The sequence below is a fragment of the Cygnus olor genome, chromosome 8 (assembly GCF_009769625.2).
Source record: "Cygnus olor isolate bCygOlo1 chromosome 8, bCygOlo1.pri.v2, whole genome shotgun sequence".
NCBI classification, from domain to species: domain Eukaryota; kingdom Metazoa; phylum Chordata; class Aves; order Anseriformes; family Anatidae; genus Cygnus; species Cygnus olor.
The window spans coordinates 21,182,656-21,312,652 of NC_049176.1; the positions used below are offsets into that span (position 1 = coordinate 21,182,656).

Here is a 129,997-nt window from a genome sequence, read left to right on the forward strand (position 1 = left end):
GCGTGCCCAGTTTCTTTCTAGCTGGGTTTCAGAAGGTGGCTATCATTTGCATTGCTTGAAGCTTTTCTTGCACACAGTCAAAAGAAACACTGTTACACAAAGTTCACTTGAGGGGCACGAGAATTCAGCTTTGAATGCATTTCAGGTGTTCTCCCTCCTTTGCTTTGAACAAAGCCTTTAGAATTGCATCATGCTATTTTGTGTCTCATTGAGAACAGCTGCAGAGACACAGAGATGCAGGACCCCTCCTGCCTCTTCTGCTCTCCTTCCCCCATGGTTTTCTCCCCAAACCAGCAGCGAGGATAACTGACCTCAGGCAAGCTAGAATAGCATGGGAGATTGCCCAGGTAGCATTCCACTAACATAGTCAAGTGAGTAAGTGATGAAATAGTAATTTTGTTAAAGCAAGGGGAGATGGAGCCTCAAAAGGAATTACTTCAGCTGGAAAGCAAGTAATAATCTACAAAACAATATTTCTGCTTCACTGTCTGCATGCTAAAGTTCACCAAAAAAGTGAAGCAACTTTCAAGAGGCAAAACAAAACTAGCTCAGGACCTTGCAAGCCTGAGAGAAAGAACCTGAGAGAGAGCAGAATGAAAGGGAAGGTTGTTAACACCCAGATCTCATCACAACACAGATGGAGATTTAAAGCTTTAAATCTTTCCTGCATTCATTATTTTCATTTTCCAGGAGGTATTTGCTCAACTGTTTAGCACATATTTGCAGTTTGCTTCTAAAATCATGCAAGAATTTTCAATAATGTGTGAGAATCTCTGGAAAATATTCTCAAACAAAACATAAAGCTGTTTACAGGAAGGAGTGTAAATTCATCCATTTCAGGATTAGTCAGAAAGCTTCCTATCTGAGGCTGAAATGCAAGTAAACGCTATCTGATACACCAACAGAGCAAACACCAAGTACGGCTCAGGAGAACAAGCTGCTAAGCACACCCTGTAAAGCAAAGCGACTTCTCACAGAAGTCAGGATTTGTTCACAAAGCATTTAGGAACAGAGGACATTATAATTAGTAGCCAATTATGATTTCATCACATCCAGTACACAAGACCTACTGGAGCTCAGGTTCATATCGGCTCTTTCAGCTCTTGTTTAAGGCTACTGTGGTTGTACTGGAACATTAGAGTCCAAAAGCACAGACAAGTTTCAGATCTACAAATTGCAAGAAAAAATAAACTGCATCAGGTGGCCATCCATTTCACAACAAGTGCATGCATTTGTAGTGAGGTAAGTGACATAGGAATAATGAATTTTTTTTGTTAGTATTGCTAGAACATAATTCTGTCATAATAAGAAGTTATTTAACCCTCTTCTATCCCAAACAGATTATTCAAGGCATGGCTGAAAAGCAGTCTGCTTAGGGTGCAAACCTGCACAGCACCTGAAGCAATTCAAGCAAAGGTGACAAGTACTTTCACAGTCCTTCAATATGCTTTGTATAAGGACCAGTTCTTCTACCAAGTCTAAAGTTGACAGTATTGGTTACTACAAAAACCTCTTAGTTAGATTATCTCCAGGAGAGCCACTTTCCTTCCACAGCAAATACCCTTGTTAAGAGATTATTCTGCTTTAGCCTCAGACACTCCATTCCATGCAATGTTCTTCTTTGGGATTATCCTTCATACCCAGGCATAACAGGATCCTTCTTTCCTGTTTCTTGCGCATACTGCTACCAACAATTAGTTACAAACCAAACCATTTACTTTAAAAAAACACAAAGGAAATTTTTAAAAAGTAAAAAGCACCAGGGAAAGCCTCCTATTGATCCAAGTCATCCCTACTTGTCATTACACCAAGAACTGCAAAGACAAATGGTGAAAGAGAAACACCACGCTGCTCATCCTTTTCATCTGCAACATCATTAAACTAGTCGTGGCCTGCTCTGGGGTCTAAGCACACCCTGGGATGAGATGACCCCTGAGGAGCTGCCACTTCACACAGAGAGCAGTAGGTATCGATTAGAGTTCTGATCCAGGCCTGGGAACACCAAAGAGATGCTAGAAAGCCCTTAGAGGTCCATGTAAAGGGCACAGAACTACAGACAGAGAAGATGCAAGAAAGAGCAGTTGCACCACATTTCATGTTCAGCACACTTGAACTGGACAGCAGAACAATCCATCTTAGGGCAAAAAAATTTGCTTTCAATCCAAAATTGTATTTACAGGAAATAGCTCTCTCCATTCACAGAGACAGTACAGTGGCAAACTGCACAGAACTGCCTACCCATGCATACAAGATGAACCAACTTCATTACCTCTTCATATAGGGACAGTCAAACTGCAACTCTGCTACAGCTTGAGCTAATCTCAAATACTTTGTTCTGCTGGATTAAATTTCCACTAAATCAACCCCAGGAGCTTGCACCTAGTTGCATGAACAATATGCCTAGTGAGGGAAAAAGTGCACGTGTGCATGTGTAAGGGGAAGGTAGAACACAGAGTAAAGGCTGTGAGGACAGGGCAGTGACTGTCTAGGTTTGCTTAAGATGTCATGAATCCTTAGAGTGACCACAAAAGTTTAATCAAGAAATATGCAAAGCTTAAAGCTCACATTCCAAATAAATAGCATAAATAGAGCAGATATTTAACTCACCAAATATGACAAACTGTAAAAAAAAATGAAGACAAAAATACAGCAGAGCAAAATGCAATGAAGAAGAGCAAATACAAAGTGGAGGAGGTAAACCTACATGCAAAGTAGTACTCATGGGAGTTGTGGAGAGAACCACAATAATGGAAAATGTCCTGAGTACAGGGACATCTGAGTGACAGATAGGAAGGATGTATAAAGGAGTTTCACAATAATTCAATAGGCGGCATTCTGTATGTAAGAGAAATGCACAGTGCAAGCCAGCAAAATATATTTAATGCACAGATAAGGGCCAAGATATGACCTTCGTAGACAGATAGAAAATTGGATGTAAAATAGGCATGAAGATGTCAGGGAATATGATATAATAACTACAAAGACTATCAGCATTATGCAAGAGAAGGAAGCAGTCACCCATCCGAGATAAATGCTAGCATGATAGTTAAACCACAGGAACAATGCAAATTACAAAGAAAAATTATGCTGGCCTAAATTTCACTTAAATCTACTAGAACTGAGAATATCAGCCAACGCTGTCAGATAATATTGGTATCTCCGTGTTTGCTTTTGAAAATAAGCAGAGCACATTTTACTATTAAGCTAACAGTAGGATCACAGCAATACAACCAAGATGTTCATCTGCAAAGACTCAACATCACACAGAAGAAAGTTCTGGTGTATAAATTTCAAGAAAACGAGAAACAAGCCATAATGCTCACAGTTAAAATACTATCTGTCAGCTGAAAAGGACCAGAAAAATAACTGGAAAACAAAAAATGGCACTGTAATAGGTTTTTGCACTACTTGGAGGCACAGTGTAGAGACTCCTGACCATAGACTGAACAGGTTCCTATGGCTACGTGGTGCAACACAGTACGTGGCAGATACATTAAACATTGCTCTGTAAGCCCAACACCTGCGTTTACACAACACCATGACCAGTGTTGTTCTGCAGACAATAAGAGAACTAAGGGGAAAAAAGATATTATAAGCCTTCTGTTCCCTTTTCTTAATGAGAAAGGTCTTGAAATTTGCCATTTATGATTGTGTAATTCTAAATATGCATGTATTGACAAGCTGGAAGGGTTCATTTCTCCACCATGAATTGGCAAATTTCACATCAGATATTGCTATACGGACAGTGAAATCGAGAACTGGAGCACGTTCCAAAAGAGTTTACTTATAAGCTTACTTATAAATGACTTACAACAGTTAACCACCAGTGTGGGTACATGTGTGCATGCATTCATGTGCATCGGTATGTTTAAAAACACTTAGTACATTATTAGCTTATTTTCTGACATGTCTTTTTCATCACATTGGCTTTCAAAATCATTTTACAGTATATCTGACAGACTTTCATGGCTTAGGTAGCTGATTAAGTAAAATACTAAACAGATTTTGCATTGGAAAGCATGAGAGAAGAGACCTCACTAAAAGTATCACAGAATGTGTAGTCAGCTAGCACTCTACCAATAGCAGAGCATGAAAACAATACTTACAATTAAACAATTAATGAAACAAATTAATGATTTCCAAGGAAGACTGTGACTTGGTTGTGCTGTGCTTTTAGACAGAGTCCTCTAACCCAAATTCATGTAGCCAGTAACTACAGAAATTCCTCCTTTGGACTCAAAGGCAAACCACTGCCATGGAAAAAGTAGTACATTTTGTCAAAAATTCAGCAAAGTGCAATGAAACATAAAATAACATTAGAGAATAAGCTTGTTAGCATCGTACCCTCCAATCCCCACTAAAGACTTTTTCTTAGGAGCATGCATGTGGCAGTATTTGGAGAAACTACAGTTCTAAAGCGAACAAATTTAAGAGGCACCCATGCAAATACACTGACCTCTCTTCTCCTTCATGGTATTTGGTTGGGTATAACAGCTCACTGCAAATTTAAATACCGTTCAGAATGACAACAGTGCAATTCATAGCTGGTACTTAACCGAGGCTCCCCAGGTGAGAAGATTGAATTACTTTTCTGAGTCAGAGCTTTCTAACTTGCCCTTCGTAAACTTGCTGCTCTCCTTTCCAACCTAGTCTCAAATGCAGCATTCCAAACACACAGATGAGAACTCAGCCTGATTTATCCAAACGTTATATATAACATATTTAGAAACCATTACACAAAACTAGAGAATGACGATAATTAAATCGGACATTGCATGTGCATTCCTACATTACCTGTGGCCCAACCCATTTAAAAAGAATTACAAAGAGTTTAACAGTACAGACCGGGTTATGGTATATAGCTAGGTTTATATATAACTATATAGCACCCAGGTTTGTCTTGTCTTACTTAGAAATCAGTCTCAAGAGGAGATAAAATACAGCACAGACAGCTACCAGATGTCACAGAGCAAGTATCAGTAACACATCAAACATGGACCCAGAGCCCTGTCCCCACTATCACCCTCATTCATGGCATGACAGCAGGTCATAATGTACGCATAGATAACCCCTTGGAAAACAGTTCATTACTTCCCTGGAATTGTTGTTCTTAGAAATTACCTTTTTGTCATCTTCCCCAGAAAGCTTTGAGAGGAATTCTGTGTCTGTTTCCCCTGCTGACTTCCTTCACACACTCTGCTAAGGGAAACTTGAAATTAGTAGATGATTCCTGCCCTTTCAAGGAACAGATCGGAAACAGACTTTGATGAGTGTTTTTAGATTTGTGAGCTGTGTCTTATCATCACTTGCCAAAGACAACCTCCAGGCAATTGCTCTGAAACTCTCAGTTCCCATCCAGCACAAGTGACCCTTGCAATCCAGGGAGGAAGAAGTAGAGAGCCAACAAGAAAAAAGAAAAACACACCTTTGTGAGCCATGCTGGATAACTGTTTACAGCATACTCCCTACAGGAAAAGAATAAATAGTAACATATGCTTATATATCTAATTATTGAATTACTTCCAGAATTCTTTCTCCCCTCAATTTACCACTCAAATTCTATCACACCCTTCCCTAAGAGGTTTTTTCTTTGGAAGGATGTCTGCCTCCACCTTTATAGAACTTATATTCCTCTAATCAAGTGATGGGGACTCCACCACTGACCTGGGCAGCCTGTTCCAATGCTAGTCTATACAAGATATTGCCAGCTTAATTTGACATTTACCTTCATACTTTCTTTTTTGACTTAAGGCCATTCATCGCTAAAGCAATTTATAGAGTACTTCATATCCAGGATTACAAACAGCTGCATTGTATTCCACATGGGTGTACACCCATAGCTTAGCAGCGTTCTCTTTAGTATTAAAGTCTCTCAGTTTCAAACCAAAGCAATGCTGGCTCCTAGGTGTCACTATTTATCAGTTTCCTTTTCCCCAGGCAGCTTAGGATTTCACAATAAATCATCCTAACTACTTTCTCAGTCTTGCCATTAAACAACATCTCTTCTGTAACATATTTACCTTCCAAGGATCTTCACTATACAAACCTTAACACATTATTTGTTTGACATGTACCAGGGCATAAATATTTGCATAAGTGAGTCTACAAACTCATATGGCTAAATACTGGGATAACTAGTTCAACATCACCTAAACGTTAACAGGAGTACAGATAGATAAAGCTCATGCAGCAATTTAGTGGCAGTGATGTTCACTGATCATCATGCAAAACACTGCTGGAAAGTAAAGAGAAATGAATTGCATTGGAATAAGCAAATGAACAGAAGAAATCAAAATTCAGTCCCTCTTCAAATCTATTATGCTGCTTTGTGCAATATTAAGGTGGTTACATATTTCTACAAACTTTAAAGATAACGTGCTTTACACGGAAAAGCTAAGATAAAACAGAATCATGTACTATCCTGAGTTGGAAGGGATCCACAAGGATGAAGTCCAACTCCTGGCTCTGCACAGGACCACCCAAAAACCAGACCATATGTCTGAGAGTGCTGATCAAACACTTCTTGAACTGTGGCAGGCTCGATGCCATGACCACTTCCCCAGGGAGCCTGTTCCAGTGCCCGACCACCCTTCCGTGGAAGAGCCTTTTCCTAACACCTAGCCTGACAGTCGCCTGGCAAAGCTTTATGCCATTTCCTCGAGTCCTATCACTGGTCAGCAGAAACAAGAGATCAGTGCCTCCCACTCTGCTCCCCTTCACATTTCACATGCGCGTAAAGCTCACCCACGTGCATCAGGAAAGCCTGGACAGCGCTCTTCTCCTCCAAGCGTTTCCAGTAGAAGCTTTTATTGTTGGCTCCAGCTGGCAAAGCAATGTGTGCTGCATACAAGTCACTTAATGTTTTGGAAACACTCAAATACTAAGGCTATCAACGCAGGCAAGACCCTGGAAAAACAAATAATTGCACTGTTCCCCCACAACAGTGCTCTCCTGTCATTGCTTCAGGCCATGGAGCAGCCTGTTTCAATCAGTTCCTGAATGAGCTGCTTGGCAGTATACAAAATGGACTTCTAACACTGACCACCTTTTGCAGATGCCCCTCGCCAAAGCCTCATAAAGGGTACACCTCCCTGCCAGATGCAGAGCACAGCACGCTAGATCATTTGTTTCTACTGGCAACTTCAAACCGGAACCTTACAGCAAAACTAAGGGGGAGTCCAAGCCCCTGATCTCTACAGATCCAAAAATATCCATCATATCATAAAAATCAGAGATTAGCCTACAAATACATACATGCTATATGTAGTTCTTATTTTGATACCTGGCTTTGTTGGCAAATATAATGCTTTCTGCACAGCGTTGGCCATCTCTAGATGTTTTCATGCAGCAATATTCTTTTCTCAGTTACAAGTTCCCTGCATCCAGCATGCTCTCACGTGATACATCTGTTTCCCTGGCTAATCAGCCAAATTAGTGTTTAAATCATGCCTAGGCCTGCATTGAATCAAAAATTTAAGTTTTCACTCCATTTCATGATTTAAGAAGTCTTGCAAAATGGAAACTATGCCTTGTTATTGACAACTTTTGCACTACACCACCACATTTTTAACAAGCTACGGGTATTCTGTGTTTCGCAGTGCTGATAACTATATTCTAACAAAATGAGTTTGTAAAATCTCTCAGGAAAGGTAGACCAAAAAGGAGGCAGAAATCCTAACCAACTATTCATTGGCCTTTCATTCTCTTCAGAAGTGCCAGTCCCTTTGAGGACATATTTTTCCTTTCTTTTAAAAAATCTTTACAGCAGCCTCCTCAGAACGTGTTACAAGGATTATCCTATGTCAGATGAAGGGTAGTAAAATACAGCTATGTGAAGCAAAGCTTTTTGCTGAAACAGATAAAAAAAATAGATTTGCTTCTGTTTTTATGCTGAAATAGTAAATCACAGAAACAAATTGATATAAGCTGTCACTTTAGCTATTTGAAAGAGTGCTGGCACCTCAGAGAAGGAGTACTGTCTTCCTGAGAATACAAGAGCAGATGATACACATTAACACCAGAGCCACACAAATAATTGATTTTGCAGTTTGCTTGGTGAACACAAATAACCTCATTTCAGTTTAACCTGAAGTATTCTTAGTACTTGGGGATAAAAAAAAAGCCTTCAATCTAGAAGACAGAATTTCACACAAAGTTTCTAAGCTTCTGAAATGCATCTCTGTACAAAGCAAATGGAAGAAAAAAGTTTTAAATGTTTATTGCCCCTTTTCCGAAAGAGTAATTAATACTGCTCTCCAGGCAGGCTTGCAAACAGTCATTGTTTAAAGAGAAAAACTAGAAACACGTCAAGCCTTATGCACCTATACTAAGTTTCTATTAGAATTATTTATTAGTGAAGGGAAATTTGCAGCATAGCTTTTATATCTGCTGCATAGAACCCAACACCAGAATCTACATACATGCATTCCTTTCCGAAGAATACTTGAATTAAACTGTGATGTTTTTCTGGATCCTTGGCAATGTGTTTAGCAGAACACCTTAACCCATTCATAACTGGGCAATAGAGTTCTACAGAACAGTATTTATTTAAAGGAAAAAAAATATAACGTTCCATTTAAGGCCTAACCATCTCTATTTGCTTGTCTTTTGTGTTGCAACGCACATAAAGGTTTTGTTTGTTTCTTCTATTGTTTTGCACACATTGTTCAAAATTAAAAGCAATAATAAAGATTAAATGTGAATTATTCCTGGTATCAACAGTAATACAAGAAACAGTCCCAGGCTAAATGATGTGCTTCAAATGCTGTTTCCATCACATCACAAAACCTTAAGTATTCTCAAAGTTTACTAGTCTATATCAACCCCTAAGTGTTTTTGAGTATTTATAAACCAAAGGCATATTATTTTCTGCAAAGTCATTCACAAGTTTTCTCAATCGTTCATGCTTTGGGAAAGTTTTCCATGGCCTTCATTTTACCTTTACATAACAGACTCAGTGTTATCTAACATATTGCCTCTGAAAATTCAGTCAGCAGCACTTTCTGCCCAGCCCATGTTTGAATCTTAACACTTATACAGCACCTTATATTCATCTTTAAAGCATGCGCTACACAAACGTTTAAACTAATCCTCGTAACACTTCAAAGTCCACATTAGTTGACTAATTTAAAATGAATAAATGATTTATACCTGGAACGAAGAACAAAGTAGTTCCGAAAAAAGAAGTAAACACAGCATGCATTCACTATCCTGAAGTGAGGTATCATAAAGAGTTACGCCTGCTTTATAGAGAGCAAAGTTCATTCAAGCAAGGACACTCTGAAATGTGGCAGCATTAAAAAGTCAGCACTACACACACTGTTTTCAGAACAGAACCACTACTAATAACAGCCCATCCATACAGCTCCATTTATCGACTAACCTTGATAAGCACATAGTACATCATCCACACTTCCCCCTGATTTACAAGCTCTCAACTCTCTTCTTAATGCAAGCCCTGAATGAAAAGCTATTCCATTTAAAAAGCAGTTCTCTCACCTGGGCTAAAGCAACATTGGCCATGGTAGTCAACGAGCTCATCAAGCAGTAAAGAAACCCTACCCATCTTTGATAGATACTCAGAAGGCAGCTGTGACTGGCTTGGCCAGAGCTTCTGTTCTGCAGCTGTCTTGCCAAAGCCAATGTTTGGCACCTTCTACCCATTTACTTCTTTAGTAACTATGGAAGGTTTACAATTCTACAACACCTGTACACATTTAAGCTTCTCAAGGAACAGGTTTTCAAAGGTATTTAGGCATATAACTCAGTTACTACAACCAGATTCAGACACCTAACTATCTTTATGGCACTGTGTCTTAATTCTGTGTAAGCTATCATCTTCCCAGTTCTGCTTAGAGTTAATCTGAGAATTGGGGCACAAAGGGCTCACTTGTGTCACTTCCGCAAATGAAGGACCTCTTCCTTCCCTGGCTCTTGCTCTAGGTACTTGGTTTCTTCTTTCCATCATGTTAGACTTGCATAAAAAAGATCCATCCCCATTTACTGCAGTGACTGCTGGGGCTCTACTCAGTATCTCATTTCACCTTAAATTTAATTTTAAAGTAGATGCTAGAAAACCAAGATGGACAACTGGAATCTAATCTAGGTAACCAAACTTTATTGACAATGCCACTAGCTTACCACTTTCCTACAGATACTGTGAGGAACTCCAAATTCAAATTCAAGCCCAGAAATTGCCCCAGTTTAACAAAGAAAACTTTGTTGTACATAGCAAGGCCAACTCACTCCCTTACATGCCACTCTAGAAAGATAACAGGATTTCTGAGGGACTTCAGCCACAAAGGAAGAAATGTCCCTAATAAATGAGACAGTGAGGACAGATAAAACAACCCTAAGCAGTTCCTGCCACAGGCAGGAAGGGACAGGTACTGGTCAGAGCTGGCACAACTGGGTCTGTATTTGTAGTCCTGAATACTGCTCTTAATCACAAAGCCACCCAGAGGAAAATGCTGTGGAGTGAGCCATACACCAAACTAACCCCCACCTTAGCTTATTTTGGTCCATTAGATAGTGAAAATATGAGTGGGAAATTACTGAAGAATTTTTTCGCCCTTCCTACCTGTTGTACCTTTCACATAAGAGAATTTCTCACATCTTTCATGCAAACTGTTTCCCAGGTCTGCAGGGCTGAATACTTTGATTGCAAAAGGGAAAGATGTAGGAGGCAAAAGACACAGATGTGTTTTTTCTGGGGAAGCTTAATTAATTGTTTTTATAGCACAATGATGACATTAATTGGTTTGGAAAAGCCAAATTTTTATTATCATTGCCAGCACAAACCATCATGGAGGACAAGAAATAGTCAGAGCAATACACTTGATGCATTGATTTTAGATTCCAACTTTAGTGTTCTGTAGATTTTTCTTTCAATAGATAATCACAGTCCACACAATACTACAACAGAAAGCTCTTCTGATACAGATAAAGGATGTTTGGGGAGATTAACAGAGGGCAGAAACAGAGCATTTTTTTTCCAATATGTTTCTATGGTGTAGGAACCCCAACCCACCTTTTATGTATTCACTTGAGTCCGCACTGGTTTCATTTCATTCTGAAATTATCTTGGTTCAGTTAGAAGGCACTGCTCTCAGCTGAAATAGATAAACACAAAGGATAAGATTGTAATTAAAGGTTGTTTTTTCCCCCCATCTTCAACACACACAGTTGGTCCTTACGGGCACTACTCACAGCTAGAAGACTACAGTGCCATCTCTCTTTCTCAGCAGTGTTTGCAACATCATTTAACCTGCCTTCATCACAGGGCAAAGTTGTAAGAATTAATTATATTTATGTATACTAAGGAGGCAACCATTACAGCTACGGTGCTGTAATCCTGACCTCTCGTTTATATAGCTACCAACAGTTGCCCACTGCCATTTTGCTGTACTCTCCCAGTTTCAGCAACACCTTACTGAAAGAATATCAAATCCCATTAGTTTATGTCCTCTCTGCTACGTGATTGAAATACTGCAGTTATACAGCACAGTAAAACAACTCCTGCAGAACAGTAGAGCTGGATTACAAGGGAATATAGATGAGACAGGCAGATAAACACGCGAGCAGGAATACTTCACGGGCAGCCTTTGCTGACAAGAACCTAGGAAGGCTAATAATGCGCTGCTATGTTCTTGTCATTTGTGCTCTTAAATGTCAACTTAATGATTATCTAAAAGCACAGATGAGGGACAATTTTTACCATGCCAATTCTGTGACTGGGTGTACTGGTTGTTCTGAAGGAAACAATCTGCTGGACAACAGATTTGGTATTGTATTAAAAAGGTCTGTTCAGAGACCAGAAAATTCATCTGTCCTGGGTCAATTTCAGGACTTCAGTGACATCTCCTGTGTGTCACAGAAGGCTGCTGTGGTAAGCTATATGGATTAAAACTGCTCCTTGTGCTGAATTCAGTGTTCCAAATAGCCTCGTAAAATGGTAATACCTGAGTGCTCTTCTGCTCTCATCAGCATTATCTCTGGGCGTTCAGTAGGATCTCTTTTTATCCCTCAGCAGTTGTCACTGCATCAAATTTCCAACTTTTTGAGGTAATCTGGCCTCCATGAACAAGCGCAGATAGCTGCAGCCAGCACCGCTGGCTACCTCTGGTTACCAGTATGATTTGAGGCAGACGTTCAGTGTCCTAACTGGTCAAGAAGAGATTTCTCAAATCAAGCTGGTAGCTTTCCTTAGAATCTTCCATACCTGGCTCAGGCAGCTTAGACCTAGAGACAGTTCTCAGCTTATTTAACTCTACTGTGTGACCAGAGAACTGCAGAGATGGTCTTGATACACGAGGCCTCTCCACTGTAGAATGGCATTGATAATGCCACACAAGCAGTTACGCAGCTGAGCCAATATGATTCAGAAAGTGTCCTGGTCAGCCTTAGATTACAGGTCATACACGGTGGTGATGTGGCTGACTGGACACATGTTAAGACAATTATGTCAGGGGAAACACAGGATGAAAATTTCAACCCCCAATTAGTACTCCGAATTCAAATGTAACAAACCTGTACAAATCCTAGTGATCAGCTCACCACACTGTGGAAATGGAGTTTAAAGCAAAATACTTTTCTTCTGATGTATAGTAGTTTACCTTTTTCTTTCAGATCACTTAGAGAGTGATGGGAAGGAAAGGGTAAATCAAATAGGAACTCAGAACCAATATAACCTTTCCCTTTGTCTCCCACCAGACATAGCTTTTCCCATACAATCACAAACTCCAATAGAAAATGAATTGTGACTCAGTGACCTAAGAAAGTTCAAAGCTATTAAAACAGCAAATCAGCACAAGTGGGTCGGAGCCAGTGCTAACAAAGAACACATGCTACCAGCTATATACATTTGGACGCTAATTTTCAGTAGTGCTGAGCACTCACAATGCCAGCTGAAGCCAGGTGGAATGGCAGGAGATCAGCACATCAGAAGATCAGGCTCGTTGGTTTAAAGACTATCCTGAGGCGCAGAAAGCCTACTAGTGGGATGAAAGAATGGAAGACAATGACTGTCAGTAAGAGTCAAGCATTCTGGCAAAACAAGTGGAAGCCAGCAAAAATAACCTCCTCTATGCCAGACTCCTCAGAAAGGTATAAAACTGAGTACTTTAAGAATCCAGGGGTGAGATGTCTGTGGAGAGGAAAAAAGTGATAAAAGTGGTGCAGTACTGTTTCAGAGCTGTTTTTAGGGTGACTGCTGAACAGATATTTGATGGGAGTACCTAAGGGAAGACTATTATGTTCTCCAACTGATGAAACCCATCTCTGCAAATGGATGGTTAGAAATCTTTCTACTAATGCAGAAGATAAAACACAAGCAGGTACCCACACAAACAACCCTGTAGCTTGCATGCCCAGCTGTTCAGCATTTTTCCAAATCTGCATAAATATCATGAATTACATTTTACTATGAAACATATTCTCTCTAGTACCTATAAATATGTCATCTTATTGCAGAGCCTTGATTCAAGTGGACTTCTATGCTCTCACTTTGTAATTGCCTCTTCCGCTGACAGCTACATGAAGAGGATCCCAGTGATATACATTATGCAACATATACAGTATTAAAATACTAAACACCTACTAAATACTAAAAACATGTCACACACATACTTCTTCTCTTACAAGCCAAGAGGGAAATGTGAATAAAGTTTGGTATTTTTGGTAATCAAGAAAAAGGAATTGAAGACATGTATATTAAACACGAGCAAAAAATTACAACACAAGTGCTTGCAGTTTGTAAATCAGCACATTCCCAGCTGTGTGAAACTGCAGGCTCAGGACTGGATCAACAATCTCCGCAAACATGGAAGTGAAGCACTGTATTTCAGACTACGTTGTCAGACAGGAGACATTCAATGCTTAGCCTCTTTTTTAACCTTTCCTTTACCCTTCCTCATCCTCAAGTCCATATAACAGCAAGCATTCCTCTCAGCTGTATCCTGCTGTTGTTTCTCTGTTGTGATCCTTTTTTTACCAGCTCTGCAAATGCAGACCTTGTCTCAGTGAGCTGGACTGTAACCAGCACGCAGCAGTAATGAAGTGCCCCGTTCTACTGGATGCAGAACGTAAGTAAACCTGGGAGAGAGAACCAGTTGGCACCTCTTTAGATTTTTTTCATTTAAGATAAGAGTCTCTGCCTCAATAAGAAAGATAATAACTCTTATCACTTAATAGGAAAAGTTGGAAAATAGACATCTGGAAAGTGGGATGCTCCCAGAGCCTGTAAAAATCACTAGACATCCACATAAAACTTTCCTTTAGCAGCATGACCCACACTGTAGACCCTTCAAGCAATAAACTCCCCAGACTTCCCTGATGGTAGACGCCTTCTGAATGCAGTTAGTGTACTGCAGAGGGAGAAAAAGCACAAGTTAATGCAGCCTCAGACCCCTTTAGATAAGTAGAGGCTTTCATCTGGCTAGAGAGATAGATGAAGGCAATGTATTTAACATATTAACAACGGGAGAAGATAAGCTTCCCCTTGGAGACTGGACTCAGAGAAGAACAAGGAGTTTCCAAAAGGTAAATAGGATATTCAGAAGAGGCGGCTTAGAGGAAAACAGGTGGAAAGGACATGTCATTTTCAAGGAGTTCTTCAGAAAAGATAATCTATAATGGTTCCCTGATCACTGAATCCCTGGTACTAGTTTGTTAGTTTACTAAATCCTCAATTAGTTTTTCTCATCACTCTAATGTCTAGTTAAGTCTCATATACTGCAGTAGAACATTTTGAAAGAACAATATTTTTGGTTCCTTATGGAGAAGGGATGGATATAAATGTATATAATTGTTTTGCCATGTTGTGCATTTGTGCTGTTATCAGTTGTTAACAGAACTCAATAGTTTTTGAATGTGTTATTTTAAGCTACCCTGCTGTCAGTATATAGATGCCTTGAGTTCTGCCTATATTTATGTAATTAAACTGCATTTAAGTTTCCTCTGCCAGGGGTGATTTCTGTGGTAACATGGTGTGAGCTTCTCTCCAGGACAGGCTTTCAGTAATACAGATTTCAATAAAACTTCAGTATAAACACACTGCTGAACCTTGACGGCTAAATGCACAAGACTTGAGTGCTGAAAATAAATACAGGGTGGATATTTATGTCTCTTCCTCTTTTCTGTGACTGGCTGAGCAACCTCGCCTGAATACGAAGTAATCTAGTTATGAATTTAATCAACATTGTTAGTGGGCCCCAGGTTGCACATGACTGCATATTTTCACTAGCTGCTCCTGTTTTCAAACAGCTCTTAATGACAATTCCAAGTTCAAACCATATTTTGATAGTCTAACTCATACATATAGCTCCTCATATGCTTTGACATAAATCAGGATGAAATGGAATATAGGTCCTATGTGTCCTGAATATTCCTTGTAAGAAATTGAAGGAAAATGAATACTTAGAAAACAAACATAAGTAAAGGCATTTAGAATGTACAGCTTTCTACAATAAAAGTGAACTTGATATTGGTGCCACTACACTTTGCATGTGATTAATGTTCATGGTGGATCATAAAACTGCATGCAAACATTTCTGCAAGACTCCATTGACACCTACAGGGAATGATCACGTGTCATTTAGCCAGAACATTCACAGAGGAACTAATCAGTCAATTGGTACTACACTGAGACTATACTTGGTTAGTTCAAAATGAAACAGGTAAATATGCCTAACACTGGTTACGTCTCACCAGACTGAAGACAGAGGAGCTTACTCTGTGCATACAGGCTCCCAGCTTGAGTCTGTACAAGTCTGATCCACCTTGCCAAGCAGCCAGGGCCCCAGCTGAAACTCAAGAGAAGGCCAGCCAAACTCAGGAGAACGCATATGTCTTTCTAGACAGTAGTCAAATCTAACAACTTCAATAAGAGGTTTTAACCGATGCATTTGAAAATGAAATGTGATAAGGAAATTATGTTCTTCCTCAGCTGGTGTATTGAATGTACAGAGAAAATATCTGACAAATTGAAGATGATGGCATTTAAGATGGATCAGGTAAAAGCTCTTCCAACTGTAGCTAAAAAACTGCGCACACACACACACACACACACAAATATTTGCACAGCTGCCTTTTTTTATTTTTTTTTAGGCAATAAGTTATACCAGCTAGCAACTCTGTTGATGTGTATGTTTCAAGGATAACAATCTCATCTTTCAGGGAAGGAGGTTACAGCTTTTGCAAAAATCAACAAGGAATCTACCCCCCCCTCCCTAAATAAGTCTCTCTCCTCTGAGTGCCTTAGATGGGCACATTCATAGAAGGCAGTCCCTCATTCTCTGAATAACTAGATTATAAAACTATAGGCATTACCAAGGGCAAAAAATCAAGCTTAATGGCCCGATGCAATGTGGCAATTCCTACATCATCACTCCTAGTAGTTCATTTCCGTACAAAATCCTTCAAATAGCTAGACAAGAATTCCACTCTCCCTCAGATATCTCTGTCAAAAGAATTTGCATCACATACAACATTTATTACATCCTTCAGGCATTTCACATTACTTGTCTCACGCTGGCATCTGTACAGGCCCAGGTGCATATGCTATTCTGAGCAGCTATGAAGGAATCCCTTGACAAAGGGGCTTTAAGATGTGGTCAAAGGCCTCAACATGGTTAGCTGGGACTGTATAGAAGCCATAAGATGTTATGACTTAGTTCCTTAATTTTCAGGGCAAAAATTAAGACAGAGCAGACATACTGTATTAAGGAACAGTCTGGCACACCGGTAGGTAATTGATTGTTAACGTTTAGTATATTTGTAAAATGGAGCATAAGGAAACGATTAAGCCTCCATACTGCTTATAAGCTGTAGAACTGATCCTTGAAAATCTGCCATATCTTATTTGACAGAAAATAACAGGCACTTCCAGCCTGCCATCAAAGTTTATACAGCTAAATAAAGTAGGCAGTGTGGTTTTCTTCTGACAGTTTTTGTCACTTACGTAGCATTTAAAATCAAAATGTGCACTCTCCGCATGTTTTCATCATCAATTATCTTCTCTTCAATGAAACTGCAAGTTATAGACAGAAAACAATCTTATGCTTTTTACAAAAAAATGAGCAGAACAGCTGTTTACTTTGGAGAGTTCAATAACATCCAATCAACTTCTGTCCCTCTCCAAAAGAAAAGCTGGGTTTTAAAGAGCACCCTGAGCAGCATTTCTACCAAAATACTTGTTGTTAGTTAGCATTTTTTCCTCAGTTGTTGGAAAATGTGCAAAACAAATATTGGAAAAAAATGTAGCTTTCTTTTAACTCTAGAAAGTATTTTTTTGGTTGTTCATTTTGGTTTTAAGCACAACTCTTTGAAATATTGAGATGTCTCTGATTAGAATTCTGAAATGACACAAGCAAACCCCAGTCAAACTGTAAAGAAATGAAGAAAAGCAGAAATGAAGCAGTTCTCTTTCCTGTCAGCATGCTGAGCAAAGGATTCACCCTTGTTTTCCAGAAAATATTTCAGTGAAAGCAAGATGAGGTCTTTATGAACTGAGAAGTAAAGAAGAAACATGCTCCACCCACCAAGCTCTGAAAATAAAATGAAAGGGCTTCATACAGCAGCAGTACAGAATCTAATCTCATTTTCTTTGTGGTATTGTTTCTATTTAGGCTCCATATTGGCTGTTACTTCCTTTTCAGTAAGTTTCATCAGGTCTTTTTCTACTTGTTGGGGCTGAAATCTATTAACACACGACCACCTTGGGGACATTTCATCATCATAGCATGTATTTTATATGCATACATATAACATCTATCTTATGTCACCTCTTAAATGTCCTGGAATTATTATTTTTCCCCTTCAAACATTCCATCATAGCACACCATAACTCTAGTTCATGAATGACAAAAAAGATATATTCGTAGCGCGTTGGTAAGTTTTCTTCTGTTCCAAAAAGTCATCTACACTGTAGCCTGGCCAGTGTGCCTTGCATGATCTATCTGCCACTAGCCGTTACTTCCCTGGGGGGTACCCTATCATCACTTCATTGGACTGGTATGTGTCTAACATGGGTTATAGTCATCTGGCTGCATTCAGCACTAGCTTCATCATAATGCTTCCTGATGGCTTCTGAACAGTCTGCAAGTACATCTGGTGCCCCAAGATGAACTGACAAACTCATTCTACAGCAGAGAACAGACAGCAGCTCCTTTTTAACTCGAGCTTATCTCCCTTCTCTGCCCATCAATGCACTGCAAGCTCTACTGAGCCGGCTTTGCCTCAGCACATCCTCACTAGGCATCATTACCTCTGTTATCATACTTTCACCATTCCACAACAAGACTAAAGGTGCTAGGATGGTACTGGTCTTGCAACTTTCCCTGATCTTTCAGATAGCTTTTTGACCACGCTAAATCTCTTAACGTTCACAATAGCCTGTAAGTGCATCATATATGGATATATGGAAACATGCTCAGTAACTGTTCTAAATCAAGATATTGCCTCTATATGTCCTCGAGCTGTCTGCATTCCTCAGGATTCAGTTTCTCCAATTCTAGATTCCTTCAGATGCCACATTCTCCACACCTTCAGTTTTTCTCAGCTTAGCTTGATATTCTGTTCCGTACTTGGAGTTGTTACAACCTGGCAACACATTGAATTCTCCGTTCTTTCAGATCTCATGCTGCTGTTTGTTTTTTTTTTGTTGGTTTGTTTTAAGAATGCTTCCCAAAACCCATAGCAAAGGATGTCAGGGGGTTGATGCTTCTTTTCTGCATTATTTCTTGATCCCCAAACTTACCACCATAAGTATGATCTGTGCCTTACAGAAATATTGAATAAGTATTACTTTTATGACTTTTTGCCTGATGTTTTTGATGTGTTATATTTTTTGAGGCCCTTGAAGACATTCCTAGGACAAATGTCAAAATATGATTATCATTTATTTTGACAATATTTTTATTAAAATAGATGATAGGTCAGAGACAATATTTTTGACCTTGCACTTTTTTGAGATCTGAGAGTGCACAATACTACACAGCAATCTGTCAAAATAATATTCGACCTATAACATGAAATCGAAATTGTTTGTACACTGAGTAATTTTTATCCTTTGTTTTAAAAACAAAGGCCGTGCATAATATTTGTCCAAAAGTTTAGCTGACAATGATAGCTATGGCTAATGAAGACAGCAAAGAGACACTATTTTGTGGAACTTTGTCATTTTGATCTGACTGGATCACACGTTTTGTTTTCAGTGTGAACTTCATGCTAAAAAACTTTTTACTGCCCCAAGTAAAATGGTTTAGATTATTTTAAGATCTCTTTCATCTGGAGAGAAGATGCATAAAAAACGAACTGTTTCATCCCTTTGCCTAATGCAGAATACATTGAATTTCTGGCAATTAGATATTAACTCATTGCTAGATTTATTTTTTTTTTAATTTATCTTGTATTGCAAAATGTCAGTTGAAAGTATCTGGTATAATTATAATCAAATATTTGTTTTCAGGGTGCCCCAATAATCCAGCGCAAACATGAAGGGAACTTACCTAGAATGTTTTTACAGAACAAGTTAAGGACCAAGATGATCACTACACATGACTTCCAAGATGTATTTTAAAATTTAAAAGCTATTTTTTAAACCGAGTTATTCTCGTATTAATCCACATAAATGATTTTCATTTAATATAAACCCATCCAGTCTTCACCTGGAGATATTAAAAGATGTGTGTTGCCTCTCCTTTGTGAAAAATTAGCTGTTACAATGTTAACGAGTTTTACCTACACTGAGTGTCTAGCTTCATCTGCAAAATACATTAAATCCTCTCTGAGCTGATATTTGCTAGTATGGAATCACAGAACTTTCCATAAGCAAAGCAGGATCCAGAATCACTGAAGACCTAGACTAGCTTCTAGCCCCCAGCTGAAAGGCTGGGCAAATGACCCTATAAATCTCAGGGTGTTAATAATATTATGAAAAAAAAAAAAAAAAAAGAAATACTGTATATCTACAGAAAATTGATATAGTTCAGTGGCTTAGGAAAAGTATATGGAAGATGTGATTCATGCGCATATCAACCTGGGTGCCTATTTATTTATTGTAAATAATAAGAGGAAAACCCCCTAAAGTGCCAGACTTCATATGGTTAGGAAAAAATAAAACAACACACACACAAAAAAAAAACACTCAAATTTCTATCGGAGGCATTTATTATCATAGTTCTATATTCTTGCAAAAAGATTACAGCAAACAATTTAGTAAAAACACACATTCAGGTTACATTTGGAATATTTTGAGTTTAACTCAGTTGCCAATAGGTTGTTGGTACTATTTAAGATGTTCTAGGTGCCTACTTGGCCTTCAGCTGCCATTCCAAAGGCCTCTCATAGGTTCTTTGTCACATCTGATAGCCACCTGCATTGACACCATATTTTTTTTTAATTTAGGTAGCAGAATATTCAATAATTATAAGTGAAGTTTACTATGGGACTTGTTATCAACTTATTTTGCTCATATAACCAGATTTCATAAGTTAGTAGCTTAACTAAAAATTCTTTTCAGAATCCTTATAATTTGTAAGAGAAACAAGCATAAAATAATCACACAGGAAATAGTGAGAGATTTTACACATCTAAATGCAATCTCTAGTAATTCAGGTCTTTTCTCATGCTAATAATTCAATTGCTGAGATTTAGCAGCAGAAGACAGTTGCATGTCACCAAGTAGAATAATACAAAATGAGAGACTTTTAATATCTGTGAGAAAAAATAATGTTATTAGCATTCATAGCAGAGCCTTTAATGTACTGTATTTCCATTACTTAAGAGTAGCATTTGTTTGATCTATTCAGAGCAATTCTGGATAGGGGAATCTAATTCATGGACTCAATAACGTTATAGCATCTGAGACCAAGAGGAATATTGCTCCCTTTGCTGCTCACCACAGAATTTCTGGGTACAGACTGCAAGGACATACTCATGTTTAATTATTATGAAAATGTCACATAAAAATGAGAAGGGAGTTAAATCACTGTACAAAGATTTAAACTGGAGGCCGATCGGGTTTTAATAACACTCTGCATGTGAATTATGTTTCCAATAACACATAAATGTATTATGAAACTTCAGGCAACATAAAGCAGTTTCCTATGGCTTAATGTATTTGAAAAGAGAATGGCTGTACTTGTGGTAACAGAAATACCAATTATGAATCAAACATGTAGTTTAATTCACTTTATTATAGCTGTGGTTGTTAAGGCAAAAGCTGTGTTTAAATACTTTCTCCACAGTTTGTGAAAGTGGAGACACAATGTTCATTCCCTCATATTTATGGGACTATAATAAACCCCAGCTATTCACCATAGTGCCACACAGCCTCTCAGCTTGTCTCCTGTTTTGACGGTGCTCCAGAAGCCTTCCACCTCTCCCCTGCCACCCACCACACAGAGATTTCCATCCCCTCCATCTTAGGCCCTTTCCCCTTTGGCACACCACCGCACCTCCAGACTTACCCAGTGTATTCAAGGGTGCAGATGGTACAAGCAGCTACAGGAGAGGGTAGAGATGCAATTTCAAAGGAAACCAACACACTTGGTGCTTGGTGTGTGGGGTCTCTGACGGGTGGCCGGGACTGCCCAGGGCCTGACAGGACAGGACTGGGTCGAGCCAATTCCACAGTAGGCCCACGACAGCCCAGTCCCAACAGTGGTGGTGCCCCTGTGATAATTTGTTGAAGAAAGGGAAAAACATCTCATGGCAGTAAGATGTGAGGGGAAAAAAAGTGTGAGAAACAGCCCTGCGGACAGCAAGGACAGAGGAGGAATGGGAAGAGGTGCTCCCGCGCTGCAGCTGGGGCTCCCTCGAGGCCTGTGAGGGGATCACACCCAAGCGGATTTTCCTGAGGGAGAGCAGCCTGTAGGGACAGTCCTGCTGGAGCAGGGGGAAGGAGTATGGAGCAGCTGAGAGGATCTGTTGTGGACCGACCCCGGCTCCTGTTCTTCCTCTTCCTGTACCACAGGGGGCAGTAGTGTAGAGGAGGTGGTAGCAAAGTAATAAAGTTGAGTCTGTAAATAAAGTAGGGGTGGTGGCAAAGTGTTTTTCTGTTTATTTTTTTGCCTCTTTCTCACTATCCAAATATTTTTTAACTGGTAACAAATCACATTTATTTTCCTCAAGTTGAGTCTGTTTTGCCTGTGAAGGTACTTGGCAAACAATTTAATTGTAAGAAGATTTTTACTTCATAGAGATCGCTGTTTTATTCTATTAAAAAAGCAGCATCATAATCCTGACTGCAGTGGAGCCATGACAAAGGCTGACAGCTCGTATTTGTCCTAACTGCCCCTTTTAGGATTTAAATAGCAGTCTTCAACTGCAGCCTACATCTGCTTTAGCTGGAAGTGAGTGAGAACATCCAAAATTTACAGAGACAAACCCCTTTCAGCCTCTGGACAACTGCCAAGCCATCATAAGCCACTGCTATTCTGTTTCCACTGTTTCACCTCTGAAAGGGCAACCCTACTATTTCACATATATTTAATATTAACATGAAAGTTATTACCCCTTCCAGGTTTAAGGTCTGGTTTTTAGCTCTAATCAGCAAAAAAAAAAAAAAAAAACCACCCACACTCACAACTGGTGATGTCAGTCCTTAACCCATGAAAGCTGCGGTTAAGGCAGCTGCTTCAAGAAGATCACAATAGCTTATTTGCGTTGTGCATAATCACCCTTCTTAAACGCTAAGTTATCTTGTTATTACAGAACTTTAATGCAGGTTAAAATCCTTTAAAATCTCTTATCTCATTACTCTTCTCATCTGTCAATAAATCACTGTATTGTGTATGACAAGAAATAGCTGGCTGCTGTATCCTTTGTAACAGTCTAACCCAAGAGTAAACATCATTTTAACAGACATTACTATTTCACATTATTTCTGCATATTAAACATTTAAAAATATACAAGTTACTTAAGCTTAAGCAATATGCTGAAATACAAAGGGTAAATCTTCTCCTTTATTAAGGCTTTAAAAAGACAGTACATTAGTTCTGTTCAGCCCTCCTTTTGCTGAAAAAAGTGGTTACGGTTCACTTCCCATGTCCTTGGCCATTTCCCTATTACACACTCAACTTCCACCTCACTAGCTGTGTGTTAGTTCTAACAAACCCCCTCCCCTTTGAAAGAACCTCACGTGCTTAAACAAAAGGGGGGCCCATCAGCACCTCTCTCTGCTCACTCCCTTCTTGCTCCGGGGTAATGGATCTTCCCAATTCTTGTGGTTCCATGATTATGGGTAGAAAATGTAGGACTTGTTCCTAACTTTAACAGCGCCAGCTCATCTTGGAAGGATTAAAAAAATAAAATCATGTGTTACCATACGCAACAGGCTAACACAATGAATGTGCATCAGCATAATAGATTACACAACTTTTTACAGTTTTGTTTGTGGATGAAGTTGTGCAAAGCCTACTGGTGTTAAACATTTGAAATGCAAAAACATCCCAACACGCAATTTGAAGCAGTAGCCTAGCTCCTGGCAGCTCCACACTTCCAGGAGAATCACATGTACTCCAGATACTTCGCATTGCTTTCCCCTCACGTCAGCAGCTCTAGTGAACAGGTCCAGATCATTCAGGCAAAGGGGACACAGACTTCCCATCTCCCAGCTGTGGTATACTTGAAGAAAAAAAAATACAAGTTTCGCAGTCCACATATGTGCAGGATAAAAATGCAGCCAGGATAGAACCATAGGAAGGTCCCTCAGCAACATCCTTGTTCAGTCATTTTTTTTGGTAAAGTCACACTGGAGACACACAAGTGCTTGGGACTGTGGACCCAGAAAGGGGCTACAGAAGACTTCTAGATTTCAGAGGCACAAGACAGGGACACTTCTATACATCCAGAGTCAGCTGAATGAAACAAACATTAAAAAAAAAATCTTTTGAATTCATCTACATTATCAAATATACTCAACAGCAAGATCGCTGCAACTCAACCATATGTGTTGATGCCTCATAGAGGCCAGAAGACCATTCTCAGCTGCTTTTCCAGTTCTCTTTTTCATCAGCATCTGAATGGGTATGTAGTGAATCCTGAGGAGGAGGAAAAAATATTAGAGATTTCTTGTTTGCCACTTCCTCTTGTTCCCCTTTACTCCTTACTCCAGCAGGAAGATCAAAGAATCCCACCCACCCCCCTTTTCCACCCATGTGGCCAGGAAGCATTATATAACCCCAACACTGCAGGAGATTTTGCTGCTAAGAGCTGCCCTGCTACATTCCCCCTCCCTGTGGTTTCATTTCTCCTGCCATTACAAGTTTTAGTTTGAATGATCTTGCTTAAGAAATAAAATAAAGCATCTCAGCCCAGACACCTGTCATCCTGGTTGCACAAGGCACTCTTTGCTGGCACAGGATTTTTCTTTACCTGGGTTAGAAGTTGATGACGTCTCAGTTGTCTATAAAACTGCAACACAGAAGGATCAGCTCTCACTACTTTTGGGTCAAAATCCAGAACACGGAGACCTGCAAGGCTACGGGCTCGAGAAAGGGCTACATAAGCCTGCCCACTTTCAAAGACACGAGACAGGGAGATTTCCACACAATCTAGAGACATGCCCTACCAAAGAGAGAGAAATCTGTTATACAGCACACACAAAGAACACCACATCGCATCAATACTAACCTATCCTGTGAGTTTGTCAAAGGCTGTACCATCCTCAATGTACAAGCCTGATGAGAAAGGAGGTCCCTTGTTTGACTATATATTTAACTGATTAAAGGATGGGAAACAGTAGAAAGAAAAGTCAGTGAATTGCTATCAGACAGTAGGATCCACTAACTCTTACAAGCCTGTTATTGTGTGAAATTCTACAAATCCCATGAACCCAACACAGCAGGGAAAGAAGTCCCACTGTCTCCACTCCTAGTAATTAACTGGAGGAGCCATCATTCTCAAGCAGTCCATCTGAGAGAGGGTTTGGGTTAGTCCTGGCACGCCTTGCCTGCATCAAAAGAAATTCCAGGAGGCAGCAAAATTTACAACGGCTTGGGAACAAGCTCATAGATCTCTTATATTGAGAGGAGTTTATCAGACTGTATGAAGTATTCCAGGGAGGTAGGAACTGTGAGAGTTACATTAAAAAAAATGCATCAAAAGGACAGTTTAGCCCAAATAGCACAGCTGTGACTACTGCAGCTTCCTCGGGTACACAAAGCAAACCTCAGGGTCATGAATGCTGATAACTAACAAGGAAACACAATCCTGACCAGTCCACACCAGTTAAGCACTGCTGATTTACAGTCCAACACCAAGTATGTAGACAGCAGCACCATTATGGAAACTCCAGGATCAAAGACAGGCTAGCAGTACTACTGCCTACCAAACTAAGCTTACAGACAAGCATCATGAACAGAAGAGATGCTGCCTTCCCTGCAACTAGAGACATACATACCCCAGAGCTTCCCCACAAGGACCTTTCATTTTTCCTTCCCATTTTACCAGCAATGCAAGCTCACCCAGGAGAGAAGGCTTACGGCAGTATACGAGCCTATAGATAGTTGTATAAGAACACCCACCTGACTCTTGTGAATGGAAATGGCCCATGCCAGTTTTAGGGGCAACTGTTGGCGACTCAGATGTACTCCAGGTGGCCCTTTGAAGACCCACCTCTCCATTTTGATGATTTGTGTGACCCCGCAGAGAAACCTCACCTTGGGCAGCCCTGTAGGAATAGAAAGGAAAGGGAATAGGAGAAAAACAAGGGTGTATTCCTGACACTCAACAGCAGGAAGCCAGCAGCCTTAAGAGCTGTTTTTTTCTTCTATCCCATACCAGTCTTTCATGAGTTTTAGGGCTACATTAGAAAATGTCCTCAAAAAAAAAAAAAAAAAAAGAGAGCCCACACATTAAGTAGGATGTCCTGAAATTAAATTTGGGACTTACTTAAGCAGATGAATTAAAGTCAGATAATTTATCAGTTGACATGCAGAGAAATACATGTTGCAGGTAACAGAACATTATTCTGAGGAAAATGAAAACAAACAAGACTTGTTTCAACAGCACAGAAAGAAATGCAAAATGAGCAAACGTATCCAGAGAATAAAGAGAAGCAAACATGGGAGGCCTTATAGATTAGGCTGCAGCTGATGCAGCAGATGACATGACAGCCTATGAGAACCACAAACCTCTTACTGCAGAGATCTCTTCCCTGCTTTCCCTCAGATTATTCTTAAACAATAAAGAAAATTAACAAGTCATTGTAGTCCATTACTTTATTTTTTTTAAGAAAACAGAGTTTACTTTACCCTTCTGATCACTTTCAAATCCCACAACAACTCCTCGTGCTCCATTCACCAGCCCTTGCGACACGTCCAGATTCTTAGCTAGCATCACCTACAGGGGAAAAAAAAAAAAAAATCCCTTTCTAGCCTGTTTAGCCACCTCCAGCTAAGCTTCTAGCCAGAAAGCGTAAGCATGGCCATGTTATCCTGTTGCAGGATAGAGCATAATCTCTGATTAAACTGAATTTATTGCACAGCCTTCCCTTCCTAGGATTCCCAGCTACATCATTCTGCAGCACTGAACGCTTCTCCCTTGAGCTGCTTCTGTCCACAGCTGCAATGTCAGATTCAGGGAACAGGTTTCCTCCTCCCAAATGACAACAAGCTTAGACATGTATAGTTTCTGGGAACAGCTGAGGAACACTTTCCAAAGGCACCCAGTGGTGCTGCTTTAACGCAACCCATTCTGCTTTGACAGCCCCAGCACACAGCAAAGAGCCCAGTACTTCACATTTGGCAATCTGTGTCTTGCTCTTACAGGTCAGGAAGGCTGCTATACCTGAAGCTGAGACTGCAGGCAAGGACTGCCTATACCCTCTGCTTCCTGGAAGCTTCTGTGCATGATGGGAAATGTGTGTCAAAGTCCTAGAGCTCACCACTGTCCATGGGACAGGGACCTGAGCTCAAATCAAGTCAACTTCTGTTTGGATTTGAAGCAGAAAGGACACAAAGGTTGGGCTAGTCTTCTGTTGGTATGGTTTTTCCATACATAATCTGCATTCTATACATTAATCTACTGTATATATTTATCTGCTGTTTATTTTTCTTACACCACTGGATCTGCTGGACTTTCTCAAACAAGCATACGTACACACACTCACCTGAGCTCCAACCTTTAACACAACTTTACCACCCACAGGACACTGAGCATCAATTAACTTCACGAGCATTGGGTCACTGTCCAAAGCCTCAAAAGTGTGCACTTCTCCTGTTAAGGAAAGAAAGGAGTCACAAATTACAGCCATTGGACATAAGCTATGCGGTGTTTGCAGGAGGCTCAGCTTTTATTTCTTACAGCAATTCCTCTTTCAATATCCATTCTCCTCTGCTGGTATGACACTTTCACACAAGCCCTGTTACATCCGACAGTGAAAAGCTCATTGGTACCTCTCCTCCCAGCACACCTCCCAGAGCACGAGAAGGCTCGGGAATTAAAGACCACCAATTAAACAGGAATTGATCAGTTGCCACTTTGAGCATAGAACCAGTTCCACTCACTGCCAACACCAGATCTCCAAAGACGACTAAGGAGGAATCCTTGGTCCTGACAAGGAGGCAAAAATGAAACAGCCTGATAACTCAAGCAGCATCGGTTAGACCATGGCCTGAAATGCTACAGAAGGAAGAAGCAGGGGTGTGGAGGCACTAGTGACCCACCCTATCCCATTGCAAGCAATAAGTTCACTGTCTACTGCACACTAAGAAGTAACAAAGCGGATTTAAAAGAAATTTGTGAAATTTCTCTCCAGGCAGCTCAACTCCTACACGCACAGCTCAGACTAGCACTGCTGTGCATGACAGAACACCGATTCCTCCTGTCACCGCAATATCCCCATTGCATCCTCTTAGAGCTCAGCCCTGAAGCCAGCAGCTTCCTGCACAAAGGTCACCTGATAGCTGTTGCAAGCGTTTCTCATTAGTTAGTTCTACGTCATCTTTGTGAGTGCAGAGCCGCGTAGCCAGGATCCCATCACGCTCAGACCTGTTAGTAGCTGTCTGCATCAGCAGACTGGTAACCTCCTCTGTGCACCTGGGGATCCAAAAAAGGGGATTATTATTGAAAGTGATCAGGAATGTGTCTTGAGCAGCAGCAACTCCCACATAGCTACATCAGGCTTTGCAAGCCCAAGCCTCTAGCAAGAAGGGTGGAGAGAGGTAACTACACAAAGTTGGAGAGCCACACAAGTGTGTGCCCCAGTCCGTGCCCAGCCATTGCCAGTTTGACATCCATTGCATTCCCTAGCAGAAGTTGCAAATAGGGACCCTAGAAAGGGTCCTTCCTTACCATAGCAGCATACAGTAAACCACCTTACCTTGACTAATGCGTTCATAGCTATTGCCCCCAGCCCCAAATCCCTCATAGAGAACACGAGGAAGAGGTGACAAATGGCTCTTGCCTCTGCTCCATCAGCAGGCAACAGAAAGAGAGCTGAGTTTCTCCTCACCTGCCTAAACGGACTGCACTCAGGAGCGAGATAAACGTCTTATCGGTCTGTCTCCGCACTTCAGTGAGCTCCATGTTTATGTGGATGCATTTCCTCCAGCTTTTTGCCTGGCAAGTCATTTTCTTGTTAAGAAAGGACTGACAAAGTATGAGGGCAAGCTTAGGGACAGCTTTCTACCTGGAAGCAGAACTTGATTTCTTCATTAGCCTTGCACACTGGGGGTAGCTGCAAGAAGTCCCCACAGATGATTAGCTGAATTCCTCCAAAAGGCTCATCCCGTTTCCTTACTGCTCTGAAAAGGAAGGAAGAGAAATTCCGAATGCCCTCCAAGACTTGACCATAGTCAAGTCTCAGAAGTTACTTCTCTGAAGTTACTTCTCTGTCAGTATGTTTAAACACTTGCGTTAAAAGATGGCTATCCTCAGCCGTATGAGAACAGTTTAAATAATTAAGCAGTACATTCATTTTTCTCTGTGTATCCACCCAAAATGTCATTGTCAGTCTTCGTTCTTCAGTAGCTGTTACAGCTACTTCCTGCTCCTCAACGTTCAGCATCAAGACAAGTTTATTGGTTCACAGTGCAAGCTCCGGTACTGTGACATGGAGTCAGAAAGTGCTGGAAGCCTGAGCTGAAATCTAGCTTTGACCTGGGATAAACACAGCAAGCTTGGTCCAGGAAACAAGAAATAAATGCTAGGAACAGAATAGACAACTGTGTTCTAGACTCAGCTCTCTATAGACAGCATATCGCTCTGGAGATGGAAACTGCAACCAGAACAGCCAGAGCTGGGAAGATGTGGACACAATCAAAACTTATCTCAAGCTAAAGGTCTGTCCTAATGCTGGCTATGATATCAGGCTTTCCTTTCAGAAAAGAAGCAACCTGAAAGTATAGGAAAACTCACTTTTTTTTAGTTGTTTGACCTGACACTCACTCACCTCGCCACTGCCTCTAGCTTGTCAAAGAACTTGCCATCCACCATTGAGATCTCATCGATAATTAAGTGCTGGCAGGCCAGCCAGTGCTGGCGCACTCCAGGTCTCTCTGCCAGCTGGATACACTGCTCTAGCGGCGCCTTCCCAGAGCCAATCCCTAGCAGGGGAGAAGAAAGCAAGCTTTGGGAAGCTCCTAACCTCTTGGGTAGGGAGCAGGAGCCCTCAGCTCCTTGATGCTTGGCCGACCATTACCTGCAAAGGCATGGAGAGTCGTGCCACCGATGTGGCAAGCTGCCACCCCGGTGCTGGCTGTGGCATAGGTGCTGTTTGGAGGGAGGGAGCCCACGACCTTCTTCAGCAGGAATGACTTCCCGGTCCCTAGGGGGAGGCAGAGGAAACCTCTTTCACCCCCGGCTCCCCTCCCGGGGCTGCGCTCACTCCCGGAGGGGAGTCAGAACCGCAGGGGCGCGGGAAGCGGCAGCTGGGGGCCGAGTGTTTCCCCCGGTGACGGCCTCCCCCGGCCCTCACCCGCGCAGCCGGTGAAGAAGACGCCCTTCCCGCTGCGCACCGCGCCCAGCACCGCCTCCTGCTCCGCCGAGAGCCTCGCCGGGGGCCGCCGCTCCGCACGAGGCACCTGCGGGACGGGAGCACCGTGAGGGCGGCGGCGGCTCACCGGGGCCGCCCCACCCCGCCCCGTCCCATCCCGGGGCCTCACCTCCGCCGGGCGCTGCCCCGGCTCCTCACCGCCACCCTCCTCCCGGGGGCGGCCGGGGCGGCGCAGCACGTCCCGCTCCCGCAGCGGGCTGATGATGGCGAAGGCGGGCGGCGGCCGGGCCAGCAGGCGGGGGCAGCGCGGGGCGCCCCGCGGCCCGGCGGCCAGCTTGTGCCGCAGCAGGCGGAGGAAGCGGCGGAGGGCGTCGGGCGGGCAGTCGGACAGCAGCAGCTGGGCGCCGCCCGGGGCCAGCCGCACCGCCGCCCGCCCCTCGCCGGCGAACCGGGCGAAGAGCCGCACGGCGTCGCCGCTCAGCGGGAAGCTCAGCGCCGTGCCGGTGCCGGTACCGCCGAGCACCCGCAGCACCGGCTGCCGCAGCTCGTTGCGGCCCAGCAGCACCAGCGCGCCCCGCACCACGCGGCGCCGCGGGGCCGCCCCGCCCGGCAGCGGCTCCTCCACGGCCACGGTGCAGCGCAGCTCCGCCGCCGCCATCTTAGGGCCGCCGCCCGTTCAAACCGGCCGCGTGCCGCCGCCGCCAATCAGCGCCGGGGGCTTTAACTCGGCGGCCAGTAGGAGGCGGGCGGGCGGCCGAGCCGGGCGTTGCGTCACGCGTTGCTAGGCGGCGGGACGCCGCGCGCAGCCATGGCGGCCCGCGGCGGGGAGCGGGAGCAGCCGGACCCGGTGCAGCTGGACCGGCTGCTGGGCGAGCGCGTGCGGAAGGAGCTGCGGTGCCTCAGGCTGCGCACCGAGCGCGGCCTGAACCCGCTCAGACGCGGTGAGGCGGCCGGGCCGGGGCCCCCGGGGCTCAGCGGGCCGCGAGGCACCCCCGGGCAGCTCGCCCTCAGCACCCACAGCCATGGCACCCAGGGCATGCTTTCCACTTTCCAACTGGGAACTCTCCTTTCCTTCTCAAAAGCCGCTTTTCCTTTACAGCTTCAGAGAAATAGTTGGGCTCAGACTGGGGAAATAACCACAAACAACATTTGCAGTGATAGATAACCTATACCTGGTTGTGATGCTAAGCGTGCATTAAGGCAATTCACTTAATTCCTTTTTCAGTTCACACGGTCACCAAGAAGCCTATGTCTTGGCACGACAATATAGAAGAGCCTGCAGATGGTAAGAAATCTCTGAACCACTTGTGATAGCTATGAGAAAACAACCAACTGCTTCCCACCTTGGCTGTCTTGCTATTGTTTGGATGGGGTTGAGACATCCCACTCTGGCATACATCTACACCATTGATTTGTATTTTGTTAGGTTTTAAACATACCACCTACCTTTCATGTGTATTTATGTCTCTTAAACCAACAGAAAAGTTTCTGAATGTTATTCATCATGCTGCACTGGAGCCAACAAAGAAATATTCAGAGCCACAAACTGAAAGCCAGGAAATAGGCTGGAACACAACACCTTTGGTGAGTAGAGGGCTTAAGGATTCAGCTCTTTGCATGAGTGTGGGGAAGTGAGTTTATATAGCCAGGATTCCTAATACTGTTTCAAAAATGAAATTCTCCCTTTTCACAAGGTTCTACTGTACTGAAACAGTGAACATTATATACTAAGTGGCTACTACTCGTTCTAGAAAAGCACATGACTCTTCAGCCTATAATTGTTTTCCAGATCGATGTAGACCGCACTGATCGCAGACTCTACTTCCCACGCCGGAAAACGGAGATCACTAAACTAGGTAGCTGCCGTGTAGCATCTTGAAGGAGCAGTATGAGAAGCTGCAGTAGGAGAATGGCAAAGCCACACAACATAGACTGAGGCAGTTAGTGACATATAATGCATTAGACCCTGTTCGTTAGTAGGTGAATGTGGTAGATTTCTGGCACCAGAAGATTGCAAGAAAAGGGAGGAGAGAACCCATCTGTCTAGATTTGCAGCCTGACAATAGTTACAGAAATAAACCTATTAATAAGACCTTTACATTTGTCTTACTCCTGTTTCCAAAACCATCTACACGAGTAGTCTAAGAAAACCCTTCAGCTTTTTGACAGGCTTCAGACTTCTCATTTTGACATGAGCAACATGACCCAGAATTCAAGTTCACAAAGTACATATCAACAGCAGCTGTGGAAAAAGCTGTCAGAATGAAGGGAACACAGCAGATTTCAGCCACCGTTCATAACACAACTAAATATGAATTAGACATAGGAGTTGAGTTCTGTGTAAACTATTTAATACGTTCACACACCAAAGGTTTAAATAGCAAGCAATCATTCAGCAGAACAGACAGTAAGAAATTAGTGATAAGGCACTAATTTCCACTGACTTTTTTCTTGCTATTTGGAAGCATCCTGCTTGCTCTACAGTTAGCTGCCTGGAGACAGCAGAAACACCTTCCAACACACAGAGACAAAAGAGCCCCGCTGGGGAGCACAATCCTCTTAGTGTGCTCGGCTCTTCATTTTCTGCCGTGTTCTCTTGCCAGGTCTCTTCTGCAAAAAGAGGATGAATTCAGATTTTTATTTTTGATGTCCTAACTTCATTCTAGCTCTATAACATGGGGAAGATACTAAAGAGAGATTATGTGGTAGTACCTCTGGAGAAGAAGGTTTGGGGACAGAGGTAGCAACAAACAATACATGCTAATTCCCCCACTTATTTCCCTGCTCAGACACCAAACCACCACCCTCAGCCCCCTGTCTGCAATTGAATTGTTACTTCCAGATGCTGGAGGTGCTGATCATCTACTCAGGTCTTCCTCCGAGGCAAGGGCTGGCTTCCTAACAAAAAAGGATCACTTGCACACAACATTGTACTTACATTGAGGGCTTTTTTTCCTCCTTTTCCTGGGCCTTTATTGTGAGCGACTTTTGACTTGAAGCCAGACACATCGTTAAAGCTGTCCTTTGTGTTCCACTTTGAGCCTTTTTTCTTCCCACCAAAACCAAACTTCTGATTTTTGTATCGTCTTTTGGCATTTGGTCTGAAAAACAACCCAGCACCACCACTGCTTAGAAACCTTGCCTTAGGAAGTTCCTAAGAAGGAAGTACACGTATCTGCTGATGGACTCCCATCAGCCATTGTAAACCTTTCCTCTCTTATTGAAGAGGCAGAAATTAGCACCTTCCAGCCTCTGCTCTATTGGGCCACAGTTATCTCTAAGGACAGAAAAACACTTGGGACTTATTTTTCACCAATATTAATTCAAACATCTTTCTTGTTTTACAAAACTGGAAAAAAAACAGAGACTCTGCCTTTAAATATCTTTCTTTCTTAATCTCACCCTTTCTTCATCCGTTGATTAGCACTGCCTTTTTTTTTTCCCTGAGACGAAGTCTGCTCTTCATCTAGAAAATCCAGCTTGTCAGAGAGACCTGCAAGAGCAAAGGCAAATGCTCAGCTACCACCACGGAAGATGAGAGTTTTCAGTCTAAGCAATATTGACGAGTCACGCTCACTGAAGACCAGCTACTTGGAAGGATTTTCACTGCCACATGCATATGATTCCGTACAGCAGCAGCAGCCTTTCAAGCTAACTGCCCAGCAGTACAGACTGACACCACACATCACAGTACCGTACATTCTTCACGCATTTACACTATTTCCATTACACATTTACTCCCTTAGACAAGTTAGCTGTACCTTTCTGGTATTTCTTGACTGCATTCAACATATTTTTCTTCTCCTTTTGCCTCCTCTGGAGAATTTCTATTTGTACCTGAGAATGTTAGAAGGCAGAACGTTAGTATTGTTTCTTCTAGTGCCCCACACTTTTTTTTTTTTTTAAAGGTATCCCATGTTTTGCTTTGTCTCCTGTCAAAGTATCTATACAAAAGACTAGACAGATTCCATATATTTTAGCCTGCCTCCTGGGATCTCACTTCCTAAGCTCCTCACTCAGGCTCCACATTCTTGTCATAGATATGTCTCTTTTGTAGCTCCTCCTCACCTTCTTTCCATATTTTCTCATTGCACGGAGCTGTTTTGCTTTTTCAGACTTCTCCATCGCTTCCTGTTTACTCTTAAGCTTCTGACGAATCTGGGGGAAAATAAACAAACAATCAAAATTGATCAGTAATGCAAAAGTAATGCTGTGCAGTCCTGTAATCAATAATCATGTGAACAACAGCAGTGAATGCCAAAAGAAAATACCTCTCAATCAGATAATATGTAATTTATCTCCAAAATTACTCGCTGGCTACCTCTTTGATACAATATTATTTTCTCTGGTATATGCGCTGATTATAAGGCATAATTTACTTTCAGTTCAAGGCTGGGAGTTACTACAAAAAATCCTGAACTAATCTGTAGCCAAAATCTTATTCAAAAGACAAAATTCACACAGACAAAACAAAGCCTTATACAAATGGGCTCTACTGGAACTGCTAAACAAGAGTATCTTGTCACATACTGTCAATATACTCGGGTACACGTAGAAGACTTGATAGTTTCTTTCTTGCCATTATTAAAAAAAAAATAAAGCTCTTCTATAGAGTCAAAAATCCTTTCATGCGATAGAAAACTGATTTTCTATTCATTCCTGGTGCACAAACATTTCTGTAAGGAATTTCTGTTACAAGGGATTACAAAGATTCCAACGCAGATCTTCTGAGGCTGTGACTGCAGTAGGAGATAAAAGCCTCTGTTCTTCAAGCAGAAGCCAGCAAAAGAAAGGAACCGTAATGTGTAGAGTTGAGTTAAACCTCAGCACAAACTATTAATGATTATCTTCTCTAAGAAGATCCTATCAGCATCAGAACAATGACCAAAACACACATGAACTCCAGCTCATGTCTCACTTATACGATGTAGATTCTTCCAAGAATTACAGCTCCATTTGGAACAAAGACCACAATCGAGAAGCAACTTTGTGAAACTCTTACCTCCCACACAAATCTGACTTACTATCCATGATAGTTTAATTCAATACCACACAGTTTAAAATCAGAGAGACCAAATATGCTGAGTATAAACAAAGGGTGATACTTAAATGGGGAAAAAGGATCACGTTAATGCCCCTGTTCACTGCGAGTTTTAGGACAGAGAGCATAAACACAGCCAACTTTACGACTGCTGTTACATATATGGAGAAGAAATCTCCATTTTTAATACTAATTACATTCAGGACAGAATATAAATCACACTCTTCTACTCTACATTCCAGCCTGTTATGGAAACCCCTACATTGCACAGAAACATCTGTGCAGGAAGACATTTCCTACCATAAAAAAAAAATATCAGACTTGAACATTGTCACTGATCTTTGTCAAAGAGGTAAAGGTAACTATTGCCAAACCACACAGTTAGTACATAAAATAGGCTAAAACCAACACACAGCACAGGAAAGAAAGCTATTTTTCACTGCACATACCTTCTGCATCTGTTGGTCTGATTTGGCCATCTCTGCAAAGTAATCATCTGGCCTTCTAGTAGGAACTTTGAGCTTCCGCAACCTAGGGAGGGCTTCCAGGACCGCTGCCTGAGCCTGGCGGTAGCTAGGGAGACAGCACAACAGCAGCTCTGTCAGAGGGTACCAAGCATCGCGCAGCGCTGATCTAAGCTCTCATTGCATAAGATAGCTGATACTGGGATCTAACAAAAATTAATCTAGAATTATATCAACATTCATACCCTACAGCATTCAGTGCTACTAAAAGCGATTTAGGTTTTGGTACAATATTAATGCTGACATCTTCCGCACAGACATTGATCTAGTTTCCAGCTACGGTTTTATACGCTGTATAAAGTGTATATCACGTATAAGCATGCTGACCCTACAAGAAATCTCTCTTTTTTATACTTACAAGCTCATCTCTCTCTGGAAATCATTCTCAGGGTCCACAGCATCTTTGTCAGTAGTATTCTGTGAGACAGATTCCACAACGTTTGTAACCGGACCCAAAGTCACATCCAGCCTTTCCACCCAAGCTAGCTGCTGTCTGAATTCAGCCAGGCACTGCTTCAAACCTTCCTGTGAAAAGGAAGCACAGCTCTGAGCAACAAGACACAAAAACTACTATTCAAGCTCACCACAAATGAATATCCAGGTCACAAAATGGACTGCTCCTCAGCAGCAGTTTGATTATTCCCAAAAGTACCAGAGCAATGCAAGCTGGAAGGGAACTCTGGAAAGCATTCATCTCCCCGCTGGAGCAGGACCAAACACAGCGGATCAGCTCAACCTCAGCTTTGCCAAGTATCGAAGCACCTAGGAATGGAAACTCTGGTGCCTGAGTGGTTCTCTGAAACACTCTGCGCCACCTCCAGGCACTGGAGTTCTTCCTGAGCCCAAGTTGACCTCCCCATGCCACCCCACGCCTCCTTCCCCTGCTCCCACCCCACCCCAGAAGGCTCTGGCTCCAGCATGACCCCAGCCCCACTGGGAGCTGCCCACCCTGCACCCCACTTGATACCAAGTCAGAAGGATGTATGGGTCTCTCCCTCTTAGAATTACAGGGCCAAATCTGAAATGAATATCTTAAAATTTGTCCAAATCTGAAATGAATGTCTTATGAACAGATAAGCCAAACCTTTACTATACTTAGTTAGATAGAAGTTTAGAAATTTTTTAAGCGTAAAGGAGGACGTGTCTGAGAAGATGAGGAGAGGAACTCATGGCATGGACGCGTGCTTGGACATGTAAGTGACTTAGCTCAGCATGCGTGCCTGAGTTAACTACCAACAAACATCAGAAGATCCCCAAAGACCACCACCAGAAGAAACAAATGATCATGCATCAGGGATATTTAGACACTTTAACGAGTTCCGGGAAATAGCGTGGATATGTTAGTTATCTTTCTTTTTTAAATCGATTTTGATTGTAAATAACCCCCATAACCTGGGCAATTCGGCACTCACACATGGGTGAGCGATCCCCTGGGTGTCTGGCCCCATAATTAAAGAACGCCAGCTTTCTAAAACCCCAAATCGAGCCTGAGAGAGTTTCTTTGACCGACTTTTCGGCTAACACGCTCACCACATCGTTGGGCTGCTTCGGCCGCCCCTCCAGCACCACGTTGAGCCCCGGCTTCAGCGCGCCCTTGGCGAAGGCCTCCTGGAGCTGCGGAGAGAACAGGAGCAGGGTCAGGAGCAGGGCCGGGGCCAGGCCGCCCCGCGGGGCCGGCACCGGGCTCACCTCCGAGTCCGAGAGGGAGGAATCCTCCGAGCCGGAGTCCGCGGAGTCCTCAGACAGTCCCCCGAGCGGCGCCATCTTCTCGCCGCCGCCTGCGGGCACGCGCTCGCCACCTCCCCTTCCGCCGGGGCCGCGGTTGCCGGGACGACGGCGCCATGGCGGCCGCGGTGGCGGAGCCCGCCGCCGTCTTCGGCTGCCGGCCGCGGGTCGGCGGCGGCGTCTGCTTCGTGGGGGAGCGGGAGGTGCTGCACGCCGCCGGGGCGGGCTGCGCCCGGCTGCACACCGAGCACAGGCGGCAGGCCTTCCTCCCAGGTGGCCCCGTCCCCGGTCCCCGTCCCCGCTCCCGGTCCCGGTGCGCTCCCCCGCCGCGCTGACCGCTCTCCTCCCCGCAGGCCGCGAGAAGAGCCGGGGCGTGCAGGCGCTGGCCGTCAGCCCCGACCGGCGGTTCCTGGCCGTCTCCGAGACGGCGGCGGAGGAGCCGGCGCTGACGGTGTACGAGCTGGCGGCGGGGCAGCCGCCGCGGAGGAGGAGGGCGCTGGCGGCCGCCGAGCTCCCGGCGCGGGAGGCGGCCGTGTCCCTCGCCTTCTCCCCCGACTGCCGGCACCTGGCGGCCGCCACCGGCCCCCCCGAGGTGGTGCTGGCATACTGGCTGTGGGACAAGCGGCGGCTGGTGGCGGCGGCACGCCTCCAGGCCCCGGGCGGCGGCTGCCAGGTAACGGCACCGCGCTTGGGCCGGATCGCCACCCGGAATTACGCCGTGGTTGTGTGATTCGTGAGTGCGTTAGCGCTGTGAAAGCGAGGTGCCGAGGGAGTTATTTTACAGGCGACAAGTCAGCTGAGAGAATGTGGCCCTTAAACATTGCACCGTGATGCTTGGGAATGACGGTGCCCGGAAAGATCCCAGCCCAAAGGACGTGTGGAGGGGATGTCTTCCTGTGGCCGTGTGGCATCTGGTCAGGGCAAGAGAGAGAGGGGAGGGCTCTGCAAACTACACACAATTTCTGTAACCTTTCTTGGTATCTTATATTGGCCCCTCTCAGCAACAGGACAGAGCTAAATGAGATTTTGCTTTGATTTCTTACGGACGTTCTCATGTCCTTATATCACAGGAGACCTACGGTGTGTGGCCAGCACAGTTGGCCAATGCACATGCAACGTGTCCATTGTGTCCCCGCAGAAACACTCATGAAATATACTGGCTGCGCTAAGTAGGCTTAACACACATCTTGGAAGCTCTCGGTGTGGTTGGGCACCTTTTTCTTCCTGCAGTCTATTCTATGTCCAGATCAGAGGAGTATCTCAGAAAGAGTGGCTGGGAGCAGGATGATGCCACTCAAACAGTTCTTGCATCCTGCTTAGGTTGACCTATTTCAGTATCTTTCTTGCAGGAAGGTAAGAGGCTTTCATTTTGTGGGTTGATGGGACCCTAGCTGCCATTTTTTTCTGGGGTACAGCTGCAAGCAGACGTGGGGTGACTGGCTTCAGCTCCTGAAGAGAGGACTGTGAAGATAACTGCTGTCTAAGGTCCCATTAAGCATGAAAAACAGGTCTAACTACCCCTGCTGTCCTTCTTGGGTAATGAGGTGGTTACTCCACTGTTTTCATCCATACATACCTAATTCTACAAATTAAAATGCATGAGTAAGGTTTGCTTCTCCTGAAATGCAGAAGTTCTTCCTCACCTTTAAGAATGGATGGTCTCACTTTTCAGGTAGCTGGCTATCTGAAAAACTTGCTAATCTATAGTAAAGATGTATTTTTGCCTTTGTTGTGTGATTCTGAAGGGAAGAGACAACTTCCATATTACATTGTGATTCAGATGGCTTCTTAGCTTAATAGAATCATAGAATCCGTAACATGGTGTAAAATTGATATACACAGTTCTGAAAGGGGGAAAACTGCAATATACAGTTATGATTATTTTACTCTCTTCTGTATTCCTATATGTTTCTGTAAACCTTTTCCCCTCATTTTATCTCCTGTATCTAGAACCTTTCTAGAACTTGCTTCTTTTTTTTTTCCTAAGTTCTGAAAGTCAACATAGTTATGTGAAATAACTTCTCTCTCCTTTGTTCCATAGGTGAGCTTTAGTCCTCAAGACAATGCACGTATTTGTATCACTGGAAATGGCTATTTTAAACTTTTTAAATACAGTGAGGGAACTTTGAAGCAGACGAATTTACAAAAGGGAAAGCCACAAAACTACTTGTGCCATGCCTGGCTATCTGAGGAAGAAGTTATATGTGGCACTGACACAGGCAAACTTATGTTGTTTGACAATGGAGAGCTGTGCTGGCAGACAAGTGTAGAGTACAGAAAACCACCCAAAAAAGAAGGTGGCACAACAACAAGAGAATATGAGAGGTAAATCTTTGCAAAATTATTGGCTGGTTCAAAATCTTTGCAAAATTACTGGTAGGTTCATACTTGTGCATGAAGACTAGTTGCAGGCCATTCACTTCCTTCTTGTCCTGTTTATGAATGTGTTATATTTTTGTTGCTGATGATAAACATTCTTGTTTTGTCCTTTCTATACTTAAATCTTTATGCATTTACTGCTTGCAGATATTCTGAAGTCTCTTGTGAACTGGCTTCTGAAGATAATGGTTCACAACAGGATTTTGTGCCTCAAATATCTGCAGTTGCAGCCTATTCTAAAGGCTTTGCATGTTCATGTAGCCCAGGAGTTGTTCTTCTGTTTGAGAAAACTGAGGAAAAGGAAGTCTACAAGGAGAGTCAAGAAATCTGGGTAGGGAGATAAAAGCTTTTCTAAGCAATTATGCAGCAGAGACCTGCTTTGGCAGGTGGGAGGGTTTTTTCTGAGTCAGTTATTAATAATTTTAAATGCATCTTTAAAACACATTATAAGCATTGGCTAAGTGTCCTGGTGATGTAGAAAGGCAGGGATTTACCAGAGGTCATGCTGAAGGTCAGTGACAGCCTTTTGCAAGGCAGCTCCGCATGTTCTACATGTTAAGTATGCTTTGAGGTTGCTAAACTTCGGGAAACCTTTAAGAAACTTGTATTTATGGAGACTTGGGAGCTAAGAAATAGTCTACATCAGTTCTGAAAAATTAGGCTGCTTTTTTCCCCAAGGCAAAGCTTTTTTCCCTTCAGATATTCAGTATAGATTTAATGAGACAATGCACTTTAAGTAATCTAGTAAGATTTCTAACTGGTCTATAAGCAGCAGTGTTCACTGACTTCCTGTGGTCCCAGGATAAGAACATTTAACTCTGGTGATCTGGTCAAGCCTCTAAGATTCCTGCTGAAATGTCCTCTGATGCTTTTTTCAGCTTCATTGTTGTAGGTACGGTTATGTTATCTTGAACGCTGTTCCCTGCCTGGCAGAACTTGTATTCTATTTTCTATCCAAGTTCTCTTACTGAGAAAACTCTTACTCTTACATTGTATATAAGTATGTATGTACTTATTAGGGTAGCATTACAGCAAAAGCGTGTGTGTATGTGTGCACATATGCCTACTAATGGAATGTGGAGGCCTGGAATATCCCATGGGATACTTTTCTTGTGCAGCTTCCTCAGGACCTGTTCACCACTGAGCCAAAGCAGTCACGCAGCCAGGATATTACATGTATATGCTTCAGCCCCTCTGAGGAAACAATGGTTGTTAATACAAATAAAAATCAGCTTTACATGTTTACTATGCCCTCCACAGATCTTCTGAAGGTGAGTGCAACCTTTGCACATTCCACAACCAGCATGCCCAGTAAGGCGTGTATTGTAATGGCACAAGCTATTCAGTGTCACTTTCCGTGATGTGTTCTCATGAAGTCTGTTAGCTAGAGTCTGAACCCTTAAACCTCATGATACGAAGTGCTCTGCACGCTTCTCTAAGGGCTGTATTTCAGCAGCATTTCAACTTGTATGGTGTTAAATACCTAACCTGTGTACAGTAATACAAAAAAATATTTACACGAAAGAGTTTTGTAGTTATGGGACCTTTTTCTACATGTAGCCTAAAATGTTATTGGTGCTTCATTTCCAGCATGTAATAGCTAACATCCTGGTTAATTTGCTTATCATTCAGCACTTGAATACTTCTAAATATCTGTCTGACCATAACGTCTTAACTGAGTTCTTGGAGGTCCAGTTCTATTTATTTATCTAACTTGTATTTCTCTCGGTACCTACAGTTATGTTGTGCTCTCTATAGTGTATGAGGACTGTGATGCCTGCATCTTCCCTGCATCACTTCTCTTGATTATTAATTATAAAGTTGAAACTGATCCTAACACTTCTGTGTTTCTAGGGCTATGTTCAGACTAGTGCAGTGACAGGGTTAAGTGGCTTCCTCAAATCTGCCGTACACAAAGAGCTATGATAGATTTCTTACCTGACTTACTGCCTGCAGTGAAATACTTGATATTTTGTTGAATGTTCTCATTTGTTCTCAGGAGAAATCAAGTCATTTTGCATATCTGCATTTCCCATTACATTCTGCTTCGATCACGGGTCTGGACATCTGTATTCGGAGACCCATTGTTGCTACTTGTTCCTTGGACAGATCTGTTCGCATCTGGAATTACAAGACAAAGTAAAGAGTTGCTTTTGGTTGTTACTATCTCCTGCTTTTTTGTATATTGTACTGAGCGGGCGACAGCACAATCTCATATGAATGACAGTGTTCCACTAAAATTCTTGTGTGGTGTGGGATACAAATGGTCTTACTGACATGATTTGGTCAGTATATATCTGCAGTGCCTATAAAAACAGTGTCGATAGAATCCATAGCCTTTTCTATTAAGCCAAATTTGTGTTTAACTTCTCATGTGTTTTGGAAAAAGAATCTTGAGGAACGTTTCATTCAGCTTCAGATCAGTTGTCCTTAAGACTACAGACAATAACCTTAAGATATTGTTGTCCCATCTCCTGCTTCATGGCTGTAGTTCTGAAGCAAAATGAGTCCAACTTTTAAGGTTCAATGGGGGCGAGGGGAAGGAAAACAAATCTTAGAGGACACATTTGTGTAGGTTTTCAAACAGAGCTTCACCTACCTTCTTTGTTGTATTACAGTAAGAAAGGATTTGCTCCTGCACTTTCCCCACCTTTTCTGTGAACCAGAAAGTTCACATTTGCCCTTGTTCCTGTAATATCTGTGTGATCATCACTTAACCAAATACTTACAGATTTCCTCAAGGATAAGGCAAAGTCAGGTTGTACCTGCAGTTGCGTCTGCTGGGCCAGATGTTATCTTGTCAGGTGTGCATAGGGAGTTTGTACTGTTCCATACTGCACAGCAGTTTTGTCTTTCAGCACTTTGGAGCTGTATAAGGAATTTCGGGAGGAGGCACACACAGTATCACTTCACCCCACTGGCCTTTTCTGTTTGGTTGGGTTTTCTGACAAACTACGATTTCTAAGTCTACTATATGAGGACATGCATGTTTTCAAGGAGTTTGCTGTGAGAAAGTGTGAAGAGGTAAGGAGTGATGCAAGAATGAAACTGGGGAGTTACAGGGAGCAGAGGGGTGAAAAAAATGACGGAAGACAGCATCCTGCCTGTTAGATCCTTGTAGGAGTTAGGATATCAAAGCAGAGAGAAAAGGTTTCTGACTGCTGGAAAAGGAGCCCGGAGACCCGTGCGTAACTGTGGGCCTGGGAGCCATTGAAGGGGTCTCTTGTTCAGAAATGTTAGAGGATTGGATTTTACAGGGGAAAGCACCAACTAAGAAAGTGGTAAGAGGCTGATTATGCTCCTTACGTAGCGTTCAGATGTTACATGATGTCATTGGAATTCAATGCATGAATTTTCATATCCACTGCATCTACAGTAACGGTTGGCTATATTCTTTTTGTAGTGCTCATTCAGTAATGGAGGCCATCTTTTTGCTGCAGTTAATGGAAATGTGATTCAAATTTATTCCAGCACCACCTTTGAGAATACTAATAATCTAAAAGGACACAGTGGGAAGGTTAGTAAACAAATCCTGAACAGTACAACTCATTAAAGCATGGACTAGTTCATAAGATGCATTTTGAAAAGGTGAAGTACAACCTTTGACACAAAAATTAGAACAAGGAATACAAAAGTCAATTTCGCTACTTAGTGTATGTGTTCACTACATACATCTGGAGAGTCAGTCCTTAAGTTAAATGAGAATGATTTGCAGATAGCTGAACTAGGGGAAATATCCCAACAGTAAATTATAAAAATGAAATATACTGCTTGTTACTGAAATGAGCTTTTTCTGTCAGTGTGGCCATGAAGTAATTTGCATTGATTATTCTTGAATGCTGAAATGGAATTATCTGAAATATACCTAAGCTACTTAAATAAAATTTAGAAATATGGTTCCAAAGTTGTCATGGTTTTACCAGGAAAACGATTCTCTACTGTATAATTTGCACATTGGGGTCCTTGGTGTGTTTTGCTTTTGCCAGATACGTGCAGTAAAATGGAGTGCAGATGATGCAAAATTTGTCTCCTGTGACACACACGGTGCTGTGTATGAGTGGAATTTATTGACAGGTAAAAGGGAGACGGAGTGTGTGCTGAAGTCCTGCATCTACAGCAGCATTGCTCTGTCTTCTGACGCCAAAATCATCTTTGCTGTTGGATCAGACCAAACTCTCAAAGAAATTTCAGAGTCTTCGGTGAGCTAACAAGTGCTCTGGATGTTAGATAAGTTCTCTGGGGAGGGTGTTAGTGCTTAGGTTTTCTTATCTGTTTGGTAAGTAGAAATTAGTGATTTTTTGATAGCTGCAGTATTTATTGACACTTCTCTTGTGTTCTTATGTCCTTTACCATGAAACTTGAGATTCTGTTGTAGTTTTATATCTTTATAACTGTACTTGGATTTACCTAGAAATCTTCTAATCCCACTAACATACTAACTTTGCAATATGGTATCGACTGTTTTGCTGAAATATCAGGGTATTGGATCTACCTCTGTAGACTACATATATATATATTTTTTTAATCCAGAACAATATTAAATTGTACACGGTAAGCATTACATTTTTCAGAAGAGATTGATTTATGGAACTTGGCTTAAAATTTTAAGAGTGCACATGTGCATAAAGGTTAATACTAATTACTGTTAATGGTTTTTTGTTTTTTTTTTTTTTCTATAGGCATGTAGATTCTTTAAACTGCTTTATTTGCTGCAGGCAGTGATATGACAATTGCTCATGTAATAAGTAATTAAATAATTTGGGGGAACTTAATGTAATGTGGTGTTTTTCTGTGTGTTTTGTTTTGGTTTTGTTTGTTTGGGGTTTTGTTTTTCTTTTTCAGATCCAGCATGAAGTGCCTGCTTTTGATGTTGACTATACTGCGGTAGCTGTTTCCCATTCTGGGAACATGGTATTTGTTGGTACATCTCTGGGGACAATTCGAGCTATGAAGTACCCCTTGCCTTTGCGCAGGGATTTCAATGAGTATCAAGCCCATGCAGGTGCTGTTACAAAGGTAACATGGAATACGTTCTTTTCCCTGCTGTGCCAGTTGCACGTCTCATTTAGCATTGATTCTCCTTCCTATTTCATAGCATAATACATTAAAACTAAGTCTGAGCCTGCATGTAGAGAATGGAGATTAGAGCATTCACAGAAGTCCTGTCTTTAGAAATAAAAGTCTCGACTATTTTACTTTCTCTTTCTTCTAAGATGTCTGTAACAAACGATGACCAATTTCTGCTGACTGCCTCAGAGGATGGCTCCATATTGATCTGGAAGGTGTATGACAAGGAAGGTGGGATACTGAAACGGGAAAAGGAAGTTGAATATGCTGAGGAAGTGCTGATCATGAGATCAGATATAGAAGAGAAGGTAGGAGGAGCAACCTGTGTATATGAACCGTAGGATTCCTGGTCTACAGCGTATGAATTACATTTTCAAGATGTTTCTTACTAGCTGTGCCTATTTGTCTAAGGGGGTTTTCATGACTTTCTTCATAAGAAGAGGCTACAGCAAGTAGCTGCAGCTGCTTGTTAATATGCAAACAGCGTTGTATTTGCAGCAAATGTGGATAAAAGCTTAGGCTTTTCTGTAATACTTCCCCCAATCACTTGTGAGTAGTTTTAATGTGGTGAAAAAGTCAGGAACTGCATTTTATAAACCATCTTGTAAAATAAGAAAGGAATTTTACTTCTGGAACTTCTTGGTCTGTCTTGCTAAAAATTCTCTGCAAAGGCTGTCTTTTTCATAAATATGTGAATATAGATAAAACATCCTTAATAAGTTGTTGCTAGTGGCAAATAATCTATTAAAATAAATATTTTCTCATCCATGTCCTAATAGAGTCAAGCAATGCTAGACCTGCAGATTCGTGTGAAAGAACTACAGACAGAAAATGATTACCAGTTACATCTCAAGGACATGAACTATAATGAAAAAATAAAGGAATTAAAAGACATTTTCACTCAGGAAATAGGCTCCCTTAAAACCAAACACCAGGTAGGATTTATACTTCAGTGCCAAATACCAAGAAATCTTTCCCTTTCCCTTTTTGAGTTAAATTCAAACTTGCATTAAATATGTATGAATGCCATAAGGCATCTGAAAAGTGAAATATTCCTGTCCAATAAAGATGTTCTTGATATTTGTAAAGCATGAACGTATCTCATAGGTACTGAGTGGAAGCAAGAGATCTCCCAGGTAGCCTGGGAGAAAACAGTTTCAGCGGTTTCTGCAGTAAGTGCTGCCTAAGACCAGGGATCAGTAAGCTATATCACTCTTGAGTAGAAATGAGACCGTGCTTTAAAACCTCCATCAAGTGCAAGTTGCACCTGCTGCGGGATCCAACAATTGTTCTTCTTAATGCCTTCTTCTTTACTCCTTGGCTGCTTAGCATTTTTAAAAATACTCAGTGATGTGTCCTGTATGCTTTTTGAAAACAGGAGTAAAATATATTCCCTGGATTTCTCCTGTTCATGTACTTACTGATTTCTCTGTGGTCATGAAGGAGGAATTTCCTGAAAGGCAAAAGCCGTAATAATTATTCCCAGTGTCTTATTTATCTGCGTCCACCAATTCTATTCCGTCCATCTGTCTGGTGCACACACCAGCTTTATGATTTATTGCATTTGTATTATTTTGCTATATTTCTGGACCCTTTCTAAAGTTAGAATGCAAGTGATGCAATAGCAATTTCACTGTCAGTCATATGGCTTGAAGTGAGAGATTGTCCACCATATACCACATGATTCGATTCTGTCATCCTTATGTTCTTTTCAATATTTTCAGTGAATAATATCCTGTCCTGGTGATTTGTCAGCACTCATGTTGAGTTTTACATAGCCATTTCAAACAGTATTTTGACTCCACATAAAAAAAAAAGGATTCCAGAGTGAAAGCTTGCTAAGTTACTAATTAGTTCTATTATTTTATGGTCTTTTCATTTTCAAGTGCTCCTTTTATATCTTTCTTGTCTTTTGGTTGTGCAAATAGTCTGACAGGTTTCTACTTCTGATTTTTTTTGAGAAATTTAATTACTCATTTTAATGTTTTCAGGTTGATACTTAGGCTCTTTGGTGTTTCTGGTGGGTTTTGGTGGTTTTCACGTGGGGTTTTTATTAATTTACTTATTTTATTTAAGTAACCAGAGTTTTAACCTTTCTGTTTTTTCTCATTTTTGTACAGCTTGACCTTTCAGAAAACCTTTTAACTTCTTATAGATTCCTCTACCTGTGTTTTACCTGTGCCAGTTTTATTCTGCTGTTCTTCAGGTCTTTTCGTAGGTAGTGCTTGGCTATACAGTTTTATTAATCTCAGCTACACTGAAACTTCTTAAGGCTTGGTGATTATAAGCTTGCAAGCAAATGCCTTTGAAAGTGAATAAAAGTTCTAGGCAGGGAAGTTGTACTTGCTGTATGAGTATCAGTATGTGTTAAGATTAAACGGAATGACAGATTTAGGCAGGTTTGGGGCTAGCCTTTCTAGTTCTTGTGGCCAGTAGGCAAAGAGAGTATTTCTGTTTACGCAAGACCCTTACAGTAGTTATGAGAAGAAGGTCAAAAAGTTGTACCCATGGCAGTTCTCTCCAAATTTTCTGGGAAATTTCTCACCCATCTTCTTTTTCCAATTCTTAGTGCTTTTTAGATTAAATCGTTTGTAGTGGTAGTAGAACATTCCAAGAAAATGGTGTTCAAGCCTCAGTTTGAATGTCAGTGTTTTAGGATCTCAAAGTTGCACCAAGTGAGAAAGGAAGCAGCTTGAATTTTGTTATCTTGACAGCAATTTGCAGAACTGCAAATTCTCCTCAAACAGGCACGCACAAAAGAAGTGGAGGTTTTTGTGGCTTACAAACTTTTCTTGTTAAATTAGGGTTATACAATGCCTTGTATTATATGAAGTCCATTTGCTACTTTCCTTTAGCTTCCTTAGTTTTGTAATTTGTTGTAGTGAATTAATCTCTGGGAAATCTTGTTTTTGTAATGCATGGTATCTGCTTTTTTGATGAGAGATTTCAAACATAAATCTGTTGTGTATGTGTTCCCCATCATGGGCAAGAACTCAAAGAATTAGGACTCTGCTTTGCCTATTTTTTAATTAAAATTTATTTTTCTTATTCTTTACCAGATTTTGCAGGCAGAAAAAGAAAAACAGGAGCTGCAACACCAGTCTCAACTGTCTGAGCTGATGAATAAACAGGCCAAGGAGATGCAAGACCTAGGTTAGACTGCAACAAATGTTTATAACTAGAATGTGAAGGAATTGCATTAGATTCCTAGCAAGTAATGTGATGGGAAGAGATTACTAGAGTGCAAAGCACGAGGAAAAAATGCACGTGTGTCATACAGTTATCGCAAACCAAAAGTTTGTCTTAACAGCATGCACAAGCAAGAGAATGTGCATGTGGGCACTGTATCTTTTATGTTCTGTTCCTGAGATTAATAATTTCCTTATTTATACTATAGCTCACTGTACAATAATAGTGATATTGTACAGTTCAGCAAGCAAGCTAATTAATGTACAAGGTGCACAACATGGAAATACCTGAACCCCAGATTCTTAATCAAGATAAAGCAGAAATACTGCAAATTAGTACCAAAAATCAAGTCCACCCGTAAGACTCATCCTCTGTAGCAGTTGTACTTTTACAGTTCTGTCATTGTTGACATTCTCAAGAGAATGCTTAGAGTGGCTATTATTCATTTATTGTTATGGCAAACTAGGAGATTTTGGTGCAGGTTTTGGACTTGTTCAAGCTGGAACAGAACTTTTTTTCTGTTGCAGTGAGCAGGGATACAATGGAATATTCAGAAACAAAACTGAGAAGGGTGAATGACAGCTTTGGAACGGGCATTATTACTGAAGTGATAAGTAAAAGGAAGAGCAGGAAACCCAAGAGATGGTTTTCTGATGTAGAATTTTGTATGGCCGCAGAGCCTAAAACCTCTGTATATCTGATGAAGAAAGTGATGAGGTGCTTCTAGTATAACTTATTGCAACCAGCTGCCAAAAAGACAGTAGAAAATAAGACATTGATAACTGCAAAAGGATAGGATACACCTCTCTTTTCTATTAGTTTTATCAGTTCCATATGTTTCCTGTTACTAGAATCTGACAGTAATCAGAAACTCTTAATGGAAAATGAGAAATACCAGGAGCTGCAAGTGAAATCCCAGAGGATGCAGGAGGAATATGAGAAACAACTGCACAATTTGGAGGAAAGCAAAAGCAGGACTGTGGAGGAGCTAACAGTATATTATGAGGAAAAACTTAATGAGAAATCTGTTCTGTTGGAAGAGGTAGGAAACTTGATTGACAGTTTGAATTATTGACTATGTTTATTTCCAACTGTGATGAAATGTTCCCTAGAGGAGGGAAAGTTGGCTCCCTTCATGCAAATCCTAATCTGCCTGTAACCTTGGGGAAATATGTCGGCAGGTAGAATAGTAATGAGGAAAACCCCAGCTGAGTTACCAGCTTTTCTGGGCTTCATACATTCAGCAAGTAACCTGCTAAGGAGAATATCCTTGGGCATTCTATTTGCCTCTCTTTCTCCTATACCTAAGAATTCCTGTTTATTAGTGTGTGTTAGATGATACACTTAACTGCAGTTGGAGAAAGATTCAATCACTTTGTTCTAATGAAGAGATAGCATATCTAAAATGGTGAATTCTGTGACAGATCAACTCCCATTTGTTGAAATCACCACTGACACTAAGTCCCTGGGGTTCCTGTCTGCATAATTTGGGGAATACCCTGAGTACTTAAAAAATTCCTGCACATTGAGGTCAAAGACTTGGCCAGATAGGGTAGCCAGATAACCAATGCTGATACATCTAATGCCAATAAATTCCATCAACATCACTGATTGCAGCCCTATGTTGCAACACCAATAGGGAAAGAATGAGAGGAAAGAACATGAGAAGAGAGTGATACAGAGACCGATGGAAAACTGAGTGTTTATTGGTTGTTAATGTTATTAATGTTTGTTGGTTATTAATGCATCAGAAACAGCAACTTAAAAAGATTTTCTGAAGTGTTTCTCATGTTTGCATTTGCTTCTGCCTGGACAATTTCGCTGATTTGAGCTAGATTTTCAGATTTATTTTTTTTTTTAATATTGTAGTCTTCTTAAGACCTGGATGCTTTAAGTTAAGAATTTTTTGTATCTAAGTTTTTTAAGTGACTTTAATCCCTTAAGAACTTTTTAGCTTAAACGATATTGTTGTTGAAGAGTCCACTACTAGGGTGGGCCCTCCCAGGAGAAAGACAGTTGCAGATAAAGAATTATCCTCTTTATTGATCTCTTACTTTTGTGTTCTCTAATATTTACTTCTCCTAACTGCAGGCAGAGGAGGATATAAGGCAGCAGCTTCAAGCACATGAAGAAATTAGGAAACAGATTGAAGAAGATGAAGACCAAGAAATTCTAGATATCAAAATCAAGTATGAGAGGCGACTTGTAGAAGAAAAAGAATCAAATCTGCAACTGAAGGGAGAAATAGGAGTCATGAATAAAAGGGTATCTCTTATCCTGTGATAGGATCACACCTGTAACATGGGGACCTATAGCCAAGAATTGAATATGATTTATGACATGTTAAGGCCTAATAATATTTAGTCTGTAAATATTTGGCATTTCATATGAGAATAGTCGTCCCTTTTTATATCAGTTTGAATATTTCAGGATATTTGTGCAGAAGAAGATGTGTGCTGATTGTATTGTTGATATGGTTATAGACATGATAGAGCAGTGTGTGTGTTATTTTTAGTACACTTTTTGTATCTTATGTAGTTTGAAATCATAAATAATAATATTGTTCCTCCTATAATGGGAAAGAAATGAACCTTTTCATTTTTCCAAGATCCAATGTGCTACTATGTTAGAAAAATACTTCTACTGCTTCATTTAATGCAATACACTTTGTGTTTTGTACACATCATCATTTTTTATTGTTCTTACTCCTTGAGTTTTTAAGGAGGCATAAAGCCTTTTAGTTCTGTTACTAGCTGGGCATTACATTTGCCTGAGGATGTTGGATGGACATTTTTTCTTTCAAGTTTCTTCAGTATCTATTTTGGAGACATAGAGGTTCTCTACCTTCCCGCAGTCTTTTATCATGGTATTGCCTTCAGTTCTGATGTCTTTTAGACACCAGGACATTAAATGCCCTTCCTGAAGTGATATCTAAATCCTGTAATGTCTTAATTTGATAATCTTTATCCTACACTGTCTTCAAAGTAACTTAGAAAGTATGGTAGTTAAGTGGTGCACGGCTTCTGGAGACTGTTAAGCTCTTACCTGTTTGCCTCTCCAGTTGAGCAGCCTACAGAAAGAGCTCAAGGAACGAAACAGTGACATTGAGGAAATGAAACTGGAACAGCAGAAGCTGCAAGATGTAATTAAGTCACTGGAAAAGGACATTGTGGCGCTGAAGACAGAAATTGAAGAGAGAGCTAACACTATCCAGGACAAGGTAAGAAGGTGGACGATTGGCTGATATCAGTCACCCTCCCTTAATTTAATACAAGTATTTATTTTGACAGTATTGTATTGTGTTAATATCACGTGACTGGAAGCTCAACTTTAATTTGAAGAATTTGCAGTCTTTAGTTTGGGACCTCAGTGTTTTACTGACATTCTGAGCTTTTGGGAGCTCAAGTGTTGAGTTTCTCATTCCCCATTCTGGGATTTTTAGGATTATACATTATCTCTGCATTATTTGCCCCCTTCCTACCCACCCAATCTGTGTGAGGTGTATGAAGCCTAGTTTTCCATTAGATCTATGACTGCTGTTTTGGCCTCTGCCATGTTTGTATATCGTTCTAGGGATCTGTTTGAGAGTGCTGTGGCTGATTCATAACTCTGTACATATTTCTCCCAGGAGAAGCATATATATGATCTGAAAAAGAAAAATCAGGAACTAGAAAAGTTCAAGTTTGTACTGGACCACAGAATAGAGCAGTTTAAGAAGAAAATAGGATCATGTGAAAATGATACCAAAACGATGAATGAGCAGATCCATGAGGTGAGTAACGCTGTCATTTGGCTCTGCTCCTAAACCCTTTGGCTGAATACAGAGATGACCAGGCAAGTCCCATGGAGGTTCACCTGTTTATTCCTTAACTTCTTTCAAGGATACACAGCATTGATTCAGTATCTTTACAGCTAATAAAAATATTTACACACAATACCTGCTATTTATTTTTTGTGTCACATGGTACCAATGATCAATACAGCTATTTAAGCTCCTCTTTCAGTATTTTTTTCTAGACTCTGAGTAATATACTTTTTGCTTAAAAATAGATCTCATCCTTATGTAGTTGTCCTGCATGCACCCTGTAGAGTTTGCAAGACGCTGCCTTTACTGATCTGGAGGAAGAGAGAGTGAACTTCTCTTACAAAGTTACAGATTTGTGCAAACATAACCCAATTTAGGAATTAGGTTCATCAGCTAATCCATGGAAACTTTCCATGTGTTCATAATTAGCTTGCAGAAAATTTTTTGAGGCAACTTACTCATGATAGGATCTTACTGTGATCTCTCAATAGCTAATTAGTGACCTGTTAGTTTTCATAAGTCTGTTTATTCAGAATGAAAGCCTTTTAAATAACTAGTGAACATTTTATATGCATGTCAGACTATCATGATGAAAGCCCTAGCCTCTTCTCTGGTCACCATCTCATGTCAGTAAATGCTGAAGCATTAGTGCTTTTTTCCCCCGTATTCTACATATGTTATCACAGCTTTTCATGGATTTGTTTCTTTTCAGTATCAGTTGGTTCTTATCGTTGCACTTGCTTTTTCCAGTATTGACTATTAATTTATACCTCACCCATTTTTATTCAGGTGGAACAGTACAGCTCCAGTCCAGGTCAAGGAAATGAAGAGGCATCACATCACTTAAATACCTATAACTCAAAATGGGATTGAATAGGCATTTTTTGTGTGTTTTCTCTGTACTCTGGCAGAGGGCAGTGTTGTTCCAAAATTGTCTTGGTTCATGTTGTATGTAATTCAACCTGAAGGGGGATCTACTCCCTCAAGTCTGTGTTTCTCGTCTCTGGTTCTCCTGTTACGTGTTATTTTTTTTATAATGTCTTCTCTTAATCTTGATTACCCCCACGCTTCCTTTCAGATGGAGGGGGAACTGGAACGATTCCAGAAGGAGAGCACACATTTGAAACTGAACATCACACAACTGCAGCAGAAACTAAAGGCAGCTGATCACAACATGCACAAAGAGAGGCAGAAGGTATGAGGTAGCAGTCCACAGGTCCTGCATAACGAAACAGGGGGGATGAAACACTGCAGAAGCATTAATCTGAGCAAAGAGGTCCTTCAGGGATACTGTGTACAAGGACCAGGGAACAGGAGATTCTCTGGTTAAGTGGGAACAATGACAGAAAACTTCCAAATCTGAAACCAGGTTAGCTATTTGATATTAAAAAAATCCAGTTTCTTGTATGTAATTTCAACCAACACATTCTCACAGGTTTAACAGAGCAGTGAGGCAGAAGCCTAACTGAGTCAGTGCCCTATCAATTTTTGTTTGTTTTTGTTTTGTTTTTAATGAAGTATTTTAAAACAATAAAGGGAAGTAAAAGTATGAGAGCTTTTACCTGTTTTGCTAGACTTTCTAGGAAGATTGCATGTGACAGAGTGCTCTGATGAGCTAAATAAGAATGTATCTACATTAAACACTAACTACATTATTCTTGCAGAAACAAAATATGGAAGCTTTGATCAAACGATTTAAAATGGATCTTCATAATTGTGTGGGCTTCATTCAGGATTACAAAAAACTGAAGTATGGGATCCGTGAGCTCTACACCAAGTATGTGCAGCAATTGGACATGGTGAGTTGCCTTCTTACATGGTGAGTTGCCTTTGCCTATTCCTTGCAGGTGAATTTATGTGGTAGTGTATTGAGGCAAAATTATGTGGTAGTGTATTGAGGCAAAACTTTGTGCCCTCTCAGGTGGAGACTGAAGAGGTAGATGTAGATTTGCAGAAGGAGTACACGAGACAGCGAGAGTATCTTGAGAGGAATTTGGCAGCTTTAAAAAAGAAGGTGGTGAAGGATCAGGAAGTCCATCAAGCTGCTTACATGCGCATCATGCAGGTAACAAGCTTTTTCCTTATGTTAAGGGAGGTAAGAATGAAGCAGTTGCACAGAAGAGACTTCAGTCACCATAGTGCTATAATTTGTTAGGACTTTGAAACAGTTTTGGTTTGTTTCCTTGCCAGAAATGCCTAGGGCTTTCAAGAGTTTCTATTCAAGGATAATATTCATTGAGCTCTAGTGCTCAACAGTTTTCTGGACAGAAAGAGCAAGATCTCTGAAGCCAGAAAATGATGCTGTTTGTGGATGCTTTCCTTTGTCTGCCACTTCCCAGTGTTAAAGGAGATAGGGATCTCTGCTGCCCGGATTTTTTTTTAAGCCATTGATGGACTTACTTTATTTTGAACAGTATTTAGAATTGCCATCATAGTCAATTTGCACCTGAGTACTGAGCTGCACTTGCTGTGTGGTGGTGTTTAGGAAGTAATTTTGGAGGAAGAAAAAAGATTGGCTTTCTTTGGCCACATAGTCCAATGCCTACTGGTCTGAATTCAGAAGAACTTTCTGCTGCTCACATCCATGTTTTCCAAGGAAGTTCAGAATCAAATGATAAATAAGCCTATTCGTACTGAGACCTATCAGAATCTTTGTTCTTTACAAGGCAGGATAAACTTGTGACTGCTGGGGCCAAAGACCTAATTTGTTTTCATCTGGAATGAGAGGATCTAAAGGCCCACATCCAACATCCTGGGAGGACAGCACTTGTACAGTCTCTTCTTACCCTGGTCTCCCTTTGCTCAGTCAGCATTTCCTTTTCCCCTCACTAGCTCTTTCTTCATTGTTAGCTTATTATGCTTCCTCAGGATCTCTAGACCTCAGTCCTCTCCTAAATCATCTGTCCTTTGTTATGTATTCATAGTGCTCCTTCAGGCCCAGACAGCAGTGATCTTCTTCTTTGGCCTTGATTTAATTTTTTTTATTCCTTCTGTGAATTAGATGCTTCCTTTTCATACAAAATGAGATGGCTTCAGAAGAGAAACTGAAGAATTTCCTTTCTGGAATAGGGTGACAGATGGTGCTCATAATGATAATACTTGATGTCTTGGACCGGTAAGCCTAACGTGAAATGATGGTTAAAAATGAATTAATAAAACATCTGGAAGATGAAGATATCAAAGGTTCTAACCAGCCTAGTTTCTTCAAAGAAAAAGCAGTTCTCTGAAGTCTAGTAGATTAATGAGACTTTACAGCCAGGACGAATTATCATGGTCTTCCAGTCCTTCACAGGAGGCTTTTAAGACTAGTTTAGACAAACTTCTGTCAGGGCTTGCTTTGAACAAGTAAATGACATTTTGATGGCCTTCTAGCTCTGTATTTCTGTAATTCCTCAGTTGTGCTTACATTTTCAGAGCTGTGCATTCCTCTTTGAGTGACTGTTCATAGGTACATTCCATTAGTGACTGCTGCAACAGATGATTAGAAATGTCAAGATAATTTTAATTATTCTTACCAATTGACAAGTTGCTTGTTGTTGGACTGTTAGTTTTCCCTCCAGCCTTCTGTATTTGTAATGGCATCTTTGGTCACGTGGATACGTAAGAACAGACATACTGAACAATCTCCAAGTGAGACTGCTTGAACTGAAGCATGTGTAGGATGATCTTTTCTATGATGTGTCATACTGTTCTCTGACAGTCAGCACTGTAGGGACTTAGGAGATTGTAGATTGCATCCAGACATCATCTGCAGTTGTTCCTAGTGTCCTCATCCTCTATGCATTAGATCGATCTCTTTTCTGAAATATTTTTCACATTTCCACAGCATCTTATGGCAATGAGTTTTGCAGTGAACATTTATTTTAATCCGTTGCATGATCACTTCATTGCAGTGCAAGCTTACTGTCAGAATGCAAAGATTAAATTAAAGGCTAATCTCTCTGTACGGCATGCCACTTCAGAAGAATATTATCAGCATCAGCCAGCAGCCTTTTTAGCACCCAGCAAGCCAAACAGCATTTCTACATAGCCCAGATTACCTCATACAGGATACTATGTATTATGCTAATAGGCCAAAAGTAAGATCTTCAACAGGTAACAGCATTCAGCCACTTGGAGTGAATTTATGAATGTATTCATGCCAAAGTGCACCTTAACAGAAATAGCATGACGTAACCCTGAAAGCTGTTTACCAGAAAATTTCTGTGGTTGATTCTCTGAAGTTATCCTATTCAGGATCAAGCTCTGGCATAAACATATAGCAGCTAAATTTTGTCTGTGTTTAAAGAATAGAATTAAACAAGTCAGAGTCTACAAAATACTATATTTTCAGAGCAGGCTGTATTGGGTCACCACCTCATGCTGCATTTAGAGTCCAACACAACCAGTGCAAGACCAACTGTTCCTGCCCGACAACTTCAAACCTTAACACGTTCCACAATCTGCCTCTGTGTCACTGACATTCAGCTGAAGGGAAACTATAGCATAGTTGGTATACTTGTCTTAGTTTGAGTTATTAAAAATCTTGCCAGATACGTGCACCTTGAGTTATTGCTGCCAACTCGAATTCCTTGAATGCATCTGTATACAGAAAATTGCTGTAAGCGTGGTACTTTGTTACTAACCAGTTCTGAGTTGTCTGTTTCTACTGCACTGACTCTTGTGTGTTGCTAATATGTCTAATACATCATAAGGAACCAAATCACATGCTTTCCATATATCTCTCATGGCAACACAGTTTTCTTTATCAACCAAAATTATCATCTAATCAAAAAGAATCAAGACTTGAAAATATCTTTTCAATATTGAAATGTCAGTAATCCTTGTTCGTATCACCTGCTGTTTAACTGTTTCCTGTTGCATGAGACTGCTGTTAAAAGTGTACCTTTTGGCCATCTGTCTTTCACAAATATTGCTGTTTATGGTGAAGTTCCGGGAGCTGAAATGGTGCTGTTTTCCAAAACTTCTGAAAAACCGTTACAGATAACTGAAATCATTGATGATCTTCATACTAGCTGTTGATGTGATTTCACTGTCAAATGAACAGAGGCGAATGTACAATTCCACTCCTCTTGAATTAGAAAAGAAATATTTAGCTAGTGATTCTCCTGTTTATGAGTCATGAGCAACAATTTTATCATCCTTCACTAGTATTAGCCCATATTGTTTATGCTGAGGTCTTGAACCTGTCAATACAGTGAGTAAAGGAGAACCATATTGTATTCATTTGTACTTTCACAACACCTTCGGCAAGATTCTTTGTGGTATGCTGTTAAAAAATTAGAGCTGAACTTTCACAGGTTGAAAACTGATCAACAAAAGAACAAAAGTTGAATACATGGCCAACTTTTCCTCATAACAAAATGTTAACAGTAGGTGTCTCAAGTCCCCATCCGCTTTATATATTTCTTAATAATGTGGAAGGGGTGTTGGAAAGTGATGTCAGTCATAACTAATGAAAAAGTCTTTGAAGAACTGCAAGGAGATAGAGATCATTTAAGTGAACAGACACATGGTGGCAAGTGAAAAGCAAAATAACGCACCCTGGGCGGAGGAATGGGATTTCTTCACATTAATTCTGAATTAATTGGATCAATCCCAGAACAGGACCTGAGCTTCCCTGTTGAATTGTCAGAGAAGATGATGTCTTAGAGTGAAGCTGCAGTCAGGAAAGCAAAACAGATATTAGCTTCTTGAGCTAATGTGATTAGAATACTGTCACATTTTATATCAGATGTACTGTAGCTTTTATCTGAAATGCATAAAGTACTGACTGCTCTAGCTCCACAAGCATGTAGTATGCTCTGCTTCTTATTCTGATTCTATGCTGTCCAGTGTCCTTCCAAAGGAGATAAGGATACATATTGCTGAGTTATTGAGATAGTCCTGTACTTTTCCTCATAAAGCACATTGTTTTTGCAGGAAAATGTAAGTCTGATTAAGGAAATTAATGACTTGCGGCAAGAACTGAAGGTGGCCTATACCCAGGTACATGACCTCCAGTCAACACTAAGGTTAACCAAGAAGAAGCAAGCAATTCAAGACCCAGGTGAACAGTGCTTCTTGTGTGTTTCCATATTGTCAGGGCTCATTCCAGAAGCCATCTTTGTCCTTAGTGAACAATTCTGTTACTGTCCCTGTATTGTACCAGCTTGTCTTGCCTGATGGCACCTGTTATATTGCAACATTCTGGTGAATACTGCAAAATCTTACTATTTAGCTTTACTCCTTCAGTTCTGAAAGATGCTTATTCCTTTCCTTGCTTATTCCAAAGAACTGTGAGCTAGACCTTTGTTTCTCTGCTCTTTGTTCTCTGTTTTTATCTTCTAGCTCCCTCCAGTGAACTGCTGTCCAGCCCAGCTGTGCTGAGGTTGAATGCACAGAAGGAAAATGAGAAAATCATAGAAATGCAGCAGCTGGAAATTCAATACCTACGAGACCAAATCAGGGAGAAGGGGCAAAGCCTTGCAGTTCAGCCTCTGTTAGATGGAATGCTTCCTAAGCTGAATCTGGAAAGAAGCCACAAGACACAGCAACAGTGACCTGGCTCAAGGACACCTTATGTTATTATATTCTCCTGGCAACATAAGAAATACAACAGCATAGATTAGACTTCCGTGATCGTATACTCTTCCATAGAAGCATTTGTGCAGCACTCATTGCTGAGGACACAAGGCATCAGCCTTCCTTCCCTCCTCCTTTCCTGTAATCTGTCCTTTCCTCTCGTTTAAGCACGCGTGTTCTGAAGTCTTTCTGCCAAGGAGTCAAGATAAAAAATAAATATATTTGTGTTAATGCAAAATTGATCTTTGTGCCTTCATAATTGGGCAGGTATACACTTGAAAGATAATGTGTCCTCATGTGTATTGAAAGATGTGTCCTATTTCAGAACTGCTGGTAACTCTGTAAACATTTCTACTAGAATTCTAATTGTATTGTGCTGCAAAAATCACCATCAACCTTCTCTTTTCCAGTATTTCATATATCCATACAAAGGGCTGCCTGTACTTAAGATGGGAATAATGTCCCTTATTCCAAGGAAGTGTCCAGTCCCTGACTAAAAATCAGTTACCCTGTGAAGGCAACCTTTGCCTAGTGGTCAAGCACACCTGAAGTGGAGCCCTTGCTCTAGCCACTGCCTCATGTCTCTGGATGTGTTGTCTCATCTGTTACAATCATTTCAGCAGGACAAAAAGATTGCCCAGTTTCAGACTCCAAAATCTTCAATAAAGTCCAAATCTTATGTCATACCTCACCTATAACTTAGATAATTTCACCTTTGCTTTGTCTATTTTCCAACATCTGTAACTCCTTTAGTTCTTTTTTTTTTCATTAAAATCTTCTTAATAAATCACTTTTGAAAATACTGATGTATAGAAAATAAAGAAGGAGTCCTTTCTCTAATCATTAGGGAAAAAAGTAAATTTTTCATCCTTTGTTGTTAGCACATGGATATATGCCTGCCTCACTGAAGAATTCTGTGCATGCTTCAGAAGTTTTTAGCTACTGATTGAGCATGGGAACTATATAGTGTTATAACAGCCACTACATTATTGTTTCTGTTTTCTATCCTGAAGTGTAGAGAAGTGACAAGTGCTTTCTAAATGCTGCTAATATTATTACACTGAAGATCAAGGCGCCAAGGCTGGATAACATGTAATCTGTGTTAATATTTGGGATGCTAGACTCTTCCAAGCTAACTCCATGGTAAAACAGATGGTTCCATGAGCGCCTATGACCTAGGAGACTTCAGCTGAGTGCCTTGTCCTTGAATGCGGAATAAAGCTTCCTTAGTCTTACTTCTTTCATTTTGCAGCTCTAACCTGTGTGAAGTGTAAGTTTTGCAGGAACAAAAGGAAGAAGTTATGATGGAATTGGTCTTTTAACGTGCTAGCTTAACACCCTTTCTTCCTCCCTCCCCCCAATATAATCATCTTGATACTTCCTGTACAGAAAGAGGATGTAATTAATGTAATTAGCAAATATTTTAGAAACTAGTTCCCTCTTAAATTTTCAGAACACACCCATATAATTTGCTAGACTCCCATGTGGTATAATTTTCACCTCACTTTGCAGAATAAATTGAGTGGTAGCAGCCACTACTTTAATAGATGTGGTTTAGAGAAATTGAATCAATCTTTCTGAAGAAAAAGAACCTTGTCCTAATAAGAGGAAGAAGCATATGCAGGTGAAGAATGATTTCTAAGTGGTGATTAATATGCTTAAAAGTATGCCCATGTGTCACCCTCATTAAAAAGATGTCATTTTAAAGATGATACAAAGCCTGATGGATGAAGCCTACATAGACAGCTGGCAAACTAGGTTCAAGAGGATTTTGAACTTGATCATGGTGGGTAGGAGGTGACTAAAATATTGTTCGCAAAGGAGAACATTAAAAGTCAGGCACAGCAAAATGGTACAGCTAGGGTTTATCAGAGACTCACTGGGAAAAAAAATATTTTCCTTCTGTACTGGGAAAACAAGGCCAGGATCAATCTCCTACACATGTTGTAGAAATGCTTTCAGAATTAAGTTTTAACTCAATTATGGTTTTGTATTCTGATGGTCTTCTGAATTTCTCAGGGTGCAAAGGTGCTTTCTGCTTTCGTCCTCTCTTGGTCTGTGTTGTCTGATGAGCATCTCATGCTTTTATAAAGTTACAGGCCACTTTTTAAAGTGAGTAGATGGCCATCTTTAGAGCTGAACAAGGCTTCCTCTTGGATGATGTGTTTGTTAACTGGCCCACAAATAGGACAATTTTTTCTGGGTAGGTAAGCTTGTTATTCAAGAGCATTTCTATAGGGATGTCCACCACATCCCATTGGTTGTTTTAAGTTTTCACCAACCACTGGAGAAATTATATTTCACAAGGTTCAAAAGATCCTGTCACAGCTGTCGTACTAATTGGTGTCTATGTATTAGCATGTCCTAAGCTTCTCATCTTATAGCCTGCTAAAAATCCTAACATGTATCTTAATAACTGAGTCTCTTTCCATTGTTCAGCTAAGAGCTGTTGTTCAGCCCTCCTTGCTTCTTTCTGCATCTCACAGGAAATTTTCTGGCCGCTCAGACCCATGTCAGTGATCCCTCTATAGCCTTCTGTTATTGTTAAGCCCAGCCACAAGGGAGGGGGCATGTGCTCCATCCAGGAGCCTGATTCCCCTGCTGGCTCCGAGACTCCTGCTACTCCCTTTTCCCCCCTTCCTTTCTCAAGTGAGTCCTTTTCTGCTTCCCTGATCCCTCTCAAATTCCTTGCCCTTTTCTTCCCCCTGGATTGCTTGGAAGTCAGATCTGCAGCGTGGCGGGCTCTGGTGCTGCTGTCTCCCAGGGAGGGTGTTCTATGGCTGCCTGGTGACAGGAGGTGGCACGGCATTCTGGAAAAGCACTGTGACATCTTGCCTGGTTCAACCACCAGCCTCGACTAACGCTGTACAAATATCCGTTCCCAACGCGATCAGACAGCCTTAGCCTATACACGACGGCAGGAGCTACTTTATTTAACACCACGCAACAGCAAATACTCGCTTAATAAATCTTCCCTGGCGCTGCCAACTTGGCTGCAGACTTCCCTCACCTGCAGCCTCTCCCTAGCCCTGGTCCCCCTTTGCTCGCAGCAGCCGGGAGGAAATGAGCTGCCCGCCGGGATCGGGGCGGGAGGGAGGGCGAGGTAGTGCCTGCGTGACTCTGGAGCCTGGCCAAGGCCAGCAGCAGGTTTGCTCAGCCGCCACCCTGCTGGGGAATGCACCTGCCCCGCGAGGGCTCGCAGCCTGTCGCTGGTGCTGCCCGCGCCGGACCAGGAAGGAGAGCCGGCAGGAGCACCTGTTTCTTGGCAGGCAGGTGCCGGAGGAAGGGAAGGGATTTTTTCCCCGCGAGGTCCCTTCTTAGCTTGATCCAGTGGATGAAAAGCCTGGAAAAAACAGCCGGGAGCAAGGAGCGGAGTGGGCAAGGTGTCAGCTGCAGGTGAGTGAGCCTGGCTTCCTGGGAAGGGCCCTGCTCCGGACCTGTGTGTGTGGGAAGGGCCCTACTCCCCCAGTAGCTGCTGGCAGGTCCGTGGGCTGCTCCACAGGTGCTTCGTAGGAGATCCTGCCTTCTGCCTCCACTTCACCGCTTCTCACCATCGCCCTTCCCCTTGGCACGTAAGGCACAGGAGCCTCTTGGTCTCTAGGACCCGCAGCCCGCCCTTGGCAGGGGTGCCTCAGGACAGGCCCTGTGGGCTCGGGAAGCCTGCTGCACACACAGGGAGGAGGGGAGGCACGAATCTGTGTCACAGAGCATGCCAAAGCTATCGAGATTTCTGTAAAAAGCAGCTGCCTGCTGACCCTGCTACAACCAGCTCTCCACCACTCGTGTGCCCAGAGCCCCTTGACCCGATAGGAGGAAGGGTTGGTCCTCCACCAGCCTGGGCCTCCAAATGGTGTCTGGAGGGAGGGATGCTCGCTGCTGGGGAGAGAGGGTGGGCTCTCCGAGACATAGCTGTTAGCCTGGGGCTTTAGCAGCCCCAGAAAGGAGAAGCAGTGGGAATTGGTGCCTGCTGTAGCAGCCAAAAGAGTGCAGATCTCTTGCCAGGATTTTGGGAAAGACAGAGAGGTGCCACATAAAAGCCTCAGTACTCCCATTCCTCATGTGTTCCTCTATCCCCTCCCCTAAATTCTCAGGGAGGAGATGTCCCAGGGCAGCGGTGTCCCTGATCCTGGCGGCACAGATGGGCTCAGAGCACTGTGGCATTCAGAGCTTCTGCTTGGTATATCAACAGTAACTCCAGCATAAAGCAACATACACAAGCTTCATTATCTTTAAGCCTACAGGGAACTGGAAAATTGTTTGAAAGGATGGAAAATGTGTATGCCTGTTCTGGACTGTAGGTTTCTGTAGGGCTTGATGAGGGGTAACATGAGGCACAGAGCGGTGACGAGTACATCCCAAATGGGTTATGGCTGGACTGGCCAAAAAGAAAATAAATTGTGATGGACTGGAGAAACAGAGGAAGGAGATGGCTTGTATCTGTTTCAGATTGTGAGGCGCTGTTGGCATCTAGACTGCTGATGCAAAACGTTTTATATATTGTTGTTTGTTTTATAGCGAAACTTGCCAGACTCCCCAGTCTCCATGGGGCTGGCATTGTCCACGTAGCTGCATCAAACCCTTCCAAAAGCTGGGGGTGCTGCAGGAGCCTGTCCCACCTCCAGGCTTCCCCTCCTGAATGCTGTGGGTAAGCAATGTCTCACGTGGTACCCTGGGTTCAGGGAGAGGAGGAAAGTCAGGAATATTTCAACAGCTGACCTGTATGTGACTCTGAAATGAACGTGTCAATTAAGATAGTCTATGATCCATCTGTCAGATATCAATCAGACATAAGAAGTCTGTAAGTAAATAAATAAATGCTCATACTGTTTCCTGGTGGTTGGCAGGCGTGTGTCTCTCACGCCTGCAGCCAGAAGTGGTCAGAAACCTGTTGGTGACAACTCTCATTTCCCAGTTAAACATTGCCAGAGCAGGAAAAAAAAAAAAGGAAAGACTCACATTTTCTAACATTTTGTTTTTTCCTGAGTTCCCGGTGCTTTCCTGTTCTTTGTCCACCTGCCAGACAGCAGTGGGGAATGAGACAGCCTGTCATTTTTTTTTTGTGAAATGTGACCTTCAGTCAGAAAGCAGTGTGTGGTTGGGCTGCTCTTCTCCTTTTTCACTTCCACACAAAGAAACCCATCCGCAAAGTTGATGTGAGATCTAGTTTCATCCCTGCCCCAGATCTGGAGCCACCTAGTCTGATTTTGAAGTTAAGTCTGCTTTAAGCAGGTGTTTGGACCAGATGAGTTCACAAGGTCCCATCCCACCTAAATTATTCTGTGATTCTATGTGTAAAAATAATTACGCCAGGGATACAAACCCTTGCAGTTTAGAGAAGCCCAAACAAGAGTGGATGCTCATGGAGTAAAAGAATGTATTCCCTGAACATTTTCAGTCAGATGCAAGGAAACACAGAGGCATGCTTCAGTGGAAGTCCTTACTTCTCCAAATCATTCTTTTAATATAGGTTAACATAAAACTAGAAAATACATACCGTATTTTGTTCTGCAGCCAGGTGCTCTAACAGTTTTATCTTGCTCCCTGACCGTATTCTGAGCAAATAAAACAGCTAAAGTTTAGAAAGCAGCATAAGAGTGCAGTTCTGTAGCTTGGTTTTTGGTGGTGTTTTCCCTCCTCGTGGTTTCTGCTGCTGTGTTGCTTTTGCTTACTGTTTGACTCAGCTTGATTGTGTGCACAGCTTCAGTCAGGCAGCAGAAGGCCACAGCCTTTGCACTTCTTCAAGCTTTACATTTCTTTAGTCCAAAATCTTGATCTTATCTACCAACCTGCTATCTACTAAACTCACGCATTCTCTGGTAAGGATGAGATAAGGCACCTCCGTGCTTGGAGAAGGAAAGGCAGGAGGAAGTCGTGCTTACACAGGGCAAGCTGAACTGTTTGCCTAGGCTGGGGAAGTGCTGACAGGCCTGGTGTCTTCTCGCCCCTCTGCTTTCAAAGCTCCCCATGAAACCCTCACCTGCTCGGGGACCTGTGCCCCAGGCACACGCGGCCATGCTACCAGCTTGAGGTATCTTTGCTGTCTTGTGCAGAATCAAATGGTCCCAGCGGGCACAGATCAGCATGCTCAAACGCTGCTTTTTTTCCCCCTCCGACTGATGTTTTCTGATTGTCCTGGCTAAAGCCAGGAGCCGCAAGTCCCCAGCGGGCCTCCTGGTGAGTGTTGGCAGCATGGCCCACTGCATCCCAGCCCAGGCCCCACTGAACAGCAATGCAGGGGAGCAGCACGGTGCTCAGCTGCTGTAGCATGGCAGGTCTCGGGCGGGCACACCAGCAGTGGCTGAGGCTTCCTGGACACGTGGCGGCAGCTGGCAGCGAGCCCTGAGCCACGTCCAGGCTGAGCTCACGCTGCGCCACCACGGTGACTCAGGAGGAGCCGGGCCTGACGCCGTCAGGCGGTGACTGGTTCGGGCACCCCCGCCATTGTCCTCCCTCTTCCCCCACCCCGTGGTGGCTTGTGCCTGCTGAAGATGCCAAGATGAGGCCTGGGCACGGGGGGATGTGGTCTGCGAAGGGTGTCTAGGGGAGAAAAGGTCCCTGCTACGTGCAGGGCTGCCATGCATGGAGGTCACCAATGTTCAACGGCCGGCCGGAATGAGCCCAGAGTCCCAGTGCTGCGCTGAGTGCAGCACAAAGACAAATGCAGCGCGTTAGGCTGGTGGTCTCCTGGAGAGAGAGCAGGCAGGCAGGGTAGGTATAGTGCGGCTGTCCTCCCTCTCAGGAGCAGTGACAGCTCTGGCACAAGGGATCTGCGTCAGTTTCTGTCCCTGCCCTGGGCTCCTGTGGGACTCTGAGCAATTCCTGCATGTGGGTCTGTGATGGCCAAGCGTGCACCATCCTGCCTGGGAGGCAGCTCAGGGTCTGACCCATGTCTCAAGAGCTCAGCCCTACCTGAGCTTCACCAGGTGACCCGACAGTGTTTTCTTTGGGTTTCAGCTGAGCTGAAGGGGTCAGCGGTGCTTTGGGAGCAGCCAGAGCACTCCCATACCAGGCCTGGAGGTTGGGTGAGAGAAAACCACAGGGCCAAGTCCCAGCTGCTTCTGCTCTTTCCATCCGAGTGCTGAGACACAACCATCACGTTTCTGCAGGAAACTTGGGAGGGGGACTGACAGTGGGGCAGAGGCAGGGATGGGGCTGAGGACATGCAGCAAGGGCAGCTCGCCCTGTTCCAGCAGCTGGACTGGAAGGGTTAAGCCCCAGCCCGGACCCCCACCTCCCGCTGTCACTCTGGGCAGCAGAGCCAGTTGGTGACAAGAGGCTGATGCTGATGAGGGAGCATGTGAAGCCAGAGCTGTGAATGGGGCTTTATCCCCGGAGGGACTGGCCTCTGCTCCGTCCTGCCCCGCTGCCAGCACCAGCTGCAGGCAGGGCCCCGTGGGCAGTGATGTGCCAGTTGCCTCTGAGTGGGGCACGCGGGGTTGGGGAGCTGGAGACTCTCTCGGGCAAGGGCTTTGCAAGGGGAACTGGCTGGGTCAGGGCAGGCTGAGGTCCCCCTGCGGCACGGGGAGGTCTCCTGGGAGGACGCGTGTGGCCCAAGGCGTGGGGCTTTTCTGAGGACAGCAGGAGAAGGTCAGCAGGCCAGCCCCGAGCAACCGAGGTCTGGGGTTTGGCAGGGGATTGTTCGAAACAGGGAAGCAGGATCTCTGTTTAACGCTATCTTCTCTTCTTCGCTTTCAGATGAAACTCATAGGAAAGGAAGGACACAGCCCTGGACGTTCCCGTACTGTGCTGCTGTGGGGATGCTCCAGCATGTCCTGCAACCCTGCTTGGAGGGTGGGCTCAGCCCCGGCACACGGACCATAGCTCTGCAAGTGGCACTGCCACAGAAGGGAGCTCCGCCAGGCTCCAAGGAACGAGACAGAGCCATCCGCGCTTGAGAAATGTAACTGCCTTCACAACCACCGCTGCTTTGACACCCCTCTTTGCTGCGAGGGTCTAGTTCCTCTGTGCAACCCCTCTGCCGTGCCCTCCCCCCCAGCCGCCCACCATGCCGGAGCTGGCAGAGCTGAGCACCCCCCGCACGCCCGCGGATGCTGACCACATCCAGAGGAACATCCTGGAGGAGCACGTGGAGCTCTGGTGGTTCCAGGACCCCAAGAGGTCCATCCTATGCTACGGGGTGGCTGTGGTGTTGATCCTGGCCTGCGGGATCGGGGGCATCATCCTGCTGTACAGCACCAGCAGCCGGTCTGGGGAGTGGCGGCTGGCGGTGGGCACCACGCTCTGCCTCCTGGCCCTGCTCGTGCTGCTGAAGCAGCTGCTGAGCTCCGCGATCCAGGACATGAACTGCATCCGCAGCCGGGATCAGATTGAGCTCCTGAAGAGCGGGGGCTTATCGGACTGCCTGGTGCTGCTGCTCAGCGCCCTGGTGCTGCTGGTCTGCGGGGTGGTGCTCACCATCCTCTCCACCACCACCATGCAGCTCAGCCCGGCGCGGCCGCTGGCCAGCATGTTCACCAGCGGGATTGTCCTCCTGGTCGCCGGCAGCGTCATCCTCCTCTGCCTGCTGCTCTACCTGCTCTGCACCTCCTGCTGCCAGGCTGCCCCGCGGGGCCTGGAGACGGGCGAGATCCGGGTCTTCACCATCTCCGGCCGCCTCGCTGCCAACAGGCGCCTTCCTCCCACCTCCAGCATGGCCAACCTCATCTGACCCGCAGCCACTCCATCTGCTCCAGGACACTCCTGCGTGAGGCTCGCTGGATACGGCCCCTCTCAGGGCTTGTGCTGGCCTTTCCCAAAGGAAGGGCGCGATTTGTGCCTCGGATTTCCTTCAGAGATGACCGGCATTTGCTGCACCTGGGCTAACAGCGTGGCAGGGACTTTGGGTTGCCTGGACAGGCTTTGTGATCCGGAGCTTTATGAGCACAGCGCTGGCCTGTTCTGCTTTCTATCTCAGCAAAGCTGCCTGTGACAGCTGCTCCCCACCCCGCCGGCTGCGTCCCGCTGTCACAGAGCCAGGTGAGCCTGTCCCGCACCTCGGGGGACCCCAGGATGTGCCTCCTGCTGTTCCCTGGGCCATGCTGCTCCTGGCAGGAGAGGCTGTGACCGCTGGTGGTGTAATCCCAGCCTCTGAGAGAGCTCTTGTGGGGGGGATTTGTGGGGGAGTCTGTGTGCCAGAGCCCCTGAAATGCCACTTGTTTCTGCAGTGTCAAGTTCTTTCCCACTATTCCCTTGCTGCAGCCCCACCATCTCAGGTCTGGGGCTGCTCAGCACAGAGAGCTGCTGCTCTGCCAGGGAGGCGAGAGGTGTCCGACCTCAGCAACCCCAGCAGAGACACCCTGAGTGCTGCGGCTCACCCAGTCCCCTCCAGGGTGCACAGTTTTGTGCACGGCAGGGCAGCTGCTCCACTACCACCTGGGCCTTACCCTGAGCTTTTCTGGTTTTGTCTGTGAGGTATCTACCACTGGGGTGCCTTTCCTAGAGGCAGGCTAACAGCTCACCCTCAGAAACTCTTCCTGTGAATTGAGGCTAATCTACCTGTCAACATTTTTATTTCTTCCATGGACCCATGAACCATTTCACTGCTTCTGCCCTTTCCATCCAAACTTCTTAGCCAAGCTGCTCCCCTGCAACCCTCTCTTTTTCTCTCCACTTTCCTGTCTACTCCCATCTCCCCTGACCTGAGCTGCTCTGCCCTAGCCATTATTTTTGATCTTTATTTTCCAAGTTCCCCCTGAGAACTAGGCTCTCTGTAATAGAACAAGATCGAACTTTTTCTTTTTGGTGTCTGGTAGTGAATTTATTTTGAAGAGGATGACAGCTTGTTCCCTTAGTGACAGCATGAATCACTGCCCGTATTACACCTGGAAGCAGTGTTGGAGGTTCGGCACCCGTGAGCTCCACCAGGTATAGCTGGACAAGGAGGACTTCATCCCTGTGCAGCTCCAGACCACACCGTCCCTGATGCACTCAGATTACACGAGGGCACTTCTGTCTTCATCTGCCCTTACTCCATTCCTTCCCCCTGAAGCCTGGGATTGTTTTCCCCAAAGTATGGGAACATTGTCTTTTTTCTTTTCTGGATCTCTGCTTCTTCTATATTTTTTTCTCTGCCATTTTCATATCATCCATACGTCTTATTAAACTGATGTTTTCTCCCCTCTCTGCATCACTTCCCTTATGCGCCCAAGAACTGAGACTGTGCTACTAAGCTCAGGTCCTTCTGTGCTAAATGTTCTGCATTTGTGTAGCAAAGAGCAGTCCTTCCCCACAGGGCTGTTTAGCCCCAGGTTCAGCAGGGACGGCTGTGTGCACGCATGGAGGGACAGCCGCAGCTGGACAGAAGTTTTGCACTTCCCGCAGCTGCTGCTGTGCACGTCTGTGCGGCTGCATGTGCAGTGACACCGAGCTGCACCGGCTCTGCCTGCAGCAGTGCTTTTACAGTTGCTCCCAGCTTCCCCGCCCTGCACGCGTGGACAGGTCGCAGGGACCTGCGTGCCAGCTGTTTTGCACACCTGGGCACTTCTGTGAAGGTGCACGTCTGTGCCCAGCTCGCAGCTCTGTGCTGCCCGCCTGTCAATGTGAATCCTTCCCTCCGTAGCCCCTTCAAAATGTGCCCCAATGCACATGAACTGTGCCAGGAAAGGATGCCTGGGGACCACGGCCCAGCCCAAGGAAGAAACAGATAAGAACAGGCTGGCTGTGCAGAGGGAGGTTTGGGTATCAGGCTGCCCAGATGGACGGGCTGCACGGAGCCTGTCACTGACTCACCTCCTGCAGCAGCATTACTGTTTTGTTCCTTTCTCATTTCCTGTGTTGTGCATGGAAAAACATAATAAAGTGTTGCAGAAGTTGGCTGTGCCGAAGGCTGGTGCTTCACCGTGGGCTCTTCTCCAGAGCAGGAGATTGCAGGGCTGTGCAGATCTGACCTCTGCTTGGGGCGGGAATCACGACAGCCTGGGGTCCATCCTTCGGCTGTGGTTTCAGCTCATCAGCTAGCAGGGCAATGCTGACACACTCCCCCACATGCCTGTACTTATCTCCTGGTACGTGACTCCCACTTCCCGATGCCCATACATCTCCCTCTGCTCAAGGACCTCGCCACAACAGGTCCCATCTTAGCACTGCTCCATGAGCCTAAGACCCGGCCGTGCCCCTGGCAGGAGCTCACGGAAGCAGGCAGAGCCACCTGAACGTGACGGTGCGGGCTGCGTTGTTTACAGAGAAGCTGCTTTGCCCCGCGGTGGGGCTCAGCCTCGAGCCTCGCGGTGGCAGCTGCTGCCTCCGGGGAGCCAGGAACCAGTCTGGCTGCATACCTGCTGCTGCTCACATCCGCCAGCCTGAACCTCTGTCCTCTGGGCAGCTCCCAGGGATGACCCCTGTATGAGAAGGCTCCTCCTTTCCTGCTCTGACCCTCTTGTGTCCCCAGCTCTGCAGGCCACATGCATTTTTCCCCAGCACAGGCGAGCTGCCAGGCGCCTGCCCCCGGCACTGGAGCTGCCTGGGGGTGGTGGAGAGGTGCTGGGCACCCCACATGACGGGAAAGCATCCGCGCTGGTCGGTTAAAGAATAAACAGGTGGGCATCTGAGCAGGGTCAAAGTAGACAAGTAACTAACCACTCAGTACTGAGGGATGAGAGTGAAGTCCTGAGATTAAAAAAAAAAAAAAAAAAAAAAAAAAAAACAGCAAGCAGTTGTGTGTTTAATCTCCTTTAAGACATCGCTGAGACCAAAAGTAAACTACTGCATCTGGCACGAGTTCTTATTGTAAAAAGCATATTGAAAATCTCAGAAAATCGCCTCCTAAGGATAAATGAAATGTATTTTCCCAGCCCTCAGATTTAAGTTTCCTCTTCTATGTTACATGAAATATGTTGTGAATTTCCCCAAATCACAGCATATAGTGTATCTTCGGAGTGAGGGGCAGAGGTAGTAAAGGGCTCCTAAGGTGAGCCCAGAAGGCGAAACACGAGGCAGTGACTGCAAAACTAAAGGCAGGATGAGTTCAGTTCAGAGCTGTGGCATTTAAGAGAGAAAACTGAGGGACCACTAAAACAAGCCACCAGGTTTTACATCTCCTCGTGGTTTCAGACAAGACTTTCCCTCCCCGGAAGATGCTTTAAGTTACCACCCTGCATCAGACACCTGATCTGGTAGTGCCCTTTTTTTTACATTCTCTGATGTGTGTTATCTGCTTCTGTATACACTGTGCTGTATAAATACCTTAATATGTGCCAAAGGAGAAGATGGTTTACAACAAAATGGAGGTCTGGAGGGCACAGGGGACTCAGCAGCGTGGCAGGGCTGTGAGGAAGGCATTCCCTGTGACCAAGCACCCTCAGAGCAGGGCGGAGGTTCCCCAGCTTTTAGGGACAGCAAGGACTGGGCTGCGTCATCTCATCACAGAGATGACAGGAATGCAAAAATTATAACATTTGCATAATTCATGGTTAGAGATATGCAATCAGTCCCGTGAGATGGGGCCATTTTGCCCCAGCGCACGTGCCTGCCTGGCACCACAGCCTTTCCAGGTGCCTTTGTAGCACATCTTGCTGCAAAGGGAGGAGAGAAAATAGAGAAGGAAGACAGCAGGAAACAATTCTGGAGAAACGTACGCAGGAACCCTGCACCGACGCACAAGGACGGTGTGTACGAGATCACGTAACAGGTTTGTTTGCACAAGAACACAAGTTACGCTGTGAATCTCTTCTCTCAGGGCACAAAGTGCACAGCAACACCTGAGCAAACCCGAGGCAGCACCCGCGTCCCAGCCCGGGCAGAGTCTGCACTGGGGCCGAGCACCATGGGCCGGGGTCCCTGGTGAGGGTCTTGCAGTTCCTGGCTTTCCTGCTCCATCCTTGTGGGCAGAGCAGCGAGCCCCTCGACCTCACAGTACCGCACGGCCCTGCTGGAGAGGGGGGGATCCAGCCCCGAGGGAGGAAGAGCGGGGAGATAGCAGGGGTCCTGCTGCCGCCAGGAGGGGTTGCTGGGGTCGGAGGGAGATTTTTTACAGTGGTTGCTTGATCAAGGACACCTGGAAAGGCACCTGTCACCCACCAGTGCCAGCCTGCCAGAGCCCTAACAAGCAGCTTACATGGGATGGGGGAATACGCCTGGCAACTGGGACCTTGCTTTGTCTCCCATTTTTCCTAATTACTTTCATGCTTTAACCTGTAGACACCAAAGACTCTGGTTGCTTAGTGTCTCGCTATCTGGGCGTTAATACAGCTGGAGGGAGCGGCAGAGGGCAGGAGGGGACTGCCCAGGCCGGCAGGCAGCTGCGGAGCTGGTTCCTGGGGCACCCGGCCCCGGTGCCGCACGTGGTGCTGGAAGTGGTCCCTGCTGACAGAGCAGCCTTCCCGCACGAGGAGAGGACACTCCTGCCATCCGCAGTGAGGACACGGGATCCTTCCAGCTCTCCCTAGCTGTTCAGCATCACTTTCCCTGTTTTACCACCCAGTGAGCTGATCAAACGCACGTGCTGCTGGCAGCATCGGCATGAGCACCACATGGCTGCGGGAGGAATGAACGTGATGCCAGCACACAGAGAGGCTCAGACCCAGCTTCCTGACAGCAACAAGTCATGTCAGAGGACGGGGGGCTGCAGAGGTGGCTGCTGGCAGGCCCAGCAGCACCACTCCATGGGACATGCCGGCATCCCAGCTCTGTGTGCCCCACGGAGCTCCGCGAGTGGGACAGGAGCCGTGCTGGCACACACACAGGCCAACACGGGAAGTGTTTGCAATGTAAGCAGTGAGCTGGCTGACAAAACACTCCGGCATCTGAGCCAAATGTATAGGCCAGCTCCTGGCATGGTTTCACACAGACGGCTCCAGGAGGCCGCTGATAAAAAGGCTGGACACGTTTTGCAGCTGGATGCGTGCTGGTACGGCGCTCTTCAGCTGGCGCTGCAAGGCAAGCGGCCGCGGGCAGTGCAGGCAGTAAGCGGGCAGGTGCAGGGGGATCGTGGGCACTGTACTGAGAACACAGCAGATTTTACAGGTCAGGAAACCCTCACATATCACACCTGGTACAGACGTGAGTGTTTGAACTGTTGCCCCAGAGAAATGACTCAATGTCTGCACCAGGTATGGAGTTCTGTGAAAGGGAATATAAAAAGATATTGCTAAAACTACTCAAGTTTAGTCAGACAATTAACAAGTTTAGTCAGATAATTAACAATTAAGCATCTGTTACAGCCCTAAACCTTCCTCCTGTGGGCTGGTAAAGGTTTACTGAATACACAATGATGCTTCAACTGTTTGACCTGTGGCAAACAGTGCAGTGACACACACTGTCCCTGCCACAGGAGAGGAAAACCCAGGTGAGTAACTCTCCTTTGCCAGAGACCCAGCAAAGCCAACAGCGGTGCTGGCGTGATGCTTCCCCCGTGCCAGGAGGGGTCTGGAGGCCCTGCCAGGCTGCCCCACACCCCTGGTCAGCTATGGAGCCACAGGGAGAGCTCCAGAAAACCATCACAGGCAGAGGCAGTGTTGAATCATTCTTTAATCACATTTTAATCCTCCTCATCCAGCTGCGACCAGCACCGTCCTGCTCCTCCTCAGCACCCGAGCAGGACTGGGAGGGCAGCAGTGCGCCTGGTGTCTCCAAACCGCTGCAGCCCCCCTGGCATCACACTGGGGCACAGGGACCCCTTCTCCCCACTCCTTCCCTCCTGCTCCCCTCCACATGGGGACAAAAGCCAAGGGCGAGTGGAAAAGGCAGGAAGGAGATGGGGGCATGGGGATGGAGAGGGGCTGCCGCCTCAGACGGAGAGGTGTGACTCCCTCTCCTCCTCCTCCTCCTCCTCCTCCTGCATCTGCTCGCTGGGCTGGATGTAGTTGTCCTCGATGAAGCCGTCGTCATCCTCAGCTTGCAGGCCAGTGACACTGGGTATGGGGTGGCTCTCGCCGTCACCCCAGCCTGAGGAGCCCCTGTCCCAGCCCAGGCCCTCCTCCAAGGGGTTGCCTCCTATCGAGCTGGTTTCAGGCAGTGGCCGGTGGTGGTAGCTGACAAAGTTCTTGTGGCAGAGCTTGCACTTGGCGACCAGCGCCACCAGGATGGAGATGCTGATGGCTGTCACCAGGAAGCCCACGAGGTATGGCCAGCTCCTTCCTCCCTTCCCCACAGGCACCGTGGTGGCTGCAGCAGAGGACAGGCACGTCAGGGCACCGCGGGCCAGGCTGCAGCACCGCAGGCTGCAGGAGAGAGCGGGGGGTCTCCACCATGGGGAGGTCACCCGTGGGGGTGGGCAGGAGGGAGCTGGTTCTTACTGACACAACTTACTGTCATTGTGGGTGGCTGTGGTCAGCTGCCCCGGGCTGACATCCCGAGGAAACCGCTGCTTTTTTTGGCAGCCCAGGTCCTGGGAGTCCAGAGCTGCGATGTCCTGTCCCCACAGCTCTGGGGGTGATGCGCAGGTGACCTGCATGGCTGGGAGACACACAGGCCAAGGTGAGACGGGGGGTCCTCACCTGTTCCCTCCCCAGTTCAGGGAAAGTGCTCCCTGCCTGCTCCTGGCTTGATGGGATGCCTCACGAGGCGCTCCTGGCACTGCCCTCCAGCCTTGCTGGTCCTCAGCTAGGTGTAAGGCACAACCAGAGTTAAAAATCCCTAGCCATGGAGCTGCCAGCAGTGCTGTGCAAGTGTGTGTCCGTGATTAGCAGGCTCTACTTAACTGGGCAGTGCCAAATTCATGGATACTAACAGAAACCCCACGGTCATAGGGCTGTTCTTGCCTGGGAGCTGAGCTCAGGGGGTTGAAGCCTGATCCTGCTCCTCAGGAGGAGATGCTGAATGCTCAGCAGCTTGTGAAAATCTGGTCACTTCATGCAGATACATATATATATATTTAGGAGCTGAACTGTATGTGCTGCTCATTTCCCAGAAAAATGGATTAATTACAGCTCACTGAATATTTTCCTTCTGCCTGTCATTCCTAGAAATCTTTGATACTGTCTGTACCCGCAAGTGAGGAACTGACACTTTATGTCTCAGTTCAGTGTCCCTCAGCAGGGAGGTGAAAAATCCCTGGGCAGCAGCTTCAGAGCCTGCAGAGGGGCTGGAGCAAAAGGATCAAACTCCCACACGCAGGATTCCTCTCTTCTGAAACCTCTCCTGACACTCGTCCCCTGACTCACCTTGTCTGTGCTTTAGCCACTGCTGCAAGTGGTGAGCAGCACAGTCACAGACCCAGGGGTTCCCATCCAGCTGGATCTCAGGGACAGCCTCCATCAGCTGCAGCGTCAAAGCATCCATGGACAGCAGCGCATTGCTCCGCAGGTCCAGGTGGAGAAGACCTCTCAGCGGCAGGAAGAATGGGACCTCCAGCTCTTGCAGACTGTTGTTTCTTAGGAGCAGCGTGTGCAAGCTTTCCAAGCCCTTGAAAGTGTCTGTGTGGAGATGGGTGATGCTGCAGCTGCTCACGTCCAGCAGCCGTAGTGCCCCCAGGTTGGAGAAGACAGCGGGGCTCAGTGTGAGCAGGGCATTGCCGGAGAGGTTGAGGGAGTGCAGGGAAGGGAAATACATTAAAAGTGTCCCGTGACGAGGCATAACCAAGCTGTTGAAGGAGAGGTCCAAGCCAGTGATATTTCTTGGAAGGGAGCTCGGAGCGTACAGAAGATTCTTCCCATTGCAGTTGGCCCATCCCTGGGGAAAGAGCTGCTGTCTGAGATGGGCTCTCTGAACTGGGGAGGATCTCTGGACTGAGACTGCCCAGAAGTTCAGATGTCTTAATTAATTACCCTTTCAGAGCTTAGAAAAGCAAAGACACAAACGGGTGCAAAAATACATAAGCTACCAGCTTGATGTGAGCCAGGATAAGCAGAGATAGACAGAAACCAGCCCATCCCCATTCCTGGTGCAGTTGCCACCTGGGGTCACCTTGCAGCAGGCGCCAGATCCTCACCTCCAGCCCCCTGTGGGAGCTCCCCACTTGGCAGGAAGCAAGAGAAGGCAGGCAGCAGCTGCTGCAGGGGCATCGCTGCTCCATTGCCCACACACGCTCATCACAAGGACCAGTGCATCTGCCACGCTGCTGTGATCACCTGGTGGTGCTGTGCCTGCAGGGCCTCTGCTTTATGTCATTTTTTTTTTATGTAAAGCCACAAATCTGGCATTATGTCAGGGTTCTCAGCAGCTCTGCTTCGCAGATCTTTGTGCCTCCCCGCAGCACCAGCAGCAGCCCCCTCCCAGCTCTGCAGCCCATGCCAGGAGCAGCTCCTCAGGCCCCGTGCAGGGATACAGCACCCACACCTCCAGCCCTGCCTGCTTCTGTAGCCACATGGTAAATAGTGGCCTAATCCACATTGCCTACATCTCTACTAGAGAATAAAACAGGCTGGAGGCCACTCTCTGTCCCAGAAGGCCAGCAGTCCATGCTGGATAGATCCATCAACCCAAGCGGATGGATTTCCTTTTCCCTCCAAAAAATGATGTGGTCAAATTCAAGCTGGTTTGGGGAGCAGTCCCAGCACACGTTACTCCTGCCTGGGCATTACCCGGGACATGGCTGGCTGGCTGGGAGGGAAGCTGCCAGAGATATAACACTGCCAAGGCACTGCTGTTATTTACTATCGGAGCCGCGCGTGGGTGTCCCGTGCTGGACACTTGCTGTAGCCCTTGGTCCCAGGTTTCCAGTCAGGCTGCTCTCCAGCTAGCAGACATTTCCATTCCTCCACCTCCTGCATGGCCACCCCTCCTTCCATCCTCCCGTTCTCCCAAATCTCCTGCCAGGCCCTTCTGTCCCCACTTGCCAGAGACATGGGTGGGCACTTACAAACCCAGGCTGACAAGGACTGGATGGTGCCGGGGCTGAGCCGCGGTGGCACCGCACAGGCACAGTGCTGAGCTCGCACAGCGCAGGCTTGGGGCTGCTGGGGACAAGGGTCCTGCTTTGAGAGCTCCCTATCTGCCATGCTGCAGCCTCAGTCAGTCCCTGCGTCACCGCACACGGGAGCAGGGACCAAGGGGCTCCCAGGAGGTGACACACACCCCGTACAGACCAGATTTGGGCTGGGAGCCCCTCGGGGTCATGCCTGCTGCTGCATGGCTGCTCAGGGGCGGTCGCGGTGCTGCAGCTGAGCAATCCCCGGAGCCAGCAACACGGCGGCCCGGGCAAGTCCCCGCCAGTCCTGGCGTGCTCCAGCAACCAGCAGGGACAAGGCCACCCCGAGCCCACCCCCAAGCCCCCGTCCCCTACCTGGAGGTCGAGGCTGCAGGGGTGTCCTGCCACCGCCGCTGCCCAGGCGCAGAGCAGGCCGCAGACACCGAGCAGGCCAGCAGGAGCCATTTGGCTCCAGGAAGCTGCCGGGCAGAAAAACAAGTTTGAGGGCGGGTGGCGGAGCCGACCGTGCCGGTGAGGCGCGGTGGTGACGGGGGACGCCCACCCCCGGCCAGGCCACAGCCACCACGACGCCCCACGGTGCCGCTCACCCGGGGCTAGCCCGGCGGCCGTGCTTGCTGCCGCGGGCCGTGAGGCACAGGGCAAGGTGGCGGCGCAGGTTACACATTAACCACCACGCCTCGCCGCCCCAGGGGCTGCTCTGGGGAGAGGCAGGCTCCTGGCCGGGTGGCTGTGACAGAGCAAGAGGTGGGCATGGAGGTGGCACCTCAGGAGGGTCGCGCTCAGGGGAGCAGCTTGAGGACGGCTGACCCTGGGGCTGCCTGCCAGCCGTGCCCTGGAATCAGCGAAAACCAGGGAAATGATCCTCAGGGAAAGTGTTTCCCAGCCACCTGTCCTTGATCTCGCCAATGTGGGGTAAATGCAACACAGACGGGCACCCTGCCTCCTCCTGCTCTGCCAATGCAATGGGCAGGCTGGGGATGCCAGTGGCACCGTCATGCAGCAGCACCATCACACAGAGGCATCGTCATTCAGCAGCATCGTCACGCAGCAGCCCCAATGCTGGCGGCAGCCGTGAACCTGGCCTTGCTGGGTGTCTCCAGGGCCTGCTGTGCACAGAAAACAGAGCAAACCGCCAGAAAGGCAGGGCTAGGAAATGCTGCTGAGGCGGCCTGTAGGTGGACTCGCAGGGTGTTTGCGTTTCCTATCAGGAAATGTATCAGTGCATTATGGTTTCTGGCATGCAGTGCCTTGGATTAGAACATGCAAATGATAACAGAAAGGGGTATTTTTGTCACTATTTTTTTTTAGTACATTATGATTCAGCAAAAATGTTCAAGTCTGTGAATCCAATACAAACCAAGGTGCGGTGGAACCACCCTGTGGTCCTATGGCTCTGTGTTAGAGGAGAGCAAGTGTGGTGGGCACGGCTGCACCAGGCTTGCTGGTTCCTTGTCTGGAGCTGCAGAGTCCTTGCTGAGTGTCCCCACGAAACCTCCCAGAGAGGTCTCCTACTCTGCCTCCGACCCAGGGGATTTGTGCAGATACAAACCTCTTCTCCAGAAAAAGTGCAAGGGGATAAATAAGATTGGGTTCGATCCCTTGGTGGATCCCTGAGATGTGTTCATCGCCTGGTGTGAGAGCTGATGGCTAAATGGATCTAACTCCCCAAAAGACTAGAGCAATGCCTGGTCTTAGTCCCTTCCTGCAGTAAGTGGAGCCGTGCCTTGCTCCCTGGAGGAGCGCGCTGCAAGGCCCGTGTTTGCAGTGTCCCCACAAGTGTGCTTGTTCCACGTCAATAATCCCTTCATCACAGTGGTTCCTCATGTCAGACAACGTTTCACAAAGTGCTTCATAGATTATTGTTCTGCCTGCATGGCCACGCTGCTGTGACCGCAGAGCGTGCTGCCTGTCTCCAACACAGATAAGCACAAGGTGGCACAATGGCAATCACAGTCCTGAGCGTGACTGACCTCTACTGCCAGTAAACTACGGGAAGCAGCCATTTATTTATGTTTTCATCTGCCTATCCCCCTTCCTGCAGCTGTATTGAGTGCATGGATGAATCCCTGACCCAGAGTTTTTTGCAAATCAGCTTTGGGTTTGACAGGCAAAGCTGGACAAGGCAGTCCCCGTGAGTGCAGAGAGGCGGCACTGACTGCAGGAGGAACCGGCTGCAGTTGCCCAGCCCACATGGGGCAGCCAGGCTTCTGGACATGCACTCGTTGTTTAAATTACAGACATGCCCCAGGATCTCCCAAAGATGTAGCCCCTCACCTACCCACAGCCCACCAACCAAGGAAGCAACATAATTCATTTTCCAGGCAAATGTAGGCAGCTGCATCCAGCACCCATCTTTTCGGGGTCTCTCCATCGCTCCCGTCTGGGGTAGCCGATGGCTGTGCTGGCAGGAGCGGGTGGGAGCCGGGCACGGAGGCGGCACGGCAGTGTCCCTGTCCACTGCCATCACTCGGCACTCCTCGGGCCCCGTATGGCCCCAGAGCGCGCTGTAAATAGTCGGAAGCGATGAATGGATTTCCCCTTCCTCTCCATGTGTGCTTTAGATTTTTGGCCGGATACAGCATGGGTTCGGGACACACCAAAACACGAGGCTTGCTCCCCAGCAGCCTAGGCTTTCACATGGGAACAACTCGGTGTGCTGCTTGAAAACAGCGTGTGATTGAGCGGGTGAAGATTGCGGCGATTTCCTCGGGAATGCCGTGAATTCACCTGGCTAACAGCCAGTGCCCAGCACCCATCTGAGGCCAGCATGGCCTTGCAGGTCTGGGCAGGCACACGGAGAGGCTGCCACCGTGTCAGGGCCCAGAGCTTTCCCCTGGGTGTAGCCCAAGGGCGGGCGGTTTCTGAAACAGGAAAGAGGGAGACGGGCTGGAAGGCGGTCAAGGAAAGTCAGGCTTTCGGCTGCTTCCAGCTTCCTCCCAGACGTGTTTATGGCCATGCGGAGGGCTTTTTTCTCCCTTCAGCAGCTGCTGCCCTCCTGCTTGGGCTGGCTGGCCGTGTCTTGCTGCAAGGTCTCATCTGGTGCCAAACCAGTCCTCTGCCCCGATATGGGCCTCTGCACACAGAGCAGCTTTGCGGTACCCCCTGTGCTGCCACCCAGCCCTGCAGGGACACAGATGGGGCAGGGGATGGTGGCACCCTGTTGGGGCTGCCTGGGGCTGCTCATCTGTTGTACAGACTGCAGTACCAAATTCTGGCACACAGAAGTGAAGGGGTAAGTGGCAAGAGAAGGAGCAGCGTTAGGACTTCCCTACCAGAGGGGTGTTGGACACCTCTCAGCCAGCACTGGGGATGGGGGCAGAGGGAGGCTGGATGGCCCAACTGGACTCATGGTGGCCGAGGAGTCCCGAGCTGTGCACGGCCTCAGCACCGTGGGGCAGATCCAGCACAGGGCAGCTCCCGCCCGCGGCTTCTGGAGTCAGGGCTGGCTCCAAACAATGGGTGGAGAGCAGGAAACGCCGCATGGGAAACAGGATTTGGCTCCGCCGCCGCCGCCAGCCGCGGCCCCTTGGCCCCCTTCCTTTCCCTGCTCCACAGAGCCCTTCCCACAGCCGCAGGGGCACACCAAGGGGGTGAGGATGCTGCCGCCCGAGCGGGCTCGGGCGTAGGACCCTCACCATCGCAGGCGAGGAAGGGGCTGGGACACCACCTAGCCTGGCTGGGGCTCAGCATGGCTGGGGACACCTTGAGCACGCAGCCCTAACCCCAGGGGAAGAGCCCCCACCGGGCAGCCCCTTTGCCAAGCAGCCGGGCAGCTGCTGAGCAGGTGGGGACAAGGGCATCTTCGTCACCATGCCCAGGCTATGAGCCAGAAGAGGGGGTCCTGGCTCCCCCAGACGCCAACCAGCACTACAGGGACAAGATGGGGGGCACAGACAGGGGGCAGGGGTCCTGAGCCCCCGCTCATGTGGATCCCGTAGGCAACTGCCACTGCTGGCTCCATCCCCCGTGGCTAGGGCATGGTGGGGATTTTCTGACCTGTGCCAGATTCAGGACACGCCGCTGGGACATGGAACTCCGAGTTTATCTTCTGCTTTTCTTCCCGTGGCTGGCAGGTAAATCTCCCCTTTCCCTCTGCCCTGGGGGCAGCCCCTTGCTCAGGGAGCTTTGGTGGGACAAGGCAGCCATGGCAGTCCAGTGGTGCTGGTGGAGCAGGGACTCAAGGGGGGCATGGAGGGAGGAAACATCCCTGTGAGATTGGTGGTTTGGAGACCTTGGGTGCTGGCGGTGCCAGGGCTGAGCTGCCCTCTGCTGCACGCCAGCATGGGGCTGGGGCACAGGCAGTGTATGGAACGAGAGGGGGATCCCATTCTGCTGCATGCTTGGCTCATGCAGGGACCTGAGCCCATGGGGATCTCCAAAAGGAGACTGGAAATTCCCGCTGTGCCATGCTGTTGGGTTGGGGGCAAGAAGGTTCTGGAAAAGGGGTGATATTTGGGTTATGGGGGTCTGTCGCTGACCTGGGTGGGCCCAAGCCCTGGTCTGGCCATGACGTGTCCCAGTGCTCCCCCCCACAGGGGCCATCCTGGACATCACCCTGATTGCCAACGTGCAGAGCCTGTCCCACTCCGACTTCTTCCTCTCCTGCGTCATGGGCGAGCGTGACGTGAGCTACCTGCAGATTGAGCGGGAGAACAAGATCGTGATGACACACCCCAAGACGGGCTTCCAAAACTACCGCAACCGCAGCAACCACGTCCAGGCCAGGGGCTTCTCCATGCCCGACCTGGTGGGGATCCTGTACTGCATGGGGCGCACCCCAACGGAGCAGGCCCAGGTGGTCTACGTGCACAACAGCCACAACGGTGAGCGGATGGGGCTCTAGGGCAGTGTGACCCAGTCACTGAAGCTAGGTTTGGGGTCTTCTGCCACTGGTGGTGGCAGCTCTCGGGTCAGCAGGCAGCTCTGGTTCTTGTGCAGAACATGGGTGAGGTGGTGGACCGCCACCACGAGGTCTTGTCTGGTCAAGCATTGGGCATGAGCAGCAGCCATTCTGGTGTTTGTAGGGTGCTGTGGATTAACCCGTAGCATGCAGGAGATGGCACCTGGTGCAATGAAGTAGCATTTGCACCCCATGAAGGTACGAGAGGAGAGGGATTTTCATCTGGAGGAGCCTGGCCTGGCCCCAGGGGCGCTTGGTGGCCTCCTGCCAGGGCGGTGTGTGGGCAGGGCAGCCGGCGGCAGCCGCCTGGGGCGGGAGCGGCGTGCAGGAGCCGGGCAAGGTCCGAGCGGAGGGAAGCTGAAGGAGGTGGGGAGGTCTGGCAATCATCAACCAGGCAGAGGGGCCAGCGGGCAGTGCCAGCCCCAGGGTCCTGCTGAGGGGCCCTGGCAGAGCTGGCTCTGCCCCAGCCGGGCTCGTGGGGAGGGCTGGGTGCAGGAGGCAGCATGGGGCTTGTCTCCTGCCCCTGCTCCTCTGCAGGGCCATAGAGCCAAAAGGGCCTCCTCAGGCTGGCCATAATGCCCAGGGATCATAGTCTCTGGCACTGCCCTTGCTGACCTCCTCTTCTCGTGGCTCTTGAGACTTCACGGAGCTGTTGGGACTGAAATTTTCTGCGATAGGTGTTTTCCTCTGGATGTTTTCTAGCTCTTTGTTAGAAAGATTTGGCTAAAACAACACATTTCCCTGCCTGTGTTAAAATTCAGCTCTACCACACTGTTTTGAGCTGCTCCAGTATCTCAAACTGGGGAACAGACTGTGATAAGGACTGTGCTGGTGGGGCATGAGCATCCTCCAAGGAGCAAGGGCTGATCTGTGTCCTCCGCCAGGGGTTTGCACTGAAAATGGCAGCGGTCTTATCGGGAACAGAGACGGACAGTCTGGGCAAACAGAGTGCTGGGGAGGTGCTGAGGGAGGAGGGCAGAGTGCTGGGAAGCGGCGAGGGAAGGCACAGGGGTGCACAGGGGACAGGGAGGGCGTGGGCACGTTGGAAGAGCACTGCAGTAAGTTAAGGGGGAGTGAGAGGAGCTCTGCACCCCTATATTGCATGGATGAGGTGGTGGCTGGGACCCAGGCTCACTGGTCTGGTCCAAAGCCCCTGCAGGAGTCACAAGTGACCAAAAAGCTGTTGTTGCTCTGTTTAATTTAGAGAAGGAGAAGCTTAGAAAAAAAATGAGAAAGACTGATCAAAGGGAAAAATAACAAAAAAAAATCTTGCCAAGGGAGTGAGGGCTGTATAAAGAAACCACCTTGGAGACTGAAGTGCCTATTGTTTTGGCTCTCCCTGGGGGGCTGAGCATGCACAAAAGCAGTATCGATAAGCAGCAGGTAGGGAATGCTCTCAGAGGAGAGTTGGTGTCTTCCAAGAGGCTGTGCGCAAGTGGGAACATAAGAAAGATTTGAAACTTTGAAAGTTTTGCTGTAAAAGCACAGTAAAACAGACCAAAAATATCCCAAGAAGCAATTTGATGAAGGGTTTAAACCTGACAATAAACTATTTTTTTTAGATATCCAGAGCAGAAAGGTGCCCAGAGAGGCCACTGCAGAAAAATTAAATTATTTTATTTTTGCGTCTGTGAACACAATAGGGAAGTTCAGGAAATTTGTCAGAGGATCTGTCTAAAATTACAGGGCTGATAAGAGAAGACAGGCAATAAATAGCATAAACGAGCAGTGCTGCGTTGCCAGGACCTCTCCTTGGCTTGCATCAGTGCCAGCGGGCAGGCTGCAAGGCTGCTGGTGTGCCACCGGCCTGCGTTACGAGCTCTCTAAGAGGGGGCTTGCACCCTCATATAGGAAAATTCCTTTCCAAAGGCAAAGATGCCCATGGGGACCCTGTTTTGCAAGGTTAGATGCTGGGCTCTCACTTGAGGCATTGGACAGAAGGTCCAGAGGCGGGCAGAGCCTCCTGGGCTGCCAGAGAGGGGGCTGCAGGGAGACGTGCACAGCTCTGTGAGATCCTGCATGCCTGGGAGCACCGCAGAGCCATCAGTTATCTGATGTTATCTCTCCCACTGCAAGCACAAGAGAAAACTGGTAACAGGCAGGTGAAGAGGAGACAAGGAGGTGGTTCCTTGTGCTCCGTGCACAAGGAACTGGGCAGGACCAGGGCTAAATCTGTGTGCCTTTGACAAGAACAAAACCCGTGGAAGAACAGTCTCGAGTGTGGCAGAGTGAAAAGAGAGATAAGAGCTGACTCGGGAAGCTGCCGGGCTGCAGGTGGTGCAGGCGGGGAGGCTCTCCTGGGGAATTACCGGGATGCACTCGACCTGCTGTGCCCTTGCCGGGCGTCCGCGGTGTGTGCTGCTGGCCCACGCTGGGGGCAGGATGCAGGGCTGGATGTGCTCTGCTCCCACCCAGCACAGCCGGTGTCAGGGTGTGCGATCTGGTGCCCTGGGAGCCGGCACCTGAGTGTGCCCTTCTTTGTGTCTGCCCTGGCACGCCCAGGGCTTGGCTTCCCAGTCCTTAACACATTTATAGCCTGGTTTAGGCTCAAAGCTGCGCTCTGGCTGACGCACAGCATAGCTATGGGAGTTCATCGCTGTCGCATACCCTGACACGTGGGAAATCAGGAAAACATGGCTGTGCCGTGGCTGAGTGCTCTGCTGCAGGCAGGGGCAGCCGCCCCTCGCTGCCCCTCGCTGCCCCTCGCCTGTCTGCAGCTGCTCCGCAACTCCCTGGTCTGGCAGCAAGCAGGGTGTCCCAGGCTGTCACGTCGCCCCAGGCTGCTGTCACCAGCATCACGGGAGAGCAGGACGCCCCGTCTCTGGGCTGACAGCCCTCTTGCAGCTCATCTAGCAGGCGTGCAGATGGGGATGTGCGTGGCGATGACCCCATGGAACGCTGGGCTTGGGCTGTGTTTTGGGGTGGCTGGTCCAGGGGTGCCAGTGCTGCCCTCAGCCTGCTCCTCCTCCTCCTCCTCCGCAGCCCACCTCTTCCCGGTGAGGGCCACGCAGTCTGTGAACATCGCCGAGACGGCCACCTTCTCTGCCAGGGTCCTCAAGAGGAAGGAGACGGACGTTATGTGGAAAAGAAATGGCAAGTGGCCCCGCAGCAGGGCTGCTCCCACACGGTGCCTTGCGCCAGCCCCACTCCCAGCCCCGTTCACTCCCCCACCCCAGGGTGCCGGTGTCCCCAGGTCACCCTCTGTCCCCTCGCAGGTACCTACTACCAGACCACAGACCGGGGCGAGGTGCGGGGCGACCTCTTCACCCTGACCCTCCCCAACGTCAGCGTGAGCGAAAACGGCGTCTACAGCGCCACGTTCATGGGGGACAGCCCTCTGTGGAGTGCCTTCTACAGGCTGATCGTGAGAGGTGAGCAGGGCCGGGGAGGTGGCACCCCGCTGTCCCTTCCTGTCCCACAGGGACACGTGGCCCTGCTAGACCAGTGCCACCCCACAGACCCTCTGCTCTCCCCGCAGCATGCACCGCGAAGAAGTGGGGACCATCCTGCGAGAAGGACTGTCCCGACTGCCTGAACGGGGGTGTCTGCCACGACCACGTCGGTGAATGCATCTGCCCTCCCGGCTTCACGGGCACCCGCTGCGAGAGAGGTAGGGTGCCCGGCTGCCTCTGCCCCGTGGGGATGAGCTGTGCCCGGGGGGTTCCATGCTGCAGCCCCAGATCCAGGCATCACGGCCAGAAACTGTGTCTGCATCCCCAGCCCCCTGCTTCTCGAGCAGGACCATCCACCTCCTCAGGACAAGCTTTGGGGTGGGGGCTCCTTGCCTGCTTGGGGTGGTGATGGGGGGCTTCAGGACCCCAAGCTGGCACCACGCTGTGCACAGGCACACTGCTTGTTTTCCAGCCTGTCGGGAAGGCCAATTTGGCCGCAACTGCCAGGAGACATGCCAGAGAGCCCAGGGCTGCAGGGGGCTGAGCTTCTGCCTGCCAGACCCCTACGGCTGCTCCTGCGCCTCGGGGTGGAGCGGCTCCCGCTGCAACCAAGGTACGGGGATGTGGGCATCTGCCACCCGGCCCTGCGTGGGGGTCCCTGCCCCGGCGTGGGACCACCGGCACACCGTGGCTGGGGATAGCAGTGAGCATTTCTCTTCCCGCAGCCTGTCCCCCAGGATACTACGGCCCCGACTGCGCCCTGGGCTGCGCCTGCCGGAACGGGGGCAGCTGTAACCGCTTCAGCGGCTGCGTCTGCCCCGCGGGCTGGCACGGGCAGCACTGCGAGAAGTCAGGTGAGTCTGGCGCGGGGCTGCAACGGGTCTCTGTCCCCTGCAGGGTGGCTCCAGCTCCTCCTCGCTGGGGACATGGTGGGAGCTGGTGCCAGCCTATGCAGCTGGGGGGGCAGCCCACCTTGCTGGCAGAAATAGCCCCCAGCCCCGTGGAAACCAGGGTGCTGAGCTGCAAGGGTAGTGTGTACTCCGGCTCTCATGAATTAGCTGTGCCGAGAGCATCGCTGGGCCTGGAGCATGGGGAGGGATCTGGGATGGACCCCACTGCTCAGCCACGACCCCCAGCACCGGCTGCACTGCAGATGTGACTGGGGAAAGGTCTGAGCATCTCCTGTACATGGGGCAAAGCACGACCAGCCCTAACGCTGATTTCTCCGCACCAGACCGCTTCCCCCAGATCATCAAGCTGGCTTCGGAGCTGGAGTTCAACCTGGGCTCGGAGCCCATCATCAGCTGCGTGGCCACCGGCAACCCACTGCCCGCGAGCGACGGCGTGGAGCTGCGCAAAGCTGACGGCACTGTGCTCAAGGTACCGCACACCGCCCCGTGTCCACCCCGTGTCCTCGCCCCGCCATCATCCCTGGGCATTGGCACGTGTTGCAGGCTTCCCCAAAATCAGCGGTCTCCCCACTGGCCTGGGCTGCCGCAGGGAGTGATGGATGGCTCCTCTGTGCCCACAGCTGGTCAAAGCCATCATCGAGCCGGGGCAGATCACCTGCGAGTTTCAGGTGCGGCGCCTGATGAAGGACGACGCGGGGCTCTGGGAGTGCAGAGTCTCCACCACCGGGGGCCAGGACAGCCGGAAAGTCAAGGTCAACATCCGAGGTGAGGGATGAGTGGAGGTGCTGGGGACATGGTGTGGCAATGTGAGCCCCCTGCTGGACTAGATGCCGCCCATCATGTGTCACAGTGCCAGCAGACAGGTTTGGGTGGTGATAAGACACTTGTTGGGGTCCTCCCTTCCCTGACAATGCTGGAAAGAGCCGAGAGGTGGTGGATGTCCCCACACTCTGCTCCTCATTGCTTCTGGTCCTACTCATATTTTTCCTTCCTTCACACCCAGTGCCCCCAGCGCCCCTGAGCCCCCCCCGGCTGCTGGCCAAGCAGAGCCGCCAGCTCGTGGTGTCACCTGTGGACTGCTTCTCTGGCGACGGACCCATCGTCTCCGTCAAGCTGCTCTACAAGCCCAAGGACGACACCTCAGTGTGGTCTTCTATTGTGGGTATGTGCCTGTCCTCACAGGTAGGACCTGGTGGAGGGGTCTGGGGTGGGCAGAGGTCTCCATCCCGCTCAGCAGGACCCCCTGGGACCCTCTGTGGTGATGCCAAGGAGGACACCGATGGTGGGGCAGGTTGTGGGTGGGGGGGCGTGGCTTTGACATGTCCTCTTGGCCAACAGTTGACAACAGCGAGAACATCACCCTGATGAACCTCCGGCCGGTGACTGCCTATGTTGTCAAGGTGCAGCTGAGCCGGCCGGGGGACGGCGGGGAGGGCAGCAAAGGACCTGAGGCCGTCATGGTGACCGAGTGCCTAGGTGGGCCCCCATCCCTCTGACCCCAAACCTGACCCTACATGGCATGGGGTCCGCCAAGCCTCAGGGCTGGCACGTGGTCACTTTTCGCTGCCTTTTTGTTCACAGAGCCCACAGTCAAGCCCGTGATTGAAGGCTGGTCCATTGAGGAGAAAAACACACTTCATGTCAACTGGAAATTGCCAAGTAACCACGAGCCGGCACACGGGTTCATCGTCCATCTCTTTGACTCTGCGAGGCGCCTGGTCTGGGAGAAAAACATCACGTCCATCTCCGTGCTCTCCGCTCGCATCGCAGACCTGGAGTTCAACAAGGAGTACGGGCTGGAGGTGCTGGTGTACCACTGCACCAGCCTGGGGCCCCCCTCCGACCTCTACAAGGTCATGATCAACAGCAAAGGTGGGCACCGCGCGGGGCCAGGCTAAGGCACACTCCCCCCAGAGCATGGGGGGCTTTAGGGGAGCCATCTCCTACCTGCACCTCATGGAGAAAGGGGGAGGAAACTGGGAGGTGAAGTGCAGAAACGTGTGATGCCTGCAGACAGATCTGTCCTCCGTGCCCTCACCCAAGCCTTGCTGGGCTTGCCTACACTTGCTGCCCTTACAACACCCCGTAGCGACAAGTTCCTCAATATAATTATATTCTGTGTAAAAAAAAACATATCCTTTTGTTTGCATTCACCCCAGTGATCTCACTGGGTGGTCACGTCCCGTCAGCCTGGCCAACCCTTCTGGCAGACGAGGGGGAAGGAGCGCACAAGCTGTGACTTCAGTGAGGTTCAGCGCAGCCTGGTACCTGCTGGGAAGGCTTCTTGCGTGTCAGGCCGAGGGGATGTAGTGCTCCCTCTGCTCTGTGCTTGTGAGAGCTTCGGGTAATTGCGGGATGTGTGCTTTAGGATGTGGGCAAGGCTCAGAGGAGGAAGTGGGAAAGATAAAAAAACATCATCTGTGAGGAAGGGTTGAAGAAAGAAAATATCCCAAGAGGTGTTCAGTACAGAGACATCTAGCTTGAGGGTGCCTGAGGCTGGGAAAAGGTGGTGCGGCCCTGTCCTGCTGTTCCACCCTCCCATCCCCACCCACTTCTGGCCACCGCTGGAGGCAGGACACCAGGGAGGTGGTCTGACCCAAGGGGCAGATCCAGGGAAGAAGGTGAGACTGAAAGGTGGCTGGAAAGCCAGCTCCCAGCCCACACAGGGTCGTCAGGAAGGGGACAGTGACCAGCTGCTGCTCGTGACAGCGAAGAGATGGACGATTGCCCCTGCAGTGCTGGGAGCCCCATGCTGGGACTGACGCTCTCCTCTCCTCCTCCCAGGGCCCTCCTCCCCACGGTCACTGTCAGCAGAGTCTGTGTCCGACACGGCCGTCAGGCTCTCCTGGCAGGTCCCCGAGTACCCCAACGGGGGCATCACCAAGTACATAGTGGAGCTGCAGCAGGTGGGGGGCACCAGCGAGCCCCAGTGGATTGACACCGACAACGGCGCTGAGACCACCAAGACCGTCGGTGGCCTCAACGCCAGCACCACCTACCAGTTTCGTGTCCGGGCCAACTCCCACGTCCCGGGGGAGTGGAGCCAGCCTGTGAAAGCCAAGACCCTGGGGGGACGGTGAGTGGGGTGTCCCCGGGGCTGCACCACAGCCCCTCGGCAGGAGGTGTCACCTCCGCAGCCCCACCGCTGACCTGCCGTGCCCTGCTGCCCACCTCTCCCCAGGAGCTTGGAGCTCTCTGCTGGAGCTCGGTGTCAGTGTCTGGGTCAGCAGAGAGGCCGGGCTGCTCGTGGTAACCTCTGGAGCAGCAACCCAAGCCCAAACACTTGTGTATGTCTTCAGACCTCCTGCTCCTCCTACTCCTGAGCAGATTCTGGGTGGCTCTGCCTTGGTCAGAGGGTGACACGGTGTGCAAGGGGCAGGACAGAGGTGGCACAAAAGGGTCTGGTGGCTGTGGAAACACAGGGAGGAACCAGAGCTGGTTGCAGGTCCAGGAACCGATGAGTTTGCTGGCAGGGTCCAGGCAGTACCAGCCTCCCCCTGTGCTGCTGGGAGCTGGGGGTGGGCTCTGGTGCCTTCATGGGCTCCCACGATGCTGGGACAGGGCCGAGGTCTCAGTGCTCAGCCATCCGTGCAGCCCCACGATGCAGGGCTCAGCTGTTGACCTCCCTCCCTCCTCTCGGCAGGAGCGCTGAGCGTGCCGCCCAGCCTGGGCAGCCAGAGCACCGAGCAGTCGGGAATAGACCAGCAGCTGCTCTTGGCCATCGTCGGCTCCGTGTCCGTCACCTGCCTCACCATCCTCTTTGCCCTCCTGGCGCTCTTCCTCATCAAGAAGAACTTTTTCCACCGGCGCCGCACCTTCACGTACCAGTCTGGCTCGGTGAGTGCCACCTGCCCCGCCAGGACGGTGTCCCCAGCTCCCCACGTCCCAGCCCGATCCAGGTCACGCTCCATAGCCTCCAGTCCGGATGCAGCCAGGCCTCACCTCCACGTGGAGAGGGTGCGGAGCCCACCCTTGCCCATGACGCCTGCCCTGCCGGCCCCGCCGCGGGGCAGAGGGGTGCCCGGTGCCCCTAACCTCACCTGCTCCCATCTGGCAGGGCGAAGAGACCATCCTGCAGTTCAACTCGGGGACGCTGACGCTGACGCGCCGGCCCAAGCCGCAGCCCGAGCCCCTCAGCTACCCCATCCTGGAGTGGGAGGACATCAAGTTCGAGGATATGATCGGGGAGGGGAACTTCGGGCAGGTCATCAGGGCCATGATCAAGAAGGATGGCTTGAAGATGAACGCAGCCATCAAGATGCTGAAGGGTGAGTGCTGCTGTGGGGTGGGCAGGGCAGAGAGTGTGGGGGGACACAGCTGGGTCTTGAGCAGCACTCGGGGCTGAGGAGGGGCAGGAGATGACCACGGAGGAGCGGAGGAAGGCCTCTTCCTGTAGGACCGAGGAGTGCATCCCTGCTTTGCTTCCAGAGTTTGCCTCAGAGAACGACCACCGGGACTTTGCCGGGGAGCTGGAGGTGCTGTGCAAGCTGGGCCATCACCCCAACATCATCAACTTGCTGGGGGCCTGTGAGAACAAGGGTGAGGGCTGTCCCCTGCTCCCTGCTGGGTATTCCCTGTTCCTGGGGACAGCCCCACGAGCCCTGCCTCCTCCTGCCCGCAGGCTACCTGTACATTGCCATTGAGTATGCCCCCTACGGAAACCTCCTCGACTTCCTCCGCAAAAGCCGAGTCCTGGAGACCGACCCGGCCTTTGCCAAGGAGCACGGCACCGCGTCCACCCTCACCTCCCAGCAGCTCCTCCAGTTTGCTTCGGACGTGGCCAAGGGGATGCAGTACCTGAGTGAGAAGCAGGTATGTCCCGGGGATACAAGGGCAGGGGCGTGCTCCCATGCCGCCATGGCTCACTGCTGGCCTCTCTCAGTTCATCCACAGGGACCTGGCAGCCAGGAATATCCTGGTGGGAGAAAACCTGGCCTCCAAGATCGCCGACTTTGGCCTCTCCAGAGGGGAGGAGGTCTACGTGAAGAAGACGATGGTGAGGCAGGGGCTAGGGGACTCCGTGGGGCCTGCACAGATGCGGTGGGCAGGACCCCCTGGCAGCGGGAACACCCCACCATGCTGGGACCAGCTGGATGCCAGCTGCCCACACCTCCCTCCATCGGATGTCCCCTGACAGTCACCCGGTCACCCTCCGTTTCCCCAGGGCCGCCTGCCAGTTCGCTGGATGGCCATCGAGTCGCTGAACTACAGCGTGTACACCACCAAGAGCGACGTGTAAGTCCACAGACACTGGGGTCGGGGCACAGACATGGCCACCTCTGTCCTTCCAGGGCAGCAGGTACATCCCTGGGGAGCTGCAGGCTCTGCTCAAGCCCTGTTTGCCCTCCTGGCCTCATCCAGTCCCACCACAAACCCCATCTGCTTGTCCCCTTACTCACGAGTGGGACACTGCCGCTGGCTTTGTCCCAGCCTCACCTCCTGCTGTTTCAGGTGGTCCTTTGGTGTCCTGCTCTGGGAGATCGTCAGCTTGGGTAAGGCTCCTCCTTGTCCACTCTGCCTGCTTGGGTCCCTGCAGGTCTGCAGAGCCCTTGTCCTGCTGCAGCCCTGGAGGGGACAACCCAAAGGGGCGGTGGCCGGGGGCCTGGGCACTGTCCCAGGGACAGGGTGGACATCACCATGTGGGTCCTCCCCGGGGCTCTGGGTCAGGGGGATGAGGACACGTGTGTCTGTGGCCGCAGGGGGGACTCCGTACTGCGGGATGACGTGTGCCGAGCTCTACGAGAAGCTGCCCCAGGGCTACCGCATGGAGAAGCCCCGCAACTGTGACGACGAGGTGTAAGTGGGCAGAGCGTCCCGCATACCCCCCACCACTCCTAGGGGCAGCTCCTGGCCGGTCCCCTGTGCACTCCAAACCTCCTTCCCCTTGCTTTAGCCTCCCACCTGCTCCTCCCCATCTCCCCCAGCAGCTTTTCCACCCGCTCTGCTCCGCGCATGCTGACCGCCCGGGCTCTGTCCCCAGGTACGAGCTGATGCGGCAGTGCTGGCGTGACCGCCCCTACGAGCGGCCGCCCTTCGCCCAGATCTCCATGCAGCTCATCCGCATGCTGGAGGCCCGGAAGGTGAGTGGAAACAGGGCACAGGGGGGCCACCCACCCTCCATCCCTGTGCGACCCCACCAAGAGCACCCCAACGTCTCCCCCCGGCAGCTCTGCGGGCTCCAGCCCCGTGCCCGTGAGCAGCGGGTGTGGGAGGGAGCAGGGACGGGGACACCGTCACGTCCTGCTCCTGACTCGGGTTCCCACGCAGGCCTACGTGAACATGGCCCTGTTCGAGAACTTCACCTACGCAGGGATCGATGCCACCGCCGAGGAGGCGTGAGGCTGCGCCCAGCTCCACGCCACAGGGGGACAACGCTGGCCCCCAGCCTGCTGGGACAGCACTGCGGGGACAAGAGGCTGCCTGTCCCCGCCGGGTGACAGCGGCCCAATGCCGGTGGCACCTGCAGAGAGTGCCCTCCTGGCAGCAGGACGGTGCCATCCCCTTGGGCTACCTCCCCGCATGTACTGGCATGGCACCGACACTGCTGGAGGACACACGAGGATGGCCCCGAAGGACAATCGCCAGCTGCATGTAGCAGAGAGGGCAGGAGAGGGGCTCTGTCCCCAGGAGCCAGGGGATGCTGCAGCCGTGGCAGGACACAAACACCCGAATTTTGGGGTGAGAGAAGGAAGCAGAGTCCTGGCAGCTCCCTGCCCTGCAGCTCTCAGCATACTCTGGTGCCAGTGGGGCTGCGAGCATCGCTGCCGGCGTGGGACACGGCAGCCATGGCACAGGAGGAAGCACTGTGCAAGGCCTCCAGCTCGGCACTAGCCCCTCAGAAATCAACAGCTATGCTTTATGGTCAATAAACATAGTGCAACGGACAGCCGGCTCTGGCGGAGGGGAGGGTGTCTGCTGCTCTGCTGCTGCAGCAGTGACTTCTGTCACCATTCTGGTCCTCTGCCCCAGATCCCAGTGTCCCCTCAGCTGGCTCTCCATGGGGACGAGGCTGGTCCCCCAGCTCGTCCCCATGGAGCAGGGCATGTCCCCAGGCACTGCTGGCACCCACCTGCGTATCAATACCATTTTGATTTCCCAGTCTGGCCTCCAGTGCTATTTGGTGTCAACTGCAGCCATCAGTGAGCATCTTTTAGGTTGGATATTAGGAGGAACTTCTTTATGGAAAGGGTTGTTTTTTTTGGTGTTGAGTCACCATCCCTGGAGGTCTTTAAGAGATGTTTAGATGTAGAGCTTAGTGATATGGTTTAGTGGAGGACTTGTTAATGTTAGGTCAGAGGTTGGACTAGGTGATCTTGGAGGTCTCTTCCAACCTAGATGATTCTGTGATTCTCTGATCTTCTCTGCTCCATCACTGAGGTGCCCAGTGAAAAGGTGACCAGGACCAGCCCCTGCAGGCAGCCTGGTACAGTGTGCCCCTCATTGCACCGAAGTGGCTGCTGCTGGGAATGGCACATGGGGCAGCATCACCAGCCGTGCTGAAACCAAGTTTCAGGTTTTTTTTTTTGAGTTTTGAGTGTTTTTGCCTCTCTGACTGCAAAGCCCAGTCGCCGGATGGAGAAGGAAGTGGGATTGGTTTGACAAAACTTGACTGTGATAAACTGGTGCTGGCTGTTCCCCCCCTTCCCTCCGTGCCCCCAGGCTGGCAGTTCTGCCCCCATCCCCTGTGGCGCAAGGAGATGCCGAACCCCCCCCGTGGCATGGTGTGGACGTGTGCCAGCAGCTGCCCAGCCCTGGATGGTGCTGCAAGGCAGAGCGGGTCCGTGCAGAGCTGCAAGGGGCAGCGTGGGGTGGGATGGAGCCGGAGCCGCTGCCCTGTGCCCCATGCTCCGACGTGCCAGCAAGGGGACGGGTGTCACGGAGCACCCAGCAGCCTGCCCAGCCCCGAGCAGGGGCCTCCCTGCTTTCTCAGGGGTTGTTTTTCTTCCCACCCCGGCCTCCCGGCGTGCCGGTAGCCACAAGGGCAGGACGTGCCGCCTATCTGATGGGAGCAGTCTCTCTTGGCACTGCGGCTGGCGGCGGAGGGGCCGCGGCACGGTGGTTTTGGGCACGGGGAAGTGCCGGCGATGGGGCGGGGGGAGCCTCCAGCCAGGCTTCCTGAGCAGCACAGCCGACACTTCCCAGATAAAGGTATCGCCCCGAGGAGCCACGGCAGCAGCCGGGGCGCCGGGAAGCACCGAGCACAGCACGCGGGATGGCGGCCTGCCTGCCCCGGGGCTGGCTGCCCTCGCTGCTCGCCGTGGTCCTGCTGAGCCTCCGCAGCCCCGCGATGGCCCCTGAGCTGGTGACATCCCAAGGTAGGACCTGGGGGCCTTTTTAACCCCCCAGGAGGGTCAGAGGGGAGCTGGCATGCTGGCCTGGCAGGGTGCAGCGAGACCCCCGCAGCAGGCAGGGAGGTGTGGGACTGGGGAGGGGGCACCCAGGTGTGCTCGGGGTGGGCGATGGAGCCCCCACTCACACGTGGGGCGCCTCCCTCACTGCAGAAAGGACCTGGCAGCCCTAAGGAACGGTTTTGGGGTGGCAGCTGCCAGCCGTGTGGCATCATGTTGCTGCACAGGGGCTCCCGGTGACAAGGTCTGAGCAAAATCCCAGGGCACGGCTCTGCACCGCAGCACAGCAGCAGCACTGCTGGCTCACCGCGATGCTCCTGTGCCAGCCTCGCAGCACGCAGCCCTGAGCGCCGTGACCTTACCTCCCCGGTGGGATGCTCCCACCCAGCCCTGAGCTGGCCCCACCGGGCTCCCTGCTGCTTTGCAGCCCGCTGCACGGCTCTCTTAGCCTCAGGTCCATCCACGTGGCCTTTGAGCCCCTCCGTAGGTCTTCTAACCCTTTCTGTAACACCATAAAAAGCATTAACTGAAAAGAACTGTTGATCTCGTGCTTCATCTTTTCACACCCACACAAGGTCTCTGCCCACCCTACTACAGCAGGCACTGGAGCACACTTTAAGTTGCTTCTACAGGGGCAGTGGGAGGAAAGGGTTTGGGATCATCCTCTGCCTGAAGCCTCTACACCCCGACACCACTGCAGTGCTGCCAGCGTGATGTCTGAGGGCGCTTCGTGCCAGCTGCAGAGCTGAGCAGTGAGCTTTCCTAGGAAACTGCCTGCACTGAGCAAAGATGCTCTGGTGCCGCAGCGCCGTGGGCTGCAGCCGGAGCAGGGGGACGCAGGTCTCCGTGCCACCAGGCTGCAGGGACCCGGCCACCCTGTCCCATGTCCCGTCCCGTCCCCCAGGGCTGGGGAAGGGGCGGTGCTGGCAGGAGGCCAGAGCAGGCCGGGGGGGGGGCCGGGAGGGTGTGAAAAGGGAAGAGCAGGTAGGAGGGAGGCTGGCGGGGAGCGGCTGTGGTCTGCGGCCAGGGGACGTGGGCTGGGGGAGGAAGGTGATGCTGAGCTGGGAAAGGAGGAACAGGGCCAGGGGTCAGGGCAAGGTAAGGGGCAGGGAGAGCGAGGGGACACCTGGCAAAGACATCGGGGGACCGTGGTACTCTTATGGTGACTCCCTTCTCCTGGAAAGGGCTCAGCAGGCATTGCAAGGGTGCGACGCTCCAGTTTACCCTTGCAACAAAAGGGAGGAAGCGGTGCAGAGACCCAGAGCCCCCCACAGACCCCGGGCTGGGGCTGACATCCCCCCCGTGCTCAGAGCCGTGTGCCCCCACGCCAGCCCCCAGGCCCCTGGGGCGCTGCTCCTCCTTATCGCACTTCCGCGCGCCTTCCGGCGTGAGCAGGGCAGGGGTGCTTCCCGCTGATCTCCAGGGCCGGGCCGAGCCCCCTCCGACCGCAGGGCTATTTCGGGATGGTTGTTTGTCCCGAAGGACCCTGCGTGCTGGGGAGGGGGGAGCAGGGCTGCCAGCCCAGGTCACGGTGATGTGCGCGACCCTCCCCACGGTGCCACGCTGGCAGGGGCTCGGGTGGGATGGGGACATGCTGGGGACAGTGCTGTGCCTGGGGACTCCCTCACGCCCACCCTCCTGCCAGACGCTGCACTGCTGGAGGAGGTGCGCGAGGACATCCTCTGCTTCTCCCGCTCCTTCGAGGACCTCACATGCTTCTGGGATGAGGAAGAGGAGGCGAGCGGGATGAGCCACTTCTACTACTGGTACAGCAGGTAGGACGTGGCGGGGACATGGCCCGGCCTGGCACATGGAGTGCTGTTGGGTGACACCTCGGTGCCATGCCCCAGATCCCCTCTCCTCTACCTGGCCCCAGCCACGGGGTGCTGGAGGACCCCATCTGTTCCTCAGGGACGTGCCCACGGCGTGCGCAGTTTCCACGCAGCGCCGCGAGGCTGGCGGGACGCGGCACGTCTGCGCCTTCCCCAGCCAGGACGTGCGGCTCTTCACCCAGCTCCACGTCCTCGTCCTGGACGCCGCCACCAACCAGACCAGGCACCAGCGGGAGCTCAGCGTGGACGTGGTGGGTGAGTCCCTCCCGCGGCACAACACCAGGGCACCGGGACCATCCCTACACCTGGGTCCCTTCTCCCTGCCCACCAGGGGCTGGCAGCACCTTGTGCCTCAGCAGGGCCGGGGGTGCCGTGTCGGGGCTGCCGCAGGAGGGGAACGCCACGGCACGTTCCCCGCAGGTCTCATCGCCCCCCCGGTGAACATCAGTGCCCGCTGGGCCGGAGCCACGGGGCAGCTCCACGTGTCGTGGCAGCCACCACTCCCTGACTACCCAAACTTCTTCCTCTACGAGGTGCGCTACAGCGCCGTGAGCCCCGCGGGGACGCCCCACGGCACAGCGTGGGACCCCGGCAAGCAGCACACCGGGGACAGGGACCCCCCCACCCATCTGAGCAGCAGCACCCACCCGCCCACGGCCGGGGGAGCCGCAGCCTCCCCGCGAGCAGGGCAGGTAGGTACAGGGGCTGGGGGGCTCGGGGGACACAGCGGCCCCCCAAAGCCTCACACCTCTCCTGCAGGGGCTGGTGCAGGCCGACACCTGGGTGGTTCTCCAGCACCTGCGGCCGGGGGTGAGGTACCACATCCAGGCGCGCACCAAGCCCGACGGCACCTCCATGGACGGCGTGTGGGGGCCCTGGTCGCAGGCGGTGGCCGCGGAGACACCCCACTCCTCCGGTGAGCGGCCGGGGGCTGCCAAGCGCCCACACCCGGGAGTAGGTCCTGGGGTAGGTGAGGTGCAGCAGCTGGGTTTTGGGGGGCCAGGGCAGGGGAAGCAGCCCCCTCCCTGCCCCGGCTCTCGCCTGCCCAGGGGACATCGGGCTGTGCTGTAGCACCCCTGACCTGCAGCACATGCGCTGCGAGTGGAGCTGGGACCCCGCGGAGCACAGCAGCTCCCACGAGCTCTTCTACCAGGAGACTCCACGTGGGGCTGGCATAAGGTGAGGGGCACGGCGGGGATGCAGTGCTGGCACAGAGCAGCAGTGTCCCACGTCCCGCACCATGCCACCAGGCACCGTGCCCTGCTCCACCAGCATCAGCCTCGCACCTCCCCGCCGCCTCCCCCAGCCACGCTGCTGCTCCGACCCCGACCTTCCTGGGCAAGAGCAGGAAGGAGCAGCGCCGGCTGGGGGACAGGGGTCTCTGCCCCAGAGCAGGGCTGGCAGAGGGTGGGGGCAGCGGTGCCACCAGGGCAGGGCTCACAGGCTGCCCGCTCACCGTACAGGGAAGATATGTGGCAGCGGTGCCAGGAGGCCAGCGTGGGGATGCAGGGAGCCCACACCTGTACCTTCCAGCCCAGCAATGACAGCGCCGTCGCCGTCCTGGTGAATGTCACCCGGCCCCACGTGCTGCCCAGGCTCAGCTACTTCAAGGAGCCCTTCTGGCTGCACCAGGCCGGTCGGTCCCAGCGCCAACACGGCCCCAGCCCTTGCTAGGATGCTGGGCGCAGGGTGCCAGGGTAGGGTGCCAGTAACACACCCCCCGTCCCTGCAGTGCTCACGGAGGCCCCGCAGCTGGTGGAGGCGGCGGTGGCACAGGGCCAGCTGAGCCTGCAGTGGCTGCCGCCCCTGGAGGAGCTGGCGGAGCAGCTGGATTACCAGGTCCGCTACGCCGCCGAGAGCAGCCCCGGCTGGAAGGTAACACACAACACACAGGCCGGCACCCCCGGAGCAGCCGGGTGCCCGCGCAGCCCCGTCCCCAGCTGGGCTCTGCCCCGCAGGTCCTGCAGGTCCCGCGGGCGGCCAGGGGAGAAGTCCTGGACTTGCGGCCGGGCGCCCGCTACCGTGCCCAGGTGCGGGCCCGAGCCGGGGGGCCGCGGTACCAGGGCAGCTGGAGCGCCTGGTCCAAACCCGTCGTGGTCGACGCCTCGGCCGACGCCGGTAAGGGTGCGGGAGGTGCGCTGAGGAGCGCGGGGCTGGGGGTGCGATGGGGTCCTGGGCTGCGCCCAGCACCACCACCGCTGCTCCCCCGAGGCAGGCTGGATCATCCCGAGCGTGACGGTGCTGCCGCTGGTCTTCGCGGGAGCGCTGCTGGGGCTGCGGTGCACCTTCCCCTCCCTGTACAGGTAAGGCCGGGCCGGGTGCGGGGGGCAGCGGGGGCAGGGCCCGTCCCGGGGGCAGTGCGGTGCCTCGGGGCGGGGGCCTGCCCTCGACGCCCGCCTCCCCCCGCGCTCAGCAGCGTGAAGCAGCGGCTGTGGCCGCCCGTCCCCGACCTGCACCGCGCCCTGGGCAGCTTCCTGCACGACGGCGGCAAGCAGGGGCAGGTGAGGGACGGGACGGGACGGGACGGGACGGGGGCGGGTGCGGCACCCCCCCGGCACCCCGCAGCCGCCGGGGCCGCCCCGAGCCCTGCCGTCCGCCCCCCGCAGGCCTTCTACAAGCAGCCGCCGGAGGAGGCGGTGCTGCCCTGCCTGCTGGAGGTGCTGCCCGCCCCGCCGGGCGCCCTGACACCGCCGACGCCGGAGCCCGCCGCCGGCCGGCCGCTGCCCCGCGCCGGGGCGCCCAGCACCGACATCGCCAACCAGTCCTACCTGCTCGTCAGCGGCTGGGAGCCGCGCGGGCCGCCCTGAGCCGCCCCCCCCCCCCCATAAACGACACCGACTGCTGCACCGCCACCCCGCCTCCTCCTTCCTTCGCGCCGCCCCCCGCAGCGACAGCACCCACCTCCCAGCCCGTCCCCCACCACCCACCGACTGCCGAGCTGGGAGGAGACCCGCCCCCTTTTCCCCGCCCACTTCGGCGCGGCTCGACCAATGGCGGCGCGGCGCGCGGGAGGGGTCGCCATGGCGACGGGCGGCGGTTTGGGTTTGAAAGGGCCAATGGGAGGGGGGGGGAGGGGGTTTAAGGGCTGAGGGGAGCGGCCGGGCGCGAGGCGCGAGCGGAGCTGGAGCTGAGGTGAGGGGGCCGGGGGGAGGCTGAGGAGGGGTCCCCCTGAGGGGACGGGGGGTCCCCCTGAGGGGTCCCTGGGGCTGAGGAGGGGCCTCTGAGGCTGAAGGGGGGTCCCGGCGCTGAGGTGAGGGGTCCCCGTCACTGAGCCCCCCCCCCCAGCGGGCCGCTGCCGCCCCCTCGTTGCAGCGCCATGGCGCACCTGGTGTTCGAGGCGGACCTGCACGGGCTGCTGAAGCTGGACACGCCGATCCCCAACGCGCCGCTCGCCCGCTGGCAGCGCAAGGCCAAGGAGAGCGGAGCCCCCGGGCCCGGCACCGACGCCGGCGCGTCGCCCATGAAGCCGGCCAACCGCCTGCCCAGCGGCAGCAAGACGCCGGCCAGGACCCCCGGTGAGAGGAGGGGTGGGGAGCGTTGGGGGGCTGCTGGCAGGAGCTGGGGGCTCCGGGCCCGCTTGGGGGCTTGGGCCCGGCCCGTGGGGTCGCCCCTCTCTCGCTGGGTGGGCAGAGCTCCGTGTGGCGGGGCTGGGAGCCGGTGAGCTGCGAGCTGCGGCTCCCTGCTGGGGCTCGTGTGGGAGGGCTGCGCCTGCTGGCAGCTTTGTGCGCTGCCGCAGCGGCCCCTGTCCTCCCTTTGCTCTGAGCTCCGGGGATGTTGTCGCGCTAGAGCTTGAGGTGTTATCTGCTGTGAGTCCCTGACCAGAGCTTAGTGCCTGCTCCGCGGGGAGGAGGTGAGAAATAGGAGATAGCTGCGACTCGGATGGGTTGTGTGCTCTGAGCCTTGATAAGGTCGTGGGACTTGTCAGGTTGGATGTAACACATTCTGTGCTGGTAGAATGCTGGTTTGGTTTCGTTGAAAGCTTTAATTACAGACTCTTCGTTACCTATAAGACAATGTTTGTGTGTGTGAATGCAGGTAAATCTGGATCCAAAATCCAGAGCACTCCAACAAAAGCTGGGGGGGACCGCTACATTCCCAACCGCAGCACTATGCAGATGGACATGGCCAATTTCCTCCTAACCAAAGAGAATGACCCTGTTGAAGACTCCCCTACCAAGAAGGTGAGCACATTGCTTTAGTATCATGGTCGTTGCCAAACACCTCAACCTCCGTGACCTTTCATGGGTAAGCAGACTCCAAAAGTGAGCATATGGGGGTGACAGCCCCAGGCGCCGCCACTCCTAGCACTGGGCTTCAGGAGCCTGGGGTGAGGTGGAAGCTGTAGTGCCTGCAAATAGAACAGGTGCACAGCTGCTCTCTAAGGGTCTTTGCTTATGCACAGGGAAGAATGCAGAGCCTTATACCTCTGCTTCTGCTTTAGTCCGTGTGGTTTCTGGTAGCAAAATTTGGGCTATTGATTCTTTTAAATAGAGCATGTTACAGAGACCAAAGCTGAGAGCCTGTGCACAGTGAAACTGCTGGTGGTAGCTGTTCTAGGACAATGTCTGCATGGGGAGCTGTTCTGGAATGTGTACACTGTGCTCTGAAATGCATTTATGAAGCATTTGGTCCCTTGTGGCTGTGGCTTTCCCCACTGGCCATGAGACACTGAATTTGCCTCTCCTCAGCATGAAAATCTGAGCAAGATACAGTGCCAGTGTCTGAGGAAGAAAATGTGCTAAATCTGCTTTGAGCTGCCTGTGTGCAGCTGTCTCCCACAGCACAGCCCAATACCTCCTGATTCCAGGAGAAGGAAGGAGGCTTGGGTGTGTTTTCTACTAGCTGCAGTTCTGTCTAAGGGGTGGCATGGGCTTTACATTTGAAGTGAGTTTTGCTGAGGGTGATTTCTCTCTGTAGGAGCAACAGAAAGCCTGGGCAGTGAATCTTAATGGCTTTGATGTAGAAGAGGCAAAGATCCTCCGCCTCAGTGGAAAGCCACAGAATGCTCCCGAAGGTATGACGCAGGGTCTATGCGAGTGATTCAGCTGGGGAGGTCTGGGCTGGGGAGCTGCAACACAGAGGCCCTGTGTTTGGCCATGGGGGAGGGATCAGCTGCCTGCTTCTTAGAGTTCTGTGCACACTGGGTCTCCCTCCCAGTTTTCCTGAGGTTGGCTGATGACTGCCAGTTGTTAACATGTTACTACAGAGGACAAATCTTCCTGATGTCTGCAAAAGCTTTAGACTCCCTAGGCCAGAAAGTGTGCAGCAGTGATCACTAAACATACTGGGATCAAGGAATTGGAACCCACCCCAGCTCAGCAGTTAATTCTGTCAGTGATGGTAGCACACAGTGCTCTTCTGAGCAGTTCTCTTCTCTAGGACTTCATTTTCACCGAAGGGGTTTCCTAGTTGGGTGGGTGGTCAGGAGGAAACCAGCTCAGGATAACGCAGCTGTTTCTCTGCACGCAGGCTATCAGAATAACCTGAAAGTGCTCTACAGCCAGAAGACTACACCTGCTTCCAGCAGGAAGAACGGTAGATACATTCCCTCGATGCCAGACCGGATCCTGGATGCACCGGAGATTCGCAATGACTATTGTGAGTAGCCTGCAATGCTGAGTGCTGGGATCACTTCGCACAGGAGTGCAGTTCCTAGGGTCAGTGTGATCTGAACGGGACATCTCTAACTGGGCTGTTGCAGTTTCTCATGCACCCGGACTGGCACTGACCGCTTCTGAGGTGCAGCCTGTGTGTAGGCAGGGCTCTGCGGGTCAGCACTGCGCGACCTGCATTGTTCTTCCAAACTGTAGATCTGAATCTCATCGACTGGAGCTCTCAGAACTTCCTGGCGGTGGCTCTGGACAACTCCGTCTATCTGTGGAATTGTACTTCTGGGGAAATCATCCATCTGCTGCAGATGGAGCATCCAGACGATTACGTGTCCTCTGTGTCATGGATTAAAGAAGGAAACTACCTTGCTGTTGGTACAAGTAATGCTGAGGTCCAGGTGAGTGCAGTGGAACCAGAGAGGCTGTCTAGGGGTTGCTGGAGCTGTGGGGCCTTGGAACAAAGGCTTGGCTATAGCACAAGGAGGATACGGTGCACTCTACTTGCCTGTACCCTGAGGCTGGGGGGAGGAAGTACTCTAAGACTCGCTAGAGTTCAGTGAGCTGCAGCTCTTGGTGGAGAACTGAGGGGTGAAGTGGGTGACTTGACCAGAGGCCTGTAGAGAACATCTCAGGACAGTGTGCTCTGCCATGTCAGCAACAATAGATATTGTCTGAAGGTGTCCCTGTGTTCATGTCATCAGGAAGTAGCACAAATTCAAAGTGTTTTTCCAGCTGTTGTGTGCTGCCACTCTCCAAAAGGCTTTCAGGGACCTTCACTGCAATGAATCCTTTCTGCAGCCCTGGGACCACCAGTGGGTGTAGCCTCTGCCCTGTGATGCTGAGGGTGCAAAGACTGTTACGGGGCAGAAGTGTTCCCAGCCAGCTGTGGCTGGTGACCAACTGCAGCAGCAAGGCAGAGCTTCCAACACCTGGAGTAACTTTTGTTCTGTATACGAGATACATTTATCCCTTTCCATACTGAAAAGGTTGAATGCCAGAGCCTGTGTAGTAAGGTTCCCTGGGCAAAGCAACAGGGCCGATATCCTTTGGAGAACTTATTGCTCTGTCTCTCTAGCTGTGGGACATACAGCAGCAGAAACGTCTCCGAAATATGGTCAGCCATTCTTCCCGCGTGGGCTCCCTCAGCTGGAACAACTACATCGTCTCCAGGTAAAGCTGTGTGTCCTGTTGAAGGACAGCATCCAGCTGTTGCAGCTTCCTGTTCTAGATCTGTCAGCGGTGTGGATTAGTGACTACAGGAGCTGCTCTGGGCTCAGGGGCTCTTACCTCCTCTCTCAAGGCTCTTACTCAGCCTGTTCTGTTGGGATTTTGGGGAGGCCTCTGCTTTCTGCCCTTTGTGCTGAAGTTACGAAGAGTTTCCATGGCTGCTTTGCTCCTGTCAAGAGGCCAGTAGTGCTGGTGATGCTGGCTGAAACCCAGCAGCAGGAAGGGCAGTCTTGCAACAGCACAGAACTGGCTTTTGGTGAAAATGTGCCGCTCTGACGCTGCAAACCTCCTCTCTGCAGTGGGGCACGGACTGGTCACATCCACCACCACGATGTCAGAGTGGCGGAGCACCACGTGGCCACGCTTTCTGGCCACACACAGGAGGTGTGCGGGCTCAAGTGGTCTCTAGATGGCCGCTACCTGGCCAGTGGTGGCAACGACAACCTCGTGAACATCTGGCCATGCACCCAGGGGGACAGCGGAGACTATGCTCCTGTACAGACCTTCACCCAGCACCAGGGAGCTGTCAAGGTGAGCGTGGTTCTGCCGTGGGTTGGGCGCATGTCAGTGTGCGAGGTGGATGTGCAGCACTTGCTGTACCCCCTGCCTTGTGGGAGGGAGGCTGCTGTGTGCAGAGGCTGCTGTGGAGCTGCTGTGGCCTGGGCGCTGGGACGCGCAGCTAGGGAACGGGCTGCCTCTTGTACCTCTTACAATGAACCCTTTCTTTCTCAGGCTGTGGCCTGGTGTCCGTGGCAGTCAAATGTTCTAGCCACTGGAGGTGGAACTAGCGACAGGCACATCCGCATCTGGAACGTGTGTTCTGGCGCCTGTCTCAGCGCTGTTGATGCTCATTCCCAGGTGAGAGACGGGCATCAGCTTGGAGACGAGTTCCTTCTGGCAGGACACCTACACACGTGCTGGCTCCTGATTCCCAGGGCACGGGGAAGGAGAGGGAACCATCCCTTGGTGGTGAGCATCAGCACAAGTGGCTCGTAGTCTACCTGCATTTCTGCCTCTTCCCAGGTCTGTTCTATCCTGTGGTCAACAAACTACAAGGAGTTCATTTCAGGCCATGGCTTTGCACAGAATCAGCTGGTGATATGGAAGTACCCGACGATGACCAAGGTCACTGAGCTCCGAGGTAGGCTGGGCCCTTCGCCTGGGGGAGGGCAGCTGTGACCCTCGGCTTGAACGGCCTGCTGCAGGTCTAGCCTGAAGTACTGGTGGTAGAGGATGGTGCTCAGGGACATGCTCCTAGAGGGAGGCGTGCCTGGGGGCTGTTCAAGTGCTCCAAATGCATACCTAGGATGTCCATTCATAACCCCGCAGCGTGGTGTGTGGGCTGGGGGGCTTATGGGACACAGGAGCAAAAAGGGGAGGAGAAGGGGAGCAAATGTGGCTGTGTTCAAAACAACACAGCCCTGACTGCGCACCTCCTCAGGTCACACTGCGAGAGTCCTGAACTTGACCATGAGCCCCGATAGCTCAACAGTGGCATCTGCAGCCGCTGATGAAACGCTGCGGTTCTGGCGCTGTTTTGAGATGGACCCCATAAAGAAGAAGGAAAAAGAGAAGGCAAACAGTGCCAAAACCAGCATCATTCACCAGGGCATCCGATGAGTGCACTGGGTTGGTGTGGGAAGGGGGTAAATGAGCTTATACACTGTACAGTATTTTAAATGTTAATAAACGGCTTTAGTTTGCTTTTTTTTCTTTTTATGGAGTTTCCTGGAAGCAAGGACCAGGGCCTAGAGCATCAAGAAACTCTTCCCTGAGGCTTTGTTTTCTGGGCAAGCTGGAGCTCTGTCTTCAGAGACAGTGCAGGCAGCCTGAGCCCAGCACAGCCCTGAAGCTGTGGCAGATGCTGTGGGGTGGCTGTGCTTGTCTCTCCGGTAGGGCAGCTGTGTCACCTGCCACAGTCCTGAGCTGACACTGTGCAGCTTCACCTGTGGGGCTGCAGCTTGCTTGCACCCCACAGGGGGACGCTGTAACAATGAAAGTCTGCAGCTTGTAGGCTCTGCTTTTGCGGCAGTAACTTCTCAAGCTGGTTGCTATCGAGTATCAAACTGAGCCCTAGCTCCAGCCCTGGGCTGTAAGAGGGAATAACCCTGACTTGTCGCACCTTCTGTAGGGCTGTGGACCTGCTGCTGCCTGCTCCTGTAGCCAGCTGTGATGAGTAGCAGCAAAGCTCGAGTTAAAAGCACAGCTTCTGTATCCTGCCTCTGGGCGAGACGGGCCTTGGGGTGTGTGTGTGCCTCCACACAGCTATGGGCAGAGGTTGCCCACCTGGGAGCAGGCTGGGGACCCGGCCTTGGTGGTCCAAGCCTGTACGCGGGTTCTGCTGCGTGCAGCCTGTGCGCTGGAAGGGGGAGGTCTGCAAGGGCAGAAATACCTGTTCCTGCAGAGAGGTCAAGAAATAGCAGGTATGTGGGATTTATGAGCCAAATGTTCCTGTTGCAGAAGGTGGGGTAGAAATGCAGCTGTACTCCATCCAAAGGCCAGGCAGGGGCTGGCAATGGCAGGCGTGCACTGAATGTGATGCCTGATGCAAAACAAAGGTGCTGTTTACACTGTCACAGGCAGCTTGGTTGCCATGTGACATCAGTCCAGTGCACTCCCCTGGGTTGTCTGGTTGTCTCCTTCTTACAGCAGCCCTCATTGCTCTGAGGGTAAGACCTACTGCCAAGCACAACCTGGGCACAAGGCAGCACACGTCAGCTGAGACTTGGTGCAAAACTTGACCTCCCAGCACTTAAGGAAATCCCATGCTTAGCTATGCTGCTGCAGCTGGGGTGGGTGCACATTTGAGCCTTTAGCTGAGCTGCCCTGCTCCTCGGCATGCTGGTGCCGTGCTGTCTGAGGCCGTGGGGCTGTACCAGCCCTACCAAGCCTGTCCTTCAGCTGCAGCAGGGCACTGCGCACCTGCCTCAGCACAGCCAGTGGGTGTTTGGGGAAGCCTAGGGAGCTGCACAGTCTGATTACCACCTTGGCCTATGCAAAACAATACCCCACAGCCTGTGCCACCCGTGGGCCTGTGATTAGCTGCAGGTGGATTATTGTTTTTTCCCCTTCCTCTTAGCACAGCAGCATGCTGTACGTGGTGCCAGGCTCTTGCTCTGCCTCTGCTGTTTAAGCTGACCAAAGCCTTCACAGGAACGCAACGTTGGTACCAACTTGTGCTGTGCTGGGGCCAAGCCAGCACCTCTCCACCCCCACCGGGGGGTCTGTGCCTGCTGTGGACGCAGGGCCCAGTCTCAGCAGGACAAGCACCTGAGCCAGGCGCCTTCCTCAGGGGGCTGTTGGTGCACCCCAGTTCAGCCACCTGGAAGAGCAGAGGAAGGCCAAGGGAGGAAAAGGCAACTCTTTCAGAAGCAAAACCCTGAGCAGCAGCTGGATCCCATGAGGAAGAACCCAGACACAAGCTTTGGCCTGTCCCAACCCAGACCTGGGCTGCTTATTTAAGTGCTGCGGTGCCGGAAGTTAGACTTGCCCTGTGGCATCCACAGCTGAGCCATGTTTGTCATAGGTGCCTGTCTCTGGAAGAAAGGCTTTGCATGCTTAAAAGCTGGTGTAGTTTTTCCACCTAGCCCAACGTAATAGCAGTTTGTCTTCCCCAGGGCTCATTTTGCCTCTGTCCTTAGCGCACACCCACCCCCAGAAACTTTGCTTTACACACCCCTTGAAAGGCCTCCGGCCATTGCTGGAAGGGGGGGGCAGTGCAGTGCTGGTCCTGCTGCGCTGGGTGAGAGGAGGAAGGAGCTGGGCTCTGACCCAGCAAGCCCAGGAACCTGCCATATAGGGTGTGAACGCAGCTTGGAGCAGCAGCGCGCGCTGGCTGTGACAGGGTATAAATCAGCGAGCGCTGCAGCCAGCCCATGGAAAGATCACAGCGAACTGGAACAATTGGAGGAAGGGAGAGCAGAGCACAGGGAGGGAACAGCCCCTGTTTTAAAATACCAAGTGTAAGTAGTTTAAACCATTGTTACTATTTTGGGCAAAAGCAAAGACAGTCCTGTCTTTAATAAGAGCCAGCTGGGAGGGGCAGGGAGGGGAAAGGAGGCTCAGCAATGGCCAAGTGCCATCAGGGCTGGACTGCCTCCTCCAGCTCCTGAAGCAGCGACTCCTGAGCCCCACTGTAGCACTGCACAGCACTGCAGCGGGGACCAGAACTCCCCTGCCACTCCTGGCCCAGGGAGCAGCAGCAGTAGTAATTAGGAGAACACTCGCACAGGGCAGCAGCCTCACCCCCCTTTTAGGGCTTAATTAATAGGAGGGCAATGAGCCCTAACTGGGCAATGCAGAGCTTTCCCTGACACCAGGCCCAGCCCCAGGCCTGTGGCTGGGTTTCCAGTACAGCCCTCCCACCCCACAACCCAACCTACAGTGAAACTCAGCTTTGGAGGCCTGCTGGGCTCAGGCATTCCTCCTAGCCACAGCCAGGAGCAGCAGCCTGAGCTGGCTACCACCTCCACCTCACCCCACAGGTGTGAATCAGCACGGAGGCCTGCCCCGATCCTCACAAGGTGATAGGGAAGGCAGCCCTGCAGAAAAGCAGGCTGTCAGCTGGTAGAGAAGAGCAGAACCCAGCTAGGGAGGATGAACCACTGTAGCAGGAGCAAGAAGGAAGCAGCTGCACCCTGCAGCCTTGCCTGGACTGCTTTCTGTACCACCCTACACTGCCATGGCACTTCATGGATGGAAACTCCTTTGGCCTAAGCCGCGTGCCCCTGCCTCTCCCTCCAGAAAGCGAGGGGCCGGGGTCCCCCCCAGCTCTGCACTTGGGGCCAGGATAGGATTTCTGAAAAGCAGCAGCTTCTGGCCCCGGTCCCAGCCCGCACCCCTGCTCCACCCCAGCCATTCTTTCACAGGGTGGAGCCACTTTCACAACAGGAGCCCTGACACACTTCCTGCCCTCAGCACCACTCTACCAAAGCGCTTGGAAACAATCTGCCATCTGCTTCATCAGCACCCTGCTATCACCCTCTCCCCCCAACACAAACCTGCTACACCTGCTGCTTCTCCCGGCCCTGCCTCCAACCGCACTGGGCAGGACCACAAACCTGGAACGGCTTCAGAGCACAGCAAGCCAGGAAAATAAGAGGACGGAGCCTTTTCTCCTTCTGTCTGTTTATTTATGATAGAAGAGCAGCCCAATCTGACTGGGCCTGGCTCCTTCACCTCATCCTCAAGGCCATTGTTACGGCTTTGGTTACAGCCAGAGCAGGTGATGGGCACCAGGCCCAGGAGAGCTGCTGCATTGCCCTGCTGAGTGGCGGAGGGCACCTGCCCCCAGGCCCAGGAGGATCGATGGAGGCAAGAGGCGCTCGCTGTTACACCACAGCCGGGCACACTACAGCCGTCCTCCACTGCGTTCGCACCAGGCCAGAGCAGGGCTGGGCCCACACAGAAGCCAAATTCTAGGGGCAATTATTGCTCAAGTCTTGAGTTTGCAGGACTGGAAGCTGTCCAATGCAAGATGAGCCTGGCCTCCCCCGCTCTGAACAAGCCACCAGCTGCCCCACTGGATCCTGCAGGCTGAGCACACGCTCAGCACCTAGCCCAGGCCCAGAAAGGCAACCTGGGCTTATGTGGCAGAGGCATTTCAGGCTGTCACTACCCCACTACGTACCAGGCACTGGGCATGTGTGTTGTACTGGGCAGCTCTGGGCCCCTGAGTCCCGTAGTGGCTGCCCCTACATTCTCCACAGCCACACCTGAGCACAGATACCAGGGCAGGACCCCCCCACCTGGGCACACAGGGGCCAGAAGGGACATGCAGCACTGTGGCATGGAACAAGGTGGCACGAGGCATGGTAGAGCAGAGCACTCACACCGGAGCTGGCAGCAGCAAGCGACCAGGGACAAGTCGGTTCATCCACACAGGCTTTGATGAGCCAGGGAAGAGGAGAGGGCACCAGGACAGGGACCAGTCTCTTCTTTTTGGTCCTACTCAGAAGGAAACGGCCCCCAGGCAGAAGGGCCAGATGCAGGCACTTGGGGGGAAGTTCCTTTGGAAACACTGGAGTGGGACTGCAGCCCCACAGCTGCGATGCAGGCAGCTGCCTCTCTGCTCAGCAACAGCTAGAAACAGCACAAGCCCTCCCAAGAGCAGGAGAAGTTGCCCATGGCTGCTCAGAGCAGAGGGGCTGGGCATGCAGACAGAGGACAGGAGGGCTGGGCACGGGGATACAACAGTCTGTAGGCACTTGACTTGGCTAGTGGCACCCAGGAGCAGGGGAACAGGTCCCAGCTGCCTCTGCCCTGGGGCTCTCATTGGCTCTGGGAGGGCCTCGCCCTCTAGTTGGCTTTGACCTTGCCGTTGGTGACAGTGCCATTCTCATGGATGCTGCTACCGTTGTGCTGGGCTGCTTGCTGAGCCACCCTAGGCAACCGCTTGCCTTTGGTGTAGGACTGGTACCAGAAGTTGGAGAAGAGGATGAAAAAGATGGTCCCATAAATCCAGATAAGGTGGACGAAGATAGGGAACTGGTACTGGCAGCTGGGCATGAAGTAATACTGGGAGATGTGGACAGAGACGATCACGAACTGAGCCTGGGAATAAGGCAAAGGCGGGGACAAGTTATTCATGGGAGCAGGGCCATGGATCTCCCACTACAGATCTTCCTAAGGGAAACCAGTAGGCTCCTCGCCCACCCTAAAGTACAGGTCAAGCATGATGAGAAGATGAGGAGCAGCCAGAAGAGACAGGGACAAGTCTCAAGGCAGCTTCTGCATATCACCCTCCCAGCACGGCCCCGGGGCAGCAGGCTGAGCAGCACCCATGCCCTGTCAGAGACCATGATGGGGCAGAGTTGCTAGAAACCCAGGGTGGGAGGCTGTAGAAGGGACAGCTACAGCTCCTGGTTGCATCTTTCATACGTACATCAGAGGCTGAGGGCACACGCCCCGCCCCACAGCGGACTCACCAGCTGGATGGCCGTGATGTGCTTCTTCCACCACAAGTACTTCTGGAAGGCAGGTCCTGCTGCTGAGAGCCCGTAGTAGAGGTACATGACAACATGCACCATGGAATTGATCATGGCATGGAATGAGCCCATTCCCCCTGTTAAACAAATTCACATTAGCATAAGTCAGTCGTGTGCAGTAGTCAGTACAAGCAGCTCCTAGGAGCCCAGCAGGGTCAAAAAACCCTTCCCTGGTTGGCTGATGCTAACCCCACCCTTCCCCCAGCTGTGCACCCTGACACTTTCCATCTTACCTGGTCCAAACTTGGCTCCCCACCACCAGCTCCAAGGCAGAACAGAGTGGTGGAAGAGGTGCAGGAATGTGACCTGTTCATTCTTCTTCCGCAGGACAAAGATGACCTGCAACGAGAGCCCACCGCATCAGGGACCAGCAACCCCAGCAGCAGCTAGAGCCGGCCGTGCCACTCGTTCAGTGATGCTTCATCCCTGAGCTCACTGCCACCACACGCTAGGTCACCCCACAGCTTCCAGAGCTGTAATACTCTGGAAGCGGCTTCTGCAACAGTCCAGTGACCTCCCTGGCAGTGACACCAGACAGAAGCACAGGCAGTCCAGACTGGAAGGGTTGAAGGAACCACCTACTCCAAGTCCCCATCCAGCAAGCAGAGACCAAGCCTCCCCCCGGCACAGGGCCTGCCCAGTAACTCACTCACCGTGTCTGTCAGCTCAATGAACTTGGAGAAGACAAACAGCCAAGCAACACTGACCATCTGCAACACAAGAGGTTAACATGAGGCCTGTCTCAACCTGAACATGCTGCCCATGGCCAAATGCCTCCATCTAACGGCCAGGTACCACATCAGCTGCCTCAGAGGAGAGGCAGGTAGCTGTGATCCTGCTGCCCTGACATTTATCAGGAGAGGGAAGGGAACTCACCCTGAGGGCCTTGGGGTCCTGCGAGAAGTCCACGGGGTCACATCGCCAGGTGTACCCAGTGAGCCACCCTGCCATCAGGAACTGCAACAAGAGCATCATCAGGGTGAGGACCAACACATCAGCTGCTGCATTTCCCCAGCCCTGCTCAGAAGGGCAGGGAACAGCCCAAAAGCTCCCCAACACCCACGCAGCCTGCGGGGAGTGCTTTATACACACACACACAAACCAGACAAAGCCTGCTGCTGGCAACTCACCTCATAGACTATGTAGATCGAGAGTCCCACCAGGAAGAAGTTATATAGCACCATGAACTTCTTCAGGTTTAAAGGCTTCCTGTTTGCCATTAGCCGGGGACCCAAGGACAGTACAAAGTAGACATATGCCAGAAGGATGCCCATCACAAGGAACGGGGACTGCATCAGTGGGTAATCAGCAATGCGGGGGTCTGTGGAGAGCCGTGGAGCAGAGCAGTAAGCATCCCCACCCCAGTCCGCTACACCAGCATCGCTCATGGGGAGTGGAGGCAAGGACACAGAAATCCTGTTCTAGGACAGGAGCGCAGGCAGGGGGCAGCCTGCTAACAGAGGCTGGAGAGCCCAACGAATCTGAGGAAGGAACAGCCTGAAGCTGTGCTGCAGGGCTGCCTGGAGACCCTGGATGCAGGAGGGGACAGGTGCCCCAAGAGGTCCTGAAGCAAGACAGTCTCAGACGGCCCCCAAAAATACAAAGCTGCGTCTACGCCAGGGCAGAGGCAGAATGCAGCTAGACCCGGACTGCTTCGGGGCTGATGGTGCATCCCCGCACCTGCGGCAGAGCACGTAGTGCCACCTGCCCTGCAGCTGGGCAGAGCCAAACACTCACCCGCTTTCTTCATGAAGTCCTGATACATGGTCACGATCCCCTCAATCCCCTCCATGGTGGTGGCACTGTCTCTGTGGAGAGAGGAAGGGCAGATCAGGCAGCCGCTCCAGGAGGGCGGCCTGCAGAGCACAGCCCTGCACAACAGGGCGTTTCGAGCACAGCTTCACAGGTCCTGCGTGTCTGCGCAGCATTGCTTCCAGCCAATTCTATACCAGCACCCACTCTGCGGTAAGGCCCTGTGCTACCCACTCCTCCTTCCTGAGCCTCACCCACCCAGCACACTGCTCTGCCTGACCCTGGCACGAGCCCCCAGGAGCGAAGCAGAGCCGTGCCTTTATGGCCAGCTTTGGGCTCCTGCCCACTGGTTCCTGAAGAGCAGCACCACAGCATCACTGCCAGACCCAGGGCACGCGGAAGGAAAGCCATCAGTTCAGAAACTAACACCAGCTTGCCGTTCTCAGAGGTCCTGGCTTCACAGCCTTGCACAAAAAGCTCCTGACGGGTCCTGCCATCCCATAACCCAGCACCTCAGAGGGTAGGCAAGTCCTACGTGGCAGTGACACTTCTCCCCCTTCCAGACAGGGGCAGAGAGCGATCCAGCCACAGCCTCCCGAAGGAGCAGGCAGGGGAGTTTGACACATCCTTACCCCGGCCTCCCCTGCTCCGCCAGCCCGAAGGGCAGCGGGAAGGAGGCAGCGCAGGCCCCAGCCCCTCCTGACCCCTGCAGCAGGAGGCGTTTCCCTGCGGGGCTGCTGCCGAGCAGACACTCGGCCTGCCCCTCCGGGAAGGGGCACAGGAATTGCTTCCCAACCACCGTGTCCCCATCCCAGCCTCCTCCAGAGGATTGCTGCTGCCACCACCAGGAAGCCCAGGAAGCGTGCAGCTCCTGCCAGGCCAGCAGCGGGAGGCCGAGGCTGCAGCGACCTTCTCCCCAGCAGGGTCCCAGCTGGGAGCAGCCAGCCACCCTGGGCCATCGCCAGCGCCCCTCCTTTGGTCAGGGCCCAGGCAGGACAGCAGCAGTGCTGCCGGGCACAACCACGGCGTCGCTCAGAGGACAAACGCCCTTCCAGCCCGTCCTAGCGCAGCGTCGGTGCTGGCGCCGTGCCGTCCCACGCACACCCACTCCTCTGCACTGGGGAGTGACACCCAGCTCCCTGCAACAGGGCTGGGGTGAGACACCTGCCCCTTCACCGCCATCCCCCGATACTCACTGGCAGCGTCGCCCTGATGAGAAGTATTTAAGGCCCCAGACACAGGCAGCACAAGCCCAAAGAACGCAGCAGGAACTAGAGCATCCCCGAGAGCCGCTCGGGCTCCAGCCGTGGGACGGGCAGCACACAGCTCCCCAGAGCTGCGGAGCTTTAAGCTGCTCTGATGGCAGAGAGCAAGCTCCAAACTCGTCTGTCGGGTTCCAGCCTTCAACCACGACACCCAGCTACACCTTTATTTGCCAGATTGAGGAGCCCTCAAGAGTTAGTTCCCAGCACAGGTACCTGACTGCTCAAGCTGTGTTTATCTTATCAAGCCAGTGAGTCAGTCTTACTACAGGGCCGGGGCAGAGACACGTCTCGGGTGGAACAGGAGCCTATTTTGGGCAGGCTGGGATGAGAAGATAGTATCAGTCACCTACAAACCTACATCTCGCGCGGCAGAGAGGGACAACACTCAGACACCACAGGTAACTCTGAACCTGGCGCCAGCAGGGCTCCAGCACCACCCAGGACCCCAGACCAAAGCAGTTCAGGGGTCCCAGGGCGGTCCAGACCCAGGTCAGAGGGCTCGCTGCAGTTTGGCCCTGGCAGACCGAGGGAAGGCCCGTCCTGAACACGGGCTCTGGGCAAGCACCCGGACCTCTACCAGGGCAGAACTACGCTCTAGACCTTTATGAAAGGGATCTGAGCTTTCCCACAACTGTTAGGCAGAACAAGATCCCGCTGCACTCAGCTAACAGCAGCCACATCCGCAGGGACTCCAAGGGTCTCAGCGAGACCTGGTATCCACCCTGGCGCGCTGCGCGGTCCTGCAGCAGGCAGAGACCAAAGCCCACCTCGCAGATAGAGGCATCTCAGCCACCTCCACCTCCTGCAGGGCAGCCACTGCCCTTGTGGAGCTGCAGAAGGGCAGCTGAAGAGCAGACCCAGGCATCACCTTCCACCACGCGGAAGGATGCCAAGTGCACCGGCCAGCCTGAGCCACAAGGGCTCCATGGCAGCCTTCCTGCTGCAGACAGGGGTTTTCCAGCACGGAGCAGCACATCTCCAGGAGCCTCACCTCACCCCTGCCATTTCCTCTGCACGTTGAGAGGGGTTCACTACTCAGCCAGGCACCTGCTCTTACATGCTGCACCGCACATCACAACGCGGGTTACAGCTCCCTGGTTGGTGCCTGCCCCCTCCGAACAGGAGAAACTCTCCTCCGACTCCTCCAGCATCCTGAGCCTCTTGTGCAAGAGGCTGGGAGGAGATGGGGGAACCCAGAGACGAGCCTTGATTAGCTGAAGAGAAATTAAGCAAACAGGTTCAAGCATCCCAAAGCACCTTGGGGCCCGAACACACCCCACACAGTATCTACAGGCCTTGCAACACACCTCCTGCACCTCTCATCAACAGGGTGTCGCTGCCCTCCCGGGGGAAAGTTCCAGCTGTGGGCCAGAGCACTGGGCCACATTCTGCCCCGACAACCAACACCGAGCACCCGATACTCGCTTACACTAACCATGTAGACCATGGCCTTCCAAACGAGCTGCGCAGCTGATCAGTGCTGCTTCAGCAAGAAGCCAGGCCCTTCCTGACGAGCCCCAGCGGCCCGAGAGCAGTCAGACCCCGCACTGACAGAGCGGAGCTCAGCCCACTCACACCAGGAGAGGCGTGCTAGCTGCGAGCGGCAGCCCCAGCCCCCCCGCTCCATCAGCGTTCAAGCCGGAGATCAGTCCTGTAATAAGGGAGAAGGAAGCCACCCTAACTCCCCGCTGCTTAATTACAGACACCGGAGCAGTCTGGCCGGTGGCCGCGGAGCTGCCGCCGCAGGGAGGGCTGGCACCGTGTCCTCACTCAGCTGGCTGGAGCAGGTCCGGCCCCGCGGGGCTCCGAGGGAGCAGCAGCCCTCAGAGGTCGGGAGATAACCGGCCGGCCAGAGACCGTGCCAGCCCTGTCCTACAAGCTGGCAGCAAGGCTCGCTGCCGCCAGGGAAGGCCTCCTCCGAGCTCACCCTGCCCAGCTCCGTCACAGCGGCTTTCCAGCGCTGTGCTAGCCCCTGCCCCGCCTCCCGGAGCTCCAGAAACCCACCGCGGGTCCAGCAGCGTCCCCACAGCTCCAGGCACCCAACGGCCACATTCCCCAGCGGGGCCAGGGGAGCTGCGGTTCAGATCCGCCGGTGGCAGCTGCACGGGATGGATCGACCCAGAACAGTCTGGCGGCTCTGGAGCCGTCGCAGACAGGGCTGGACACAGCACCGAGGCTGCCACCTCCAGATGTCACCGAGAGCTGTCACAGCTCCGGAAGCTCCCCTTAGCTTACACGCAAGGGAACTCGGCGAGACGAGCGCAGAACCACATCTGCCCAGCACGACAGCAGCAGAGCAAGACCGGGGACGAGGAGCTTGGCCAGCCCTGAGCAGCAGCAGCCTGTTCTTCGTGAACTGGGCAGTGGGACCGCTCTAAGACCGAGGGTTATCGTGAAAGATGAAGCTTTCCTGAATCCCACAGCCATTGAGCACTTCCCCTGGCTCAGCTACCGCATGCTGGATGTCAGAGGACAGGGCTCACAGCCGATACCGGCGCCCACAGCAGCACGCTTCCATGGCGGCACAGCAGGGCCGCGCTCGCAGCGCGGGCACAGAGCACAGCCCTTGCCACGCAACAGCTCTCGCAAGAGCTGCAGCTGGGACGGAGCTGGGCACCGCTCCTGGCACCGCAGCTCCCAGTGCAGGAAGTGACCTGTCTGGAGCGGAGCCGTTTCCCCATCCTCGGCAGGTGGGTGTTAATAGCACACCACTACCTCAGGCAGCGGCTGCGAAACCCTCAGGCCTTTGGATGGCATCCTGCAGAGATTACGTCCTCCCCTTCCCATGCTCGCTGGAAGGGAGAGTGAGAAGAGACTCCCGGACCAGCAGGCGAGCCCTGCACGGTGTGTGCAGCCATCGCATCCCCCCCCAAGCTTCCAGGGGAAGGAGCGAGCCCACCGCAGCAGGGTCGGGTAACCTTGTACAAAACCAAGCAGGTAACGGGTGCGGGGGGCCCAGAAGAACGCAGCTCACGGTGAGAGGACTGCACCCGGGCACGTCACCCACAGCACAAGCGGTGTTTTGCCACAAACAGCATCCCCGGCCTGGTCAAGCGAGCTGCTGGAATAGGCTTACTCCTGATCACGTCCAGCACCGCGCCTGCACGGTCAGGGAGCCGGTGTCAGCACAGACGGGAGCTGCGATATTGGGGGGAAGCCTGGCATTCCAAGGAACAAGGCACTAATGAAGTGAAGGAATAAAGAAACGGGGCCAGATACCTACAGAAGTAGAACCAACATCTTCCCAAGCTAGAGAGTGGCCTCCGCTCACTGGGGTAGCACCAGGGGAGGAGGTGGAGACAGCCAGGCTGCCTCAGAGTGATGACGGCAGCCCCACATGGTGCACGGGAAAGGGCTCCCAGGGAGGGCAGGATTAAGCGGTAACAGAGGAGAGCACAGGGATCAGCCCTGCTTGGTCTAACCCTGACACCAGCCACTAGAAATAGTCCAAGCCTTGCAGAGCCCTCTAGCAGAGGGAATCACCCCGACCTGCACGTGGGACAGACACGGTGCCAGAGCACTCAGCTGTGGTTTTATCAGGCAAGCACCTCACAAGAGGGCTTCAAACCCGTTCCCACAGCAGCGTCTGTATCATTACCTGGTGATCTGTGTGCTGTCCGGCCCAGGCCTGGGCATTAACTGGACAGACACTAACACGAGATGGACATTAGAAGTCTACAAAGCAGGATGCAGGAAGGAGAGACTCCTGAACGCCCTCCAACAACTCTGACCACTCAAGAAGCTCGAGTACAAACTCGGAGCCACTCCTCATCAAGACAAGGGGACACTGCCTAGACCTCACCACACCAGCAGCTTCGCGCCTCCCTGCCCTCCGCACCAAGCGGGCAGCGGTCACACAGCCGCCTTCAGACAGGAGAAGGTTACGTTTGTTGGGAATACGAGAGATGTCAGACTCCAGCAGCAGCAGAGCTGCACCACTGCTATCTCAGCAGCCCTAAGGCTTAACAGGTGCCCCCTTTATAGGGTTTACAGCCCTCCACGAAGAGGCACCTTACAGCATTAGGCCTAATTATCTCCACAGGTGTAGAGGAAAGATCAGGGCTATTGCTTCTCCCACTGCTCCTGCACAGAGGGGGAAGCCGCTCAGGATTAAGTAGAAGCAGCATGGGATCCAACTCAGTCTTGCACAGAAGAAGCTGTTAACAAACCATGAGCAAGGAGGTAACTGGAACAAGGTTCACAGGCTGAGAGCACCCCTTGCAGCAAAGCTGGGGAACACGCCGCCGCAGTGACAGCTCACCACCCTGATCCGTCCCACACGGGAAGGATCAAGCTGAAATTAAGCAGACTGAGGCACCGAGGCAGACTCCAGAGCCATCGGAGCTGGTTGCCATCTCCACCAGCCCCAAGCTACTGAGGTCCCAGCGGCAGCCAGGCCACGGGGAGCTGGCTGTGACTGCCGCAGCCTGTCATCTGAGCAGCAGCAGCCCCACGGCTCCGGCGGGGAAGAGCCCTGGCTCCTGGGGACCAGCTCCTCCCTGCAGGAGCTCAGGCTGCCTCACCTGTTGGACGGGCAGGAACCAGACTTTCCGGCCCATGTCCTCCCACCATCCGACAACCAGCAGGGCGCACGCTAGCACAAACCCAATACAAAACACAGGCGAGATCTCCCGGGCTGTCACAGGCTCCCGATACCTCCTGGGAGGATCTCTGCCCAAGAGCTGACTGTGCTGCAGCCCCAGCACAGAAGGGGAGGCACCCACCTTCACCCACAGCAGCAAGCAGTCTGTCATGCAGCAACGCAAGGAAGACAGCTTCATTGTGTCCTGTATACACAAAGCTCTTCTTCACCAGGAAAAGCTGCAGACACTACGCACGTTGAATAAACTCACTTGTTTTCACCTACAAAACAGGCTTCAAGACACCTCTGGGTCAGAATGAGTTTTGTTCCCCTCCCTCCCCAGCTTCACCAGGGCTGCTTCATTATATTCCTGTCCCGAAGGGCCATACAACCCCCCATATCTAACAGAATTTCAGGAAACAGAAGTGAGACTACTACACAAGGAAGGACCACAGGGGCCCAGGCTGTGTGGGTGGCATGGCTTAACCCCTACAGCGAGATGCAGCAAGAGGAGGCTGCTGCAACAGCTGGCACGGAGCTGCTTCTCGGAGGAACAGGCTGTCATCAGCAGCGCACACCCATGAGCTGAAGGGGCTTCCCTGGAAGGAGATAAGGGCACAGGCACCCTCAGTCGAGCCCCAAGGGCTCAGCCAACTGTTTGACTCTCTAAACCATCCTTAAGAAGCTGCCCAGCAGGTCTGGTGGGAAGGTCAGCTACATCCAGCTAGGAATCTGCCCCGGCTGCATTCTGGCAGGAGAGAAGGTGGACAGCACCTTGGGGTTTGGACAGCTGCCACCGGGGCAGCACAGCAGGATGGATGCACTGCTACATGACAATCGAGTGGATGAGATGCTGCGAAGGAATGCACCAGCAGCGAAAGCACCCTGTGTGATCCCACACCATCCACTGAACCAGTGAGCCTCCACCCGGGGTAGGAAGGGGCATTCCCCTCGCTTCTTCCTGCCCTTAGGACTCCAGAACCAAGGCAGAAAGTCACGAGGACAGCATCAGGCAGCCCCTGTGCTGCTCCGAGTACAGCTGTGGGAAGAAGCCCAGGCACTGAGGCACTCAGCCTGCTTCCCCCACGGCCTCCCCACCTGTCGCAATGCCCTTTAGTTCTGCTAATTTAGTAACGCCATTTAGTTATGCTGCCCCATTAGGTATTGGGAGGAGATCAAAGCAGCAGCTTCCCTGCTGCCCCTCCATTACCACAGGCCCCCGCAGAGGGCCTAGAGACAGGGCCCAGCACCACCTACAGCAGGCCAGATGAGCGTTCGGCCACGTTCCTGACACCTGCAGCCACCAGCACGCACAGACCCATGTGTGAACCCACAGCAGCGGCACCGCGGCCACCAGGAGGGTGACAGGGCCCTTCCCCGCTGGCTTGCCGGGGCGGGAGGCCGAGCACCTACAGCAGCCGGCGCTCAAAGCCAACATTGTGCTGTCAGCCGCGGGGGAGGCCTGGCACTGCCATGCTGCCCGGAGGAGGAGGGAAGAGGAATCTCTCAATGGCACATTGATGCCGACGGCCGGGAGCCGGTGCCGGCGGAGGCCGCTCTCACCCAGCGCCGCGCCGGGGGCAGCCCCATCCCCGCCGTGCCGCCACCGGGCGGGGACAGCCCGGCCCCCCGGCGGCCTCCCCGTCCCCTCCCGCCCCGCAGCGGGCGGCGCCGAGGCCCCGCGGCGGGGCGGGGAGAGGCCGGGCCCGGACGGGGCCTACCGCGGCCGCCCGGAGACCCGGAAGCGCGGAGGCCGCCGGCCCCGGGGGCAGCCCCCGGCGGCGGGGGGGGGGGGGGAGGGGGGGGACGGGACGGGACCCGAGGCCCGCAGCCCCCAGCCCGGCGTGGGGCGGGCGCTGTCACCCCGCTGCCGTCCCCTCCCCGGGGCGGTGACAGCCGCGCCCAGCGGCCCCGCGGCCTCGCCACCTGCCCGGCGGCACCCGGCCCTCCCCGGGGCGGGGGGGGAACACGCCGCCGGGACCCGCGGTGACGGCGGCGCCCAGCCCGCGGGACGCGCAGCGCCTCGACACCGGGCCGGACAGACCCTCCGCCCGGCCAGGCCCGCCCCAGAGCCTCCCCCAAGCCCGGACGCCCCCAGCCGAGCCCGCCCCGCTCCCCCCAGGAGCCCCGTCCCCAGCCCCGCCGCCCCCACGTGCGCGCAGCGCCCCCGCCGCCGCCTCCCTCACTCACCGCCGGCCGCACCCCGCTCTGCCCGCCGCCACGGCCGCCCCGCGCTGAAATAGCGCCGCCCTGCCCCCTTCGCCGCCGCGGATTGGTCCTCAGCGGAAAGCTCCGCCTTTTAGGGCGGGGCTTTCCCCTCCCGAGGCCAATCGGCGGCGGAGCCGCGGCCCGCCCGTGTTGTGGCCACGCCCACGCCGGCAGCAACTCAGGGCTGGGGCTGTGAGGGGAGCTGGGGGGTTGTGGGGAGGGGGGGGAGTTGGATTTTGGGGCGGTTTTGGTGATTTTGAGCGGCGAGGCAGCTCCCTGAGGAGGTCGAGGGGCAGCAGCGAGAGCTGCCGTCATCTAAAGTGGGGGGAAAATGTAAAGCTGCGCTGTCTCAGCATATCTCCAGTGGCAGTCCCGGTGCTCACACAGCATCCCCAGGGTGCTCCACGCCGGCAGGGTCCATGGGTCCACCATGGTGGGCAGAGACCCGGCCGCCTCAGCCATCTTCTGCAACTGAGGCACAGCCTCCACATCACCCGTAGGCAGTGAGGCACACCTTCACCAGAGCTCAGTGTCAACGGGAGGCCCCGGGCTTGGTGTTTTAGGAGGGCTCTCCCAGTCTTAGGCTTTTAGGAAACATCCAGCTCCAGGTGGCACGTGCACTTCTGTTTTCTCCAGCGACACCACAAAGGCTGTGGCAAGCACTTGGGGACACAGGACAGAAGGAGTCCTCAAAGACATCAAGTCTGGCTGCCTCGTCTCGCACACGGCTTCATCGTGTGTTGTCCTCACAGACTTATCAAGCCTCATCTAAAAAAGTGTCTGGGCTTTGGCTCGCGCTCTTCTGATCTGAAGGCAGTTTCGGAATTCACTGTTCTAATTGTTAGGAATCATCTTCTCATTTCCAGCTTACACTGATTCACGGCCAGTTAATATCCATTTGTTCCTGTGCCAGCACTGTCTTTTATCTCACACAGATCCTCACCTGGGTATTTGTGCTCCAGCGTATCTGTAGACAGCAATCACCTCCCTCTCAGCCATTTTATGGAAGTCTAAACAAGCTTTTCCAGCATCTTCTTACTAGCCAGACTGTTGCTGCACCTACTGCCTGGCAGTGCTTCTGGTCACGCTGCAGTTCAAATTCCCTCTTCTGAAGGTGGGTGACCAGAAGTGGTGGCACACTTGGTGCTTATCTGGTGAGAATTCCCCATTTGGACAGACCAGAGCTGCACTTGTAACTGTGCTTCAGGTGCTTGCAGCTCACAAAATCCCAAAACTGAAGTAAAGAATTGCACTCATGGTGATTTTCACACCTTTTTAGGTGTACCTTTCCTGCAGCGCTGATGCCTCAACACTGGATTCCAGCAGATTTCATCAGAATGCTCCTAATATTTTTGCTGGTCCGTAAGGAAATTAATTTATCAGAACATCCACAAAGTACCTCAGTAGTAACCTTCTGCGTGTCCTGATATGCTCCCTTTCACCAGGCTCTGCTTTCATCTTGACCTTAACCACTCCTTCCCACATTAAATTCCTGTGCTCACCTCTGCCCCCCCCACCTACCTACCAAGGTTTCTCGTGTATCAGCTGCTTCTCTGCAGCCTATATAGGGCCAATTACTTAACAGAAAGGTTAGTCAGACGTAATAGACTATTTTATCCCACTTTCCATTTCCTGTCCATGTGCTGAGTTACTCTTTAATTGAATACTAACATCAGACTGGCAGGCCTGCAGCTGTCTGGATCACTTTTTCTCCCCTGTTAAGTATAGGGATCAATCTTGTTTGTTCTCTTCGTCTTTTTTTTTTTTTTTTAACTTGTCCTCCTTTTAATTTGAACCATCAATCTTTTAGTTGATTCTTGGTCCAGCAAAGTGGAAATCTTGCTGTTTTTTTGTCATGAAATGAGAGATCACCAGTGGATGCCTTCCCATTCCCTACCAGATACTTTTCAGCCTTGTATCCCACATCTCAGAGCTTTCTCCAAGCATTCCTTCTCTCCTCTGGATCCACCCTTGCTGGCAGGCTTGTCAGGCTCTAACAATGAGCCCCAAATTGCACAGCCCAGCCTCTTCCTGCTGTTGGAATAAATTTCCAGGTCACTGTCTTCTACTCTGAATTAAATTTCTTTCTCCTCTCTCTCAGTCCTGGACTCTAGTTCCCTGTTGCATCTGCCGTCTCCACCATTATTCCTGTGGGGTATTTGCTCTTTAGCTTTCCCTTGCTTCCTCATCTTCTGTTTGTGCTGTCAGTTCTCCAACACAGCAAATATATTTCTTCATTTTATTTCTCCCCTATTAGTTTTGTTTGTTTGTTTGTTTGTTTCCTTTTCATGGTCATTTGCTTAATGGGTCGCCCTTGTCTGCATGTCATTTGCACTTCTCATGCTCAGTGGGTGTCTGCAGTTCCTTGCAGTCCCTCTCCCGCGACGTCCCCAGAGCTGCACCAGTTAGGGCAGGACCTCCAGGAGGTGCAAGGACCCTTGTGCACCAGAGCACCCAGTTACGGCTGGCTGGAGGGATCCAGAGCCCCCTCCTAACCCTTGGGGACAGGTCTCCAGCAAGGACTTGGTTAATCTGCTGCATGTTTTGGAGCTCCTGCCTTCTGGCTTCTTTGGGAGCGGGGTAGCATGAGCACACAGAGCAAAGAAAATCCCTCAAAAAATGAGGTTGGTGAGGATGAAGGAGACAAAGCCACGGAGTGACATGGCCTGTCGTGCACAGGCTGATATTCCTGGAGTGTCTGGAGAGAGACTTTTATAAAGGGATAATCTGCTTTAATCTGGAACCCTGCCTGTGTGACTCGCAATACGGGAGTGTGGCTGTTTGCAGCCAGCCGAGCGTGTCACTGGCAGCAGCCGGGAGTGCGAACCAGAGAGGATCGTGTCACACGCATGCAACCACTCCTGCAGCGGGCAAAGCCCTGCGGGTCATTAACTCTTCACCTGCAATTCAAGAAACAACCTGGCTGTCGTGCTCTAGTTCGCAGCAGCATGGGCTGCGTACAGCCCGGCTGAGGCACACCGGGCACCGGCTCTGGAGAATTTGGGCTTCTTCCTCCATCGCTTATCTGGGAGAACTGCACACCACTTCCACTGGCTTTAGTGAGGGACTGCTGATCCTTCTCAGCATGGAAGTCCATTCAGGTGGACGTGGGTGTGAGTCTCTGCGCTCTGCCTTTCTGTTTTGCCATCCACCGGTTGTTACCTTCACTCTTGCAGAGCCAGATGTGGCTCTCCTTCTCCTCTTCGCTCCATCTTGGTGCAAAAAGCTGGTGTGCGCTAATGTAACTTGCTGAAGGTGCGAAGATGGAGGTATTCAGCACAGAGGATTATCAGACTATCAGATGGGAAGGTCTGGAGGAACTAAGCAATAAAATAGGAATGAAGTTCAGTGAGGGGTTATGACCTTAGGGATTAGTAACGACAATTTCGTCTGTATGTGATGAGAGATGCTGGTGCGATTTCTCGGTGAGAGAAACAGCAAAGTCTCACCTTTTCTGCTCCTGCCAGTCTGGAAAACTGGCTTAGAGTCACCCTGCAGCTGGGGGAGATAAGTGGGGTGTGAGCCCCTCCAGGTGCTAAGATCAGTCGATGTTCTCCATTAATAGTTTTTCAGTTTTTACTGCAGAGGTAGAAATTCTCAAGATCTTGGCTTTCTAAGAACCTAAAGTATCTTCTAGCTCATGTCTGATTTATACAATACATTTATATTTTCTTATCATTCACTGAATTTATAGCTGTGATTTTTTTTTTAATAATCAAAACTTGAATCATGAGTTTCTTGTTGGCAAAAACATTGACATAATTCAAATCAAAAAATCTAAATGATAATAGATAAGATGAATTTAGTAAAAAGTAAGCACAGGTACTGTTGGCTCTCTATTCTTCAGTGGTCTTTGACACACATAATCAGCAAATTCATGTACCTAATTGGGGATTGAAAAGATGATATCCAGGTCTCACTCCTACCCTTTTCCTTTTAATCCTGAAAAGCCAGGCATTGTGCATGCAGTCAATAGAAACCCTGCATGTAAATTGGCTCTGTAATGTGGTTTAACCCTTCTCCCTTTCTCCTGAGGTTGGACCTTAAAGCACTATCAGTCATGTATCATTGCTGCACACTTTCTCTGTAACTCAAGACGAAAAATGAGAAGTTGATTATGTTGAGAGCCCCAAAAGGAGATGCTCCTACATCACCTGTCTACTACTGAAAAAATAAAACAGGGCTTTCATAGTCACTAAAAGCGGAGACATACGCACTGCTTGGAGCCTGAAAGACCACAAAATGCCATAGTGCCCACTCACGATTTCGACAGCTGCAGATGGGCAGATAGGCCATGCCCAGTGCGCATGCGTGGCTGAGCTCAGGCTGATACGCTGCCTCCTTCCATGGCTGTTATCAACATTAAGTGACTCATCTGTGCAAACCTGCATCTGTTGTTCGTGCTGATTACATCACCCTGGCAGTAAAGGCCCATTACCCCAGCACTGACAGCGCTGCACTCTTCCCTTTGGCCAGAGGAACGAAATACCATCAGCCTTGGAATCCCAAGTGCCTGGAAGCCCCTCAAGCTATCCGGAAACAGCTCACGCCGTTCCTGTAGGCAGCAGACATGAAATGACCCCGCTCAGATCCCAGCTGTAGCACGGCGCTGTAGTTTCCCTTTAAAACATCACCTGGAACAAGGCGTCCTGTGAGACAAAAGCAAAGGTTGTGGGCACTGTGGTGGCTGAGCTCAGGTGCTTTGATGGCAGACTTTCACCCTGCTGTGCTTAATTGCTGAACTTTGCCTGCCGGCCGGGGTGGGCAACATGCATGACTGCGGTTTCCTGCCATGACGAGAACTGTTTATCGGCTGCATAAAAGCCAGCAGCCTCGCTGGCGTGAGCCCTGACGCCCCAGTCGCAGGCTGCCAACATGACTCCAGCAATACGTGACACCCTGGGACCCTCTACGGACATGCCAGAAGTCACCGGACCTGCTAAAACACCCTCCTTCTTCTTCCTTGCCAGTGCCAACCTTCACGAGTGTCCACCTGCAGCGCGCCGCAGCAGGAAACTGCGGCAGCTCTGCGAGCTCTGCCCCCGGTAGGAACCTAAAAACGGCCCCGTCGCAGGGAGCTTCCAAAGCTGTCTCACGGGCACATGGTCAGGAAGAGAGAAAATGCAGGTGATGGGAAAGCGCCAGCTTTGCTCATCCCCAGCATCTCCCTTTCTCTCTGAAGCCATTTCATTTTGTCTCTGCGATTTAGAGCCCGCAGCGGTGGATTGGCTCCAGCAACCCGTCCCAGACTGCCTGGAGCCTGAGAGCTGCTCCTCAAAGCCTGGCAACACCTCCACTCCCAACGGGTGTTTGGGGTTATGGGTAGATGTGGTGACTGCCACCCCTATGCCATGCTCCAGGGCTGCCTTCCCAACGCGTGCTGCAGCATCTCCATGGAATGAATGAAACCAGAAGAAAAAACACCTCTCAGGTGCCCTCAGCTGTGCCGGAGCTTTTCCTGGGAAGCCTTTGCCTTTACCTGCAGTGAGCACAGCCTCGTGCGGAGGCTGGCTGGCCCCGCAGGGGTCCTGGGTGCTGCGCCTCAGCCGTGGGGCCGCAGGGCTGCGGGCAGGCGCTGCTGCAAGCTGCCAGGCGTCGGGCTGAGCGCGCTGCTGCTCGCTCTGCGGGGACTAAGCCACAGAAAGGACATTGTCAGAACGGGGGATTGTTCTGGGAGAACAGGCCTCACAAAGAGGGATTGTTTTGCTGTGAAATGAGGCCGTGTTTGAGCTCCAGCCCGGGATGGGCTTTGCCTGCCTGTCCGGGCTGCAGCCTGGTGGGGGTCGCTGCCTGCTCCCCGGTGGCCGCTCTCCTCCCCAGCCCTCCTGGCATCTTCTCTGCTTCTGACGTTCTCCCCCCGTGCAGTCAGCGGCACAGCACATCCCTCAAGACCCACGATGGGAGATGAGGAAAAGCAAATTCTGAAAAAGAGAGCCCATGGCAGGTCCTGGGCTCTCACACCTGCCTGGCAGGTCCCAGGGGCACAGGGACAGAGGAGAGCAGCAGCAGGGCAGCTCCCACCATGAGGGTCTGCAGTGTTTCTCCCAGATAGCTGGCAGCAACCGTCCTCCCTTGAAGGGACAGATATAACCAGGAGGGAAACAGAGATATGCAGTAAACTGCTCCGAGATAGTGGGCAGAGAACGTAGCAGCCTCCTTTTTGCAAATGCTCATCTCTCCAAAAAAGTCTTGCTCCTGGCGAACATCACAGGCTTCCTTGGGTGTCCTCATGCCTGCACGGTGTACAGGGACAAACATTGTATACTCGATCTCAGGCAAGACACAGAATACGGGGTACGAAGACGGGAAGGAGAGGGGGCTACATGCTCAAAACACGGGTTGGAGCACAGCCACGAGGTCTATTGCTATTTTTTTTGGCATTGCCTAAGCCTGGCAGTAGGCGTTGCAGGGACAGGTCTGGGGTCAGACCAGCAACATCCTGGGAACACTGCAGCTTCCGCAAGGAAATAACACCCATCACGCAGCAGTGACGCCCCTTTGGCCCCAAAATTGGCCAGTAAACACTCAATGAAAAAAAAATTCAAAACAACACTGGGGCACAGTCTTTGCTCAGAAGAAACAGAGCTGCCACGCCACGAAGCAGAGCAGGGCCTTAGCACCACCGCTGGTGTGCTGCAGAAGCTGCTGGGACGTGGAGGCAGCAGAGGGAGAAGCCTCACAGCGCAAACCAGGGACAGGATCAGAGCAGCAGGGACAAGAGAGCCACTGCAGGAACCAGCTCCTGATCCCCTGACTTTGGAAAGTATGTGTCTCCGCCAGAAAAATACACACAGTAATTTCCTTTCTAAAAAAAAATAAATAAATAAAATAAAAATAAAAACCACATTGACACACACACACAAAAAAGACAAACGCTTCTCCTTCCAGGAGGCCAGCCAACAGAATTTGCGTAGGCCTTCGGCATTCCCTCATGTGCAGGATTGCCCCCAAATGTTTTGCAGAAGGTTTTTATTAATATCTAAGTGCAGGTTTCCACCAAGGCAACATTCGTGGATCCAGCCAGACAGCTACAGTGTCGTAAGGACAATAAACACACTGCGGGGCCACATCAGTCTGAACTGTTCTTAAGGCACGTATTACAAATATTTCCAAATATCCCACCTCAGGAGCATGCTTTTACCACCACAGCATCTATGTGAGGCACAAAGCGGTAACATTTACCTCCAAGGTAGATGAAGATTTATTGCACTTGGTTGAAAGGCAGAGCTCTGGGGGATTTTCCCAAAGTGCCCGTGTATTCATTTTTAGACACTGGCTGTCACTTAGACAGGACCTGGCTCTCCCGGGGCCACCGAGCTCACGGGGGGCCGCGTCCCCCACCGAGCTGGGGGGAGAGGAGAGCCCGGCTGGGGTTCCTGCTTCCACCTCTCAGCCGTTTTCCCTCAGTTTGTGCATTTGGCTTAAGAGCAGTTTTTGAGCTTTTTGCTTTCCAGCTCATTTTGCTGCCGTGTCCATGTGTTTGTGCCTCTGTGAGCTGCAGGTGAAGCTGCTTTGAGGGTGATGCAGATGCAAAACTTGGCTCGTTGCGTTTTGGCAGCACACACACCATTGTGTTTCTTCTCAGCGAAAAAGAAGCGCTCAGACTCCCTCAGCCCAGCCACCAGAAACGTTCTCCAGTCCCACAGACACCGGGTCCCTGCCATGGCTTTGGTATGGGGAGTAAAGACCTGCAAAGGCTCCCTTCCCTCGGCCATCCCGCTGGCCGTTTCGGTCACATCTCCGCTCACCTTACGTACCTCACCTTCTCCATAAAAAGATCTGCAGGTTACAAACCAAACAAAAAAAAAGTCTGTGTTTTCTTTTTCAATGAAAACGAGACACCTGCGGGCACATCTCCGCCTGGGGACGGGCCAGGAGAACAAACACGCGGCAGATGTCGGCCGTGCTGCTCAGTGAAAGCGGAGAGGTCACGGGAAGAGGAGGCACCCCGACAAACCTCCCAAAACCCCTCCAAACCTCCCCAAACCCCTCCAAAGCGGAGGAGCAGCCCAGGACAGCGGGACAGGCCGCGGGGAACGCGGCACGAGGTGGGAGCGGCGGGACCGGCGTGAGCTGGGCAGGAAGGAAAGGCAATAAATACCCCGGTCCTGCGCCCGGGAGGAAGCCAGATGAAGTGTTCCTGTCAGAAGGGTGAAACACTTTCCACTCTGACAGGAACTCAGGAAGATGTTCAACAGCGGTTACACAAGGCAAATGGTAAAAATACAGAAAGTCCACATACCCTGCATCTCTAAATTTAAACATATATACGTATTCTAAATTAATATATAGATGAATTATTAAAATGCTGACATTCAATGAGACAAGGAGGACTGGAGAAGCTCCAGAGGCCAAGAAAGCTGATGTTATGCCAGCATTTTAGCAAAGTAAACAGGATGGCCTTGTAAACAGGTGTGTCTATTCGACAGTCATTCCATGCACAATAATGACAGAAAAATATGCGATCGTATCAATAAACGCTTAAAGCAGAAAAATATAAATACCAATCATCAGACAGTAAACCTGTCAAGCTAACATGATAATTCTTCTGGCACCGTATAGCCTTAAATCTCCGGGGGAGAGCTGGCTGGGACGGCAGCGCTCAAGGAACAAGCTGCCGACAACCTGGCCGGGCGCGAGGCAGCAGAGGCGATGCTCCCCGGGGAACTGGCACCGACGTGCTTCTATCAGGGAATGCTAAATGGAGTAAAGCTGATGGCCTGGAAGGAAACGAAGCGATGACAGGTAAAGCATGCCGTCCCAGGAGCCAGGGGCACGGCAGCAACGTAGAGCCTTCGGGATCCCCAGGGCAAAAGGTGTCCATCGCCTGCTGCGGGGAGAACGAGTCCCCGAGCACTTGCTGGGGCTGCTGCGGCAGCGGGGCTCAGAGCTTTGCCCTGGCCATGCAGGGCTGTGCTTTTATTCTGATACGGTGGACTGGGAATGGTGAAACCCCGCTGGACTTACAGGCCACAGGGACAGTCAGTGGACCATGTATTTCCAGCATGACTTTGTGGGTGAAAGGCCTGTTCCTGTTCCCTGCTTCCACGTTCGAGCACTGTCGGCGGCTGGATGAGGGGTTAAAGTCTGCCTTTGAAATTCCCATTCCCACAGCTAGAATAGTGTGTCCTAGTCCCACGTCCCAGAGGACACAAATGCATAAAAATATTTGGATGAGAGCCAAATGCTGGAAAACAGAAAAAAAAATGCCTTAAAGCAAAAGGCTCTGGGATCTCCATCAGTTCAGTTTATTGTAAAAAAGGATCAGGAAGGCTCAAGTATAACATCCAGCCTCCTCTCCATGGGGCTAAGAACTCAGGGGCTCACTCCCTGGCCAAGATCCAGCAGCTTGAAGGGAATTAAAGAAATACAGCCTCAACATCAGGTGCAATAAGTCACGAAAATTAACCTTTGCAACAACCTACCAGCCACTGCAGAGCTGTATCAGTTCAGGATCAACTGTTTTCCTAACAACGATTTACACAAGAACTAATTCAGGGCAGGCTGTGTCATACAGGAAGTTACGCTGGCGAGCTTGCCGGCCTCCCCAGCTCTATAATCTACGGAAAAAAAAAAAAAAACCCTGCCTGTATTTCCCTTACTCCTGTCCAAGTGTGTGAAAGGTCTGGCCTGCCCCACTGGAGGCGTTTTTGGGAGAGCCAGGTTAGCGCGGGTGGCAGGCAGCCACGCTCTGCCCGTGTCCCAGGCTGCCCCAGCCCTGAAATGTTTTAGCTTTATAAGGAAGCCAGGCTGGGGGACAAAGCAAAGCAGCATCCCAGAGCTGAGGCTCTGCGTATGACCACGAGCGCCACGCATCTGGCACGAGTTCCTCTGACATTTTTCCGCCTTCCTTCCCAGCCTAAACAGGGGCGTGGGCTCGAGCAGGGAACAGCCATCCCCGCGGCGCTCAGCCCCTCGCAGGGCACACGCAGCCCGTCATCCAGCTCCCGGCGCTGCCCCAAGCCCTCACACCAGGGCCAGCAGCATGCCCCTGCCTTCCCAGCAGCTCCCTGCAGCAGTCAGCAGCTCCCGAGCGCTGCGCTCGCTGGGGGCAAAATGCAGCCCCATCAGCCTGGCCGGGAGGATGTTGCTGCAGACACGTAGCTGGGCTCGTTTGTAACGGAGCCGCTTTGCTTATCTTTACAAGCTGCGCTTCCAGTTAAATTTTCTACTTCCCAGCGCAGTGCTTTTCAAGCCGTCTGCAGAACCTCAACAACACCGGGCTACTTCTAAGCAGCGACAAAGAATAACTCAGCAAAGCACCTCTTTGAGGAACAGGTTTTAATGCATTAGTGTCCATAACTCCAGTGGACAATGCCCAGGCTCTGCACACCAAAATGGGTTGACAGCTACCCTAGTCACAGTTTTATGGAAGTTTTCATTTTGGGAGAACAGCCTCCACAAATAAGCTGGATCTGATTAGCTCAGAGGAAAGCGGTGCAGGAGCAGCTGCAGGCTGTATCTGCTGAGTGGAGATTTCCTCACCCTTAAGATTGCTGACAGATGCTATTGAGTAAAGCACAGCACGGGCTTTCACCACAAGTCAAAGGGGAAGTCCAGGCAAGAGCAGCAAGAGGCAAGATGGCTCTCTTCTGGATAGTTAGTATGTGCTAACATGCTCTGTAGGCATCTGTCCCCACCCTTAATTCACAGAGGAATCTTCCATTAAGCAGATTATATGTTACAGCTAAAGGGCCGAAATTAGAACAGGGATGGCTTCACAACGTCCGGTTCCGAAGAGAAATGGTCAGATCTCAGGGCCTGGCTAATTCAGAACTTTATAGGAACGCAGAAGCAGGGAATTATGGAAGTGAAATCAGATCCAGCTGGGATTTGCAGCAGCATCAGAGTGCAAAAGCTCTGTGCTTCTGTTCCTGAAATGCTGCCTTCTTGCTGTGGGTCCTGAAATAGTCATTGCCGGTATTTTGCTTTCCGGGGAATAGTTGTAA

The 129,997-nt window shown here is 50.5% G+C and overlaps 10 protein-coding genes and 1 long non-coding RNA gene across 33 annotated transcripts; 7 read left to right on the forward strand and 4 right to left on the reverse strand.

Annotated features, from left to right (window-relative positions):
* The first annotated feature begins 15,491 nt into the window (after positions 1-15,491).
* On the forward strand, positions 15,492-19,673 carry LOC121074257. Its single transcript, XR_005822233.1, has 2 exons — positions 15,492-16,010; positions 19,466-19,673. It is a non-coding gene; the product is annotated as an uncharacterized LOC121074257 (long non-coding RNA).
* A 3,285-nt stretch (positions 19,674-22,958) lies between these two features.
* Positions 22,959-30,612, reverse strand: PIF1 (PIF1 5'-to-3' DNA helicase). The gene is made up of 12 exons (XM_040566093.1): positions 30,109-30,612; positions 29,922-30,027; positions 29,646-29,771; positions 29,397-29,550; positions 28,635-28,749; positions 28,458-28,564; positions 27,903-28,042; positions 27,114-27,220; positions 26,257-26,344; positions 25,528-25,673; positions 24,377-24,568; positions 22,959-24,042 (listed from the first exon to the last, which is right to left on the reverse strand). The coding sequence occupies exons 1-12, from the start codon at positions 30,595-30,597 to the stop codon at positions 23,986-23,988; spliced, it is 1,827 nt and encodes a 608-aa protein (XP_040422027.1). The 5' UTR covers positions 30,598-30,612; the 3' UTR covers positions 22,959-23,985.
* An 84-nt stretch (positions 30,613-30,696) lies between these two features.
* Positions 30,697-32,037, forward strand: FAM183A (family with sequence similarity 183 member A). Its single transcript, XM_040566125.1, has 4 exons — positions 30,697-30,880; positions 31,165-31,224; positions 31,420-31,523; positions 31,729-32,037. The coding sequence occupies exons 1-4, from the start codon at positions 30,748-30,750 to the stop codon at positions 31,816-31,818; spliced, it is 387 nt and encodes a 128-aa protein (XP_040422059.1). The 5' UTR covers positions 30,697-30,747; the 3' UTR covers positions 31,819-32,037.
* A 236-nt stretch (positions 32,038-32,273) lies between these two features.
* Positions 32,274-37,322, reverse strand: EBNA1BP2 (EBNA1 binding protein 2). Its single transcript, XM_040566113.1, has 9 exons — positions 37,194-37,322; positions 37,035-37,118; positions 35,863-36,029; positions 35,430-35,553; positions 34,008-34,097; positions 33,701-33,776; positions 33,342-33,432; positions 32,878-33,040; positions 32,274-32,549 (listed from the first exon to the last, which is right to left on the reverse strand). Exons 1-9 carry the CDS (start codon positions 37,266-37,268, stop codon positions 32,499-32,501), a joined length of 921 nt encoding a protein of 306 aa, XP_040422047.1. The 5' UTR covers positions 37,269-37,322; the 3' UTR covers positions 32,274-32,498.
* A 23-nt stretch (positions 37,323-37,345) lies between these two features.
* Positions 37,346-58,465, forward strand: CFAP57 (cilia and flagella associated protein 57). Of its 4 annotated transcripts, XM_040566040.1 has the most exons (22): positions 37,346-37,502; positions 37,583-37,902; positions 39,271-39,554; positions 39,756-39,939; positions 40,727-40,879; positions 41,608-41,747; positions 42,467-42,632; positions 43,012-43,125; positions 43,595-43,807; positions 44,451-44,624; positions 44,822-44,983; positions 45,455-45,610; positions 47,735-47,828; positions 48,716-48,906; positions 49,956-50,129; positions 50,926-51,084; positions 51,493-51,636; positions 52,748-52,864; positions 53,334-53,468; positions 53,591-53,734; positions 57,592-57,718; positions 58,000-58,465. In XM_040566040.1, the coding sequence occupies exons 1-22, from the start codon at positions 37,346-37,348 to the stop codon at positions 58,209-58,211; spliced, it is 3,720 nt and encodes a 1,239-aa protein (XP_040421974.1). In that variant the 3' UTR covers positions 58,212-58,465. The 4 variants fall into 4 exon arrangements, 3 of the variants coding, with proteins under 3 accessions (XP_040421974.1, XP_040421976.1, XP_040421977.1); XR_005822214.1 differs by lacking the exons at positions 57,592-57,718; positions 58,000-58,465 and having other exon boundaries at positions 52,748-53,038; positions 53,591-53,623; XM_040566042.1 differs by lacking the exons at positions 49,956-50,129; positions 50,926-51,084; positions 51,493-51,636; ... (3 more) ...; positions 57,592-57,718; positions 58,000-58,465 and adding an exon at positions 46,796-46,893 and having other exon boundaries at positions 48,716-48,749.
* A 2,563-nt stretch (positions 58,466-61,028) lies between these two features.
* On the forward strand, positions 61,029-69,045 carry TMEM125 (transmembrane protein 125). 3 transcript variants are annotated; one of them, XM_040566122.1, is made up of 2 exons: positions 61,029-61,629; positions 65,929-69,045. In XM_040566122.1, exon 2 carries the CDS (start codon positions 66,239-66,241, stop codon positions 66,899-66,901), a length of 663 nt encoding a protein of 220 aa, XP_040422056.1. In that variant the 5' UTR covers positions 61,029-61,629; positions 65,929-66,238; the 3' UTR covers positions 66,902-69,045. The 3 variants fall into 3 exon arrangements, with proteins under 3 accessions (XP_040422056.1, XP_040422058.1, XP_040422057.1); XM_040566124.1 differs by lacking the exon at positions 61,029-61,629 and adding an exon at positions 65,357-65,848; XM_040566123.1 differs by lacking the exon at positions 61,029-61,629 and adding an exon at positions 65,357-65,820.
* A 3,633-nt stretch (positions 69,046-72,678) lies between these two features.
* C8H1orf210 (chromosome 8 C1orf210 homolog) lies at positions 72,679-77,308 on the reverse strand. 5 transcript variants are annotated; one of them, XM_040566352.1, is made up of 5 exons: positions 76,924-77,308; positions 76,391-76,494; positions 74,331-74,582; positions 73,477-73,623; positions 72,679-73,332 (listed from the first exon to the last, which is right to left on the reverse strand). In XM_040566352.1, exons 1-5 carry the CDS (start codon positions 77,043-77,045, stop codon positions 72,956-72,958), a joined length of 1,002 nt encoding a protein of 333 aa, XP_040422286.1. In that variant the 5' UTR covers positions 77,046-77,308; the 3' UTR covers positions 72,679-72,955. The 5 variants fall into 5 exon arrangements, with proteins under 5 accessions (XP_040422286.1, XP_040422288.1, XP_040422285.1 ...); XM_040566354.1 differs by lacking the exon at positions 76,924-77,308 and adding an exon at positions 76,624-76,732; XM_040566351.1 differs by lacking the exon at positions 76,924-77,308 and adding an exon at positions 76,624-76,706 and having other exon boundaries at positions 74,331-74,838.
* Positions 77,309-79,556: 2,248 nt separating this feature from the next.
* Positions 79,557-90,002, forward strand: TIE1 (tyrosine kinase with immunoglobulin like and EGF like domains 1). 3 transcript variants are annotated; one of them, XM_040566336.1, is made up of 17 exons: positions 79,557-80,109; positions 80,557-80,859; positions 83,919-84,029; positions 84,152-84,307; positions 84,415-84,546; positions 84,801-84,941; positions 85,054-85,182; positions 85,563-85,708; positions 85,860-86,004; positions 86,243-86,401; positions 86,578-86,715; positions 86,821-87,111; positions 88,024-88,315; positions 88,883-89,196; positions 89,297-89,507; positions 89,668-89,778; positions 89,861-90,002. In XM_040566336.1, exons 1-16 carry the CDS (start codon positions 80,064-80,066, stop codon positions 89,768-89,770), a joined length of 2,817 nt encoding a protein of 938 aa, XP_040422270.1. In that variant the 5' UTR covers positions 79,557-80,063; the 3' UTR covers positions 89,771-89,778; positions 89,861-90,002. The 3 variants fall into 3 exon arrangements, with proteins under 3 accessions (XP_040422270.1, XP_040422272.1, XP_040422271.1); XM_040566338.1 differs by having other exon boundaries at positions 88,883-89,076; XM_040566337.1 differs by having other exon boundaries at positions 80,572-80,859.
* Positions 90,003-91,581: 1,579 nt separating this feature from the next.
* MPL (MPL proto-oncogene, thrombopoietin receptor) lies at positions 91,582-98,319 on the forward strand. 8 transcript variants are annotated; one of them, XM_040566343.1, is made up of 12 exons: positions 91,582-93,554; positions 95,233-95,362; positions 95,499-95,674; positions 95,840-96,111; positions 96,179-96,335; positions 96,469-96,598; positions 96,883-97,055; positions 97,152-97,294; positions 97,378-97,537; positions 97,635-97,722; positions 97,833-97,920; positions 98,026-98,319. In XM_040566343.1, exons 1-12 carry the CDS (start codon positions 93,452-93,454, stop codon positions 98,224-98,226), a joined length of 1,821 nt encoding a protein of 606 aa, XP_040422277.1. In that variant the 5' UTR covers positions 91,582-93,451; the 3' UTR covers positions 98,227-98,319. The 8 variants fall into 8 exon arrangements, with proteins under 8 accessions (XP_040422277.1, XP_040422278.1, XP_040422279.1 ...); XM_040566344.1 differs by having other exon boundaries at positions 97,836-97,920; XM_040566345.1 differs by having other exon boundaries at positions 96,215-96,335.
* A 151-nt stretch (positions 98,320-98,470) lies between these two features.
* CDC20 (cell division cycle 20) lies at positions 98,471-103,959 on the forward strand. 2 transcript variants are annotated; one of them, XM_040566348.1, is made up of 11 exons: positions 98,471-98,551; positions 98,708-98,934; positions 99,455-99,600; positions 100,337-100,433; positions 100,889-101,017; positions 101,230-101,426; positions 102,104-102,198; positions 102,555-102,786; positions 102,988-103,113; positions 103,279-103,396; positions 103,697-103,959. In XM_040566348.1, the coding sequence occupies exons 2-11, from the start codon at positions 98,736-98,738 to the stop codon at positions 103,873-103,875; spliced, it is 1,518 nt and encodes a 505-aa protein (XP_040422282.1). In that variant the 5' UTR covers positions 98,471-98,551; positions 98,708-98,735; the 3' UTR covers positions 103,876-103,959. The 2 variants fall into 2 exon arrangements, with proteins under 2 accessions (XP_040422282.1, XP_040422283.1); XM_040566349.1 differs by having other exon boundaries at positions 98,476-98,551; positions 98,705-98,934.
* A 3,411-nt stretch (positions 103,960-107,370) lies between these two features.
* Positions 107,371-119,090, reverse strand: ELOVL1 (ELOVL fatty acid elongase 1). 4 transcript variants are annotated; one of them, XM_040566357.1, is made up of 8 exons: positions 119,031-119,090; positions 110,979-111,049; positions 110,372-110,562; positions 110,118-110,198; positions 109,895-109,951; positions 109,475-109,580; positions 109,182-109,318; positions 107,371-108,807 (listed from the first exon to the last, which is right to left on the reverse strand). In XM_040566357.1, exons 2-8 carry the CDS (start codon positions 111,031-111,033, stop codon positions 108,553-108,555), a joined length of 882 nt encoding a protein of 293 aa, XP_040422291.1. In that variant the 5' UTR covers positions 111,034-111,049; positions 119,031-119,090; the 3' UTR covers positions 107,371-108,552. The 4 variants fall into 4 exon arrangements, with proteins under 4 accessions (XP_040422291.1, XP_040422293.1, XP_040422292.1 ...); XM_040566359.1 differs by lacking the exon at positions 119,031-119,090 and adding an exon at positions 116,983-117,128; XM_040566358.1 differs by lacking the exon at positions 119,031-119,090 and adding an exon at positions 112,190-112,340.
* Positions 119,091-129,997: the final 10,907 nt, after the last annotated feature.

Coding starts and splice junctions, on each gene's coding strand:
- PIF1 (XM_040566093.1), bottom strand. CDS start 30,597: ATGGCGGCGGCGGAGCTGCGCTGCACCGTGGCCGTGGAGGAGCCGCTG. Junction 30,028..30,108: donor CGGGGCAGCGCCCGGCGGAG/GTGAGGCCCCGG, acceptor CCCGTCCCGCAG/GTGCCTCGTGCGGAGCGGCG. Junction 28,750..29,396: donor AAGCTAGAGGCAGTGGCGAG/GTGAGTGAGTGT, acceptor CTTCCTTTTCAG/AGCAGTAAGGAAACGGGATG.
- FAM183A (XM_040566125.1), top strand. CDS start 30,748: ATGGCGGCCCGCGGCGGGGAGCGGGAGCAGCCGGACCCGGTGCAGCTG. Junction 30,881..31,164: donor CCTGAACCCGCTCAGACGCG/GTGAGGCGGCCG, acceptor TTCCTTTTTCAG/TTCACACGGTCACCAAGAAG. Junction 31,225..31,419: donor TATAGAAGAGCCTGCAGATG/GTAAGAAATCTC, acceptor TTAAACCAACAG/AAAAGTTTCTGAATGTTATT.
- EBNA1BP2 (XM_040566113.1), bottom strand. CDS start 37,268: ATGGCGCCGCTCGGGGGACTGTCTGAGGACTCCGCGGACTCCGGCTCG. Junction 37,119..37,193: donor CCTCCCTCTCGGACTCGGAG/GTGAGCCCGGTG, acceptor TTCTCTCCGCAG/CTCCAGGAGGCCTTCGCCAA. Junction 33,777..34,007: donor TGAGAAAATATGGAAAGAAG/GTGAGGAGGAGC, acceptor TAACATTCTCAG/GTACAAATAGAAATTCTCCA.
- CFAP57 (XM_040566040.1), top strand. CDS start 37,346: ATGGCGGCCGCGGTGGCGGAGCCCGCCGCCGTCTTCGGCTGCCGGCCG. Junction 51,085..51,492: donor CTAACACTATCCAGGACAAG/GTAAGAAGGTGG, acceptor TATTTCTCCCAG/GAGAAGCATATATATGATCT. Junction 51,637..52,747: donor TGAATGAGCAGATCCATGAG/GTGAGTAACGCT, acceptor GCTTCCTTTCAG/ATGGAGGGGGAACTGGAACG.
- TMEM125 (XM_040566122.1), top strand. CDS start 66,239: ATGCCGGAGCTGGCAGAGCTGAGCACCCCCCGCACGCCCGCGGATGCT.
- C8H1orf210 (XM_040566351.1), bottom strand. CDS start 76,480: ATGGCTCCTGCTGGCCTGCTCGGTGTCTGCGGCCTGCTCTGCGCCTGG. Junction 74,839..76,390: donor CCTGCAGCCTCGACCTCCAG/GTAGGGGACGGG, acceptor CTCTTTCCCCAG/GGATGGGCCAACTGCAATGG. Junction 73,624..74,330: donor GTGGCTAAAGCACAGACAAG/GTGAGTCAGGGG, acceptor TGTGTCTCCCAG/CCATGCAGGTCACCTGCGCA.
- TIE1 (XM_040566336.1), top strand. CDS start 80,064: ATGGAACTCCGAGTTTATCTTCTGCTTTTCTTCCCGTGGCTGGCAG. Junction 86,402..86,577: donor AGTGTGGTCTTCTATTGTGG/GTATGTGCCTGT, acceptor CTTGGCCAACAG/TTGACAACAGCGAGAACATC. Junction 88,316..88,882: donor GCCAAGACCCTGGGGGGACG/GTGAGTGGGGTG, acceptor TCCTCTCGGCAG/GAGCGCTGAGCGTGCCGCCC.
- MPL (XM_040566340.1), top strand. CDS start 93,452: ATGGCGGCCTGCCTGCCCCGGGGCTGGCTGCCCTCGCTGCTCGCCGTG. Junction 96,336..96,468: donor GGAGACACCCCACTCCTCCG/GTGAGCGGCCGG, acceptor TCGCCTGCCCAG/GGGACATCGGGCTGTGCTGT. Junction 97,921..98,025: donor ACGGCGGCAAGCAGGGGCAG/GTGAGGGACGGG, acceptor CGCCCCCCGCAG/GCCTTCTACAAGCAGCCGCC.
- CDC20 (XM_040566348.1), top strand. CDS start 98,736: ATGGCGCACCTGGTGTTCGAGGCGGACCTGCACGGGCTGCTGAAGCTG. Junction 98,935..99,454: donor GACGCCGGCCAGGACCCCCG/GTGAGAGGAGGG, acceptor GTGTGAATGCAG/GTAAATCTGGATCCAAAATC. Junction 103,114..103,278: donor CTGTTGATGCTCATTCCCAG/GTGAGAGACGGG, acceptor GCCTCTTCCCAG/GTCTGTTCTATCCTGTGGTC.
- ELOVL1 (XM_040566356.1), bottom strand. CDS start 110,629: ATGAGCGATGCTGGTGTAGCGGACTGGGGTGGGGATGCTTACTGCTCT. Junction 109,952..110,117: donor AGGACCCCAAGGCCCTCAGG/GTGAGTTCCCTT, acceptor CTTGTGTTGCAG/ATGGTCAGTGTTGCTTGGCT. Junction 109,581..109,894: donor TCATTGAGCTGACAGACACG/GTGAGTGAGTTA, acceptor CTCTCGTTGCAG/GTCATCTTTGTCCTGCGGAA.